The 115991-nt window shown below is 41.6% G+C and overlaps 1 protein-coding gene across 1 annotated transcript; it reads right to left on the reverse strand.

Moving 5' to 3' along the window:
- Nucleotides 1–2857: 2857 nt before the first annotated feature.
- On the reverse strand, nt 2858–65491 carry TENT2 (terminal nucleotidyltransferase 2). Its single transcript, XM_086630090.1, has 15 exons — nt 65346–65491; nt 63787–63978; nt 63045–63161; nt 60385–60634; nt 59147–59261; nt 58937–59028; nt 58046–58112; nt 49121–49190; nt 45266–45342; nt 41290–41418; nt 37247–37290; nt 26144–26280; nt 14425–14516; nt 5855–5934; nt 2858–3998 (listed from the first exon to the last, which is right to left on the reverse strand). Exons 2-15 carry the CDS (start codon nt 63939–63941, stop codon nt 3924–3926), a joined length of 1500 nt encoding a protein of 499 aa, XP_086486216.1. The 5' UTR covers nt 63942–63978; nt 65346–65491; the 3' UTR covers nt 2858–3923.
- Nucleotides 65492–115991: the final 50500 nt, after the last annotated feature.

Below are 115991 nucleotides of genomic sequence, written 5' to 3' on the forward strand. Positions count from 1 at the left end.
AGCACAGAGACAGCGTACACAGCACAATGAAACTTAAGGTAGAGGGCTTCATATTCTTTACACATTAAGGGCAAGAGCATTACAATCTTCTAGAAATGCTTATATACGAAGCACACATATATTACACAAGTTTCAATTCAGTCTTCAGCATAGCAAGAGGAAGGTGAGTACTCTTTTACCAGAACCCCTTCAAATTATTTCCAGACCTAGTGCTCTCTCTTCTGTACTTCTCACAACTTAAATTGACCTGTAAGTTGACCAAAATAGCACATGCTTTTCCTACAAGCATCATACTCTGTAAAATCAATGAGTGAAAGACGTATATCGAAACACACAAGGATTAGAGAAAACAAGACAAACATAACAAAAAAACCCCCACAAAATACATGAGATAACCCAAAACAAGTAGAGTCCATTAAAACAAGAGTGACGTTCTCCGACGGCCTTAAATTTAACATCAAATATACTGTGAATTGAGTCCAGTGACCCAAGTTCAAGTAAAGCATTGGTTTCAAATGAGCATTTGGGACAGTATTCACAAACACTAACTTCAGGTTATCAACAAATTGTTTTACATCCTTTTATCGTGGCTGCCCATTTCTCCCAAGTAACCATATTACCCTTCAACTTGAGTCTTAAAATTGCTTTATATTTAATTCTTTGTAAAGGATTTCTTAAAAGTAACCTCTCATACTGTCAGAGCACCTTAAGGTACAGAGAGTACACTTACACAATCACATTTTAGGAGAAGCGAGAGCAAGAGAGCTAGAAGAGAAACTGCAAGTTTCACAGTACACAGCCTACGCCAGTTCTGGTACTACTGTTACTGAATGGGGAGCTCTTTGTAACTTTTGATCGTTCCGAACACCTCCCAGCCTGTTCATTAAAAGCACTGCTAGAAGACTAAAGGGAGTTCCTAAAATCCTAGATGAGCCACTAGTAGTTTCTGACATTATATAAGGTGAGAAATGACAGGCAAATCCAATGCTGAACTGAGTACTCAAAACTAGTCCTAAAATAACAAATAGAACTGAATTAAAGTGTTTTTATTTCGAGGCAGTAAGAAGCCTCAGAGAAGCTGGTGTCTTGCACACATGCTGAAACTTTGGCCAGCGATGAAAAACACCTTTCAACAAAGATGTCTCAGAAAAATTTCCTGCTAGGGTGTATGCTAAGGCATAGGTGTGTGAAGGTTTTTATTTTGAAGTTCAGGAGAAGGAAAACTTCAGACTAAAACTAAGATTTATGATAGCCATTAACGGATTTCTCGCTCTAGATGCCTGCCCAGAGTAGAAGAAAATCCAGGTCATTAAACCTCTAGCAACTTCAGACTATGCAGAACTGAATACGAAGTTAAAGGTCAGCTCCTACACTCACTCTCCCAAACCATTTATTTTGTGGTATTTAATCTGAAGTTTTCTGACAAAAGTTGCAGCCCACCATTTAATAAATACTATGTTCCCTCATAGTCATTCCGGTTATCCGGCACTTCCATGGAAAGCGGTGCTGCTCGTTTGCTTTGACAGGAGAATAGTAGCACGTCTGGTAAAATCTGTTCTGCAAATCTTTCAGATTATTTTTTAGTACGTGAGAGCACTGCTGACTTCCGTGCTCTTGCCAGATAACCCACTAACTTCTTTTGCTATACGCGAAACCAAGTTACACCACCTTGCACCTTGCTTAGGTAACACAGTAAATTACTGGCGAGTTTTCCGTTGCTAGAAAGGATGCAACAAACAGGCTTGTCTCCAAGCAGCTGGGGAAAACTACCATCTAGACTTTGTATTTCTGATTATAAATGTAGCTTATCAGAAGTACATAAACTTGAGAAAAAAAACCCTCAAAAGGATTTTTTTGAAAGACACAGGCAATTGCAGTTGCAGTTCTTGGCCTTGTATTAAAAAGATCATTGACTTGGTGTGTCAATTCAACCTGAAGTTGCATGGTGGTACCACCATTTTTTTACCTATTTTAAAACAGTTAGAAAGGAGCAGTTTCAAAAATAAAGCAGTAATTCAAGGTGTGATATGTTGATACCTTAGGTGATGCAATGCAAACTCACAAGAGATAGACATACATGAAGTTTTGTGCCTCATGTCCAGCTCACTTGAAATACATTTTTGCCAAGTTTCAACACGTATGTCCCTTCTTAGTCATCCTACTTTGGGAAAGTTTTAGATTTTCTAGACAAAGAGATAGCCAGCACCTTTTGAAAAAAAGATCAGCCATTCCCTCTCCCCAAAATCCATCTAAGGCTTGTAGAGCATCTTTGAATCCCGACATCATCCTGCACTAAAAACTTGTGCTTCCATTTTACATAAACGGAAAGGTCAAAGTGAAAGTTTCACTGAGACCAAGTCTACCATCTTATGAAGAGGAAGGGCAGTGAGGGGGAACATATGCAAGGAGGGAGAACATTTTAGTGGATTGCTAGAGTCGGATTAAAACTGAAAGACTGTTTAAATTGCAGAACAAAGGTGTTTTAAGAAGCAAGCCAAAATCTTACATGGACTAGATCATGATGAAGGGTGTAGTAACTAACCTCACAGTACGCAAATAATTTACAGTTTCTAGAACCACTAAATTGTGAAAACTGAAATAAATTAGAACTTAAAAATTTGCACAAGAAGAGACAATGCTTGTTATTTTACACACCTATAAGGGTTTTCACAACCTTGTTAGAGATGGCCATAGATGAAACTTCTACCTGTACACAGATGCAGCACTGAAGAGCCATATAGAAGTTTATGATTTACAACAGAAGCGTTACCTTTACAGGGCATTTCCTTTTCTACTTAATTATAGGAAACTTTTAAAATATACAGTACGACATAACCCAAACTGGACAAATAAGCTGTATCTTCCATGTACAAACTTTATTTCACCATACAAAACTTTAAAAAATCAAAACATGAATTTGACACAAATGGTAAGAATAATTTTAACAATGCATTGGTCTTCAAAAACAAGTATATGAGAGACACAAATTGTGCTACAGCAGGTCTAAAAGAAGGTTCAAAATATTATTTTGGAAATGCTAAAATTTTAAAGATTACTTATTTAAATTCAATTTACAGCAGCTGACCAATTTACAAATATTACATAAACCAGAAGCCCAGCTTACTGTAGCAGTGGTAGGGTCGTGTGGTGTTTGGTTTTTGTGTTTGTTTTTTTTTTCCCCCCCAACACAGACGTCACTACTACTTCAACTATTTAAAAGGAAGCACTAAAAAGTATCTTGCCTACTCTGTGTGAATATGAAGCATTTATGCATAATGATTTGTCCTTTTTTATTTTAACTTCTTTGTAGTACAACTGTTGCTTGGAAATTCCAGTTTAGATTACAGTTCTTGATATCCAGAACACTACCAACCATAATCTAGCTTAATTTTCATAAACTGTTGTTTGTTGTTCCATATAAAAGGGAAATAAAACTGCAAACTGCCAAGTTGAGCAAAAGCGCTTACTGCAATTAAAAGCAGATGTAATGCACGGGCTGTCTTTTCATCAAGAAGTGAGTACTGTGTGTAATGCCTTAAGGACATTGTCAAACTTTTTTAGCTCTGAATCTTTATTTCATGGTTTAATGTGTCAGAATTAATGATTGCTCAGATTATAGGAAACACAAGTCAGTATATTCCCATACTTTACTTACAATGGATTTTTTCTTGTGGTTTGCTGTTTGAATTTCTTCTAGAAGTCAACACCACAAGCATTTTCAGAAAACATATCTTTGAATGAACAGCTGTATTAACAAATGTCGGTAGCAAAACGTGCAATCTTTCCTATAAACAAGTATTTCGTTAACAAAATCGTTTACAGAGAAAAATAAGTCATAAAAAAACATGGGGTAACTGCCTCTCGATTTTGATACTGTTCTTCATTCCAGTAGGATCCAATAAGAAGAAAGTGAAAAAAGTTGGTTATCTTTTCCAGACAGCTGCTCTTAAAGGAAATATAGAGTTCAGGTCTTTCCTGTCTCGTAATACCTGCCAAGACTGGGAAAAAAGCAGAAGGTTTTAAAAGGCTAAATATCTTTGCCATTAATACTTAAATACTATCATAAGCTGTAAGTCTCACAGATCTACAAAGGTTGATATTTTTCCCCTTCTTGAAAGGAGAGGGGATTTAAAGGTTTTGGTTTTTAGAGAGAAAAAAATCCAAAAGGTACACAAAATGCAATCAACTATTGAGGAAGGTATAGCTTTTCAAGAATAAAGTGGATTTGTGGAAATTGAGATGTTAACATTATTTAACATTGATATTCTGACTGCAAAATAATGGTCTCAAATTCACAGGTCAAAGTTCCTGATACAAGATGTTATACACTGACATTTCCAAAACTTAATTATGTCTTTAAAATAGGTTATTTCAATTTTCTTCTGTATTCTAGTATGAATTCCAGGTCACATCTGTCAGGCCACAAACCTGCAAATAACTGCAGTGATCCTCCTATCCTTATGCAGAATTCATTAAAACTGCAATGTGTAATGAAAACCACAGGAAGAATAATCTCTCAAGGGCAATGAGACACACAGGTTCCTTAGGCTTCTTAAAAAAAGTGCGAGGTATTAATAAGTCCTTGCAGTTTTAAGCAACTGTCATTCCTCATAGTTCCTAGTAAAGAGGAAATTTTTTCACGCTGTGACATTCTAGTGTATAGGCTTCCAGTCAGCTAGAATCAAACAGCTGCTTTTACATTTTTCAGAAAACCATGCAGGTTTGAAATCAATTTTTTAACTGAAAACTCTGAATTTCAGAGAAGTTCACTCTGATTTCACAGAACGGTGAGAAAGCCAAACTACTCTATAAACCACTGCTTCAGCAGATTCACAGAATCAAATATTTTATGTAAAAGTATGTGAATAGTTCAGTATTTTGTACACTAACATGGTTAACTAGAAGGAAATCGTCATTTCTGAACAGAATTACAAAGCGAAAAAATTATCCTTTTCTGACTACAGCAACACCTTATAGCATTTGTTTTATTACAAGCATCTGGCATTGATTTCCTTTTTGCTGGAGAAGCCCTCAAGATATTTAAGGACTTGATTGATTAACTCAAGTAAACACGAGCCTCCAATGACAACATAACAGGGGAGTCTAACTGGTTAAAGCTGGAAGCCTGTTCTGCGCATTAATCCCTACTCATAACTACATTGTGAAGAGTCAGAGATCTCAGAAAACTAGAATTTAAGCTGCAATTCCAAATGCAATGCCTATGATAGGAGACAAGCATAAAAGAGAGTTTGTAGCAAGGATTTTTAGAAAAAGAATATTTAACCAAGGCCTAAATCTTCGCTTGCTTCATGGTGCCGTTGCCTCCTTCACTGACTGGAACAGTGAAAGCTCCAGTATGAATCACTCATGTTCTAAAATTTTAAGTGTGGCCTCCTTAAAGGAAAGTACCAATTTAATACAGTTGTGAAAATCGACAAGAAAACCATTGGTAGTGATATTTATAAAAAACGAGTAGTAAGAAGTATAAGATGCTGTTTATTACCAGCCAAATTCATGTAGGAAGAAATAATGAATGAAGACAAAGTTGTAATTCTGAAGCTATTAACTATCACTAGAATTTCACACACGCAAGTAAATCTAAGACAAAGGGTTTACTATTTCAAGTATCCATTTCAATTTAAGCCTGATGCTTAATGGCAGACATGAACAAATACTCTTACTAAATAGTTTTCCACAATTTTTTTAAAAATAAATTTCTATTATTTATTTAGTACAAAGTATAGTAGTATTCATAATACAACCATCAGAAACAGGCAAGTTCAATGACTAGCATTTGTAGAACTACCTTGAAAACCAAAGTGACTGGAAAAATTAAATGAGATGTACTTTTTACCTTCAGAAATTCACTTTTGATAATATCAAACTTCTGTTTTTCACGTACAGCTCTAGCAGTGTTTGTCCCATCAAAGGGTTCTGCAAGATCAAACACAAACATTTAAAGTGTTAAAAAAACCTAGAGCTAGGCTGTCTTCACTAAGTAAGTAATCAGAGAAAATCCGGAAGAGTCAACATACCATTGCTTCCCAAGAGCGTTTTCAGTGGCTGATTCTATTTTGCTTCTCAGTCTTTATTTCTACCTAACATTCATCTAAAACAAAGCCCCAAACCATGAATGGTCTAATGGTATGTCATCTATAATACAGTCAGGTTATTATATCTATTGAAGCACACTATGATTGTGCTGAATTTATGCATCAGTAATTATTTGATTCTGCTTAATAGTCTGTGATGACATATCAGAATATGATTTTGAATATGAAAATGTTTTGAAACTTAACTACACATGTGCCTCTTGAACTGTTCACTTTAGATCAATCTTGCTCAACAGCTTCTCAGTGAAATACAAGGAGTACAGTAAAATATTTACTATAATTTTTCATACAAGATGTATCAACTGATGTAAAAATATATTTTATCAGTTCATACCTATTCTGTAATATCTATTCATAAGTTAACAATTTAGGGCTTCCACCTTCTAACAGACTACAAATCTATGTGATGTTTTCCCTTTTTATCTGGCTAACATAATTAATACTTTGGAATTTCTTTTTTTTTTTTAATGGAAGGGTTAAAAAGTACTCCTTGCTACTGATAGGGTTGCCAACATTAAAGCAATAGATACTAAAAAAATTATGATGCTGAGACTATGCATTAAAATGCGCAACAAAACAGATTTTATAGTCTTTTTAGACTTACTAGAGAACTGCTTAAGTAACATGGTATATTTCACACTGGCAGAATGTATGAAAGTCCTTAAGGACCACAGAACCACAGAAGTATTTGCTAGATCAGGTAGCTTTTTTGTTTAATTGGTTATGAATTGCTTTTATTCAGATAGGGACATACAGTAAAATAAAGCATGTAACACACATCAGAAGGGCTTATATCATTATGGAGACTGGGACTTCGAATTTGGAACATGCTCCATTGCATTTGTTTTTTATTTCTGCAAGCTATTTAAATTCACGCATGCAACAGATGTTGCATTTGGTAGATTTCTAGAAGGCTTCTCTTCAAACTACCTATAAAGTTTTCAGTGGAAATTAAAAAAGGCAGATTTATTTACTTTAGAAAGCATCATCGTCGTGGTTTAACCCCAGTGAGCAACTAAGCACCACGCAGCCACTTGGTCACTCCTCTCCCCCACCTTAGTCGGAAGGAGAGGAAAATTGAAAAAAAGTAAAACACGTGGGTTGAGAGTTTAATAGGACAGCAAAGGAAAAAAAATATAAAAAGAATAACAATAATAGCAATAATAAAACAATATACAAAATCAGTGAGGCACAGTGCAATTGTTCACCACTCGCTGACCTATGCCCAGCCCATCCCCCAGCAGTGATCCTGCCCCGCTGGCCAACTCCCCCCATTTTATATACTGAGCATGCTGTCATATGGTATGGAATATCCCTTTGGTCAGTTGAGGTCAGCTGTCCGGGCTGTGTTCCCTCTCAGCTTCTTGTCCACCTCCTTGCTGGCAGAGCATGGGAAGCTGAAAAGTCCTTTACTTAGTATAAGCTCTACACAACAACTAAAACATCAGTCTGTTATCAACATTATTCTCACACTAAATCCAAAACACAGCGCCATACCAGCTACTAGGAAGAAAATTAACTCTATCCCAGCCAAAACCATGACAATCGTGCATTTAGATCGGACCAAAAAATTAGCAATCAAATAAAAAAGGTACAGTCAGTCACATAATTTGACACAGTGACCTACTGCCACTAAGAAATCCATGTCAGTTACCGTGTGAAGCAATACAGCATTTCTTTTGTGTTTCTTAAGCCTAATGTTAACTGTTTCTTTAATGCTAGGACTTTTATGTACTTCAGGTTGTATTGGGGGATAAATAATTTTTAAAGTAACAAGAGCAAAGCTGTAAAATCTTCTGAAACTGTCAGGGGAAAAAATGCACCCTAGTCACAAAAGCTGACTCACATCTTCCTTTTATTCTTCCCGTGTAGTTAGTGACTGTCAAAAAAACCCTCATTCTCTGGAGCACAGCAAGAATAATTTTGCAATCAGCTACTATTTACATCACTACATTTTCTAACCATCAAGACAGCAAAAGTCTCTCAGAAGTTATTTTGTTCACACACGGGGATGTGAATATTAAAAGAAAAAAAGTAATACATCTTCATAGAATCATAGAATGGTTAGGGCTGGAAGGGACCTTCAACGGTCATCTAGTCCAACCCCCCTGCAAGGAACAGGGATATCTCCAACTAGATCAGGTTGCTCAGGGCCTCGTCCAACCTGGCCTTGAACGTCTCCAGGGATGGAGCACCCACCACCTCTCTGGGCAACCTGTTCCAGTGTTCTACAACTCTCATGGTAAAAAATTTTTTCCTAATATCCAATCTGAATCTACCTCCCTCTATTTTAAAACCATTACCCCTTGTCCTATCACAACAGGCCCTCCTGAACAGCCTCTCCCCATCTTTCTTGTAGCACCCCTTGAGGTACTGGAAGACCGCTATAAGGTCGCCCCGGAGACTCCTCCAGGCTGAACAGCCCCGACTCTTTCAGCCTGTCCTCACAGGAAAGGTGCTCCAGCCCTCTTATCTTCGTGGCCCTCCTCTGGACTCTCTCCAACCAGTCCATGTCCTTCTTGTGTTGGGGGTTCCAGAACTGGACGCAGTACTCAAGGTGAGGTCTCACGAGGGCAGAGTAGAGGGGGAGAATCACCTCCCTCGACCTGCTGGCCACGGTCCTCTCGATGCAGCCCAGGATGCGGTTGGCCTTCTGGACCGCAAGAGCACATTGCCGGCTCATATTGAGCTTCTCGTCCACCAGTACTCCCAAGTCCTTCTCCTCAGGGCTGCTCTCGATCCATTCACCACCCAGTATGTATTTGTGCCTGGGATTGCCATGACCCAGATGTAGGACCTTGCACTTGGCCTGGTTGAACTTCATGAGGTTGACACGGGCCCACCTCTCCAGCCTGTCGAGGTCCCTCTGGATGGCATCCCTCCCTTCCAGCGTGTCGACGGCACCACACAGCTTGGTGTCATCGGCGAACTTCCTGAGGGTGCACTCCATGCCACTGTCCACGTCACCGACAAAGATGTTGAAGAGGGCCAGGCCCAACACGGACCCCCGAGGGACACCACTCGTGACCGGTCTCCACTTGGACATCGAGCTGTTGACCACTACTCTCTGAGTGCGGCCATTGAGCCAATTTCTTATCCACCGAGTGGTCCATCCATCAAACCCATGCCTCTCTAGTTTCGAGAGAAGAATGTCATGTGGGACAGTGTCAAAAGCTTTGCACAAGTCCAGGTAGATGATATCCATTGGTCGACCCTTGTCCACCGATGCTGTCACCGCATCATAAAAGGCCACCAAGTTGGTCAGGCACGATCTGCCTTTGGTGAAGCCATGTTGGCTGTCACCCACCACCTCCTTGCTCTCCATGTGCCTTAGCATGGTTCCCAGGAGAATCTGCTCCATGACCTTGCCAGGCACAGAGGTGAGGCTGACCGGCCTGTAGTTGCCCGGGTCCTCCTTGTTCCCCTTTTAAAAATGGGGGTTATGTTCCCTCTCTTCCAGTCGTCGGGGACCTCGCCAGACCGCCACGACTTCTCAAATACAATGGCCAGTGGCTTGGCAACTTCATCCGCCAGTTCCTTCAGGACCCGCGGATGGATCTCATCAGGTCCCATGGACTTGTGCACCTTCAAGTTCCTCAGATGTTCCCGAACCTGCTCTTCAAGTACAGTGGGCGGTGGTTCATCCTCATAGTCCCTGCTAGTTCTTTCCACAGCTTGGGTGGTAAGACAAGAGGCTTTATCAGTGAAGACTGAGGCAAAAAAGTCATTGAGTAACTCAGCCTTCTCTATGTCCCGGGTAACCAGAACACCAGTATCCTTCCGGACGGGGCCTACATTCTCCTTGGACTTCCTTTCGTCCCCTACATACCTATAGAAACTTTTCTTATTGCTTTTTATATCCCTTGCCAAATTCAATTCCTTCAGGGCTTTAGCCTTCCTCACCTGATCCCTGGTCACTCGTACAGCTTCTCTGTATTCCTCCCAGGCTATCTGTCTCCGCTGTTGTCGCAGCTGGAAGGCTTCAGGCGGCTCCAAGCAGACCAATGTTCTAATGCGAAGGCTTTAGGCTCTACTCTAAGGAAGGCCCACACTCCTCCAAGGCTCAGGAGGAAATGCCTCGCCCTTAGGAGTAAACGCCCTGCCTTAAATAGTCAGCAGTCACATGATTTGCTAGATGGGTCAAAGCTATTGGTCACTTGACCATCCATCTCCCAGAGTGATTGGCTGAATGCTACAGCACCTGTTTCAAGGTAACTTTCCCAGTGTAACGAGCTACAGGTGTTTCTTAGTTAGCCTGCATAGGGAAAGAACCTTCACAGGATGCTGCAGCAGCCAAAAGGTTTCTCCACACGCTTCCACCCTCTATAGGCTATCCTCTTCATTTTCAGTTGGTCCAGGAGCTCCTTGCTCATCCACTTGGGCTTCCTGGTCTTTTTGCCCGACTTGTTCTTCATCGGGATGCACCTCTGCTGAGCTTGGAGGAGGCGCTCCTTGAATGTGGACCAACTTTCCAGGGCCCCTTGTCCCTCCAGGGCCGCGTCCCACAGCACTTTGCCTATCAGGTCCTTGAAGAGGCCGAAGTCTGCCTTCTTGAAGTCTAGGGCACAGAGCTTGCTGTATAGTTTCCTTGCTGCCCTGTGGATCTTGAACTCCACCGTGTCGTGGTCACTGCAGCCAAGGCTGTCCTTAAGTTTCACATCGCCCACCAGTCCCTCCCTGTCGGTAAGCACAAGGTCAAGGATGGCACCCCTCCTTGTCGGCTCCTCTATCACCTGCAGAAGGAAGTTGTCGTCCACGCATTCCAGGAACCTCCTGGACTGCCTGTGCCCTGCCGTATTGTCTCTCCAACAGATGTCAGGGTGGTTGAAGTCCCCCATGAGGACCAGGGCTTGTGACCGCGAGGCTGCTCCTATCTGGCTATAAAGCGCCTCATCTGCTCTGTCCTCCTGGCCAGGTGGCCTGTAACAGACCCCTACCGTAACATCCCCTATCCGTCCCCGTCCTCTAATCTTGACCCATAAGCTCTCTGTCAGCTCCTCCTCCGACCCCAGGCGAAGCTCCACGCACTCCAGCCAGTTGCTGACGTAGAGAGCGACACCCCCTCCTCGTCTCCCCTTCCTGTCCTTTTTAAAAAGCTTATACCCCTCCATGTTGACACTCCAGTCATAGGAGTCGTCCCACCACGTCTCCGTCATGCCAATAAGGTCGTAGCCCTGCTCATGTGCACGCATCTCCAGCTCATCCTGTTTATTTCCCATGCTGCGTGCGTTGGTGTACATACACTTCAGCTGGGCCTCCGACAAAGCCGACTCGCTGGCTGGAGCGACAGGGGTTCTCTTGGACGGCAGTGTAAGTTCGTTCGAACATACCTGCGATCCTTCCTCAGCCTCTGGACCCTTGGTGCTGGCACTGGTGCCAGCAACACTGATGCTTGAGGGAAAGGCTAAAGGGGATCATCTTTCCACGTGAAAATACAAGAAATCACAAAACCTCAGAACTGCTACAAACCAAGCCTGCCTGAGAAATTATTTTTAGAATTATTAACATGTGGATCTGAAAGATGTGAAAGTACAAGCATGAATCAGGTACAGCTGATGGCCTCTGATCCAGTTTCCCTAAATGACTCTCATTTTAATTGTCTCACAAAATTGCCATGTTTCTAGCTTTTCCAAACTGTATTTTTCAATAGGAGAGCGTATGATATTATTTGATATAGATAAGATTTAAACTGAAACCACAACAGTCGTTAGTGATTTAGAGCTTCTAACAAGGAATGTTCACAAACATTAGCTAAAAGCAGCGTTCTCTGAATCCCCATAATGTTAACAGCCTGCCAGATTTTAAACTGCCTGAAAAGAGCATCTCTACTACATTTGTTTCGCTAACAGCAGAAATACAAGTGATAATTAGGTGCAATAAAAATCAAAACAGAACACAATTTTTTCTTAGGGTTAACTTAAATACAGTGCTACGTGCAGAATTATGGCAACTTGCAGGCATAGACTTTTGTAATTTATCAACAAATATATCTAAAATATTAACAATATATATGCAATAATACCAATTACTGAAATTTCAGTCTGCTAATTGGAAAATTTGACAAAGACTTGGAAAACAGAGTATGTTGACATGTTTAGCTAGCTTTTAAAAGCTTCTCAAAGCACGCAGAAGTTTATCTACATGCTTTGTTAAACTCGCTCAGCTTAAGAGCTGTTAAAAACATGAAGCCTACTTTGAGTTTAAATGGGAAATTTAAATTTTCATTTCCAATTTAGATGTAAAAGCTTGGATGTGAGGCTAAAACCCACCCTTAACAAAGTCTTGAAGCACATTGTAACAGGAAGCAATCAGATGTGCCACTTATAGATAATTTTGCTTTTTTAGTAGTGTAAACGCAAGATGCACTCTTAAAGAAAAGTTGTATGTAATCAAGATCTTTTAATACAAATTCCAAAATGCCTGTTTCGTATGCTGATGTTCTACCTTCCAACTTGCCAGAAAGAAAACCTAATTATTCAACCACTTTGTAATGTCATAAAAAAAATTGAGAGCTTGAAACACGCAGCCCCCCTGCAACACAGCGGATCAGCATCATGCGGCAACAGCAGACACAGCTGCCCAGCATTCCCACCTCCCACATTCACACCAGAGCCTTGGCAATGCCTGCACTGCACCATCCCAAATCATTTCAGCTGTGCAGATACTCTAATTCTCACATTTCTCAACTCTGAGACTGCAGTTACGCGTGTTGTCTTTCAGTGTATTTTTTTCCCCTATGACTGGTAGCTGACTTTTTCCCCCATAAATCAAATAAAGAACAGGAATCCCATCATGTGGCTTCACACTGCGGTCCATATGATTATGGCCAAGTTGGTGAGCTGCGGGCCACAGAATAACTAATTTAATCACTAGGCAATTATTCTTTGCACAGAGCAGCACAAACACAGTAAATTACGTGCATACACACATGGGTGCACTCCCACTCCCAGCAATCATAGAATCATGGAATGGTTTGGGTTGGAAGGGACCTCAAAGATCATCTAGTCCCAACACCCCTGCCATGGGCAGGGAAACCCTCCACTACACCAGGTTGCCCAAAGCCTCATCCAACCTGGCTTTGAACACTTCCAGGAATGGGGCATCTACAACTTCTCTGGGCAACCTGTTCCAGTGGGCCATCTTGAGGAATGTCTGTCCAGCCACAGAACTTCTGCCTTATCCCTCTCCTCCTCCAGTAAAATTTTCTCAGTCTGTAACAACTCTTTCCATACCATTTGGCTCCTGCCCAAGCTCTTCTCTAAAACTAAAACTTTGACCCTTGGTATCCTGATCCTAATAGCCTCCATTATTTACAGCTAGGGCCCAGGCCACCTCTCCCATTTCAAAACTTCCCTCTTCACTGAAGCATCCTAAACCACCTACGTCTAATTCTGCTCCTCTTCCACCTTGGTTCCTTATCCATGGTCTCTTGGATTCTAATTCCCCTTCACCTGCTGCATTCTGATTCTCACTCTCCTTGCTTATCTCCTTGTGTCAACTGTTTCCAGTTACATAGCGCCACTCAGTCCTTTCCTGTGTCTCTTTTCATTCTCCTAACATCTCAGTCCTTCTCTTGGTCTATTATTTTCTCTTTCCCTGGTGCAAGCTTCATCTCCTACGCATGCTAACTGTTCATCTTCTCCATGTGGATTCCCCACAGCAGCTGAAAGGCATCAGGAGTACATGAAGCAGGCTCCCTGTACAGTGCTGCTGCCCAATTCTGCCTGTACTAAGAAGGCTGAGACCTGCAACTCCAAAAGGTAGCCTGAGGTTGCCCTCCAGTTCTGGAGGGCATCACACGGTCTCTGCAGAACCTGTACATTCACAAGCCAGCCAAAAATAGTAGCCCCAAGGGGACTGACATATGCCTAATCTAGTCACTGCTGGGAGTTAGGAGCATTTCTAGAACAACAAATATTCTTAAAGAGGAATGTGAATATGTGCCCACTGTGTTTTTTCAGAAGCTCAGTCTTGACAAAACTGACGACTATTTTTGCAGACACAGATTACTGTCATAAAGACTGTTCCTTGTTAAAGTCCTGATGCCTGTTCTAAAAGTAACAGTGCAATGAGTGCTCTTGAAGAAAAGGTCAGGAGAACTATTTTTAAACACTATAGAACTTCAAGCTTCCTTCTCAAATGTTTTTGGAGGGACGGTTTCCAACACTATTTACTTTGGTTAAACTTAATTTTCTACATAAATATATTAAACATATGCATTATTAAAACACAAGCAAAGTAAAGTCTAACTGACAGATTTACATATTTAGTATCTTAACAGTTAAAATAGTAATAGAGCTTTACATTTTACCTTCTATACAAATAAATTTGTTTCTCCATTCAGTACCATCAGGTCTTGGAACAGCTTTGGCCTCACGAACTGAAATCATCTGATGGCTCCAACTAGGGAAAAGGAAAATAATTTGCAGAACTTTTAACTCTTGATTCTAAAATAATATCAGTTTACATTAAAAAATTGTCAAATTGATATGTCATAACCCTGGATAACACAGTACTTTATATAAATAATTTAGTGTAATAGTCCAATCTTCGTAATTCATTATATAAGAGTAATGAATAAAGAAAAGGAAACAAGAAAAATTTTCCACAAACAGAAGTGTATTTTATGAAAACGTGCAAAACAGATCATCACAGGTATGCATGAGTAACATATATTCATGACAGAACAATTTTTTCAAAAAACAATGTCAACTTGAATATGGACACCTACATTTATTTCTAAGTTCAAAAGAAATTATAGCCTCAAATCTAGCTTTTGGAATTTTCTGTGAGGTGAAAAGGAATGTTAGGGGTTTAAGTGCAGATGAAGTCACATACTGCATTCCACCAAAAGAATATTCAACAGTATAAAGATATATAAAGATAGCTTGCTTACAGACCAGCATTCCTGGTGGAAGGAACCTATTATTAGAACACACTAACACTCTATATGCTGAATTTCAGATTTCCTACAAGTGTAGGTACCCTTGGTACCAACAGAGCAACAATTCAAATGAACATTTGAAGATATTCTACCACCTTCTGCACACGCTTTTACAACAACAAAACCACAGGAAATGATCACACTGAAACAAGAACAGCAGGCAGTTTACAGGGCTATCTTTACAATGTGCCAAACATCTTTTTGATCTTTATGATGCTTGGCACAACAATGTGCCAAACGTTAACGGAAGCCAAAGCAACCACTTGCAGTTTTATGTTCTTACCTACCCAGCCAGTTTTCAGCTGCTCTTAACTAAACCAGTGAACTACCATATCAGTGAAATGCCTGGATCATCAACAATGCATCACCATATGCCCTGACTACATAAGGCTTGGAAACAGCTGGGTAGGGTGCTGCCAGCTGTACTGGTGTGTTATGTGCACCTGACGTGATCTCCTAACTGAATCAATCTTTTGACATGATGCAAAGAGAGAGAAGCTTGGCTGGGTGCATCAACCACCTGCGGTAAATCTGTAAATATCAACTGTAAATCAAAATACAGGCTCTGTGCTCCCTAGGCCACAGATCAGCTGTCATAACTCCATTCAGTCAGTGGTGATAAGACAGTTTACATCAGCTATAAATCCATGCCTGTAATTCTACAAATTATCTTGGATACAATTCATGATTAAAACCACTTATGAAAGTGAGCTGTTCGAATAACTGTACTTCCATAGAACACATACCATATTCTTCTATTTAAGAATATGAACAGGACACAGCACATGAAGCATAGTTTAGGACACCTCAGATTACTTATTCACCCACTGCTGTGTGTATTTAGATTTCTCTCAATATGTTCTTCAGAAAATTAGTACAGGTGATTATGGTTGCTAGAATTCCATGCAAACTACAGCTTGCATTCTAACCCATCATTCTCCCTCTCCTTCATTCCCACAGTAGACTACTTTCGCAAAAATTAGAGATATTGGGAAGCACCAAATACTGTCCTATCATGTCTTTTAAATGAACTACCATCAACACAAGCTTAACAAGAAATTTAGACGAATTGCTCAAAAAAACAAACACAAAAAAAGACAAAAGAGAAAAAGCATGTGACTACAGCATCAGCATTCACTCCCATGAACGGATTTATGTCCTGACAGGAACAATTGGGCAAAATACCCAAATAGCATTTAGGAAAATCACTGGGTCAACATATGAAAAAGCTTCCCAAATTATGGTTTATGGTAACTATTGAAAACGGAATGGAAAAAATTTAACTCAAACATCACAATTGAATCTTGTGTCACCAAAGACTGGAAATGTGATAAACACGAATCCACCACAATTTGTTGTCGCAAATGGCATGACAACAGCAGCACATTAGACCTACAGTAAACGTTGAAGTCACCAAATCTTGTATTAGTGAACAAGGGAACTATTGGCATAATTTTACCTTGATTAAACCTGTTTATGTGATATGTCAATGGCAGCAACGTGGTCACTGGGTTTAACATTTAAATTCAAAATGGAGGCTGTGGTTAGACCCTTAACGTTCATTGCCGTGATCACCTATCATGGTACGGACACCCCAATCACCTTAAATAATAAAAATGGAGTCATACCCTTTTTCACTGTGGCACATGGTGATGACATTACTGTATGATGCAGGTTGACTAATGGGTCCTTTATTAAACCTACAATTAGTTATGGAATAGGACTCCAAGGTCCTATCATATTATGCAAGGACCAAAAATGAAACTGTTGGTTAAATATGACCTCTGTAAAAAATCCTTATAGGGTCATATGTAACACAACCCACTCAAAACATTGGGGAAAATTGAGAATAAATGTTACAACACCTGGTACCAAACCACCCATAGAAACCAATCGAAAAATTTTGGACATTGGACCATATGTAATTAGAAACATAGACCAGAAACAAATGCTGTTTAACCCGTCATGGTCTCTCAAACGAGTTGAACTGTTAATGCAAAATAACGTTTCAGGAGTCCAGCCAGCCTGCTCATCATTTCTGTAAACCTCTTACAAACGATGGACAACCTGGCTGCTGAAACGAACTCTAGGGTGAACAAAAAGGGACCTAACTGGCATCCTGGGAACAGGATTGGGAATTCTAAATAGCATGGATTCTGAAGTATTGATGAACAAACTAATCGCCACAACCAGTGAGTTGAAACAACTGGAGCATCCTTTACAATCTTCCCTATTGGCTTTGGGAACTAATCAATGGCTTTTAACAGGTATATTACCAAAATGGGAAAAGATGAATGAAAAAGATCAGGAACTGATCGTAGATGCAATTGGTGCAGTCCAAAATAATGTTTCCCTAGCTCTTAGCTGTATCCAAGCACAACTATGGATGCAATCAATAACCACTTCAATTATAAGGAAAGGTGAAGAAGGCACCTTACCCACTGAAATTAGAGAAGTGATTTAGGGTAATGCAACTGACTTCGAAAAGAAATTCCAAACCTGGTGGTACTTAGTAAATTTTACTAATGATTCCACCACCAGCACAGCCACAGCTTTTGTGCTAACCATATACAATGCTTCAGTATTCACAATATACCCCATCATTGCATTAGGATTGAATCACAAGGGAACTATACTCTATCCTCTGGAGCACAGAGTATGGGCCCAAAAAAATGAAAATAAATGGCAAACCATTGATGTTGATTAACGCATTGTGCGAGAACAACAAGGATTCATTTGTGAAGGTAACACCATCCAGGCTGAAGACACCTGTCGCGACACTGACCAAAATGTTTGTCATTTTGAAATTCGTCCTAACAACGCTGAAACACTACTTGTATATATTGGCAAAGGTTGTGTATGTCTAAGAAGTCTTTGTGATTCCTTATCTGTTGACAATGTCGTTCTAGATGCAAAAGCTATTCAAATTTCTGTGTGTGTAATTTTGGTAAAACTGTAGGATGTGATTTTACTTATTTAGCACCTATCACATCTTCTCAACTGCTGCAATCAAATTACACTCTGACTCAAGAACTATCACCAGCACCTATCAGAATGAACCTTATTTAAATGAAGAAACTACTACAACATCAGGATTTGAGGAAACTGCTGAGATGAGTTCAGGACAATGGGAAAAAGACTCTGATTACCATACATCATGATACTGACAAAATATACCGTGTCCTAGAACAAGTGAAAAAAGATGCAGAACACCAAAGGAGGGACACTGATCAGTTCTAGTTTACGTTGTTCTAAATTAAATCTATTTTTGCAGTCAGTCCCTACCACCGGCTATCTTTGAATCTGTATCCTGTCACAAGCATCTGTAATAAAATATGTCATTTTAATATAAGTTTCCGGAAACTTTATAATTGATGTAATATAAAGGAGGATGACCCATTGTGCTGTCAGCAGGGTCCCTGAATAGGTTAGGCAAACACCCTCCAACTTAGCGGGCTGCCCAGAGGGGCAGGTGGGTTGGATACAAGGGTCTTGTCTTTCTTGGGAAACCAGTAAGACTGATTGAATTGTCCCTAACGTTTATTGATCTGACCTCTAGTGGTCTGACTTGGTGTTATTTCGTGACACATACGATAACTTTGTTATTGCCAACACAAAGCAAATATTCTCTACATACACACTTTCAATCCCTAAGTTAACAATAACCAATTAAACAGTTGTTTGAATTATCAGTTATTTCTGGTGTAACTGCCCACATTAGGTATGTGCTTCTCATAGAGAAGGCAAGAATTTTAAAGAGAAGGACCAAGCACTTCCAGTTGTGTGTATGAATACACTACAAATAGATTAAAAAGCTTATCTTTTCCAGAGCATTCTTATAAGCCAAAGCCACTTGCAAAAACACACTAAAATGGGTACAAATTACAAGCATATTTAATTCAATATACTATTAAAAAATTATCCCTTTATTATCTGACCAATTCATAGAATCATAGAATGGTTAGGGCTGGAAGGGACCTTCAATGGTCATCTAGTCCAACCCCCCTGCAAGGAACAGGGATATCTCCAACTAGATCAGGTTGCTCAGGGCCTCGTCCAACGTGGCCTTGAATGTCTCCAGGGATGGAGCGTCCACCACCTCTCTGGGCAACCTGTTCCAGTGTTCTACAACTCTCATGGTAAAAAAATTTTTCCTAATATCCAATCTGAATCTACCTCCCTCTATTTCCACCCTGGTCTAATTCCACCCTGAATTGAGCCATAAGCAACTGTATTTGTAACCAATCTTTTATCACATCCATCAAATACAACTTAACCAGTGAATGATCTTAAACAACTGCTACATGACTTCAAACAATACATTTAAGAGAAGTACAGTCCCAAAGGACAATCTCTAGGCTCTCTAGCAGTAACTTTAGGGGAGCAAGGCCTTGCTTCAAGGTCTCACTTGTAAAGAGACAGCCAAGTGAAAACCTGCTGCTTTCACTCACAGCTGCAGAAATGAAATCAGACACTCTCTCCAGAAGGCCTGGTAAACACGGACCAGTTTCCAAATACTTTCTTTTGAGAACACCTCCATGCATTTTTCACTTGGTCACATTCACTGCGTGATCAGCGGACCTTTGGTAGTTGGAAATACTATAAAAACTTTGACAATTTGAAGTGGAGTTATGGGCATACTTTTACCCAGATGTATCATGCAAAACATCACGCAGACTTGTACTCTTATGGTAATCTAATTATACAACCACGTCAGCAAACTGAGCTTTGCCATATGTAGTGTGTAAGTCCAATATATGCAGCAATTTCCAAATCACATTTTTGGTAACTTATGAAATGGGATAAAGATTAACTTCTTATGGACACACCAAAAAATCACAGAGTAGGACTGTGGAATGTGTACTGTATAAATACATGGTAATCAGCAATTTTCTGAAAGAGTTTATAGTGTAAATAAACAAAGCAGATTAAAAGCATAAAGGAAAGCAGATTAAAAACGTAAGGGAAAAAAACCCAGCACAAGGAGAAAAACTTATTCCTGGCTGCACAGCATGCTAGATTCCTGTTTCTCCCTTTCATAGAATCATAGAATGGCATAGGCTGGAAGGGACCTTAGAGATCATCTAATCCAACCTCCCTGTCATGGGCAGGGACACCTCTCAACTAGATCAGGCTACTCAAGGCTCCGTCCAACCTGGCCTTGAACACCTCCAGGGAGGGGGCATCCACAACTTCTCTGGGCAATTTATTCCAAAGTCTCATGACCCTCATACTGAAGAATTTCTTCCTAAGATCTAATTTAAATCTGCTCTCCTTCAACTTAAACCCATTTCCCCTTGTCCTATCAGTGGACGCTCTTTTAAAAAGTCCCTCCCCAGCCTTCCTGTAGGTTCCCTTCAGGTATTGGAAGGCAGCTATTAGGTCCCCCCAAAGTCTTTGCTTTTCAAGGCTAAACAATCTCAGCTCCTGCAACCTGTCCACGTAGCAGAGGTGTCACTTCTGTTTCTTCCTTTGTGCCCTACTCTTCGGATCCATCCTTCCTTTAAATATTATTCATTACATCAAGTAAAATAAAACATAGATTTTAACTGGAATACCTACTGGCCTTTGCTAGACTGAGGGGGAAGTTTAAAACAATCCATCTTCCCTTCATCTACCTGATCAATACATGTAAAACAGTTGATCAGTTATGCATTCCAGGCAGGTGGCATCAATGACTTATTCTGTCCAAAATTATGATCTCCACACATGATCTGATCATTTTTGACTGCATGCTGTTCATTTGAAAGATCTCTGGCACAGTACAGGACATTTAAATGTGACCAAACTTAACAGTCACAGTATCTGAAATAATAGGAGTAAAACACTAGTTCTTCCGTGAAAGGCAGAACTAACAGAGCCCTGTTGTGTGTATTTAACTCTTATCCTCATTACCACCTATAGTGTTGTTTCCATCAGCATCTCAAAATTAAAGATAACAGACAGTGTGGATAGCGTGACACTGTGCTTGTTCTCATCGGCTGGCTATCACACACACAGACAGATGTTTAAACACTGTGTTATACCACCTTTTCCCCAGCCTGGGCACTAATTTGGGTTTCTCCTCTCTAGGGATTTTTTTACAACCCAGACAATTACTAGGTTTTATGAAACTATATGGAATTTTAGTATATTCAAGACGCACACCTTGCTTCTTTCAAACAGGATTTATAGTTGTCAGGGATACACAGATGGTCAAGTAAACAGTACACTTGACTAAGTTTTACTTCTGTACCAGAAAGAGTTAAAAATAATATAGATTGTTGCATTAGGTGTGTCACTTCTTGACATGACTTCTCAGCTATGTAACATTTCCAACACAGGAGTTCTAACAGCTGTTTTTACAGGGGTTTTTTTTGGTGTCTATTTATTTATTTATGATTTTTTTTAAACAGAGTATCACTAGTCAAATGTTTAAATACTTAACAGGTACTTAACATGGGAAAAACAGTCCGGATATTCTTTTTTGTTTGGACAGTTGTTTTTTAAAAAATGTTTTCTTCCCTTGACATCAGCAACTATCCTATCTTCATTGGCCACTTTTCCAAGCTTTGCTTTAACCAGAAGCTCCTCTGTGCCTCTCTGATTAAATTTAGGCAACATTTTTTCCTCACTTATGAACATAATGGAAAATAATATTCAGGGATTACCATCAGTTCAAATACTGATACTGCAGCACTGTTAGTCTTCATACTTCTTGTGTATCCTGCATGTCTACCAGAAGGAAAAAAACAGTCTTCCTGGACCAGCTACTAACTTAATGCAGAAATCTGCTCTTGACTATATTCATAAGCACTCAAACCAGAAAACTGAAATGACTTTTGTCAAGGTATTTTTCCTGCATTTGGACAAGATCTTCTCTGCTAGCTTGCACGGACAAACCGGCAACAACTTATTTAGTGGAAAAGATATTATATGAGAAGATTAACAGCTTGTTATATAGACAAGTAGTAAATGATACATCTAGTGTCACAAATAAATTAGGAATTTGAGGATATCCTCGAGCAATGTCTTTCAATTTAATTGTTTGCTGCCACCCAAGAGAACCCCTGTCGCTCCAGCCAGCGAGTCGGCTTTGTCGGGAGCCCAGCTGAAGTGTATGTACACCAACGCACGCAGCATGGGAAATAAACAGGATGAGCTGGAGATGCGTGCACATGAGCAGGGCTACGACCTTATTGGCATGACGGAGACATGGTGGGACGACTCCTATGACTGGAGTGTCAACATGGAGGGGTATAAGCTTTTTAGAAAGGACAGGAAGGGGAGACGAGGAGGGGGTGTCGCTCTCTACGTCAGCAACCGGCTGGAGTGCGTGGAGCTTCGCCTGGGGTCGGAGGAGGAGCTGACAGAGAGCTTATGGGTCAAGATTAGAGGACGGGGACGGATAGGGGATGTTACGGTAGGAGTCTGTTACAGGCCACCTGGCCAGGAGGACAGAGCAGATGAGGCGCTTTATAGCCAGATAGGAGCAGCCTCGCGGTCACAAGCCCTGGTCCTCATGGGGGACTTCAACCACCCTGACATCTGTTGGAGAGACAATACGGCAGGGCACAGGCAGTCCAGGAGGTTCCTGGAATGCGTGGACGACAACTTCCTCCTGCAGATGATAGAGGAGCCGACAAGGAGGGGTGCCATGCTTGACCTTGTGCTCACCAACAGGGAGGGACTGGTGGGCGATGTGAAACTTAAGGACAGCCTTGGCTGCAGTGACCACGACACGGTGGAGTTCAAGATCCATGGGGCAGCAAGGAAACCATTCAGCAAGCTCTGTACCCTAGACTTCAAGAAGGCGGACTTCGACCTCTTCAAGGACCTGATGGGCAAAGTGCCGTGGGAGGCGGCCCTGGAGGGACGAGGGGCCCAGGAAAGTTGGTCCACATTCAAGGAGCACCTCCTCCAAGCTCAGCAGAGGTGCATCCCGATGAAGAACAACTCGGGCAAAAAGACCAGGAGGCCTGCGTGGATGAGCAAGGAGCTCCTGGACCAACTGAAAATGAAGAGGTTAGCCTATAGAGGGTGGAAGCGGAGACAGATAGCCTGGGAGGAATACAGAGAAGCTGTACGAGTGACCAGGGATCAAGTAAGGAAGGCTAAAGCCCTGAAGGAATTGAATTTGGCAAGGGATATAAAAAGCAACAAGAAATGCTTCTATAGATATGTAGGGGATAAAAGGAAGCCCAAAGAGAATGTAGGCCCGTCCGGAAGGATACTGGTGCTCTGGTTACCCGGGACATAGAGAAGGCTGAGTTACTCAATGACTTTTTTGCCTCAGTCTTCACTGGTAAAGCCTCTTGTCTTACCACCCAAGCTGTGGAAAGAACTAGCAGGAACTATGAGGATGAACCACCCCCCACTGTACTTGAAGAGCAGGTTCGAGAACATCTGAGGAACTTGAAGGTGCACAAGTCCATGGGACCTGATGAGATCCATCCGCGGGTCCTGAAGGAACTGGCGGATGAAGTTGCCAAGCCACTGGCCATTGTATTTGAGAAGTCGTGGCGGTCTGGCGAGGTCCCCGATGACTGGAAGAGAGGGAACATAACCCCCATTTTTAAAAAGGGGAACAAGGAGGACCCGGGCAACTACAGGCCGGTCAGCCTCACCTCTGTGCCTGGCAAGGTCATGGAGCAGATTCTCCTGGGAACCATGCTAAGGCACATGGAGAGCAAGGAGGTGGTGGGTGACAGCCAACATGGCTTCACCAAAGGCAGATCGTGCCTGACCAACTTGGTGGCCTTTTATGATGCGGTGACAGCATTGGTGGACAAGGGTCGACCAATGGATATCATCTACCTGGACTTGTGCAAAGCTTTTGACACTGTCCCGCACGACATTCTTCTCTCTAAACTAGAGAGGCATGGGTTTGATGGATGGACCACTCGGTGGATAAGGAGTTGGCTCAATGGCCGCACTCAGAGAGTAGTGGTCAACGGCTCGATGTCCAAGTGGAGACCGGTCACGAGTGGCGTCCCTCAGGGGTCCGTGTTGGGCCCGGCCCTCTTCAACATCTTTGTCGGTGACGTGGACAGTGGCATGGAGCGCACCCTCAGGAAGTTCGCCGACGACACCAAGCTGTGTGGTGCCGTCGACACGCTGGAAGGGAGGGATGCCATCCAGAGGGACCTCGACAGGCTGGAGAGGTGGGCCCGTACCAACCTCATGAAGTTTAACCAGGCCAAATGCAAGGTCCTACATCTGGGTCGTGGCAATCCCAGGCACAAATACAGACTGGGCGGAGAATGGATCGAGAGCAGCCCTGAGGAGAAGGACTTGGGAGTACTGGTGGACGAGAAGCTCAATATGAGCCGGCAATGTGCTCTTGCGGCCCAGAAGGCCAACCGCGTCCTGGGCTGCATCAAGAGGAGCGTGGCCAGCAGGTCGAAGGAGGTGATTCTCCCCCTCTACTCTGCCCTCGTGAGACCTCACCTGGAGTATTGTGTCCAGTTCTGGAGTCCCCAACATAAGAAGGACATGGACCAGTTGGAGAGGGTCCAGAGGAGGGCCACGAAGATGATAAGAGGGCTGGAGCACCTTTCCTATGAGGACAGGCTGAAAGAGTTGGGGCTGTTCAGCCTGGAGAAGAGGAGGCTCCGGGGTGACCTTATAGCGGTCTTCCAGTACCTCAAGGGGGCCTACAAGAAAGATGGGGAGAGGCTGTTCAGGAGGGCCAGTTGTGATAGGACAAGGGGTAACGGTTTTAAAATAGAGGGAGGTAGGTTCAGGTTGGATATTAGGAAAAAATTTTTTACCATGAGAGTGGTAGAACACTGGAACAGGTTGCCCAGAGAGGTGGTGGATGCTCCATCCCTGGAGACGTTCAAGGCCAGGTTGGACGAGGCCCTGAGCAACCTGATCTAGTTGGAGATATCCCTGTTCCTTGCAGGGGGGTTGGACTAGATGACCTTTGAAGGTCCCTTCCAGCCCTAACCATTCTATGATTCTATGATTCTATGTTTAGCGAACAGCACCTTGCCAGCTGAAAAGACAGGTACCCAGAAGAAAATTTTAGGACAGAAGACCATTCTCTTGTATGCAGAGACCATTGAAGGAAAATCCTTCATGTGAAAATCTCTCGGATTCATGCTTAAGCACAAAGTACAACCCATGTAAGTTCATGAATTGCCACAGGCCATAAGGATTTAGCTTACATATTCCACATGTAAGGCACACCTCAAGAGATGTTTTCTTACAAGGATTTAATGACTGTTCACTTCTTACACTGAAGGAAAAGATGAACACTTCAAAAATTATAATGAGTATCCAGTAGTTATACATTTTGTTCTCATTCCAGGAAATGCATATGATGCGCATACCCATGACACATGTATGAAACAACCGCTTCAGAAACAAGTTCTTTAGAAGATCTTTAAGCTTATTGAAATACAATTATTTGATGTTTTATACAGACAAGCACTAAGAAATTCTCATGTGACAATTTGGCAAAATGTTTATAATCTACAGGTTTCTCAGACACCTGCACAACTTTAGCCTCTCCTCTTCTACAGGAAAGTCTAGATGCCAAAATTAAACTCAGAGTCTAGCAAACCAACAAGGATAGTGAACCAACTACATATGGGAGAATTCTTCACGAGGTGCGGCCTATATTGGTATATATTATAGTCAAAGTAAGAAGCCACCTGGTCAGTTACCTCCATTGACTCGGGGTGACGGAAGACAAGAGCAGCTATTAAGGTCCAAATAATCCGTATCGCAATCAATACCCCAAACTACAACTAAGAAGAGATTTTTTTCTCACACACGGATATGCGGTTTTAGAATAGTGTAGTGTAACAAAACCCAGTTATTTTCAAAGGACAAAGCTTTAACTTCTGGCAGCTATTTTACAGGATAGGATGCTTGGCAAAGCAAAAGATGTCAGCCACTCTTTATCAGCATTCCTGTTGTCCTTTAGTCTTTTCACCCATTTTCTCTCTGCCAGTTTCCACTCCTGCATTACTGCTATTCTTCCTCTTCAAAGATTATAAAGTATTATATACTGGTTATAGGATTATAAAGTATATATTGAATAGAAGGCATTAAAGTTTTGCATATTCTAAAACACTAAGATGAGCTTATTACTTACTCAAATTCTGTAGCATAATACTTGAAGAAGCCTATTAGCAAATCTCCAAGGCTTGATTCATTTTTTGAGTTGTAAGGAGGAATGGTACGTGGAGCTCGACAAACCTGATCCAAATGCATAGTAGTATCAAAAGATTCCTGTCAAAATAAAATCAGAGTATGTATATACACACACACACAGAGCCTTAAACTAGGTGCATCTATTTTTCACAATTAAAAACTCACTATCATTTGCTTATTAGAAGTTCAAGGACGACTCTTAAGCAAAGGACTCTATTTCTTTTGTGCTCCTCTGTTGGATACTAGTTATTGCCCCTGGACTCAGATAGAATTACCTTGCACAGGAGCATCCAAGAATGTCCCTTGCCTTCTGTTTGCTAGAGAATTTTAACACACAACAATCTCTGAACTGGACTTGTGTTTTACATGCTAGTAAAACCACATGAGCAGAAGCTGAGTAAGGTATCCTGCACTGAGCTCGCTGCAGTTGGACTGAGACAGGGTAGGTGAAGCTAACGCACTTATCGCCAAGTTTCCATAACTGTGGTACAGAAACAATCCAAAAGGAAGGCCTGAATTCTTTTTCCCACAGCATAGCGTTAAAATTGCATATAAAACCCACTGGCTCTAATATGAACCTGCATCCTCCCACATAATGAGTTCAAAGACTGCAGCGGCACCTACTCTAGCCAACCTATCTGAAAGAATAATTAAAAAAAAAAAGTTATACAAAAAACCTGAATACACAGAATGCAGCCTTTAAGCTGAAGTATGGTTTTCTTCGGCAGCGGGGTAAGTCAGGTTTGCTATAAACAAAAGTCACTATTGCCAGCTTAAAAAGGAATCTACACAAGACTAAATTAACATGGTTTTAGATCTGCTATACTGTTTGGGTGCCCGTTGCATCCTTTAGGTTCTTCTGAGACATTGGTGCACACAGAGGAGAACACACCTTCTCTTGCTAGAGAAATAGTTTTTAAAATCTGGTAATATCAGGATACTACATTTTACAGCAATGTTGCTATTTTAAGGAAAATGAACCCCAGATACACAACAGCAAGCTTTACATTCACATAAAGAAATACATTTACGTAAATTTAGGAACCTATTCAGTCATTACTGTATCTCCTCTCCCACTCCTTTGTTATTTTAAAGAGCAGTATCAGGCATGACTCAAACTTTATAGTACTAGAATATCACTGGAAGCACTATACACTGTAATAGTATTTCCATGTTCACAGCTGGTAGTGCTTCCTCTGAAAAAAGTATGGTTAGTGATCACACCATTAGGGCTGGAAAGTTTGGACTCCTGTCCTCTTTTGCCAAGTCTAGCAAAACTTCCTGGAACTTTGTGCAACACCTTCTGGGAAAAAAGGCCATTCTTCCAGCTACAAAAAAATTAAAGTCTTGCTCTCACATGATGTCACTTTGCATGTAAAACATTATTACAGTTATCAGAGGTCAAAATTCAACAGCTTACAATCCAGCAGAACACATCAAAACCATGGAGACAGACAGACAGACACAAAAAGCAGACATGCCGCATGTAAAGATCTAAAAGGGGAACAGCTGTTCCTATGTTATACAGTACATACAGTTTTAATCCCAAAGGTAATCAGACAGGTACTACATGAAAGTCACTCCTTGCCCATTCCCACAGAAAGTTGTAGAGGAGTCTCAACAAACAAATTTAGAATTAGCAATGTAACAACTCATGAGGAAATGGATACAGAGAGGGAAAAAAGGGACAAGAACAAGGGCTGCTGACCTCCAAACAATACAAAACAGAAATGCAGTAAAATTAGTACAACGGTGTCTACTAAGACCAACGAGTAAATGTTTGGAGGCAGCACACATTTTTGAAAAGGAGAACAAGATTATTAATTTTTTTTAATGCTTTGAATGTTCAAATGCCTGAGAACTTCTCAACTGAAAGAAAAATCTGCCACCACAGTGAGGGTGGCATACAGAGTAGCTAAAAAGTTAGACTTTGGGATATTATTTTTCAGAATAATACATCAGCTATTTTCTTTAGCATTATTACAGGCTTAGAGAGCATGTTGTTTTTTCTTATCAATCCTGACTATTGTATTTGCATTTTATATATTTATCACAATTAATTAATTTTATTAGTGTTTGTACAGCATTTGAATAAGAAAAAATAAATCAACAATTATATTAATAGCAAAAGACAATATATAAAAATAGTTGTATCAAAACTTACAGCAAAAAAGAGTACATGTATGCCTCTGTGTGTATGCTTACATCCAGAAAAATACCAAATACAACTGATCCAAAGATATATTTTCAGTAAGATTTGTTAGCAATTAATTAAAGTTACAAAATCTTGCAGTTTTAAAATCACAAATCTGTATTTTGAAAAGGGTGATGACAGAAGCATAGTCCAGAAGAAGGCATTTTTCAGGACATTTAGTTTGTCTGTTTCTTCACTGAGTTTGTATTTGATCAAAAGTCATGTAAGCAGCAGTGATAAAACTGAAAGTCTCCTCATTTGAGGAGCAGGTAATGTACCACATTAGAAAGATCCCACCCATGGTAGAAGAGATAAAATTCCTAACTTGCATTCGAAGGCAGTTTTCTAAATCTTCATCTAGTACATAAAACTCTTCAATTTTGCAATCTAAAATGATTACGTTTATTAATTTTGTTTCAAAAGCAAGTTTGATTTCATGACACCTGCAGATCCAAATTTTACTATGTATATTAAATACAACCACCTCATGAAGGTCAGGCAAATCGAAGTTCTCCTTACTCATAAAGGCATTTGCCTTCAAAAACTGAACAAATATTATTCTATACAAGTGCTCTAGTAAAGATGTAAGTTACAGTCTATAGTAATGTCATGGTTTAGCCCAGCCAGCAGCTAAGCTACCTTGTGGCCACCTGCTCACTCCTTGCCCATTGGTGGAATGGGGAAGAGGATCTCAAGAAAAAAGGTAAAACTTGTGGGCTGGGGATAAGGACAGTTTAATAAGACAGCACAGAGAGAGAAGAATAATCATAGAATCATAGAACGGTTTGGGTTGGAAGAGACCTCAAAGATCATCTAGTTCCAACCCCCTGCCATGGGCAGGGAAACTCTCCACTACACCAGGTTGCCCTGGCCTTGAATACTTCCAGGGATGAGGCATCCACAACTCCTCTGGGCAACCTGTTCCAGTGCCTCATCATCCTCAATGTAAAAAATTTCTTCCTTAGATCTAATCTAAATCTCCCCTCTTTCAGTTTAAAGCCATTGCCCCTTGTCCTATCACTACACGCCCTTGGAAAAGTCTCTCTCCAGCTTTCCTGTAGGTCTCCTTCAGGTACTGAAGATCACCTCGGAGCCTTCTCTTCTCCAGGCTGAACAGCCACAACTCCCTCAGTCTGTCTTCATAGCAGAGGTGTTCCAGCCCTCGGATCATCTTCGTGGCCCTCCTCTGGACCCGCTCCAGCAGCTCCATGCCCTTCTTGCATTGGGGACTCCAGAGCTGAATGCAGTATTTCAGGTGAGGTCTCACGAGAGCAGAGTAGAGGGGGAGAATCACCTCCCTCGACCTGCTGGCCACACTTCTCTGAATGCAGCCCAGGATACGGTTGGCTTTCTGGGCTGCCAGTGCACATTGCTGGCTCATGTTGAGCTTCTCATGCATCAACACCCTCAAGTCCTTCTCCTCGGGGCTGTTCTTGATCCATTCTCTGCTCAGCCTGTAATTGTGCTTGGGATTGCACCAACGCATCTGCAGGATCTTGCACTTGGTCTTGTTGAACTTCATGAGATTTGCACAGGCCCACCACTCCAGCCTGTCAAGGTCCAGCGGGATGGTATCATCCCTCTGGATGGTAGTCAGGTCTCCCACTTCCTTCAGGAGAGGATCCATGTTTTCTCTAGTTCTCCTTTTATCACTGACACACCTATAGAAGTTTTTCTTGTTGCCCTTGATGTCTCTGGCCAGATTTAAATCTATCAGGGCTTTAGCTTTCCTAACCTGATCCCTGGTTTCTCGGACAATTTCTCCATATTGTTCCCAGGCTATCTGTCCTTGTTTCCACCCTCTGTAGGCTTCCTTTTTGTGTTTGAGTTGGTCCAGGAGCTCCTTGTTCATTCATGCACGCCCACTGGTGTTCCTACCTGACTTCCTTTTTGTTGGGATGCATCACTCCTGAGCTTGGAGGAGGTGATCCTTGAATATTAACCAGCTTTCTTGGGCCCCTCTTCCCTCCAGGGCTTCATCCCATTGTACCCTACCAAGCAGATCCCTGAAGAGGCTTAAGTCTGCTCTCCTGAAATTTAGGGTAGTGAGCTTGCTGAGCACCCTCTTTGCCTCTCTAAGAATCTTGAACTCCACCATTTCATGGTCAATGCAGCCTAGGCTGCCCTTGAACGTCACGCTCCCCACCAGTCGATCCTCGTTGGTGAGAACAGGGTCCAGCATAGCCCCTCTCCTCATTGGTTTCTCTATCACTTGGAGAAGGAAGGTATCATCAATACATTCCAGGAACCTCCTGGATTGCCTATGCCCTGCTGTGTTGTCCCTCCACAGCACACAGCTGTATACATAACAGCAATGCTACTAATAAAAGAACAATACAAAACAAGCTATGCAATTGCTCACCACCAGGAACCCAATGCCCCTCCCCCAGCAAGCTTCCCCAACATATATACTGAGTAGAGCTTCATATGGTATCAAATGTCCACTTGAATAGTTTGGGTCAGCTGTCCTGGCTGTGTCCCCTCCCAGCTTCCAGTGAAAATTAACTCTATCCCAGCTGAAGCCAGCACAAGCAGCTAGGACAAGGGGCAATGGCTTTATACTGAAAAAGGGGAGATTTCAATGAGATGTAAGGAAGAAATTCTTCCCTCTGAGGGTGGTGAGGCACTGGAACAGGTTGCCCAGAGAAGTTGTGGATGCCCCATCCCTGGAAGTGTTCAAGGCCAGGCTGGATGGGGCTTTGAGCAACCTGATCTAGTGGATGGTATCCCTGCCCGTGAAACGGGGGTTGGGACTGGATGATCTTTAAGGTCCCTTCCAACCCAAACCATTCTATGATTTAAAAACCCAGTTTAAGAGACACATGTATAAATAATTCCCATCTCCACTTGTTTTAGTGGTTATACCACTATGAAAATGTCTCTTAAAAAGACACTAAGTATTATAAAAAGGAAAGCATGACTGAAACTACTTTTCTGGAAGAAAAGAAGATTTTTCTTTTTTATTCTAACTTAAGCAAACTGTTAATCATGTTTTTGTTATTGTTAGTCAACTTTTTTTATACACTGCGAATTGCTCATCACGTTTTGTCTTTCTGAAATACACAAAATTTGCTATGGAAGACATTACTATTACCAGATTAGAAAGTAGAGTGCAAAAATGAATTATTACTTAAATTTGGGTATGAGAAAGATCTAATGAAAACTGCTGTCTAGATAAACTAATATTCAGTATACCAATAACTAACAATGTAGTTTGTTTAAGATCATGTCTTAACAAAGAAATCACTCAGTGTCCAGTGAACACGAGGTAAGACCAGCCACAGGATACATAGGCTCATTTTTCTGCTTTGCCACTGACAACCATGAAAATCCATTAGCCTCAACCTGCCCCCATTCACCTATTGTAAATCACGGATAACAGTACTTTTCTTCCTCCTAGAGGAACTCAGGGAATAACTAGATAAACAGAACAAGGTACAGCTTATTGATTCTGCACATAAGGGAGGTTAAAACAGAATTACAATGAATTCTTCAAACTAGCTTAGTTCCAAGTAGGCCTTCCCTGTAAGCTTCCCCTTCTTAACTTCCTCTAGAAGGCAAAAAATTTAGCTCCTTTTAAAACTAATCCCTAATTTGTTTGCTCTGCCTTTGCCTCATGTCATCTTAAGAAATGGAAAAGAAATTCAGGATCCGATTGAGCAATAAATATAAATGAGCCATCCGTTATTTCAAAATACCCCAGAAAAAGGGACCCCAAAGTCTTTTCTCCTTTTTTGCTAGATCTCTAATCTTTACCTTGGTCGGCTGATTTCTCAAAGATACATTAGCATTCAGCAACATGCTTCATGTTCCAGCCAAATAATGCTTACACATTCCACCTTATACATTGGAAAGGAACGCAAGTGTACATGAAAAAAATCTTTGCATTTGAGTATCTTGCTGTATAAGGAGTTTAACTCTGACTGTACAAGATTCTTCCTTCAAAAAAGTTTACGGTGGTACCATCAGCATAGTATCTTGCCATTTCTGATAGATATCTATATTTGCACACATAAAATAGCCTTCCCCAGTCTTAGAAATGAATGTTTAACTCATGTTTATACTTTAAAAAAGTGCACCTCTAAGAGTGAAGCAAATCGAGTCTGTCCAAAGACTGACTTCCCATACATGAAGAAGCTACAGTAAGCACCACACCGTCTTCTGCCCCACCCTTTGCAAGATATGACTGCTTGTGCAGCTGAGGCAGCAGAAACAAAAATGTGCTCATGCTAGAGTCCACGAAGGTCACAATCCAGAGCACTAGGGGAGAACCACCTCCATCTGGATTGAAGATATCACACTAGGCTGCTCTGGAACATTAGAGACTCAGGTACACATTCCCTTCTGACTCTCAGCTGCAGCAATGTTCACCTCTGGCAAACACGCAGGCAAAACAAACAGGAGCCATAATGGCCTCAGCCACCACAGATTCTCTGGCGCTCATCTGTGAAAGTCCTGACTTAGAGGCAAGCTCTTTATAGACTTCAGAATGAATCAACACATTTTGTGGGCTACTCTTATCTACCTCATCTGGCTGGGGGGACAGCAAGCCCCAGATTCTGACCCCACATCTGATGTGGTTCAATACTCCTCTAAACTAGTGGTTGCAAAACACGTCAGCTGGGCGCCAGCTGGAGACTCCCCCATGGCAACTGAACGCATAGGTGGGTGGATCTGGTGGCATTCCAGGACTTCTCACACTTCACATCTGCAGTAGGGATACACTGAGTCACAGAATCTGTCTTTTGGTTTCTCACTCAAGGTAAGCAGGTCTCTTTTACAGGGCACCTGTAATTTAAAACAAGCAGTTTCCTTCGAAGTGCAGAATATTTTCAGGCTGCAGAAAGAGCTGCAGATTTGATTTTGTAAAAAACCGATTGCAGGTACAGCAGTTTGTTTCAGAAGGAGAGAAGCAGTATTTATGTGTAGTATTAGGACAGTTTTGACCAGCTACAATCACAAGAAAAACACATGGTTTCTTTGGATAATGACATTTGCCCACGCTTTCTAATCATTACTGCAAGCTACAAGACCAGTATTGTTTTGGTGTATTTCTCATTTCATTTTAAATTTCTTTGCAGCATCAGTATTCAGAAGTTGTAACTTTCACAGATTTTAAACACTCAATTGCATTTCTAATGCAGACCAAAAGTATATTTGCAAATTTCTAGCATAATTTTTAAAAAATCTAATTCTATAGTTTTGATTTGGTTTTATAGTAAGCATGTATAAAATACCCTTTTTATTTTATTAATAATCCTACAACATTTAGTCCATCCTCCAAAGGCAAGATAACTAACAACAACAAAGAAAAGGAAGTCAGGTAGGAACACCAGGAGGCCTACTTGGATGAACAAGGAGCTCCTGGACCAACTCGGACACAAAAAGAAGGCCTACAGAGGATGGAAGCAAGGACAGGTAGCCTGGGAAGAATACAGAGAAATTGTCCGAGCAATCAGAGATCAGGTTAGGAAAGCCAAAGCCCTGATAAGAGTTAAATTTAGCCAGCGACATCAAGGGCAACAAGAAAAACTTCTACAGATATGTCAGTGATAAAAAGAGATCTAGGGAAAATGTTGGCCCTCTCCGGAAGGAAATGGAGGATCTGGCTACCCAGGATATGGAGAAGGCTGAGGTTCACAATGACTTCTTTGCCTCAGTCTTCACTGGCAAGAGCTGCAGCTGCACAGCCCAAGTCACAGAAGACAAAGGCAGAGACTGTCAGAATGAAGAACTGCCCACTGTAGGAGAAGATCAGGTTCAAGACCATCTAAAGAACCTGAGGGTGGACAAGTCCATGGGACCTGAGGAGGTGCATCCGCAGGTCCTGAGGGAACTGGCGGATGAGTTGCTAAGCCACTATCCATCATATCTGAAAAGTTGTGTCAGTTTGGTGAACTTCCCAATGACTGGAAAAGGGGAAACATAGCCCCCATTTTTAAAAAGGGGAAAAAAGACGACCCAGGGAACAACAGGCCAGTCAGTCTCACCTCCGTACCCGGCAAGATCATGGAGCAGATCCTCCTGGCGACTATGCTAAGGCACATAGAAAATAAGGAGGTGATTGGTGACAGCCAACATGGCTTCACTAAGGGCAAATCCTGCCTGTCTAATTTGATGGCCTTCTATGATGAGGTTACAGCATTGATGGATAAGGGAAGAGCAACTGACATCGTCTACCTGGACTTGTCCAAAGCATTTGATGCTGTCCCACACGACACCCTTGTCTCTAAACTGGAGAGGCATGGAATTAACGGATGGACCACTCAGTGGATAAGGAATTGGCTGGATGGTCGCACTCAAAGTGTTGTGGTCAATGGTTCAACATCCAAGTGGAGGCCAATGATGAGTGGTGTTCCTCAGGGGTCAGTACTGGGACCAGTGCTGTTTAACATCTTTCTTGGCGACATGGACAGTGGGATCAAGTGCACCCTCAGCAAGTTTTCTGATGACACCAAGTTGTGTGGTGTTGTGGACATGCTGGAGGGAAGGGATGCCATCCAGAGGGACCTTGACAGGCTGGAGAGATGGGCCTGTGAGAACCTCATGAAGTTCAACAAGGCCAAGTGCAAGGTCCTGCATGTGGGTCAGGGCAATCCCAAGCACAAGTACAGGTTGGGTGGAGAATGGATTGAGAGCAGCCCTGAGGAGAAGGACTTGGGAGTGCTGGTGGATGAGAAGCTCAACATGAGCCGGCAATGTGCGCTTGCAGCCCAGAAAGCCAACGGTATCCTGGGCTGCATCAAAAGAAGCGTGGCCAGCAGGTCGAGGGAGGTGATTCTGCCCCTCTGCTCTGCTCTTGAGAGACCCCACCTGGAACACTGCATTCAGCTCTGGAGTCCCCAACATGAGAAGGACATGGAGCTGCTGGAGCAGGTCCAGAGGAGGGCCACGCAGATGATCAGAGGGCTGCAGCACCTCTGCTATGAAGACAGGCTGAGACAGTTGGGGCCGTTCAGCCTGGAGAAGAGAACGCTCCGGGGTGATCTTATTCCAGCCTTCCAGTACTTAAAGGGGGCCTACAGGAAAGCTGGAGAGGGACTTTTCCAAGGGTATGTAGTGATAGGACAAGGGGCAATGGCTTTAATCTGAAAGAGGGTAGTTTTTGATTAGATATAAGGAAGAAATTTTTCACTGAGGACGATGAGGCAGTGGAACAGGTTGCCCAGAGCAGCTGTGGATGCCTCATCCCTGGCGATCAAGGCCAGGTTGGATGAGGCTTTGGGCAACCTGGTGTAGTGGAGGGTGTCCCTGCCCACAGCAGGGTGTTGGAACTAGATGATCTTTGAGGTCCCTTCCAACCCTAACCATTCTATGATTCTATGATAAATCTACACTGAAACAGAGTAAAAAAATGTTATTCTTACAGCAGGGTTCTAGAAACAGAGGAACTTGCAAGTGATTTACCATTTTCACGTGACACAAGATAAAACCTTGCATTTAGTACAAATTCATTAGATTTTTCAGGTTATGGTATTGTATACTATTGCTTTAATTATTTAAGCTATTAATATTTGTATAGTGGTCTAAAAGCCTCTACATAGTTCAGCACCACAAATATAAATGTTTGCATTATTATTATAAAGCAGTCAAAAGTTACCAATTCTTAGTTTTCTTTAAATTACATGCTACACAAAATACTACAGCATATGACCTTTAAGCAAACATGATTAGCAAATTTAGCAATTCAAAGAACACATCAGATAAAGCTAAGTGTACAAGAAATTAAAAACAGCTTCAAATGTTTTTGAGCACTAATAATGAAGAGATTAGAAGGTATATAGTACAGTAAAAAATCAGAGGAAAAAATAAAGCCCATAAAAATTTAGCACAGGTATACCTAAGCAGGTTTACAAAATAGAAATAAAACTGCAGTGTACTATCCTCAAAGCTTTCTTCTGCATCTCAAATATCCTAATTAACCAAAATGGCTGACAGCACAGTATCTTCTGTTCAGTGTCATCAGATATTCCCATTCGTGCACTACAGGAAGTATACGCAAAAGAAATAATGGCTTTCTGATACTACGTCAACACAATTATCAGCAACAGCAAGAAAACAGACACAGTCAGGGACAACAAACTATGGCAACTATGAAAAGAAAAAATTTAAAAAGTGACACGTGAGAGGAAAGGTAAGGAGGAAGGAATCGAGGAATTTCTGTAAATAAGCTATAGCATTGAACTATTCAGTAATAGCTCTTTTGTCTTCAGACAAGTATTTAGGAGGGTAGCTATTATTTCTAGATAATCTTCCTTAAATTAACTCTCGCTATTTACAGTCCTAATTCTGCAGAGGATCAAAGCATTCGGATTCACAAAGTTCTCTGGAAATCAACAGAGTATGATCTGGACATAACAACAAAGGCTCAAAAATGTGTTTTCTTTTTGGACTGAAGCCCAATTTTGTAAGGTTGCAAAAGCCTCCTTAGTAAACACACAACATGTACTCTTTGCACCTAGAAATATAGGCAACTCAACAGCTGTGGGAAGGTATGGAATTCTGAAACACCCCAGTCGGATGGAAAAACCACTACTTAACATATGGAGAAATAAGAATCATAAAGCTACAGATGACACAGGGATATTTTCAGGCCAGCATAAAGAGAATTAGGCCAGCAGCTCTCATTAGCACTCATTTCCAACTGTGTGTGAAATCTTCCCATATAACAGACTGTTTTCACTAAAGAAACGATCAAAAGCAGCGAATAACCTTTCTCACATGTTTCGTGTGACAAGGCTTACGGACTGTGTTTAACTTAATCCATTAGAGACATTTAAGAATTCATGTATTTTCGATAAGCAGCCGCATACACATATATGATGTAGTAAATTCAGAAGAAACACTTACTGGGTATTCTTTTTGGAGGGATGGAAGGACAGGTTCAGGTAGGGCTACAAAAAAAAAAAATTAAAGTTGCTATGATTCATGTAATTCACAGGAAATAATACCATATCAACTATGTCAAAGGTTGGACAGAAATTCCATCTTAAAAACATCTATCAAGAACTTGATTTTCATGCATTTTGTAAAATAAAAGTTATTCAGCAAACCTTTCCATTATTATATTTTGTACATAGTAGTATAGGGAGTTAATTCAGCTAAGAGAAGCTATTACTAAGATATTACTATTTGTAGAAGATATGAAAAATTCTACAGCAGCTGGATATGACTTGAGTTTTAAAATTCGTGTCAATTCATGGCTATAAGAAACTCATCTAGATTGCCTAAAGGAAAAATCAGAGCTTCACTCATTTTTTTCTCCTACATCTAATACAATATGATCCTCTCACAGCACAGGAAGTCTCCAGATACTGCAGAAGTACACATTCTTCAGTTGCACAGTATTACACATACTGAATCTCCAAAAGTAACTTAAAGATAAAATGCCTACCACACTTAGTAGGCATTGCTAGCAAAATCCTCCTAAAATACTCTAATGCTGTTAAGCGGTCTACTACATGGCAAACAGGTTATAAAGATTATGTAGACATTAACAATACTAGCAAACACAAAATGAACTAAACAATTCTAACTTTTACGAAAGTCATGGATTGGGAGAGCATCTATTGTACAATACAAATAACAGGAAAAAAACTATCTCCCAGGCTAGGTAGTCCTACAGATAGAAAGAAAATCCCAAAGCATTCACATCCCACTCAAACTTAGAGCAGCTACAGAACTGTTAAAGCACTCCTCCTACTAAACCTTTAATGTCATGTCTTCAGCATGGTTTTTTTTTTTTAAACAACCAGTCTACATCATTCCCTAGAGAGAATTATATTTAAGTTCAGCACACAGGACTTTGACTTGGGACTTAGTTGACCCTTCAGACAAGGTCTCTCAGGGTATAAGATGTTACAGAATCCTTTTTCCATAGGGATTAAGACTCAGAACACCAGAATTCTCAGAACATGCTTGGGATATCTTCAAAGAGTATACTATATTAATTAGCAGGACTGCTAAGAATATGATCACAGCTGTTTTAATAATATTTGTATTTTGTTTGTAGGTGTTTAGAAATATGCAAGAGCATCATATTTCTGCAACATCTTGGATAATTTCCAGTTCTCTGCCTCACTAAAATAAAAGGCAACAAAATGTGAACAATGCAAGCAATCAAGATATCTAATCTGGGTCTGTATGCTATACTAAGAGGATGGAGTTAAAGGGAAAAGTTACCACTTACTATTAGCATTTGCCACGAGTTTTGTTTTTCTTACTGTACAAGATAGCTGCACGTGTTACCTGGAGGAAAGTTCATGTACAAGACACTGATGTACCTACAAAATAAACTCCAGCCACCCTAACCTTACATCCACACGAGTATAAGAATATGGAAATGGATTAAGAGGTAAAGGAAAGAAATTTGCCTAGTGAAGACAGGGACACTATTTACTGAAAAAAAAGCTTTTTTTTTTGTTTTTTTTTCCCCCATTCCCAATAACATCAACAAAATCTCTATTAAAAATTCTATGACAAGTACACAAGCTACTTTCAGTAGCATCACATGTAAGTAATAGAAATAAAAAAATTAAAAAAAGGTTAAAATCTGCACACATAAAACATCAGAATCTAAACAGCTGGAGCCAGATACATGTCCAGAGCCACACGTCAGCCTTTTTTATCAGAAAAGGCTGATGAAGCACAGGTAAAAGGCTCTTCTTTGGCTTGCAGACTGCTGATCCTCCCCAGGCAGCTGACTGATCACAATTTTGCATGAAACTGATTACCTGAACTCTTTTTTCCCTTTCCTAGACAGCTGTGGAGCTGCCACAGATGACTACAGCAAATGCCCATGATCATGCTTGCAGGGTTGTTAACATTCTGGCAAGCTTACACATTTATACTTCCTTGCAACTCCTACTCTCTTCCCTTTTGTGCATTACTTTTACTCACAGCTCAGTAATTGGCTATTCATGACTGCACAGAGCACCCAACACAAGTCTCCAGAGTAAATGCAATACAAAGAAAATAGATTTGGAGAACAAATTTCCAAGTGAAAAGGTCTGTTTCCATTAAAAGTGTAATACTATCAAATGCTTATCAAGTCACTGTTAAGATGGTCACTAACTGCTAGACTATGTAAAGATACTTTTTCTCCTCTCCTGCTTGTGCTTCACCTTTGCATAGCAATCTCGTAGTACTACATGCAGTAGTTCTCAACATTTTCAATCCTGTATCTAATAATCACTTTGTCATTTTTAAGTTTATTGTCATTTCATCTCCTCCAAATCAATATTTTTGGTTTGATTGATTTTTTTTTTTCCCCTGGTGTGTATTAAGGATCTACATTGAAGTACTCAGTCACATACAGTGTGGTTTCAGAGCTGTGACAACAGACTTGGCCACACTTTCTTTTCTTTCCACAGAAACAAAGAAATCTATGGAATTCTATGATAGCAGACGTAGAGAAAAACAACATAGTCACTGGACAGACATGCTTACATACTACTGTCCTCATGACTGATACATTAACAAGCACACAGTATGGGCATCAAAGAATTCCGAGGTAACCCAGCCAACTGGATCCCAAATACACAGAACGCCCTCCTAGGTCCTCTGCTACAGACATTGTTCAGCTGAAAGAAAGTCACCGGCTTGAGTCAACTACCATAAAAAGCTTTCCATCCTAGAACGGAGTAGGTGTAGCACGATCCTGAAATTAGTAAATAGTCAGCTACCCACTCCACAGCAAGTATCTATGTTCCAGGGCAAATAAGATCTTAGAGGAGCTAAACATTGTTTCTACCTGATTTAAAAATAAATTAAAACTTACACAAACTGACAAAGGGGAAAAGTCTAAAAGAATTAAAGGTGAATTGAGGAGAATGAATACAAGCAGCAAAATACAAAGCCTATACATGAACTGATAGGAATTAAGAAAATACTCCTGTAGGCATGTTACTCCACAAGACGTACACTTCAGGGGTTCCTTGCCTTCCTTTGAGAAGCCACTTAACGCCCAATAAAGAACTAACAAACTCATACTGAGCTAATTGATTTCTTAAATGATGATAATCCTTAACTCTTAAGCAAGAATTGCAAACTGCAAAACCCACAAACATGGAATTCCTCTACTGAAAGAAAGAAAAAGGAGGGATAAGCTTATTTCAATCTATTCCTCAAAAACATCTCTGGGCTGCATGGGTTTCTTGAATTCTCAACAGCAATCCTTAGTTTCTCAGTTAAAGCTCTCAGGCTCCATAGAGATGTTCAATGTGTAAACATATTGAAGTGAACAAGAAAAGATACTGCCACTGGCAGCCAAATATCTCAACTCCCAACTTCTAATGGTCTTCGACATCTGTCACATCACAGGAGACAGTCATCAGTGAAAAAATATAACTACATGGTAGTACATTCTTGCATATACACATCCCCCACGTTCAGTCCTTCGCTCACCAGGAGACACAAAAATGACCTCACAGCATTCCTTGTCCCTTTGAATTTTCTTGGAAGTTCCCAAATAGAAAAAAACAACCAAAACCCTACAACCCCAAACCCACTGAAAATTGTTATATTTTGGTTTCTCCCCTTGTTAAAAGGCAAATTCTGTTAACTAGAGCTTATTTCCCCTTTGTAAAAAGGCAGATTTTTGTTAACTAGTGCTTGAGTTTATTTTATAGTTACACGGTGTCCTGCAGGTACATTGATTTCTTTTTTTTTTTTTTTTAACGTTTTTAAAGCTGGTAAGTCTGCCTCCAGAGAAGAGGTCCACTTGACTTCTTAAAGAAAAATTCAGCACTAAGGAAATGGAGGAAACACGCTTTATTTTCTCATTTTTCTGTATGGAAGATGACTCCTGCTGGTATATAATTTTATTAAAGAGGAAAATACACAAATATGAACTTAAAAGGGACAGTTTCAGCACATAAAAAAAAAATACTTACTCTGTAAATAGTGCAAAACCATTAATACCAGACTGTAGCTGTTCAAAGTACCACGACTGGCATCATTTATGTCATGAAATCTCGCCCACTTCTTAATGACAAGTACTAATGGACAAACTCGATTCTCAACTGCAAATAAAACAAACGCATCTCAAATAAAGCATATTTAACTAGACAGCAATCAATAAACGTTTGTTCCTGCTTGATCAACATGATAATCTTGTATTCTAAGGTTACCTTTTGCAACTATTTAATGGAATTTACTTAGTTATTCTACAACTACTACTCATCTTATAAAAATCAGAAAAAAATATTTGCATTTGAAATGTCTTTTTCAGTATTAAGATCCACAGACACACTACAAGGGGTATGCCAGGTAACTTGCAGATAAGACAAAACTGGATGCATCAGTCAACGTAGCAGTGCCACACTCTTCAGTTCTCTCCAGTTCGTTGCACTGATTTTCTTTAAATTAACTTGCTGCCAGGATGGACTACATTTATTTTTTTTCCAGGTTATATAAACTTTGAGGGCAGGGAAAAAGTTCTCCTGGTTGGAGGACACAGAGCTGATTCTTCAGTTTTCCTCAGGATCCATGAAAGCAGTAACCTCTGCATACAAACATTAATTTTAAATTTGCCTTGTCCTCAATAGCTTTTTATGTAGATGAGACACCGTAACTCATTATATCAAGACATATGATTTTCATGGGGAAAAACATAAATACAGTCATATTCCAGGTACGATCTTCTGAATTTCTGGGCAATATGGATAGCCTTCTAATTAAGGTAGTAATCTATCCTAGGGAGATGTCACTCACCACCACTTCCTAGCAACCCTTAATTTATTAGTTGCAGATATGTGGAAGTGGATCATCAGTTCAGCCAAGGGCCTTATGATGGCCTTACTTTGCCTTGTATGTTCTGGAGCATCTTTTCTAACCTGACAACATTGTGCAAAGTTTTGTGTTGTCCACATCAGAATAGGAATATATCAATAGGGAATCACTTCATTGAGGACAACAAAGATCCTCCAACAGCACCAGTTGGGGTACTCTCTGTTATTCTGAAAATCCTATCAAGCACATGATTTTCTCACAACCTGCTCACAGTGGTTCAGCACACATGTCCCCTAAGTGGTACTCTTTTTCTCAGCATGAATGTCCTAGATCTGGAAGACCTCTTAGAAACAAGAAAACTCCTAACCGTCACTGCATTCCTGACATTATTCACCAGTGGCTGAACTAAAAAAATATGACTATTAGTACACTAGCTGCAAGAGCAGAAGAACTACTGTACAGACATCATATGAACATGCATTAACTAAAATAGGATTTTTCCATGAAACAGGACTCTCTGTGTGTGCGTGTACGTGTCACAGTAGAAAAGATCTCTTTTTAGTTGACTTTATTCTGAGATGAGGTTTTCTGTCTGCTACTGTCTGTAATTAGTATATAACAAAGTTAACGTGCAACATGGTGTCATGGTTTGGGCTGGGATAGAGTTAATTTTCTTCCTAGTAACTGGTATGGCGCTGTGTTTTGGATTTAGTATAACAATAATGTTGATAACAGACTGATGTTTTAGTTGTTGTGTAGAGCTTATACTAAGTAAAGGACTTTTCAGCTTCCCATGCTCTGCCAACACAGAGGTGCATAAGAAGCGGAGAGGGAACACAGCCGGGACAGCTGACCTCAACTGACCAAAGGGATATTCCATACCATATGACAGCATGCTTAGCATATAAATATGGGGGGAGAAGAAGGAAGAAGAGGATGTTCAGAATGATGGCGTTTGTCTTCCCAAGTAACTGTTACATGTGATGGAGCCCTGCTTTCCTGAAGGTGGCTGAACACCTGCCTGTTGATGGGAAGTAGTGAACGTATTGCTTGGTTTGCTTTGCCTGCACACAGGGCTTTTGCTTTACCAATTAAGCTGTCTTCATCTGACTTTTACTTTTCTCACTTTTACTTTTCTGATTCTTTCCCTGTTCCCACCAAGGGAAAGTGAGTGAATAGCTGTGTGGGGCTTAGTTACAGCTGGGGTTAATCTATGACACACAGCCAGTAAACTTTTCCTCTGCCATCAGTCAATAAGGTAGCCCCTCAAGAAAATGCTCAGTAATTTCATTTGCTCAAAGGTCCAGCCTCCACTAATTGAAAAATACACACCATTGATTGCTGATTGAATTGCAGACTTGCTTCCTTAAGCAAAGAACTGATAATACAAAAGCACAGACTTCAGTTTCTAGCTCTGCTTAACCTACCTGCATTTTCTGTGGTCGTTCTGCTTCACTTTGCCATATCATTTCTGATGTTTTCTATGGCACTTACGCACCAATATAGAAGGGCTGATATCAAAAAAAGACTCAAAAGCATCCACAGAAATATTTACTAATTTCTTTTTTTTTAAAATCATGCTCAGTAAGATAACCAGTCCCTTGTTTGCTTGAGCACCTAATTCGTTCTGATGGAACAAAGAGACCCATACATCTTCCACATAAAAGGTAATTTGATCTTTTTTTCTCCCATGCAGAGTGAAGTCCTTCAGCCACAAATTTAAGTGAGCAAGCTAATACTTTTAATGCTATCCACCCTGGTTGATACAACCTCTAAAAGTACGTAAAGGGATCATCAGATAAAAGTTTCCATTTACTTTTGTTTGCCTTATGTCACCTGAGATTTTTCTGGTCCAAAGAAGACAAGACAGACTATGCTTCATACAGCAGTTTGCATATTTAAGAAGGTCTAGCACATTGAGTAGATAATATTTTCAATCACAAGTCTCCCTTAGCTACTAAGTCACTCCTTGACTTAGAGAAAATAATGGTATTTATCCTTCATTGGGAGACAAAGTTTATTTTGCTGGCCTTAAAGAAGTGGGCACCAAGGCAGAATGGAAGAAAAGGTGGGACACTAGGACCTCTTCCACTGATCTTTTCACATCTGGACTGTTGTCTGCCCTACAGTGATTTGGTCAGAAGAATAAGGGAAATCTGCGGCAGAAGTTAGGAACAACTATATCAACATCAGACTTAGCGAAGTGATCCCTCACTTCTAGCTGTGAATGACAAATTATTTTCTCTAACCTTTTTAAGCTTGGAAGGAAATTCTTCTCCAGGCATACGCCTTCCTGGATGTATGAAGAAATTAGAGTTAACCAACTCATCCAGGACAAGTTGTAGACTATCCTAGTAGTGTGAATATGGAACACTAAAACTAGTCTGACTGAAATCGTGGTAAAAATTAACTAGTGAAAGTAACTTCTACCGATGACTTCCTACCCTAAACAGAAAAGAATTCGTGTATGCAAGAACTGAAGAAGGTGGTAAAGGAAGAACCACAAATGGCCTAGAAGAATCAGCATGAGGTCCACTCCCTATGTATTTATCTGCCAAATAATATTGTGATGCTAAGTTAGAAAACCTTAGTTTCGCACTAGAAGTGCTGTTCTTACTTCCCCTTCAGAAGTCTGTTTCACAATCTCTCCCTAAAACGCAAACTCCTGAGAAGACACAAACCAGTTTTGTTTTGGGGTTAGTATTTTGGATTTTCCAAGGAAAGATTCTGTAACAGCACACATTCACAGATAGCTATCAGCCACATACACCTGTAAGGAAACAAAAGAAACTGGAGATTATACCATTAGATAATCATTAGTACAACAATCTTGTTATCTGCAGAATAATGAAGCAGCCCTTGTAGCAGATATGTGGACCTTAATATGAAGAATCTTTGGTATCTTCTGAATGTTACAATATTCAGTTAAAAACATACCTAGCTGATATATCGTTTTTCTCCATATATTTGGAGTGAGCAACAAGAAGTTATCTTAAAGCTATCTAATGCAGCTTATTAGGTAACTATATATATACACTAACCTAATACCTTCAACTTAATTTTAATAGTCTATCAATAATAAAACACAAATTTAAAACCCAAAGTTTATATAAATAAGAAAATACGTTAAAAACTTACTGCATGAATAGGTTCTCAGAAGAAATGTATTTCTTATTCCTATAATATTGTTTACATTCAAGTCAAACTCCACACAGCTATTGAGGAGGAGAAAATAAAAAGAATCAAGCATCACAGTATTCAATTTCAGAATACTCATTACCTATTTAGTGATAGAAGTGGAGAAATGTAACTTTAAGATAATACTCTAGAAACTCTTTGAACAGTTTTGATGCTGTGATTTCTACACTGGTTTTGTTTACAGTACTTGAATTGCTTATAGACTTGAATTCCTTTGTTATAAAAATGTAATTGTTTTACATAGAAAATACATGTAGATCCAAATTTAGACCTTAGGACAACTTATATATCAAATAATCAACTTAATATATCAAATATGTTTTGAATTTTTAATGAATCTCTCTCCTAACTAGACTTGCACTGCATGATTTACTATAGACAACTTTTGATGACAGGAAGGATTCTCTGAGGTAGCAGTTTTAGAAATCACGCAAATGAACTGAGAAGAATTGGAAGAGGCTAAAAGGTAAGAATCACTTTTCTGCAATGATGGCCAGAGACAGTCAGCAAGCACTTTGAAGTGAAAACTGTTTACTAGTAAACATTGGATGTTTTGCAATAAAACAGTTATAATAACTGTCTCATGCTGTTAGCAGCAAATAAGAACAGGGCAAACAAGCACTACGTGCTTTATTTATATCACATCCCACCTCAAAGTTTGAATTTCATATTGCATATGGAGCTTAACTACTCATAGTAGTCAAGATATTATATTGTATAAAAATCACTGTTAATAAGCTATAGGAACACTGTAACTTGCAACAAAAAGAGCCTATTATTAAGAAATAAGTAGCTTTCTGCAATGCACAGCTATTTCTATTGTATATGTCCAAGTCTCATTCACGTTGCATTTTTTTGCCTGAATATTGCTTTGGATTTTCCTGAATTATTGTAAAGGGAACATGGACCTGGAATTTATTAAACTGGATAAAACACACTAATTTGATGACTACAAAAGGTTTTTGACATCATTAACGAGGTTAAAACATTATTTGCATCAAAAACATTACATAATTTTAACCCTGAATTAACATCAAGCATGACTTTTCAGATGTTTTAATAGCATACTACATAATAGTACAGGAAATAAACAAGCTTGAGCTACTGCTTGACAGTTGTCAAAATAAACTTAAACATCAGTAGTAATACTAGTGGTAAGTTCAAATACAACAAAGAATCATGTCAGGGGGTATGCGTAATTCCAATTAACCCAATTTGACAGGAATCAAATTTTCAGATGCTGATTAAGCAAGTTCTACTGCAATTATTTTGTACTTTAATATGCACATTAAATAAATGCTGCAATTACGGCAAGTGAAAAAGGTTTTGTACTGTTGGGACTCAAGATCTACCAAAAGCACTAAAGGAGAGGAAAAAAGTCAACTGCACATCAAATGTTGCAGAAGAGGAAGCTTTTGCATCCTCCATGGTACAGAAATCTTGGTAATTAATGCACGGCTTGTTTGGTAGCAGAGCCAGCATTGGAATTATTTCCTGTGAAAGACTGAAAAAACACAAATTGTAATAAATCTTTAAGTGCAATGCATCTTCTGTTACTGTTAAAGCACTAAAAAACCCTTTAAGATGAAAAAGGAGAACAAACAAGTTGAATGCTTTCTCGTTCACCAAATCAAAGTAAGCAGGAAATGGCAATTTTCAGGTATATGTAGACCATTGGCAACACATTAGAATCCAGATGCAGGGACACCTCCCATTGAATTCTACCATCTTCTTCCAGTAGTCAAGCATCAAGAAACTTGGCTTTCACAGGAAGCTTGTCATGTTTAGTTTCTGGTTTTAGCTAGAACAAGCTTAGTGCCCTGGGTACAGAATCCAATCCACTTTTCAAGACCTCTGTGAAAAACGAATGAGCGTGCGTGTATGTATATATACGATCATATGAAAGACAGAGGCCAATAAGAGACTGGAAAGAGACAGATGCTTAAATAAAAAGACAAAACATGAGTGGAGGTGACAGGTTATGTAAGAGAAAAATAACTGAAAAGAGAGAAAGAAAAATAAAATAAAATTAAAAAAAAATCAACTCAAAGTCATGTCATTCACCTCTGCTCCTCTCTTCCAAAAAAACAACATGGGAAACCAGACGGTGAACAGTACTTTTTTTTTCTCTGAAAAATGTAATGGGCAGCTTCTAGTCTAAGAAGATTATACTTCGATTTAGTAGGAAGTAAAGAATTCTTTAAATCCTGTCTGTATTGTATATGAATATCATTACTGTTACTTTTTTTTGCAGGTGACCAATAGTATGGATTATAAATGCCTACACAAAGATGCCAATCTTCTGACATAATCACTTCCATACTTAAGGTTTCTTTTAAAGTTTATTTTCTGATTTTAGATTTGAAAAAAATATTCTTGCTGTGACTCCATGATTTATTCAATATTCGTACCGGGAATGTATCATTTAGTTTATCTAGGAAAAGACTAGCATTGTTATATGTAGTTAAGCCATTTAACCCAAATTTTAGCTTGACAAGTTTAATACTTTCAGAAAGCATGGGAGAAACAATGTTCTGTACTGTTAGAGGAGAAGGTTGCCAGACAAAAACTATTCAAATTTTTAAAAGGCAGAGAAGCATACGAAAGTAAATACAGGATTAGGTGTAAATGATAAAAAATAAAGCAAAAACTGTAACAAGTGTTATATAATCTCAGATGCAAGAAAAGCTAACACGGATGATATTTATTAGTTCAAATTGTAAACAGAAGAGATTCAGTTTTATCACAGTAGGGTTTTTGTCTTGATAAAAAGTATATTGTGATAAAAACACACTGTGATATGCTTTCACAAAGAAAGGCCAGAGAAGTAGGCTTTTTTAAGTTTTTAAAAGACAACAACAGGCTTTCAAAATTTTAGAAGCATATAGGCAGGATAAGATAGATATAAGAGAGTTGTTCAAAGTCCTATTTACAAAGAATAGTCAAGCTATGTTATCTTGTGAAGGCGACACACGTACATCTTAGGAAATCTAAGCCCATCAATATAGGGAGATGTGAAATTACTCAGACTCCCAATCAATTTGAGTGCTTTGCGCAGTGTTTTCCTTTGTTGGATACTTTTATCACACACAGTAAGTACATTGTTCTCTGTCCTAGTACATCCCTCTTGGCTATTCATTTTCATGTCTTCATAATGAAGATACAATGAGAACAATATATACAACACAACCACTTCTCTCCAATTACTTCCCCCTTCTAAAAAAAAGTAATAAAATCAATACCTAACACTGTGCATAGAACATGTAATAGCACTTTGTTAAACACAGAATACCTCCCCAAAACACAGAATATACTCTTCTAAAATGAACAAAATTTTTTAAGTCAAAACAATGTCATCACAAGAAACTAAAGTTTGTTTTAGTGTTGTCTGTATAGTGTAAATGCTGTAAATTAGTCTTTCAGTAGCTCAATGGTTATTTTTGCACAGCAAGCAAAATTATCTTTCACAACAGTTTTCTTCCCACCGTTGTTGTTCTATGATGAACCATTTGCTAACTGGAGTATACTATGTACAAATAACCCATAGAAATACACGATGTACTGCTGCTAATTCACATCACAGAAACTAAACAGCATTTCAACCACAAGAGGTGTTTCAGGTCATCAAGGAAGAAAGATGACTGCCACTGCATGCTAGCTGCACAAACGTGCAATACAACTCCAGTACAACACAAACAAAGCATGACTTCAGTGGGACCCCTCACACGCACAGTAAATACATAGAGTACTTTCCTGCATGAGAGTCTGAAAAATGATGTTAAACAGAAGACTTGCCTGACTTTATCCCTGAACTTCACTATTGGCACTTTCGCTTGAATCAGCTGAGGTCGCTCAATGAAGCTTGCTGAAAGGGAGAAAAACACGCAATTAAGTTTCATGTAAGATGCTGATCTTAAAACAAGATCCTAAAGTGGAGCTATATTGACCGATTTGTCATAGTAGCTTATTAAATTTAGAAAAAAATGTTCTCAGAAGGGTTGTGCTGAACAGCAACTGAAGCAAAAATATGATGTAGAAAAGCGTGTGGGAAAAAACCCACTAAAATTAGCCAAAAAAATTAGTGGAAGATTTTTCTGTGGGAATTATATTCAAGAAATTCGAACATAAGGAACGCAGTTCTACAATGCTTTCACTGAGCAGTACTTGTAATGGAAATCCCAAACAGTTATAATTAAGGTTCAAAAAGAATGCAGCAAGAACATATCCATCCAGGATGGCCAGACATTTAAGCTCAGTACTACACTGTAGCAGCAGGCACATGATCAGCTGCACACATTTTAATCCTGTCTAGTTTGCTTGCAATTGAAATTATGCATTTTACTGATCAAAAAATACTAACATAACTGTATCTTCATTATGTGCTGATTATGATTAAAACTTCATTTAAAAACTGTTTATTTGACTGATAAAATACATACCAAGAAATACATTTCCTATCAAATTGTTACCAAAAACAGGAGACCACCGTCCATCAAAGACGGGATAAGCTTTATTTGCCTTTTACTTTAATGGTGATAGGACTTGCAATAAACATACAGTCACAGGACTGTACCTCAGATGACCATCCACACAGTACAGTCACACGGGCTCAATGCCAGCTCATCCAAACTCAAACATACTAAGCTCTGTCAGACTCACATAGCGCCATCAAATGCACTTTGGCACTCAGCTCCCCAAAACCGTTGCATCGGTCATATAATCTGCCATTCCCCTACTCTTGACTGTATCTCGGGCTCTATTTAGTAGTTACCCATAATCCTACATGAGAAATGTGCCCGAGAAAGTAATGGAAAGACAAAGAAAAGCAGAGCCGGTAGGTTACATGATATGAATCTGGGGGAAAAAAAAAGTACGATTTTACTCATTTTTTCTGTTGCAAAATCTATGTTACGTATGTTGCCCACATGTAACACATACATTTTCCCCTTGTTTCTATAAATTAACCTCAAATCAGCATAAATAAGTATGACAAAGCTAAAAGTAATATAGATTAAAAATAACCTTAAATAAAAGCTGATCTTCACTTTTGGGGAAGAAAAGAAAAAAAGAGGTATGTCTATCAGTTTGGATAGCAACCTTGACTAAACAGTGTCGTTTCCATTCCATTTGGATCACAGAATCACAGAATGTTAGGGACTGGAAGGGACCTCAAAGGATCATCTAGTCCAATGCCCCTGCTGGAGCAGGACTACCTAGATAAGATCACACAAGAACATGTCCAGGCGGGTTTTGAACATCTCCAGAGAAGGAGACTCCACAACCTCTCTGGGCAGCCTGTTCCAGTGTTCTGTTACCCTTACTGGGAAGAAGTTTTTCCTCATGTTTAAGCAGAACCTCCTATGTTCCAGCTTATATCCACTTCCCCTTGTCCTATCATTGGATGCCACTGAGAAGAGCCTGGCTCCATCCTCATGACAGTCACCCTTTACATATTTACAAACATTAATGAGGTCCCCCCTTAGTCTCCTCTTCTCCAAGCTAAAGAGACCCAGCTCCCTCAGCCTTTCCTCATAAGGGAGATGCTCCATTCCCTTAATCATCTTTGTGGCCCTGTGCTGGACTCTCTCAAGCAGTTCCCTGTCCTTCTTGAACTGAGGGGCCCAGAACTGGACACAATATTCCAGATGCGGCCTCACCAGGGCAGAGTAGAGAGGGAGGAGAACCTCTCTTGACCTACTACACCCCTTCTAATACACCCCAGGATTCCATTGGCCTTCTTGGCCACAAGAGCACATTGCTAGCTCATGGTCATCTGCTGTCCACCAGGACCCCCAGGTCCCTTTACCCTGTGCTGTTCCCAAACAGTTCCCAACTTGTACTGGTACATGGGGTTGTTCTTACCCAGGTGCAAGACTCTACACTTGCCCTTGTTGTATTTCATTAAACTTCTCCCCGCCCAACTCTCCCACCTGTCCAGGTCTCCCTGAATGGAGCACAGCCTTCAGGTGTGTCAGCCACTCCTCCCAGTTTAGTGTCATCAGCAAACTTGCTGACCATGCACTCTATTCCCTCATCCAAGTCATTGATGAATATGTTGAACAATACAGGTCCCAGTACTGACCCTTGAGGGGCTCCACTGGATACAGGCCTCCAACTGGACTCTGTCCCATTGACCACTACTCTCTGGCTTCTATCCTTCAGCCAGTTCACAATCCACCTCACTATCCGATCATCCAGACCACACTTCCTCAGTTTAGCTGTGAGGATGCCGTGGGAGACTGTGTCAAATGCTTTACTGAAGTCAAGATAGACCACATCCACTGCTCTACCATCATCCACCCACTGGGTGATGTCCTCATAAAAGGCTATCAGGTTTGTCAAGCACGACTTCCCGTTAGTGAAGCCATGTTGACTGCCCCTAATGGCCCTCTTATCCTTGATATGCCTAGAGACAGCCTTCAAGTTTGGTAAAATCCTACTATGCAGTATTTAACTGAAACAAATTTTATTCTTTTGAGACTTTCTTGAAGTGTTTTAAGGATATGCACGTTCACACAGACTTGATCTGAGGTAATCTTTTATTTGGGTTTGAATGCATCGTATGATCCTAAGCAACACACAGACTGGACTCAAAAAAAGAGAGAATCTTATTAACTTACTAATTTTAAAGGAAGAATCGTACAGAACTCCAGACCACGTTCACTGAATGCACAATGTGGTAGAACTTACAAAAGCATGCCCTCTTTCTAGCTGCACCTGCAGACACATCCAAGCATTCCTCCTCCTAAATCCCAAAATATTATCAAAGCGAAGCTATTAAGTGTAGAGAGCTCTCTGCCTCCTTTCCTTTCACCACAAATTTAAGACAAATATGCTCAATGCATCAGCACATGGTAGACAGCGGCCAGTATCTATCTGCATGCCATAGCAATTCAACTTTCCTCACTATGACCTTCCTCAAGTGCCCTTCAGATGTTAACTGAACAAATTCTAGTGGCAATCCACTTTCAAACACATTCTTGTCTGCAAACGCCTCCCAACACTTGATGGATGCTCTGTCAAATTAGTTGGCTAAGAAAAAAAAAAATAAATCTCAAAACATAATCCCAATCTGTTTCCCAGGGTGAAACAAAGCAAAGAGGAAGTAACTTGCTGCTGGTACGCTCTTTCTTTACTGACACCAAAACATTGTTATCAGAATCTCTATTGTACATTAGACTGTCCTATATACACATGGGAAGAAACAATCACAAATGCAGGATGAGAAATTCTGAAATACATACAGGTTTCATTAAGTGCCTTAGTAAACTGACAGTCTGACCTTGAAGCTATGGCCAGAGGGATTACACCAAAATACACGTAAGGAATTCCACATAGCTGCTCCACAGTTTCGGGCATGTCTACGAAAAAGTCACAAATGCCACTTCGGCTGTAGTGAAAAAGAATACAACCACTTCAAAGACGACTAAGCACTGTTTCACACGTAACTTACTCATGCAGAGTTTCAGATTAAACAGCTTAAGTCTCTCTTTTCTTTTACAGAACAAAAGATTAAGCAATTGTACAAAATATGAATCCCAAACATGGTATATGGCAAAAAGATCTTTGGCATCTTGCATTCGTAGCCTGCTCTCGTTGACAAAGTTAAACTACAGAAAGAGAAACGGAGCGATACAGAAGTCTGAATCTAGAGTCACGAAGAATCTAAAAGAGTACAACCCAACACAGGATGAATTGTTGATGTTTGGAATTCACTCACCCATTTGCCTAATCCTTCAAGGTCATTCCAGTTCAAGTTCCCTTGCTTGTCCTAGCTGTTGCACGTTCCCTACTAGACAACCTTTAGATGGATTCCACTCTGATATCCCAGTCTCAACACTACTGCACCTCTTTGTATAAGAGAAAACGAGCTCTTTGTTATTGATTCAGGTAGCAAACACCAGTAAAGCCAGTACTGCTCAGCTGTTTTTCAAATGAATCATGCCTAGACAAATCTGAAGAGAGTAATCAGTTTGATGTTTACTCTCAGTGGTTTATACTCTCTTCAATATGTTGCAACAGTTACAACCCCAAAATCATGTTTCACATTTCTGAAAGACATTGGCTTGAGCGTACAGCGCTCGGAGTGTTAGCCAATATTGTAAAAAATAGGTATGGGCAGGTATCTGAACAAGTAAGTTGAAAAGTTACACATACTCTGCTAGTCTTTGAAAGAGAAGATGCATTACTGCTATCCTTACATCTGTCCACTCCAGGAGGAACACAAGATATACCTTTAAGACTAATGTGTCCCACAAAAACAGTGAATAAATATCAGAAGCTTTTTATTACTTTACTTTGTAACTAGACTATTCAAAAAAAAGGATATATCTTCATTTCGGTCAGTACTCTAGATGCAGAATGACAACACAGAAAAGCCTCTGCTCTAAGACTTGAAATCTGATGGGCTCAAACTCCTTGCTCACACTTGTTACCTTTTGCAAGCCTGAAAGTGAAATAAGCTGGAGCTTAGATAAATTTTGATTCTACTTCCCAGATCTCCTAGAATGAAACACTAAGCTAACAATCACACTTAACTATATATAAAGGATAAGAGTGATGGCACTTCAAAGTTCTGAAGATGATTTACCCAATACAAATTGTGAAACTGATCTGATCTGCACTTAGAATGCTTCTTAATTTACCAATCAATCATGGAATTAAGGTTAAATAAGCAGAGAATCAGACTCTTCTTATATGTAATGAGATACAATTCCTGTATGGAATGTACAGGAACACCACAAAGTGCAAGAACAAAGAGAAAGATGTTAGGAGAGGCACAGCTACAAAAAACTTGTCCCAAGTTTCTGATCCAAAATGATCCGTAAAAAGGTTTAAAAAGCTTTAGAACATTACCTATACACAAATCTCCTTATCTTTTTGTCCTTTAACTCTTTCACAAAAACAGCCCAAGAACTTTGTTTTAAATAACATCTCATCTTTCCTCCTCCTTCTTGTTTCTCTTACACCTTGGCACATACTTAGCTTTCCTGTTTGATCCAAACGATATTGTGCTGGCAGAAATGATCCCTGTAAGTAGCTGTGAAAAAGGTTAATATGCTGGCTTTCTGGGACGGGGTTTGGTAGCACAGGAGGGGTTGTGGAAATGGCCCCTGTAAGTAGCTGTGAAAAGCCTCCCAGCTCCAAAATTGGTTGGACAGCCTCTGGCCAGGTCAGATCCTTCTCATTTCCTCAGGCCAAGGCCAAACCAATCAGCACTTCTAGGAATGCCTTACTTAAGACAGGGACAAACGGGCCCAAAGGGAGGCTGGACCTGCACTGAAGAGAGAGTAAGATGGTGGAGGGCTGGCCCTCCAGCCTCCAGAATGGGCGGCTGCCCACACTGGGCCGTGGCTACCCGACTGCAGATGGCTGCAGCAGCGCAGCTGGGAGAGCTCCAACGCACCTCGCTCCCAGGACACCCTCTAGGAGGAGTTCGTCTTGCCGGTACTGCTGAGGTTCATTGGGAGGACTGAGATCTCAAAGAAATAGCCACGCAGACACCAAGGACAGCAAAGACCTCCCTTGCAGAGGGAGGTGTGCCGGAGCTGAGATTCCCCTGCAACTGGTGGTGAGATGGCAGTGGCCCCCCTGCCACTCATGGAGACTAACAGTGGAGCAGAGATCCATCCGCAGCCTGTGGAGAACCCCACGCTGGAGCAGAGATGCCTGTGCCTGAAGGAAGTCTAGAGAATGGTCTCTCCATGAGCTGCTGGAGGCCGACAACGAGGCAGAGAGGCATCTAAAGCCCATGGAGAACCCCATGCCAGAGCAGGTGACAGCTTCCTTAAGAAGCCGTGACTCCATGGGGAAGAAGTCTGTGCCAGAGCAATCCAACGGGTAAGGATTGCAACCTGCAGGAAGGACTCATGTTGGAGAAGTCTGCGGATTGTCCTGTGAGGAGGGGATGCATTGGCGCAGCAGGAAAAGAGTGTAAGGAGTCCTCCTCCTTTAAGAAAGGAGAAAATAATGTGTGATGAACTGACCTGCAACCTCCTTTTCCCTGTTTACCTGCCTCGCTGGGGGAGCAGGTAGAGCCGGGAAGAAGGGAGGGGTGGGGGGAAGGTGTTTTTGAGATCTGGTTTTGCTTCTTGTTACCCTCTCTGAACAAGCCGTTAACAAATTAAATTGATTTGTCCCAAAACTGAGTCTGTTTTGCCCAGGGCCATGGTCGGTGGGTGATCTCATCTGTTCTCATCTTGACTCTCAGGTCTTTTGTTACATTTTTCTCCTCTCTACATCACTGAGGGAGAGGAGCGAGCAAGTAACCTCGTGGTAGTTTAGCTGCTGGCTGGACTTTCAATGTCTTGTGTAAAGCAAATAAGTTTACTAACAGCTCACACACTTATGGAGAATATGCTGGAGTCTTTCTTTTACAGAAGAAAGAAAGAAGGAAATACTTAACTAGTATTGTCAAAGAAGGATTACCTTTAGATTACAGGATAGCATCATACATATTAACTAGGCAGCACAAAAGTTAAAAAATAATAATCAGAAGGTTCATAACTTTTAGGTTGTTAAAAAGCACATGCAATAAAATACAGAATACTGTTGGAGTGAAATTGCTATTCTTGAAGCAGCTTAGTACAGACAAATCTTACACTTGCTTGTACACAGCAGCAGCATACATGCACTGCTAACCCTTTAAAAACCGCAAATCTACAATTCTGTTCAAGTTGAAGTAACATCTCAAAAGAATTAAAATTTCTGTAGGATTTCTCTTTAAACATTTGTACTTGTAGATCCCATCCTTGATGATTACATGGCAGCAGACTTCTGAAGACAGTAGAAGGCAGGAAGTAACTAAAAAAACTGCAGTTCTACTAAAAAACTACAGTTCTATTAAAAAAGAACTCGGCAGCCAATCTGGAGCTGACAATGAACAGCCACTTCTAAGCACATAAACCTGACTCTACAAACCCGCAGGAGTGCCAACAGGACACCACCGAAGTGCATACTGCTAAGATTCTTTCTCCAGAGGCAAAGAAAAAGTGTATGAATCTTCTGAAGTCTGGCCTGGGAGAACTTCCTCCCTGCCCCCACCCAAAACCAACCCACAAGCTTTTCTGAAGTGATAGATGACAGTAATTGTATTTGCCTAAATAACCCTTACTCAAAATCACTGGGCAATTCCCTTATTTCAGAAGTATTGAATCTTAGCATAATTGAGCTACAGTGTGTAAAAGAACTAAATCCAAATGGAAAGACCCATATGGCAAACCCTTTTCATTCTGAATCAGGTGAGCACTTCCAAACAACTTTTGTCTATCAGTTCTATCCACAGAACATCCATACACAGGCACAAGGACAGGTGGCTAGGTGTAGAAATTCACGCCTATAGTGATGTTAAGACTATGAAGGGATGATCTAAGAGGTCTGCTAACCGGAAATAAGAGAGTCTGACAGAAGTGGTAATACCACCAGTGTTTTGCCCTGCCTCACCTTCCAAAGAACATTTCAATTAAATGAAGCTGACCAAAGGCATCTGCAAGATAACAGAGAATTTCGAAAGCATCAAAAATGAGCAATGGCACAAACAAAAACCTTCAGCAATCGCTCCCACATGACCATCACGTCTTTCTGATACTCGTATTCCCTGGCAAACAAACCTGGTTTTGTCTAAAGCTCTGTCATAGAACACAACCTCTTGAGAAACGGAGAAGGTGATAGTTTATTTAGATGCCCTTTCTGATCCCTGAAAACACAACTGTTTTATCACTGTGCTTCTCAGAAACCACTGGAACAATGTGCATCCTAGGCAAATCCAGACTAAGCTCTGAACTCCTTATGCAAACACCAATATACAATAGTAGTAAGCCACTAAATATCAGATGCCTATTCCGTGATGGATCTGTCAAGTCTCTCTTCAAGTGAGCTGTTGAAAACGGGGTACGCACACTCGCCAGTGAAGAAATTTTGAAGTCTGCATTTAAATAAATGGTTTGTTCCTCTTACCATTGCAGGATTCTTCAGAACAGCAATATAAGAAGTGGCGTCAAAGAATATATTGCAAGTCTGAGAAGAGGGGGACACAGTCACTGATATCAATAAATGACAGGGCCTTTTATAATTCAAAGGATGGTAAAAAAGCCTCTTTGAAGTAGGAGGCTTTCATGATTAAATCAAGAACTTCCCATGTGAATTCTTCAGCTGAAGGAAGCCTGAACAACAACTTGAAAGAACTATGAATTTACTCATTTCTCCTGCATGTGGTTGGTACTGTCAATGTTTACTGTTTTCTTCACTAGGCACCTAAGTGAATTATTTCACTGCTATCAAGGCCTGCCATCCCCCTCTCAAAAAAAAATAAATTCTATTCTACAGTCTACTGTGAGTGACATCTTATTTCAGAAATTCTTAAGAGTATTGTTCCCAGGAATACACTGCAATCCAAAACACTAGTAAGAGTTCACTAAGAGAGGTTTCCCAAACAGAAATCTGTTTCTCTCCCCCCTCCAACTGTGGTCCACAATTCAAAAGCCATTTTAGATGCTCCCTGTTCTTGAAGTCCACTAGTTTGCAAGGCAACTGTTATGTTTTTCTAATTACTGTCCATCAGCGCTAAGATAAGTAACACTACTCTATATTTATAGCTTTTCTCCAAAAAATACTGTGATTAGAAGCTAGACAAGATGCCATTACATAAATTAGTTAAAACTGTGCATCAATACTCCCAGAACTGCCAACAATCTTACCACCTCACTGTAGCTGGAAACTTACAAAGTTTAGTACTGAAGAGTTTTTGGACTAAGCTGAGTATATGCCTTGCTTCAGTCTTCTGATTTACCTGAAATATGATATTAAAGAAAAAAGTTGGTATTTCTCATTTAGATGTTCCAAGCAAGCATGCTTTACTTTTTGAATAAAACTACTTCTCAGAATAAGACATGAACATGTATGTATACCACCACATTTCACAGCCTACATATACATTTAGTGCAATAAAAGCAATATTAATTATTATAATTATTATTATTAATATTCAATATGCAAAGTAACTATCATTCACAAATCACAGAACTTGATGCAAACCTAGCCCCACTTATACAAAAATGTCCTATCCTTTCTTTTCAATGATGTTTCAACTTTCAAAATGATGATCTATTTAGATTTTCTTTTTGTTAACATCTTTTCTCTCCACCTAAGTTATACTCATAAACATTTTCTCTCACCAAAAATACTTCAAGATATTTTTCATATCAAATTCCTCCTTATACCTCCTCACTAAAATCAGTGACTATGAATCTAAATAACGAAATTTTTAAAATGTGCTTATTAAAAGTTGTTCCTGCATCTAAAATAAATTGTTCTCTAACCAATTTTATTCACGATTCTAGGCAATTTACTTCTCTGTTTTACTATGCTTTTTTCAACTATGGAACGAAGGCAATCCTCATTTTTCAATGTTTTGTTGAGTTAAAGGGTTTACGGGGTTATATTCATATTTGCTACATTACTGGGCCCGTAGTTCATAGCTATTAGAAGCGCAAAAATACATTATTAAATCAAAAGGATTTGACCATTGGTTTCTCATTTTAGAATCCGTCCCTACAGAAGCACGTATATTTTAAAAACAGAGTTTGTTTCAACTATATGTTTTAAATGACTTACTGGTTTGTCTTTAACCACCAGGCACAAGTCACCATCACTGCTACGAGTGCCAAACCCATTCAGTGAGGATCCAACCAAAAAGAGTCTGCTTTCTGTAACAGAAGAATCACAGAATAAAAATTGGTGTGACATACCATAGTTTAACAGGAAGACAGAAACAAGAACCTGAAGAACATTCAAACATATTAAGTAATCAAATTCAAAACATACGTGGAAAAATTAGCTGGATTTCTTTCTGGAGTTCTACTCTGCAGAGCTCTTTTCTGTCCAAATCACAGGGCTGCTGCCAACATGCTTTAAATAACTCCAAAACCTGCAGACTTAACTTGACACACACATTCAAAAAGCAAAGATACAGAGAAATTAATATTCTTTTCTGCTAGAGATGCAATTACATGAAACACAGAAGACTGCACTAAAAAAAAATAAATTCAGCAGCATTTCACACAACCTATTCTATTATCTAGTTTTACTGCACTTGAATTCATATTGAACAACTCCCCTGAAGGAATTTCTGCAAAGTTTTTAAATTTAAATTTGTTCAATCTATTATAAAACGTCTATCCACAGAAAATAATATTTGCCTCATTGGTATTTGCAGCCTTTCAGGGAAAAAGCAGTGAAAGACCAGAGATAATTTCTGCTGACTTTAATGTCAACAGTTTGCCTACCAAAAAAAGGGAAAAAAATAAATATTAAAACTGATTTAAGTTAGCTTTCTTTTTTTATCCCATGCAAACTAGTAAAGAAGTAGTCAGATCTTTGGTGGAAGCAGGTATTAAGTGTTTCTCTGTAACACTGTTATATGCTATAATCAACAGCTGTATTTATGCTAAAAGAATCTTCTCTCATGTTGGTGCAGATAAAGTGTGAAGACTGATCACCATGCTTCTTTTTTTAATTAAAAAAGAACACAAACCACAGTTCCAACTCCACTGTCCACCTAAAGACGACATCCTCTTCTATATTCTGGAACAGCTAGGACAGTAACTTTTATCTTCTTCTGAAGACAGACAAAGGACATTTTCATAGACCCATTATTGTACTTATTCAGAATGGGCTTGTCTCACATTACTAGGGTGTTTTGGTTTTTTCTTCCTATCAGGATTCTCCCCGCCCCCTCGTCATGCGACAAATGGACCATCTCTCCATTTTCTATTTCCTGGAGCAGACATATAGGTTTCCTGACATTAGTACAGAAACCAAACAACCCAAGCAAACACCACTCTACCCCCAAAAAATGCTCCAAACACCACCCCCCCATAAGGAAGCTATATAGGACCGTAGTGGCAGCTATATATATTGACATTCCTTCTAGTCACAGCTCAGTGATAGAGACCCCGTGACACTGTCAAAGAATGTTGCAGAAATTTTTGTGGTCTCCCACAGCACCACTGCACCCTGCCTACTCAGAAGGCAGATGTAAAGCACAAGCATAGAAATATTACCTGATCTTTGGTCGAAGGGAACACAGTTTTCATAGGGTCTGGAAACAAAGCATCTTGCAATGCAAGGACACATCCAGCTAAATCTGATACGTAATATGCCTGGGACTGTGGAGATTGACCTGGCCTTGGGAATGAATATCTACGTTCTTCTGGTAAAGGCGCTGCTTGGTTAACTGCAGTTGTTTCAGAATGACATGAATGAAATCGCTGCCGTTTGACATCATGTGGAACTCTTTGTTCACTTTGTCTCCTAAAAATAATAATTAAAAAAATAAAAAAGAGTCAGTAATTCCTCTAGTTTGCAAGCTCCCACCTATGATTAAAAGACAGTTGCTAAACATACCAAAGCTTAAGTGACTATTTCACTAAAAGCAAGTATTCTACAGAACAAAAGGCATTCCCATTCTAGATATTAGGTGAAATAAACGCAGAATGGGAAAAGAGAACACAGAACTGCAAAAGTGCAGCTGCCCTTGAAGTGAACTGATGTAACTGCTTTATAAGAGTGTCTGTATTAACAAACTGAAACCTAAATGACAAGTTCAGTTAAGCAGGACAGCTTGAAAAGCTGGTCATACTATTCTGCTGACAACAGGTTTTTGGTTTGTTTTTTTATCAGAAGATACATACGGACTCTGTAAGGGTAGTTTTCTTTGAAATCAACGTGACTGCAGTGAGAAGTTTTGTGGATTCTGAGTACCCAGTGATTAATAAAATAAATTCAGTAGCGGGGAGGGGAGAAGAAACTTATCACAATAGTCATACAAAATGTAGTGTTTGTCAGTGTCTTAGATTGTACAGACAGTAAACTGTAATCTAGGCAAAAAAGAAACACTATTCATTTGACAAATTGAACTAATGATTGTATTAAGCTACACAGGTCATAAACCTACAATGCCTCACTTTCAGAAACTTGCCTGTGTCTCCCCATTAAGTCATTTGTCACAGGAATTCAAATATATCTGAAGAGATACAGTGATCTTACGGACAGCCCCTTGGCATCTGAACTCTTCATTAAGAAAACGTTGTACTGAAAGCCGATCAGTCACTGAATACTGCGGTCTATCCACAGCAAAGAATAAGAGAGGACATTCATGTTTTGTTTATATGTCAAGTATTGCATAAAGTTAACCAGTATGAGGGTACTCACACATTTTTTTTAATTAAAAAGCATGAAATCAAGTTCTCGTATTTATCAACGAATTAACTATTAATTATAGTCATTTCTTGTAGTCAGAAAAGCTGGCATCAAAGTAGTTTGGGGAGCTGGACAGATAGTATTATTAACAGCAAAAATTTAACTGAAGAGACAAGTCATCATTTCAGTTTTCAGTCTCAGAGAAGTTCTGATTACATTCCCGACAATCTTAAAGGAACTCCTAACATTAAATCGAAACATGTTTCAGCCTATTTTGGCTGAGAAGAACTTGCATGAACCCGTGTTCAGTAAAAACACCTTAAGAAGGTCAACTCAAGATCTAAGGATTAACTAGTTGACTGCAAATCACAGAATCATAGCATGGTTAGGGTTGGAAGGGACCTCAAAGATCATCTAGTTCCAACCCCCCTGCCATGGGCAGGGACACCCTTCACTACACCAGGTTGCCCAAAGCCTCATCCAACCTGGCCTTGAACACTTCCAGGGATGGGGCATCTACAGCTTCTCTGGGCAACCTGTCCACTGCCTCACCACTGTCTGAGTGAAAAATTTCTTCCTTACCTCCTAACACAGCATAGCTTTCTATAAACCAGACTGGTCAAGAGGAAATCATGCATTCAGGATGAAACTGGGAACTTCTTTAGTTCATGTGATAGTTATATACTCAACTATAACTTAATACCTTATATTTAATTGTACTTATTTTCTCATCTGTTAAATCTGAAGAGAAATAGCATACAGGAACTAGTTTTGAAGACAGATTACATTAAGCCTCCTCTCTATCAACTGATTTACAGAATTATTACAAACATGTATCAACTACAATTTCTGAACTGAAAAAGAGAAGTGTTCTTTTTCTAGAATGTTAAAAGAAAATAAAACCATACATTCATCTGCAATTCCTCTTTTTGATACAACTACAGTAACAAAGGAAATTATGCAAATTCAGGTTAGTTTAGTTTTCTGAAAAGTACAAAAACCGTGTTTCCTTAAAATTCCTCTTAAAAAAAGAACTTACATATGCTTGAATTTAGCACTTTCTATTTGAAAAATAAAGCATCACATAATTAAGAAAATCAGGAGGAAAATCTAGTGTGTCATCAGAAAAACATCACAGTTGAAGATGCAGTCTTAACTTGACAAATTAACAGGAAAAGAACACTCAATTTATTGACACAAACCCTCTTAGAGTCAAGGACACACAGACTACAATATATTACAGTATTAAAACAAAACACATTAAGTCACAGTTCTGTAAGGCTACAGCTGTTGGAAGAGAAAAACTACACACACTAAGTCACTTACGAGTACGAAAATTCCCCAAAGCAGGTACATGAACGCTTTAAAGAGCCATGACATGGCCTGTTTCATCAAAAACCATTTTATTTCGTATTCTTGCAATTTCTAACAAAATTCAAGTTGCACAAGAAGTTGGTATTAGACAAGCTCCACTACGGGTACATTAAAACCAGAATTAATCACTAACACACAAATGACTTACTTTCTTCCTCGGAATAACATGGGGTCATCAGACGTACGTATCGGACTGCCATTTCCATAAGTCGTTGGCTGTGGTGTAAGAGCTGGAACACTTGCAAAATTCCTGCTCAAGAAAGCCCTGGAAAGACAACAGTCTATAACTGTTATTCACATGATAACTAAGATACTTTTGACGAGTGGGCAGTTTTTTCTTAAGTGAATATGAAACTCAGCAAGTCCTGTCATTTTTTTCTATAGAAGTAATACATCTTGTCTTCTCTTTCCAAAAAGAAGTGATATTTCAGTACATAATGTATTTTCTCAAAAAAAATAGAAAATGGTCATTCTTCACAGCACATGTATAGAAGAAGTTGGCAAACAAATTAACTTAAGGTATTGTTAAATTTAAGAGCCTAAAGAACACAATGGCATCTTCGAATCTAGCTCCCAAAATAAATGTCTCTTCCTCTTCTCATCTCCTCCCCATTTACCCACTAAACAAACACAACTGAAGATATTTAAAACACAACTGTGGACTATCAACTCTAATCAGTGCAATGGTATCTCATGTATCATGCAAAACACAGGAGAGCATTAAAACTCGCAGCTCTGCTTTACTTGACATCTTCCTACTTTTTAAAGTGTAAAGCGGTTTAATGTTAAAAACAGTGAAGACATCCTTCATAAGCAGAAATACTTCTTTCCAAAGACCAGCAACTCTCTTTTTCAACCCAATCCCCACTATCAAATCTTATTGTACTTACAGCATATTCTGAAAATAAAAATGACCATCAATAATTCGCCGGTGAGAGGCAACAGTAGGTGACGCATTTAGAGGAGGTTTACTAAAGAAATTCCTCTGTTGTTGATGTTTTGGACGGAAGGATGGATGACCCAAGTTAGAGGAATTTGGGAACATGGTCCTTTCTACTTGAAGTGAACATGTATCTCTTTACCTACATTAAGAAAAAAAAAAATAATCAAAATTACACAACAAGAAATACTAGTTACCATTTAAACTCTTGGTTTAAAAATCCACATAATCTAGAATATACTTCCAGAAATTGCTTAAAAGAATTGTGATTCTGGACTAATTTGACCTCCTTTCAGGACAAGACACTAAATAAAAATACTATATACTCTTAAGTTTCATAATTACTACTTTCTTCATTTATGTTTAAAAGTGAATTTTTATTTGCTCTGCCCTATTTTAATTTTTGAAAACTTACATGACAAAAGACAGAAGAGTTTTCATCTCAAGGAAAAGTAATGTATTACAGTGGAACATGTTTCTTATTTCAAACATTCCACAATGAGGTTCACAATACATGGGAAGAAACACTTGATTACATCGTAAGAACGCAAAGATGCAGCTGATGACGAACCATAAGTAAAACTAATTTTATGTTCCCTCAATTACCAAACTGAAAAATAAAAGAATAAATATATGTACAAAGTTGTATTAACAGTTACATGAATAGGCATTCTCTCATACACTCAAATAAAATTAATTATTCCTAACTTTACTGTAGCAAGGTCTCACTGTTACCATAGCCTTGAGGTGTTCTCTCACCTACCACTATGCACTGCTGTCATGTTTTAACCTCCTCAGACAGCTCCAACTGTGACTGCAGGCAGCAGTAGCATGGAACATAGACATCTAAATACCAAGGAGTTTATTTGCTCAGGTTTGACTTCGTTCCTTACTTCCTGTGATGACAACCCACGCTAGTGAAAATCCAGCACTACCTACATGGACATTGCTGCACTAGCTCCAAGAAAAAGCTGCCAAGATAATGCTCTCACAGTTATTTCTCTTTCTTTTTTTTTTTGGGGGGGGGGGAGGGAGGAGAAGCATTATGTATCAATGAAAGTTATTTTTTGCGATGTTTACTTTCGATTCTGCAGAAGAAACAAAACCGAATTGCAAGACGAGAGTCGCATGACGTTTACATTTAACCCAAACTACATCTCTGTGCAGATGTGTTACTGTATCTAAACTTTACCGTTCCCAGTACAGACAGGCGAGGTAACAACTGCTGACACACCTCCTTCCCCTCTAAGCAGCCCAGGCACTCTTGGCCTCCGTTTGATGACGGTATGACATGGCAGAGTACACATGAGCAGTTTGCGAATATAACCGACCAGTCGCAGACCGCGTGTCAGAACTCAAGACCGAGTCGCAAAAGCAACACGCCCCTTTTAGTCTCTGAAGTTGCAAATACCCCAAAGAGATGCTGTAAATACCCGAAGGAAAAGCAGCGAAGGAGCCAACCGCCCCCGAACCGAACCAACGCGGTGCAGCAGCGCTGCTGCCTCTTACCGCACCTCTCGGCAGAGATTACCTCGGCGGAACTGCCAGGCTCTCCAGAAGGAGTTTCGTAATCGGTACCGTCCAGGCACACTCGTCGCAGTGGGAATTTTTCCGACCAGGCGCGTGCTTCTGGGGGAAGCCCACGAGCAAACGCCGACGCGCCTCCCGAGCGGACGCGCCCGAGCGCGCAGGCCGCGCCCGCGGCGCCCGCCGCCCCAGCAGGCCCCGACCGCAGCGCCCGGCAACCCCGCGGGCGGCGGCCAGAGCCGCCTTCGCCCCTCGGGCCCGGCACCCCTCCCCGCAAGGAGACTCACGCCGCGCCCGGAGGGAGGAAGGAGGCGGGGCGGGGCGAGCCCGCCGGCAGCACCGAGCAGCCCCCTCGCCGGCGGCACGCCCGGGGCGCCGCAGGGCGGAAGCGAACGACGCTCCGTCAGCTGAGCGCCGCCCTCTCACCCGGACGCAGACACGTCGGCAGGAAGTGGCGGTTCCGCGCGGCCGGAGGTCGGCCGCCTTACCGGCAGAGTGGCGGCGTGCGCGGGCCCCCGGCGGCGGGCAGGGCGGCGGGCAGGCCCGCGGCCGGAGCAGCCGCCCGCAGCAGCCGCCCGCCGAGGCGCTGGGGGCGCGGAGAGGCGCGGCGGGGCGGCGGTAGGGGCCTGCGGGGCCGCCCCCTGCCCGCGCAGCTGTGTCAGGCGGCGGAGGTGCCGGCTGGGCCCTCCAGGCATCGCGTCCCGGGAAGGGCGGAACCCGACAGCCCGGCCTCCCGGCCTGCCTTTCCGCTGTTCCCGCCGTCATAGCTCGCAAGCGGCTTCTCTGACAAACGTCTGACGGCCTTTCTGTGCTGGCAGAGGAGCGGACGGCGGTGGCTGCGGCTCACGGCGTTCCGCTGTTAACCGGTTCTGCCCGCGGCCGAAAGATAAAGGCCACAGTGCGAGTGTTTTGCTTTGTAAAGTTACTGAGTGATTCTAATTGAACTACTGCTCAGAAGCGTGTCAGAAATACAATATTTGAATAAATAACGTAGGATTTGGCCACCAGAGATTGTAGGTGTGCTAGGATAAATCCGAAGTCAAGAACGGGCGGAAATGCCTGCACCCTAAAGGATCAAGGGTTCAGCGATACGAGCCAAAGCGAGTTTTGGGGCCTTCCTCAGGAGAAGGACAATATCCGTAAGCGTGCTCTTGGCATAAGCGAGTACTGAAGCAATGGCTTTGTGCACACACACAGACACTCTTGAGTCTTCCACCTTTAAGAGCAAAGGGGCAAGTTGAGGGCTTGTTCAGCTGAGAGCTTCTTGCTTGAGGGCTTGCTTGGCTGAGAGTAGGTCACAGCTGGAGTTGTCATGGCTTAAGGCTCTGGCCACTCATAGGTAGACTCAATGGATAAGAAAGAGACAAACCCCAGGGGCCCAGGTGAAGTGGGGCTGCAAACAAGGGGCAGGGGAAGGTTTAGGCTGCAGAAAGAATCCTTCCCTCAGGACTTCCTCAGCTTGGCCATAGCTTGGTGTCCTTGTATAAGGGTCATCCGATGGCTATTGGTAGCATTACATTTATGAGACAAACCCTAGTGGTATATATGGAGTGAAGCTGCAGTGCCAAAGGAAACTTCAGCTACAAAGAAATCTCCTGTAACAATTTCTTATTTGGGCCATTTTTATTACTATTATTTATTTTTATTTACTTGAGGTCTTAGTGTAAGGCTCAGCATATGTCTTGGGTTAAGGCTAGGATTTGAGTTCAGAGGGAGACAAAGCCTAGGAGTCTAGGTGGAGTGAGAGTGCAGAGGGGCTGCTAAGGGAAGTTTTGGGCTGCAGAAAGTGGGTTCTGGGCAATTTTGGGCTTAGTTCTAGTTCCTAGAGACAGTTCCTAGGGGTCTAGTTGTGGTGGATCTGTGAAGGGGGTGCCTAGGGACAGTTTGGTCTGCAGAAGAATTACCCTCAAAGTCTTTCATCAGGGCCATATTTGGATTTACCTGGGGTTAAGGCCCTGGGCACATTTAGGGTGAGAAGAGAGACAGTTCCTAGGGTCTAGCTGGAGTGAGGCTGCTGAGGGAGGGTCTGGGCTGCAGAAGTAATTCTCAGGGGCCTTCTTTTATCTGTGCCACATTTGGAGCTGTCTGGTGTTAAAGCTCTGTGCTCTTCTAGCATTAAGAGAAAAGAGAAACGGAGCCTAGGGATCTAGAAGAAGCAGGGCTGCAGACAGGTTGCCAAGGGAAGGTGTGTTTGCTACCAAAGCAATTGTCTCCTGAGAACTTTTTCATCTGTGCCACGGTTCGAGGTTTTCTGGGTTTAAGGGCTACTTGGCCACTTTTAAGGTTAGGATTAGAAGAGAGACAAAGCTGAAGGGTCTTGTTCGGTAGGAGTGCAAAAGGGCTACCAAGACCAGGTTTGTGCCTCACAAAGAATTCTTCCCTGAGAACTCTTCCATCTTGGCTGTGGTTTGGGGTCTTTGGCTAGGTCAGCCCACAGTTGAAATTAGGGCTAGGGTAAGGGATATGATTTAGAAATGTTGTAAAACCCCAGTGTGAGTTGTCTGGGGAGTGTGTGTTGATAAGGTTTTGAAATGGGAAGTACTGAGATAGAATCATAGAATCATAGAATGGTTAGGGCTGGAAGGGACCTTCAAAGGTCATCTAGTCCAACCCCCCTGCAAGGAACAGGGATATCTCCAACTAGATCAGGTTGCTCAGGGCCTTGTCCAACCTGGCCTTGAACGTCTCCAGGGATGGAGCATCCACCACCTCTCTGGGCAACCTGTTCCAGTGTTCTACCACTCTCATAGTAAAAAATTTTTTCCTAATATCCAACCTGAACCTACCTCCCTCTATTTTAAAACCATTACCCCTTGTCCTATCATAACTGGCCCTCCTGAACAGCCTCTCCCCATCTTTCCTGTAGGAATCATAGAATCATAGAATGGCATAGGCTGGAAGGGACCTTAGAGATCATCTAATCCAACCTCCCTGTCATGGGCAGGGACACCTCTCAACTAGATCAGGCTACTCAAGGCTCCGTCCAACCTGACCTTGAACACCTCCAGGGAGGGGGCATCCACAACCTCTCCGGGCAATCTATTCCAAAGTCTCACCACCCTCGTACTGAAGAATTTCTTCCTAAGATCTAATCTAAATCTGTTCTCCTTCAACTTAAACCCATTTCCACTTATCCTATCAGTGGACACTCTCGTAAAAAGTCCCTCCCCAGCCTTCCTGTAAGTTCCCTTCAGGTATTCGAACGCAGCTATTAGGTTCCCCTGAAGTCTTCTCTTTTCAAGGCTGAACAATCCCAGCTCCCGCAACCTGTCCTCATAGGAGAGGTGCTCCAGCCCCTGGATCATCTTTGTGGCCCACCTCTGAACACGCTCCAACAGATCTATGTCTCTCTTATGATGGGGACAGCAGAACTGGACGCAGTATTCGAGGTGGAGTCTCGCAAGAGCAGAGTAAAAGGGGAGAATCACCTCTCTTGACCTGCTGACCACGCTTCTCTTGATACATCCCAGGATGCGGTTGGCCTTCTGGGCTGCATGAGCGCACTGCCGGCTCATGTTGAGCTTCTCATCTATAAACACCCCCAAATCCTTCTCTTCAGGGCTATTCTCAACCCACTCTGTGCCCAGTTTGTATTTGTGCCTAGGATTGGCCTGACCCAGGTGAAGGACCTTGCATTTTGACCTGTTGAAGCTCATGCAGTTGGCACTGGCCCAATTCTCAAGCCTATCAAGGTCCCTCTGGATGGCATCTCTTCCCTCAAGTGAGTCCACGGCACCACGCAACTTGGTGTTATTGGCAGACTTACTGAGGGTGCACTCAATGCCGTCATCCATGTCGCTGACAAAGATGTTGAACAGCACTGGACCCAGAACAGACCCCTGAGGGATACCGCTTGACACTGGACTCCATGTAGACATCGCACCATTGACCACAACTCTTTGAGTGCGACCATCCAGCCAGTTCTTTATCCACCGAGTGGTCCATCTGTCAAATCCATGTCTCACCATTTTAGAGACGAGGATGTCATGTGGGACAGTGTCAAACGCCTTGCACAAGTCCAGGAAAATGACATCCGTTGCTTTACCCACGTCAACAAGTGCTGTAGCTTTGTCGTAGAAGGCCACTAAATTGGTCAGGCACGACTTGCCCCTAGTGAAGCCATGTTGCTGTCACCAACCACTTGGTTGTTTTTTATGTGCCTTAGTACAGCTACCAGGAGAATCTGTTCCATGATTTTACCTGGCACAGAGGTAAGGCTGACTGGTCTGTAGTTTCCCAGCTTGTCCTTGGTCCCTTTTTTAAAGATGGGGGTTATGTTTGCCCTTTTCCAATCTGTAGGAACCTCACCAAACTGCCAGGACCTCTCAAATATGATGGCAAGTGGCCTAGCAACTTCAGTTGCCAGTTACTTCAGGACCCGTGGATGTATCTCATCAGGTCCCATGGACTTGTGCACCTTCAGGATCTCTAGGTGTTCCCGGACCTGATCTACTCCTACCCTGGGTGGTTCTTCACTCTCCCAGACCCAGCCAACATCCTCTGTGATTTGCGTGGTGTGGTTTGAGTGGTTGCCAGTGAAGACTGAGGCAAAAAAGTTGTTGAATATTTCAGCCTTCTCCATGTCCTCAGTAACCAGGTCACCCATATTCTTCTGGAGAGACTTCACATTCGCTCTTGTTTTCCTTTTTTCTCTCACATACCTATAAAATCCTTTTCTGTTATTTCTAATATCGCTGGCCAGATTTGACTCTGTTCCGGCCTTAGCTTTTCTAATCTGGTCTCTGAGTACACAAGCAACTTCCTTGTAGTCATCCCAGGTTACCAGTTCCTGCTTCCATGCTTTGTGCATTTCCCTTTTGTATTTGATTTTAGCCAAGAGTTCTTTGCTTATCCATATAGGTCTCCTGGTGGTTTTGCCTGATTTCTTCCTTTTAGGGATGCAATGCCTTTGAACTTGGAGAAGATGATCCTTGAAAGTCAACCAGCAATCTTGGGCTCCCAGTCCCTCCAGAGCTTTACCCCATGGCACACTACCAAGGAGGTTCCTGAAGCGGTGAAAGTCAGCTCTTCTGAAATCGAGGGTTTCAAGCTTGCTGAGCTTCCCCCTCTTAGCTGCCCTTAGGATCTCAAACTCCACCATCTCATGGTCACTGCAGCCAAGGCTATGCACGAGTTCAACATTACCTATCAGCCCTTCCCTATTGACGAGAATGAGGTCTAACATGGCACCTCTGCTCGTTGTTTCCTCTATCACTTGGATAAGGAAGTTATCGTTAATGCATTCCAGGAATCCCCTGGATTGCGTGTTCTCCGCCGTGTTGTTTTTCCAACTGATGTCAGGGTGGTTAAAATCCCCCATGAGGACCAGGGCTTGTGAACGAGCAGCAACTCCTATCTGCCTATGTAGGGCCTCATCCACTTGGTCCTCCTGATTGGGTGATCTGTAGCACACTCCAACTGTAAAGTCTCCTACCCTTCCTTTCACCCTGGCCCACAGGCACTCGGTTCTATCATCATCACTTGCCAGGTGGAGCTCCATGCATTCTAGCAGTTTGTTGACATAGAGGGCAACACCCCCTCCTCGTCTCCCCTGCCTGTCCTTCCTGAACAGTTTATACCCCTCTAGTCCAACACACCAATCACAGGAGTCATTCCACCATGTCTCTGTGATGCCGATCAGGTCATAGCGCTGCAGGCTCACAAGCATCTCCTGTTCCTCTTGTTTATTGCCCAAGCTGCGGGCATTCATATAGAGGCATTTGAGTTGGGTCCCTGATGAGGTACCTGGAGCCCCCTGATGATGCTCAGATTTTTCCACAGTAACCAACCTCTCAACAACCCCTGTGCTCTGTCTGCAACCGGCATGACACCTTGATCCCTTGCTAATTCACAAAACTGCAAGATCTTGCTAGTGCATTCCTCCCCCACAAGCACTGGCATACTGCACTCCGGCTCCCTTCCAGTGATCCTGATTTCACCCCCACCCCCTTTCATACCTAGTGTAAAGCTCTGTCTATGAGCCCTGCCAATTCCCTTCCCAAAATCCTTCTCCCTCTGTGGGACAGGCTATTACCGTGCCTTTCTAACAGACCTGGCCTCTTGCAGATCCAGCCGCTGTCAAAAAACCCAAACCCCTGCCAGACACACCAGGCTCAGAGGCAGGTATTAATCTGCTGGTACTTCCTGCCTAATCCCTCATCTTTGCTCACAGCCAGAGGGATAGAGGAGAACATGACCTGTGCTCCTGATCCCTTGACCAGGCGCCCCAAGGCTCTGAAGTCCTTCTTCATTGTCCTTGGAGTGGTTCTTCCTAATTCCTCACTGCCTACCTGAAACAACAAAAGGGGGTAATAGTCTGAGGGCTGTACTAGGGAAGGAAGCTTCTTCCTGACATCTTTAACTCTGACCCCTGGGAGGCAACAGACCTCCCTGTGCAGCGGGTCCGGTCTGCATATCGGGCCTTCTGTTCCCTTAAGCAGTGAGTCACCAATGACAATGACCCATCTTTTATCCCTTACTGATGAGGTTTTAATGCCGACGGCAGGCTGACTAGGCTTTGGTGACACCTTCAAGCAGGGAGAACCAACATCCTCACTGTTTTCCAGTTCCCCTTGCAGAGCACTGTACCTATTATGCAAGGACACCTGGGGGGTGGAGGAATTGCCAGGCAGATACGCTTGCCATGCCAAGCAGGGACCTTGTGCCATTGCCCCGTCCCCTAATTCCTCACATTCCCTGATCTCCTTTAACCTCTCCACTTCTTCTTTCAGCTCTGCCACAGCCAGATTATGGAAGCTGTCAATTTCCCTCTCGCTTTCCCTAATTATCCTTAACCTACTCACCTCCTCCCTGAGCTCCAACACTTCATCCTGGAGCTGTGCCACCCAGCTTAGCAGGTCATCAACCTGCTCGCACCTCACACAGCTATCCTCAGAATTGCTCCCAGCTACCAGTGAAAAGCTCTGACATTCCTCACAGCCTGTGACCTGAACACAAATATTCCTTCGAGTGGGTGCTGAAAGCACAGTTCTCCTCCTCCGAGAAGCCACCATGACTCCTTGATAAGGTGAAGCACCTCAAATCCCATCCAACGAGTTGTAAGCAGCCCCCTCGTTAGGCAGGAACAATAGGTTTTCTTGCCTTGTGGGTTTGTTTGGGATCAAAACGTAACTTTCTAGTTCCTGCTCAAGGGAGAAACTTTGTGTCTTAACTGTTAATGATACGACTCCTGATAGCTGGAGTTCCCCATTTGTTCCTTTCAGACAGTGTTCTCCAGACCATTTGACCACTCTTCTCACCATAATCTGTCCATTATTATTGGTTAAACAACATACCATTCTTCAAGGTTCCTCACATTTGCCATGGGGCCTACAATAAATATAACCTGATACAATCAGGTATAACACTGGTAACAGGCAGTGTTCATAGCAGCATATTAAGCATTGACATCTTTTGTACAGCGAAAAGGAGAAAAAAAAAGATTTAGAAATGCATTTACCCAATTAAAGTAACTTGTGTTGCTGTGTTTTTCCTTGTCTCCTTTTCCTCCGCTCCTTGGCACAAGGCACCCTGTGCCTTTTGTGTTTGCCTTAATCCAGATACTAAATCTAACCTTTTTTTTGGCACAGACTGTTCACTCTTAAGGATTTTTCCCCGTGTCCTACCTACATCCACCTGTCAAATAGCTACACATTTCAGTGAGACACTTGAAATAACCTGACGTTTTACAAATTGCCAGCAGCCTTCTGAGACGGATCTCTGTGCTTTGACGTGCTGAGAGCTGTTCTGTTTTTTTCAGTATGTGCCTTCTTACTTCCCGACCCTGACTGTGATCTCAGGAAGTTAACAGGTTATATTTTCTTCTGCCAGAAAAAGCCCTACAAAGCCTTACTTCTGGTTTTAGTCGTTCAAGCAAAGAATCAGGCTACTGGTCAAGAGGTACTCAGCTGAACAACTGTACAACAAGGAATCTGAGAACTACCACTAGAGATTGCACCAGACTCCCCAAAACAGAATAGGTTTAGGACCAGTCTTGTGTTTCTGTCTCCAAAGAGAAATACTGCTTCAGAGTAAAAATTGTGTATTTATTGTAGCAGAACCGTTTGTAAAACTAAGTTATTGGAACAACAACAAAGAAACTGAATTACCAATGAAAGAAATTTATGATCCGTAATAGAGGCAGAGGCTAAATTCAGCCTCTGAAAACTATAAACAATATTTAGCTCTGATGGATAGAAAGAGTGGTTTCCGGAAGTCATTAGCAAAGAAGTCACTGATAAACCAGCTGCAGTCTCTCTCATAGAATGGAAGCAATTATTCCATTCTATGGAACTAAAGTTCCTTTTTGGTGCTATTTGCAATTTTCTGAAACTTGTAAAGCCAAAGTGCTCCAGGTATAGTTGCTGCCTGAAGGTAAGTAGTGCTGGAAAGTTTGGTCAAAGCAGGTCAGCATTCAATAGTTCAAGGAGGAAAAAGGAAGAAAAAACCCTTATTCCTCTGTGGAAACCTTTCTCTATTCTCAAAAAGTTTATAGGCTCTTTTCCTTATCTCTTGCCACTAGGGAAGGCCTGTGGGAACTGAGAAGGGGGTGTGTTTAGAACGTGCTTTACTGTAGCAAACAGCCTTATGAAGGAGCATTTGATACTACTGCTTTTAGAAGTGTTACCTGATTAAGGGTGATTAAAAACACGTACTCATGTACTCCTCCTTTTCCTATTGGGAAATTGCTCAACTTACTGGAAACGTTTTGTCAGTTTCAAAACCAGCGGTAATAAATGATCATTTACCATGTCACTAGTCTCCAGGACCGGCTCTGAAATAATGAAACTTGTATCACTACAGTGCTTCATTTTCAGTATGCCATTTTCATATTTTGTACTGAGACCAAACGTGGCAAGTATATTAAAACAAGAAATGTAACTCCAATGAAATTAATGGAGCTCTAACAGGGATTAATATGTTGCAGGATCCACAGTGAAGACTGCAGCTTTTTAATCACGATACCCATCTGATATGCTTGGCAGTTTGTTTAGAAATCAGGATATTCTGGGATAGAAGCCAAACCAGAGACTTAGGTCTAAAATAAATTTTATGTACCAGGCAAAAAGGAGCTTTTCTCAGCAAAACAATGCAAGATTTTAACAATAATACAAAGAACTTAAATTAGATGTAAATTAAGAAAAAATATTACAAAGGCACAAATCCGTTGCTGAAGGTTGGCAGGTGTCCATGTAAATATCCACCGCATTAAAAGCAAGATTAAAAAGTTTAGCAAGTAAATACTAAAGTAAAAAGTAATAATTTTCTTAATTAAACAAATACAGTATTTTTTTTCTCACTGTGCAGCATCCTAGCTCTGATGTTCAGCATTCAGCCAGGTTCACTGATGTTCATGTATGCCTTTATATGCTTTCTTTAGTGCTTTTTAAGAGAGAGGTCAGTTGATAACCTTTATTAAGTACAGTATGTATGGAATGTAATTAGTGTATCAAGATAAGTGAAAATGTTAAGGAACTATGCAAACACATATGTTGTATCTATGAATTCCAACTTATAAAATACAGATTTTATAAATCCATGGTGCTGATTTATAGCAGATACATAGCAAAATATATATTTACAGTTATCGTTATTTGGGATGATCTAAAAATATGTCTGCATATGAATGATCCCTGTATCTTTTTCAGCTGAGTTGTTTGTACTACGCCACTTTAGATTGCTGTGGAAAATACACTATTTGTCTTTGATGAGAATTAAGGCTGTTGTGATAATTGATTAATGCTGTGCACTGGTTAGATTACTGAGTATATTTGCTAGTAATTTCATTACTTCAGTGCTTTGATTTTGTAAATTTTGTAATTAAACTCCTTTAAATACAACTTATTTAAAGGAATGTCTAAGTTCTAGGTTTTCCTAAATTTTAATATTTGCTTTTTTGTGTGAGTGACATGGACAATAGGATCGAGTGCACCCTCAGCAAGTTTTCTGATGACACCAAGCTGTGTGGTGCTGTGGACACTCTGGAGGGAAGGGATGCCATCCAGAAGGACCTTGACAGGCTGGAGAGGTGGGCCTGTGAGAACCTCATGAAGTTCAACAAGGCCAAGTGCAAGGTCCTGCACGTGGGTCGGAGCAATCCCATGCACAAGTACAGGCTGGGAGGAGAATGGATTGAGAGCAGCCCTGAGGAGAAGGACTTGGGAGTGCTGGTGGATGAGAAGCTCAACATGAGCCGGCAATGTGCGCTGGCAGCCCAGAAAGCCAACGGTATCCTGGGCTGCATCAAAACAAGCGTGGCCAGCAGGTCAAGGGAGGTGATTCTGCCCCTCTACTCTGCTCTCGTGAGACCCCACCTGGAATATTGCATTCAGCTCTGGAGTCCCCAACACAAGAAGGACATGGAGCTACTGGAACGAGTCCAGAGGAGGGCCACGCAGATGATCCGAGGGCTGGAGCACCTCTGCTATGAGGACAGGCTGAGAGAGTTGGGGCTGTTCAGCCTGGAGAAAAGAAGGCTCCGGGGTGATCTTATAGCAGCTTTCCAGTACTTAAAGGGGGCCTACAGGAAAGCTGGAGAGGGACTTTTTACAAGGGCGTGTAGTGACAGGACAAGGGGCAATGGCTTTAAACTGAAAGATGGCAGATTTAGATTAGATCTAAGGAAGAAATTTTTCACTCAGAGGGTGGTGAGGCACTGGAACAGGTTGCCCAGAGAAGTTGTAGATGCCCCACCCCTGGAAGTGTTCAAGGCCAGGTTGGATGAGACTTTGGGCAACCTGGTGTAGTGAAGGGTTTCCCTGCTCAATGCAGGGAGGGTGGAACTAGATGATCTTTGAGGTCTCTTCCAACCCTAACCATTCTATGATTCTATGATTCTAAGTTCAAAATAAATAATCAGGGTCATTAATTTTGATTGAAAACAGTGGGTGATGCCAATTAATTCTGCACAACTCTACAAAACTACTGGTTTTCTCTTAGTTTTGTTTTAATCCATTGTACTCTTAGGAGGATATTAATGTTCCCCCGGTCCTGAACTAGTCAAGAAAGTTTTTGAAGGGTTTGCCTGATAAGTCCGTTCCTGAGGGTTAGGTATTAAAGAAGGAATTTGATTATTGTTACAGAAGTCCAGTAGATATTTCACTGTGGCCCAGTTTTTATCACTGGCTGAGAAAAATAGATTTAGGGTTAATAGATCTTCAGGCAATACCTACTCATTAACTTAACTTTGTGCATATATTAACATCCCCAATCTGGACGCAACCTTTTTTTCTCTCTTGAACTAAGCATTTGGTAAGAGACAGTAAACATGACCTCTGTTTTATACTTGACTTTATTAAATTAAGCATGCATTTAGAAATTATGAGTTGACCTCAAGTTGAAAGGGTCCTACTGTAGGCTAATAAATAAAATATAACTTGCCACCTGCTGTCTTTTTTCCTAGCATTTCCTATGTGTATTTCAGAGGTTGAGTAGGGTGCAAGAGCTAGCTGTTGGTGGTCAACTTAAACTCTGTTGTATTACAGTTTTTCACTGTCTTCTTCAGGTTTTTATGTCTGGTTTTGATTGCGTATTTGTTTGTGGAAAATGCATCTGAACATCTTGTTTCTTTGAATAGAAGTTTTCCCATATTTAAGAACTAAATTTTGTCAGTCGGATGTAAATGATGACAGTATTTTATGGAAAAAAAAACAACTTTATGTAGTGGTTTTTCTGGCAAAGATGTGTGCCATTCAACTAAGAAATTCCCTAATCTTATCTCCCTGGAGCAGATTATTAAAGATACTACTATTCTGGGTAGTACAAGTCTCCTTACACAAAAGCTATTGTAAAGTTTTCCAAATTTCAAATACATTAGGCAGAATGAGAAACATTTTCATGTACCATAAAAAGTCTGAAATAAAATGTACTAATGTTTAAGAGTTTTTACGCAAGAAATCACAACACTTCTGGTAACACGTTTAAAGATTACCTTAAACTTTACGATATGTGTAAATGTGTTTTCTTCAAGGCTTTTCTATGAAGCCTTACAACAGGAATAACTAAAAACATAGTTTTTACTTGGCATTTAAGTAAAGCAGCCTATAAAGAGTTGGACCTATGTACTTTGACTTTGAAAACCCAGGTCCTCTTAAGTTGCTAGCATTTATGTTGCTAGTAAGCTATAAAAGTGACTTTCATTTTAAGATGCAGGCAGCCAAGAAATGGAAACATATCTAGGTGCTGATACACACTCTTGCTGAAGTCTAATCAAAAGTTACAGGTTCTAAATTGGAACAATTCTGTCTAATGCAGCAGTAATCCACAGCATTGCTCTTATTACCAACCAGCATTTCTCCAGGTGCACTTGGTATATGTTCTTTAATAAGCTGTAATTCAAATAAAGTAATTTTTCCTATTTTACATTTGCAGATGTGTTCCTTCTTGCCTTCAGTTTTAATCTAGTGTTTTTCAGGCCAGTGTCACAGAGGAAATGAAACAGGGTTCCAAAGGGAAGCTACCAGCACCTTATCTATGAAGAGGCTACCACATATCCATAATACATTACACCAGCTTGAGGCAAGTTCAGTCTTTGTTGAGAGCTATGTATTAGTACATCTTTTTCTGAATAATTTATAATGTTGCTGTGCAAACTGGGCTAGTATTAGGAGTCCTAGAAATGTCAGTTTTCAAAATAATCCTTCTATTGGTAAAAGTATTCAGTGTGAAATACTATATTAAAGCAACACCGAGCTGAGCTTTTGAAATTACAAAAGGCAGGAAATACAGAGTTAAGGTTGCCATGGAAACGGTAACTCTACACCTCTAGGTAGGCAATTTGCTATGGTTTTAATTACTTCCTCTTTATACAACTCTATATAGGTGTTCTCCTTTTATTGTGTGATTTCTAATTATATTGAATGTTATTTATAATACATATTAATTGCCCTGGCTACTCAGCAAACATTAGAAATCAGGCATTGGCTGTGGCTCACTGTGTCTTGCACTCTGATATTAAGGTGACTATGATGTGTTTTTAGAAAAAAAATATTATGCCTAACTTACTGGCCAAGGTATTAAAAAGTGCTTTTTCTGGGTTAGAATTGCACAATATGGCCATCACATTACCGAGTACCATCACAAGAAGAGCAAAATCTTAGAAAACAGGCAATTTACAGGAGGTAAACTGAAAATGGTGCTTTAGCCAGGATGATGGTACGCTTCCTCAACAAGGTGTGAAAATACGGCATGATGAAATTCACAATTTCGATATGCTGAACCATACAACAAAAAATGTTCGGGTATATATATTAAGGCCCATAGATTGTAGCTGGGAAGGGAACAGCTTTCCAGTTTTGTCAGTCTCAAACTGTTTGGGTAGTGCGTAAGGCATGGGTCATAAGCACTATAATTAGTGCTTTACAGCTGTGCATTGTCCCCTCGAGAACTTCATCTTGTACTTCACAGGACATAGCTCTTACTCCTTCTCCTCCAGTTTCCTTCTCAACAGCTTGATGAGCAGTGTGAAGCCTCTGCAAAGTTTGCATTAGGCTACAGACCTGAAAATACTCCGGCCCAATACAAAATTCCTGTTTGAAGTTTTGTCTTCTTTGAATTCACCATTGGCTCGATTGATATTTCAAGGAATGCCCAGACATTGAACATTGGGAATCTCAAGTCGAGAGACCCGGCAGCAAGCTAACATCTTTAGTATGGTCCATTGCTCAGAAAAGGTCGTCTATCCATGGCAGTGTTTCGTATGATGTCTGGGAGAATCTGTTCCAGGAGCTGGCTGAGGTGGCTGCCCCTCCAAGTCCTCTGCCAGCGGGCTCACAGGAGGACCTGGCAGCCACATTGAGGCATGCCACGAGTTTGTCATGGCATTGTCACACTAGTCATCTGCTGACAGCAGTGACTTGGTGCTTAGCCTTGCTCCCACCCCTTGCTGAAAATGCTAAATTTTGTGGCTTGGTTCTTCCCTGTGACCCCTGTCAGGACACTGCAGCCCATCTGAACTTTCAGACTACACCTACTGGTCAGTCGATGTGTAATGCAGCGTCTGCATTTATACAGTTAACATTAATATCAAGAACCACCAAATGAGATCTTGGGCTGAAAGTTGAGTACTTAGTAAGGGTGGTTCAACCTGCTCCGTCCTGGTGGTTTGCACTGGTTTTCAGCATGTCTGTCTGAGATGGTAGTGCACAAACGGGCCCGAATGTCTGGCTGCACGCAGACCCAGGAAAAGGCATGCCTCTGCCTATGGGGATACATTTGGCTTGTGACCGGGAACCCACGGTGTTCCTTAGGGCTCCATTCTAGGGCCAGGTCTGTTCAACATGTTGATCTGGATGCAGGAGCTGAATGCACCATTAGCAAGTGTGCTGATGATACCAGCCTGGCAGGTGCTGTTGACTCTCCTGAGGGACAAGGGGCTTTGCTGAGGGATATAGGTAGATTGGAGCATTGGGCTATGATTAAGGAGATGAAATAGAACAAGTCCAAATGCTGGATCGTGCACTTACGACAGAGTAATGCTGGGTACAAGTATAAATTGGGAGAGGAGTGGCTGGAGAGCAGCCCTGCAGAAAGGGATCTGGGGATGCTGGTTGACAGCAGGCTCAGTGTGAGTCAGCAGGGTGCCCTGGCAGCCAAGAGGGCAAAGCACATCCTGGGCTGCATCAAGCACTGCATAACCAGCCAGTCAAGAGAGGTGACTGTCCTGCTGTATTCAGTGTTGGTGTGGCCTCACCCTGAGCACTGTGTGCAGTTCTGGGCCCCACAATCTAAGAGGGATGTTGAGGTGCTTGAATGCATCCAGAGGAGCACAATAAATCTGGTGGAAGGGCTGGAAGGCATGTCCTATGAGGAGTGGCTGAGGACTCTGGGTTTCTCTGGTTTGGAGAGAAGGAGGCTGAGGAGTGAAAAAAGCTATGCCAAACTATGCCAATAGAATTCAAATGTAAAGGCAAGTATCCAGGGTTAGGAAATGACAGGACTGAAGTTGCTTGTGGAATTTTAATGCAGTTGCTTTGTGTGTATGCATTATGCTCACTTCATATATCCTTCAGGCTGCTGAAACAGAAATCCTCTTAACAATTCTAACAGCTAGTATTGCCAAATCTCAAGTCTCTCTGAAGATGGAAAGCACTCATGTCAATTTTAAAGTCATTCCTCAGCTAGAATTATACAGGTATTGTAGCAAGGAGTTAGGTTCCCCTGAACAGAATTCAGCTACTTTAAGTGCAAAATCATCCTCTCATTTACTTTAATTTTTCTTCCTCTTCCACTTAAAACCTAGTTCTGTGGCTCTTCTTAGAGGCTTAGTAGTCCAAGCCCTTTGGTCTGGGCAGGTAGAGTTTCCACTAGGAAATGCATGCATTCCAAGTGTTGCAATACGCAAGGCTTCTTAGAGAGAGGTTTTCCTTCACTGCAGGTCATCTTCCAAGCTGATCCATCGCATTCATGCAACAAGGTAGGAATTCTGTGCAAAAAAACATCTACAGTCATGTAGTTACTTTACTATAATGAATACATACACAGGGAAATTGCAACATTTGCCTGTGCATCCTCAGTTGTGGAATTTCTAACCCTTGAGAGCCAAATGGTACAACCAAACGGTACAACCTTTCAGTGCAATCTCTGAATGTCCTTAAAAAATCTGAACCATAGGAGACAAATCCCACCCTGTGGCATCATGTGGTCCCAGATGGGCCACCAGCAGGATGGAGTCACTCGACTACTCAGAATAAGTAGCATGATTTACAGTTTTACCACCATTAACACAGACAGCACTGGACAGGGGTGAAATGGAGCCTGTGAGTTTCACTGCTGTGTTCTGACAGCAGAGGAATGACATGCTGGGTCTTTCATCTGCACCCGGACGAAAACCGCCCACTGAAGAGAAGAAGAACCGCCCACTGTAGGAGAAGACCAGGTTCAAGACCATCTAAAGAACCTGAGGGTGGACAAGTCCATGGGACCTGATGAGGTGCATCCGCGGGTCCTGAGGGAACTGGCAGATGAAGTTGCTAAGCCACTATCCATCATATTTCAGAAGTCGTGGCAATCTGGTGAAGTTCCCAATGACTGGAAAAAGGAAAATATAGCCCCCATCTTTAAAAAGGGGAAAAAAGAAGACCCGGGGAACTACAGGCCAGTCAGTCTCACCTCTGTGCCTGGCAAGATCATGAAGCAGATCCTCCTGGCGACTATGCTAAGGCACATAGAAAACAAGGAGGTGATTGGTGACAGCCAACATGGCTTCACTAAGGGCAAATCCTGCCTGACTAATTTGGTGGCCTTCTATGATGAGGTTACAGCATTGATGAATAGGGGAAGAACAACTGACATCATCTACCTGGACTTATCCAAAGCATTTGATACTATCCCACACGACATCCTTATCTCTAAACTGGAAAGACGTGGTTTTGATGGATGGACCACTCGGTGGATAAGGAATTGGCTGGATGGTCGCACTCAAAGAGTTGTGGTCAACGGTTCAATGTCCACGTGGAGGCCAGTGACAAGTGGTGTTCCTCAGGGGTCGGTACTGGGACCAGTGCTATTTAACATCTTTGTTGGCGACATGGACAGTGGAATTGAGTGCACCCTCATCAAGTTTGCAGATGACACCAAGTTGTGTGGTGTTGTGGACACGCTGGAGGGAAGGGATGCCATCCAGAGGGACCTTGACAGGCTGGAGAGGTGGGCCTGTGAGAACCTCATGAAGTCCAACAAGGCCAAGTGCAAGGTCCTGCATGTGGGTCGGAGCAATCCCATGCACAAGTACAGGCTGGGAGGAGAATGGATTGAGAGCAGCCCTGAGGAAAAGGACTTGGGAGTGCTGGTGGATGAGAAGCTCAACATGAGCCGGCAATGTGCGCTGGCAGCCCAGAAAGCCAACCGTGTCCTGGGCTGTATCAAAAGGAGCGTGGCCAGCAGGTCGAGGGAAGTGATTCTGCCCCTCTACTCTGCTCTCGTGAGACCCCTCCTGGAATATTGCATTCAGCTCTGGAGTCCCCAACTCAAGAAGGACATGGAGCTGCTGGAGCGAGTCCAGAGGAGGGCCACGCAGATGATCAGAGGGCTGGAGCACCTCTCCTATGGAGACAGGCTGAAAGAGTTGGGGCTGTTCAGCCTGGAGAAGAGAAGGCTCTGGGGTGATCTTATAGCAGCTTTCCAGTACCTAAAGGGGGCCTACAGGAAAGCTGGAGAGGGACTTTTCACAAGGGTGTATAGTGATAGGACAAGGGGCAATGGATTTAAACTGAAAGAGGGCAGATTTACGTGAGATATAAGAAAGAAATTTTTCACTCTGAGAGTGGTGAGGCAATGGAACAGGTTGCCCAGAGAAGTTGTGGATGCCCCACCCCTGGAAGTGTTCAAAGCCAGGTTGGATGAGGCTTTGGGCAACCTGGTTGTAGTGGAGGGTTTCCCTGCCCATGGCAGGGGGGTTGGAACTAGATAATCTTTAAGGTCTCTTCCAACCCTAACCATTCTATGATTCTATGATTCTGTGAAAAGCCTGCCCTGATGAGCATATTTCACCCATCTGATTTGAAGTCCTGTCCCCTGTATCACACCCCATTTCACCTTCTTGTCTTTTGACTCCTCAGGTCTGTATTATCTTTGACTTGCCAGTTCCAGCTTCTAAACATCAAACTTCTTTATTCGCTGCCCTAACTGTCCGAAGCCTCCTTTCTCCCCTCCAGCTTAGATTTTCCCAATCCTAGTTTTTGATTCAATCAGTTTCTCTGCCTGTTGATCCTTCTCCAAGCTTCTCTCAATAGATTTTAGCCCTGGGTCTTTATCTGATCTCTGTTTCATTCCTGATTCACTGATTCCCACTCCTTTGCCTGCCATTTCTCTCTCTGGTCCTTAGTTTCCACTTGAACTTCTGACTGTTTTCCAGTAATGTAAAAAGCTGGCCTGGCTTTTTATCGAGCTACTCCCAGTCTCAAAGTTGTCTTCTATCTAAAGCCTGAGCTGCAGAATGGCAGTAAAACAGTCTTTAGAGATTTGTAGGTAAATTCCCAAGTGTGTGTGAGAAGTAATTTTTTCTTCAAAGTTTAGCCTGTTGTAAATTGGACCGACCTGCCAGAGGAATGGAAGAAGATAAAAGTGAGGAAAAAAAGATATTCAGAATGTTTATGGTCAAATTTCATTTTCTGCTTTGCAGCATGATGTTAGTGCTTCTCGAAGCTCAGTAAAAATTTTCTCACATGGAGAAAAAATGTTGTATGTGGTAGGACTTCATTCTCAGGAGCAGCTGAAATCCAGGTGCATGGAAACTCAGTGGAAATAGTTGGAAATTCTGGATGTTCTTCATGGAAAGATTTACAGAAATACAACATAATTTTGTCCCAATATGACTTTTTCAAAGTCTCAGAAAAACTCACCTCTAAGAAGGAAAACTCAGGCAGAAAGTTAAGCAGTTTCTTCAAATATTCACAGATGCTATTGTTAGAACATCTAAAAGAGCTTTTAAAAAACAAGTAGGAAAGAACAACTGCTAAAAACAGAAGCTCATTATTCTAAGGCAATCTTATATTCACTAGCGAATGGGTACTTCATACATTACAAGCTTTCAGATGTTGATAAATAAAAATACGAACCTATTACTTCAAAGATAGGAAGAATGGATACAGAAATCATGGGTGATGTTTGAAATTTGTTAGTTCTACTAGAAATTAAGTTGGTCTGGTTTGGCAGGAACGATCAAAAAGAAAAATGTCGTATAATTGCTATGACTTACTCTTTCTGAAAACATAGACCATATTGTCTATAATGTAAACATGACTGAATAAACTTTTTTTAGCAGTAAGCGGTTTCTCAGATGTGATCCACAGGGGACACACTAGAAAAGAAGACTCACTGTGCAAGAAAGGAGTGCTGTTGGAGAGGTTTCAGATCCACCATGCCATTATTGCTGCATTTCAAAACTCATGAGGAAAAAAATACACTTTTTTTTTTACACTTTTTTTTTTTTTACAAGATTTTCATCATTCTCAGCTGAAACTGCAAAAATATCTGCAAGGATTTTGGGAAGGAAAGCTTAGTGATGTATCTAGGTAAACTTGGAGTAATTAGACAGAAATTACAAGCTGACATAATCAGTCTACTGGCATAAACTGTGCTTTCTGTACGGTCAGAAAGAAACACTGGAGGCAATAACAGCCACTGATAAACTTGACTAAGAAATGAAAGCATTAGTCAGGGCTCAGTATCTTAAAAAAATTCCTGTAGGGGTGTAGTGCCACAGAGCTGTGTAGGAGATGTGCCATCTATTTCTGGTGGTAAGACAATGAGATGTTGGAAGTAGGTGCCAGAAAACTAGCATTCACTGGCAACAGGACAGAGTTAGAAATATTGGACCATAAGGCATCTCAGGGAATTATGTCATACAGTTGCTTTCAAAAACAAATCTAGTCTTAGCTTGAGAGTACCGCATTTACTTGAATATAAGGCAACACTTAAGTTTCTTCATCTATTCCAGGATAAAAAACGATGAATGCAAATTCCTCCAGAATTCCTCCAGGCCCACCTGACATGACAGTGAAGATTTTTCTAGACTGATGAAAATGCAGACAGAAACCTTGCGCTCAGGGAAGAGGATGCCATTTACTCTCTTCCTCTCTTTTCTCTACTTCATTTATAAATTAAATACAGATCCTGCAAGGGAAAATGATGGAGAAGTGATCCCACTCACTGAAAGACGCATGTGTGTGGGGAGGGAGATTTGTGATTAGACAGGAGAAAGGAGGGCAAGGAAAAGGCATGAAGGAGTAGGAGGAAGGAAGAGACACAAAATAGCAGCAATGCATGAAGTGACAGAAGTGTGAGGTGCTGGCTCCCTCATCTTCAAAGGGAATAAACATCCTCAGTTTCCTTAGGGATTTTGGAATTTACACTCCTCTGGTATTAAACCAAATGGCAGCTGATGTAAGGGAGCAGCAGTAGTACCCCAGCCCAAAGCTCTGGAGGAAGTAGTGTCTGCAGGCTGTGAGCTACCAGAGGATGGATGTCTCTATCCTTCCAGCTACCTTCACCTCCTCCCACATGGCTGCCATCTGTGATTACTTTTCAGTCATTAATTCTTTTGCACCAAGTCCTTGTTTTGGAAGGCTGTTCCTCAAGCTAACAGCTCCTTGAAGATCAACAGGTGTTGAAGTGCCAGGAAAAAAATATTTATAGCAAGTTTATAATTATTTATTCTTCTTCACTTTAATAGTTCTTTTTGCTCCCTTGCTTGTCTTAACCACACCCAAAATATTTGGAAAGCATAATAGTGTGTCATATTGGATTTTAGTCTGATAAACCAAACAAGCCAATTTTTATTTTTCTGTTCTTAGATAACGGCTCTGAGGTTCCCTAAATATCCTTAGAGTTTCTCTCTGGTTTTGGTGCAGCTAGAATTCCATTTTTTTTTAATGTGCTGACTAGAGCTGAACAAGGAATTGCAGTTCAAATATTTCCAGTGCCTTATCCAGTGAAATGTGAATTCCCTGCCCTCTGACAAGCATGTTTGTCTGTTGTGTGGGAATGGTAGCTCCTAACCAATGTCTGATTTAGAAATCTGGTTTTGCATGGAGAAAACAGAGGTGCCATGGAAGGTTAGGCAAAATGCAGACCCTTGCAGTGCTTCTTGCTTTTCCAGCTCTGTTCTGCTGCTCTTCCTGGACTTTGGCCAGGCCAGTGGCCATGTTGATAGTCAGCAGGCTTGAGATTTAAACAGCACAGCCATCTGGGTTTTTTTTCCATCTACAGGTGTCCCACCAGGAGGTTCAATCCAACGCTCCTTTCAGAGATATTGATACTGCTGCCAAGTTTACAGGTGTTGTCCCAGCTGGTTGGCCATTCAGGGCAAGGGTTTCAGAACAGGATTTGGCACTTCAATTGTTGGCTATGAATATACATGCCAGGAACATGCTACTTCAGAGCAGCAAACAACAGTCCTTCTCCTACACCACCCTGCGCTTTGTGTTGCCTGAAGCCATCCATCTCGTTTGATTGTGGCATTGCTCGGTGTCTTTGCAGAGTAACAGCCACTGACCTGCTGATATTTTCTGTCAGGCAACTCGCTCTACAGCTCAAGACTGCCTCTGTCAGAGTGCTCTAGACAAAGAGCAGGGGAAAAAACCCAAAACAACCAACTTAGGGCTAAGCTTCTTGTCATTACTATTAAATTTCTCCATGTTGTATTACTTCAGTCTTCAAGATGGAGTGATTTGGTATTGTTTCTCCTGTTAACGCCTCTGATTTAATCGCCTAGCTTGCTTTCTTTCTATCTGCATGTACAGTTCAGCCTTAGCTGATGCAAGTGACCCTGGTTTTGTATCATATATTAACTTGGAGAATGGCAAAACAGAGAAGTGATTTCAGTAAGCTTGGCAACCCTAAACAAAGGCTTTTTCCACAAGACAAATAGCGTTAACTCAACCAAATCAACATGGAAACTGATTAAAATTGTAAAAGGATGTGTTTGAGCCAAAGCTTAAGGCTTAGAGAAAGCTCAGTCAGACCTGGAGGAAGAGTAACAATAAATGTGGAAGGGAAGTAATCAATTATGTGGAGCTTCTACACTTGACTGTAATAATCAATTAACACTGTTTAAATGAAGAATTAAGAGGAAATAAAGATGAACCATGACATCTGCTTGGAGTGATGCTTTCTTTGTCCCTACAGCTCTGTTCCCTTACCTGGGATCTTATCTGTCCCAGTACTCATATTTTATGATAGAGGAGCATGAAATATATAGGGCATTTCACAAGTCAGTACTTGGTCTCCCACACGGGGTTGTTCTAGGGATAACAGTGTTTCTTTGCCCCTGAATCTGTTCACACCTCTTATTCTGAAGTGAATACACACTTCTTCCCCCCAGGGCTCAGTGTGCATTTAGTTCCTTTGACGTTTTTTCTGTTATCTTCAGTCTCAGGGATTTATGGTTTTGCACCCATACGGTGGGAAAACATACTTCATGCAAGCCAAATATGTGAACAAGTTGAAAGGCAGGGACAGATGGAGCCATCTCTGTGATATCTAAACAAAATACTTTGGACATGATGAAATACTAAAGCATTTGCATTCGTGTGTGAGCCTGAGCTGAAAGAACAAAAATGATGCAACAGTTACTCATATGTGGATTTAGAACCTTAGTTTCTTTGCTCTTGACCTGTTGTTACTGCGTGCAAAATGTCATGAGGGACTTTTAGAAGCTAATGAATCTAGGATCCTAGCTACCTGACATCAAGAAATATATTTCTAAGCTGTGTGTTGTTTACACTCGCCTAGTCTGAATTATTTTTGATCGCATTTTTTTTCACTCTTATCACTCTTATCATATGGAAGAAAGAACTGTTGTTGATCTTCATCTTTTCCCCCACCAACACTGAGGACTGCCTCGAACAGTGTTACTGACAGAAGCCTGTACATCTGATTTGATTTTTAGTGGAAAATACATACAGCTTCATATGTTTCAGTGTTAGCATGTGAAACCTAACCAAGAAATGACAATTGCTGTCCAGAAGTGTAACGCAGCCTCATCGTAATGCCGATGTTCTGAGCATTACCCACAATGAGCCTTAGACTGTTGCCACTCAGTCTAAAGTTTTTGTAGCTCAGTGCCTTTATTTTAGGCTATGTGTGAGAAACGGGAAACTGAGGAAGCTCTTGTTTTCTCCCTTGTGAGGCAGCCCGCCTCACCGTTACTGCTAGGAATGATTCATGCTAGGTTTCTTACGCTTATTTTTGTTTGGAGGTTTCCTTTGATATTTAGTTTGTCATCTTCACTCTTCCCACAGCTGATTACTTTTATAGGTAAAACCGTTGAAGCAAGGGTCTGTAAAACACACGCGTGTGTGAATTAAAATAACTTCTAAAAATTTCTGTCCTTACTCCAGGAAGATCAGATTGTTAGGTAAATCCTTTTGCTATCCTTCATTCCAGCCTCTTCCTGGGATACATTTGGTCCCAGGTAGTCGAGACCTTATGAGAGGACAACCAACCTTTTGTTAAAGTAACAGCTGTGAAGATACTGTTGTTGGTTTTGTCATGTTTTACAATGTCAAAACATCCATTGGTAAAACTTGGATCTTCTTCCATTTTTATGTGTGGATTGACATCTAGTATCTCATTGATATCTCCCTCTCAAGCTAATTATAGTTTAATATGCCTCTGGCTACAACATAGCTTGAGCAGGAAAATACCATAAAAATACTGAAAGTGGTCCTAGAAGTAGCAAGCAGGTGGGATGCACGTTCCAGCTGGCTTATCTCGATGCCATTGGCGTTGTCTAGGAGCAGCTACACCTAACCTTTATAAATTCAGGAAAACTTGGGAGAGTTAATGGAAGTATTTGCTGAACCTAAGATGAGGTAGGTGCCCAGCAAGGTAGTAGGTGGTGCTGGAGCTTGGGCTGCTCTGTTGAATTAGAAGCAGCAACATGTGCTATCTGTTTGCACGGTACTATTGAAGGACTGAGCCAAAAATAGTAGGATCTGGCAAGCTCACAGTGCTGGCTGTTTCTTTGCAGTACTACTGGCACGGACGTGCTGCAATCTACATTGTCGAGGGGCAATTTTAGAATGGCTGCTGTGCTTCCTTCCCGCTTACTCCGTTACGCTGTCGGGTTTGAAATGTGTGCACAGCAGGGGGGCGCAGGCACCTGTTCCGGACAAGGGATCCGCCGCCTTTGGAGCGGGGCGCCCAGCCGTTCCCACCCCTAGGGCAGGCCGCTGGGAAGCTGCCGCAGCCGCATTCCGGGGCGGGCTGCGCGCCGCCTTCCCCCGCGGCTTTGGGGCGCGGGAGAGCTCTCGCACGCGGACCTTCCCGCCGAGCCGCGGGGCGCGCCGCCGGGGCGGGCGCGGGGCGCGGCGGCGGGCGCGCGCGGCGTTGCCGTGGAGACGGCGCCGCAGGGGGCGGGGGCGGGAGCGGGAGCGGGAGCGGGAGGAGGCGATCTGGCCGCCGCCAGCGCCCCGAGGAGGCGCACGGAGGCGGCCGCGCCGCGCCGGGCCCCAAGCCCTATCCCCCCCGCCCCTGCTCTCCGCGCCCCCCCGCCGCCATTCCCTAATATAGGAGAACTTCCGGCGGCGTGGACCACTCTGACATCATCCCCCGCACACCGGTGACGTCAGCGCCGGGAGCCGTGCGTGACGTCGGTGCGTAGGGGAGCGCGGTGACGTGTGCTATTTAAAGCTCCCCGGGCGGAGGATGGAGGCAGAGGGAGCAGGTGGCACCGCCAGCAGGAGCGGGCCAGTGGCTTGTGGCAGCGTGCGCGGGCGACTGTAGGGCAGGGCAGGGCAGGGCGCGGCGCGGCGCGGCGGGCGGCCGGCGGCGGCTCGGCTCTTCCTTCCTTTCCTTTCCCTTCTCTTCTCGTCTCCCGGGAGGAGCGGGACGGGGGCGCGCGCTGCGCGCGGCGGCTGCGCCTGCCCACCGCGAGGGGACGGGCGGGCGGTGGCGGAGGTGTGAGGCGGAGGCGGGGGATGCGAGCGGGCAGAGGCAGCGGCTCGGAGGCGCCGGAGCAGCCGGGCACCGCCTGACGCGGCGCTCGCTCCCTCCCTCCTCCCTCCGTCCCACCGGCGGGGCTGAGCCCGCGGCCCTGCCGCAGAGGAGCGCGGGCTCGGCGGCGGCAGCCCCTCCCGCCGCCCGCTGGCAGTGACCGACCCGCCGCGCCCCAGCACGATGCCCACCCGCTCGCCGCAGAAGAAGGCGTGACGGCGAGGAGTGGACTCACCGCCGCGGGAAGGAGGAGCGGCGCCCCGTATCTCCGCAGCCGGGGGTGGGCGGGCGGGCGGGAGGATCGGGGGAGCGCGGCGCCCCGGTGCCCGCGGGGACGCGCGGCTGCAGCCCGCCGCCAGCCGCCTCACGCCGGGAGCCCGATGCCAGCGCCGGTGCCGCGGCTCGCTCTGCCTCCTCGGGAAGATGCGTCGGTGCCCGCCACGCTGCCGGCGGGGGTGCTAAGGGGAGCGGCGGCGTGGAGCCCTGTGCGCACCGCCTGCCCCATCCCGCTCCGCCTCTGAGGCGCACGGAGCCCTCGGCGGCCGCTCACGTCCCGGCGAGAAGCGCCGCAGCCGCCGCCAGCCCCTCGAGGAGAAGGCGAGCGCCTCCCCGTCCGCCCGCAGCAGGGGACCCGTCCGCTCCCGGAGCCGCCGCCGCCGCCCGCCCGAGGGCCGGAGCCGCTGCCTGCGGGCGCCTGGCGAGGCCGGCGGCCATGGGAGCCCGGCCCGCGAGAGGCGCTCCCTAGGGCGCGGGCGGCCCCGCTCGGCCCGGCAGCTGCGAGCCGGCGGCGCGGCCCCCCGGGCCTGCGCGGCGCGGCGCGGCGAGCTCAGCGCAGCGGCCCGCCGCCACGGGGCTGCGGAGCCGCTGTCGCGGCGAGGAGCGCCCCGGGGACGCGGCCCGCGCGGCACCGCCGGTGCCCGGCGCCGCCGGCCGCCATGGGGTAAGGATCTCGCGGGGGCCGCCGGGCTAGTGCCGGGGCGGGGGGGCGGCGGGTGGAAGCGGCTGCCCGGCGCGCTGTTGCTGTCGAAGCGGGCGCTGCCGAATGCGCACGGAGGCGAGTGGTTTTACTGGCGGGGTGCACGGGGAGCGGGAATGCTGCTGCGATCCATGCTGTGCATCCACCCGATGAAAGGAAAGCAGCGCGCTCCGCGAGGGGCGCGCCACGATCTGCAGAGGTTTGCCTCCGCCGTAGCAACGTCGGATCGCTGGAAGAGCCGTCTTGGCTTCCAGATGCCCAGCGCGAGGACCTTCCCCGGGTCGTTAAGGGGTGGTCAGTCCTGAAAACGTCTGCTTTAAGCTCAGTGTGGCAAGGTGAAACTTCAGAGCGGTGAAGGCTCGTTTTAACTCTTCTGGAGTCTTCAGAGGATATAAAACAACGTGCGAATTTCCCTATAAGTGAAGAAGGCTCTAAGGAGATCTGCCTTGCAGCAGGTCCCCTAGTAAATTGGAACGTCCACTGGAGGCTTTAAAGAAATGAAAAGGAATAAAATCTTTAAAATGAATCTGATCGCATCTAAATTAATAGATCAAAAACTGACATAGATACCTGTGAAAACTTTCCACAGTTGTATCCTTAGTAATTTGTATAGTGAGATGAAAAAATAAACCCTGCTGCTGGGCTTGTCTGATAGCCTCTGAATGGAATGGAAGCTCATCCGTGTTCAAAAACAACAGAAACCTGGTATGATTTGGCTAACTGCAAGGTGGAGGCAGACTTCTAATGCGTAAGCAAGATGCTGGTTTCCAAGATGCTGGTTTTGTAAGTCTTTGTGGCACGGTTCAGAGTATAAAAGTTACAAATCATGTCCTTTATCATTTTTTGGTCATTGAGAAATTCCTATGTGAAATTGATACATTAATATGGGAGTTAAAAGTGTCTCTTTCCTCAAGCCATTAGAGACACTTCTAATTCTCCAATTTAATAACTTACTTGCATGTGGGGTGATAACAGCTGCATCCTTGGCTCTGTCCTAGTCACTGGGGCTCGCTGTACAAGATGTAGGAAGGAATGGCTTTTAGGCTAGCTTTTATTTTCTTGTTGTCTTCCTTTCAGTTAAAAAAAAAAAAAGGGGAAAAAAATCCTAAACAATATAAACCCAAGCTTACAGCTGTCTACATAATCAAGAATGTTATCATGTGTTTCAGAAACCTGCCAAAAGGGTAAATGATATTACAATGTTTTGAGGATATGTTAAGCAGAGACAGAATTATGTAGCTTTTAAAATTCAAATAATGGAAAACTTCTCATTTATTTTAAATTCGTGTGCGTAGATACATCAGTTAAGTGTATCTTATTACAGAGAACTGTTGAAGAGGTGTAAACATTCTTTCTTCAGAATTAAATTGAGCATTTCTGAAAACACAATCCTGACTGAAATAAAATACTCCCCCATTTCATCAGCTCCAGTACTGCTGCTGTTTTAGTCTCATAGCTTCTTAATGAACAGTACAAATCTGTATCTGTAGAGGGAGTTGAAATAATCCTAAATACCAAAGTTGTTGGTGTGATGACTTAAGTAGTATCTTGGCACATTGAGGTCAAGAAGACAAAACTTGCTGGCAAAGATTTTGAAGACTCTTTAGACTGTACACATTGAGGTATTGCAGTATAGAATTCCTTTGCAGACCGTCTTCTAACAAGGTGGACAAAACCAGAAATGTAGGTATGTATTACTGATAAGCTCCCTGCTCTCGAAATTTGAGCGAGCACATCCAAGCCAGGGCCAGCACCAACGCTGGATCTGCAGTTAAGTATCAGATATTTGCTAGTGTTCAGAGCAGAGTTCAGTAGCTATTTGGTATTGACATGTAAATGCAGTTGCCCATGTATTTCGAAATATTTCTAGACCAAGGGGTACTGGACTTTTCACACTGCAGTTGTAAAAATAGTCTTTTAATACTCTGCTAAGGTCTTAAAATTGAGTGCTTTAGAAGCAAGTTGCAAAATAATGGATGATCCATATACGTGGCCACTCAAGGTTTTGTGAACTATATTCGGTATTTAATGGGTACTGCTATCCTGCCTAAACTTGTACGGTGAGCATGTAGTAACTGTAGTATGTATATGTAGTGGACAGTTTGCCTGTTCCAATGATCAGAACACAGAAAACTTGAGATGAGGGAGAGGAGTTGGCTTGCCAGACCAGCAGTGGCTTTCTTAGTCTTACTTGTTATAGTGAAGAATTCACTGTTCTGCCAGTGTATTTCAGCCTGCTGGACACATCAAATACACATCAAATACCTGGCAAGCCAGGTAATTATGTGCCGTGTATGTGGTGGGTACCAAGCTGTGTGTGACTGGTCTCTGGACCAGTGCTGCTGTGAAATAATTTGTTTTAAGAAACTTGAAACTAGAGGGTGGCCTATAGGGTGCAGTAGTTTAGGAGACACCCTTCTTAGTGCTGTATCCCATATGTCTGTAGGTGTCTCTCATCTCACAGGAGCTGGTAAACAAATCAAGCTGTGGGGATTGTATAGGCCAGGCACATAGGATGTCCGCTCTTGGTTCTCTACCTGCCAGTCTGTCACTCCTCTCCTAGTTCCTCATCCCTGTTGCGACAAGTTCTTTTCAATAGTCATTGTTGAGTGATACAACCATTTATTTGTGCAGGCCCTTCTATTGGGTTGGCCACGCAGAATATAGAGTTCTTTAATAGGAAAACACAGATTTTTGTGTAAATAAGATGACCTCAGTATGTTCTATCCTAGTTCATAATGTCTCTCTTGTATTCCCAGTATTGAGAAATACTGAGTTTGTCAGTATTGCACAATCAGTCTTCTTTAAGCAGGGGTTTGATTGCATTAAGAATCCTCAAGAAATAGATCTTAAGTAAACATACTCAGGATGTATATCGGTAGCCTAGATTATTGTATACATTGCCCACGTAAATTCCATGTTAAAGCTGTAAAGCATCACCATATTTTACTGGTTATTGGTACGGCTTTTACTTTTAGCTGAGGGCAGGGAAGTTAGAGATTTGTATTTGCAGACTGTGATGCAGTCATTTCTTAGGCTGAAATGAATATACTCCATGGTAGACACAGTATGGAAGATGCACAGCCAAGAATTCTGGTAAGGGTGAGAAGTTGGTGTCCTGTCCAACTTAGTCTTTTAGATTAATTCCTGGTTTATTAATGGGTGGCCTCTCCATAAGTACTTTCCTTGGCCTTCTGTGCAGTGGACAAGTATCCAAATTTATCTTACTAACTTTTCCTTTCACTCTTGATGAATGATAAAGAATTACAAGGTAAAAGCTTCTGTAAGATGTGCTTGTCTCTGCCATGTCACGTTAATCAAGGTGTCTTTATAAAGACTTCAGCTTCTCTTCACTTTTGTTGAACTATATTTAGCATGTTATCTTCATAAAGGTGATTATGGTATGTGCCAGTTTGAGATAGCAGAATTGGAATACTAGGGTTCTTAAGTTGGCTGGAGAATATTGTGAAAGGTGAGTATTTTAGGATGTACTTATTAGCATTGTAGTTGCCTAGAAATAAGTATTTAATTTTAATTTTTGGCAGTTGGGAAAATGTCTGTTGCTGATTGATCCACTTCTAGCTCTTACGCTTTTTGAAGGATGGGGAGCGAATTAAACGCATTTCTGTAAAGCACTCGGGATGCAGGGTCCCATTTTGAAGAGAGGATACTACACTTATAGGGGAATTGACAAATCATGCTAATTCTGAACTGTAGGATATAAAAATTTTTACAAAGCCCATTTGAAGTTTTAAGATCTTAAAATATGTGAAATTCAGTCTATACTGTTTGATCATATGGGATAGGAAAGTCTTGCTGTGGAAATTGGTTTTGGTTTGCTGCCTGTTGACTTGATTTTTCAGGTGTTTCCAAACCACAGTTTTGTCCTTAAACTTTTCAGTTTCCTTTCTGTAGCTGAGTAACAAGACATGAAGGCTATAAAGCTGTTAGGATCCAGAAGCATTGTTGACGATTGAATTTGACCTTACTCAGGTTCTTTAACCTGTCTTTTTCCCTCCCGCAAGGCTTAATGATAGCTCTCCCAAAACTTCGGCTTAACAGCATTTCCATCAGCTGTGCTACTCTTGACACAGAAATATTGCAGATAATAGAGGAGAAGGCACAGCTTCTTGGCAGTAGTACAGTGGTACTGCAATTCCTGGCCGTCTTGCTATCTCAGGGGTAAAATGAGATGCTTATTGTGTGAAAGCAATGGCAGCAAAGTAGTTTATGCTGTAGCAGCAGCATGGAGAGTGTAACAAAAACAGATCAGCATCACCAGCTATAGGTAAAATCCACAAAACTTGATTATCTGAAAAAAAATTAGTAAGCTGTAACTTCCTAGACAGAGGGACTGTTACATACAGTAACATAATCAGCTTGAAATGGTTAATGAACTACTTTGTCAGGCAGCAATGTGTGTAGACCTCTTCCATGCTTAAATTATCTTTTGTTACAATAGTTTTACGACTGTGAAATAAGCACGAGGAGTCTAAACCAGCTCTGCTGATCTGGCAACACATAAACAAGCTTCCTGAACACCATAGGGTATGATTTCTGTGATGATCTAGTGAAGGTATTTGGAATGCTTTAAGGTTGCGATTGATCTGTTTCAGTATTTCCATGCATTATAAAGATTATGTAGACCAGCTCTTTGGGTGAAATCCTAGTTCTGCTGAAAATAAACCTTCACATTCATCATGTTGAGATTATTTTGATTCTCAATGTCTCAAGGCAAACATCAGGTGAATGCTTTGTGTATGTGTTCTTGGGATTTCTCTCTCCCAGCAGTGCTTGCACTACCACAATTCCCGTTATCTTTGCAGGACTCATAACCAGATGTTGAGGCAATACTTGAGGGAATATGCGGTCTCGAAGCTATAGAGATTACAATAGCTTGAAGTAGTTACAGGCCAGTACTCCTAGTAGGAAGAGGCAATAACACCTGACTGGCATTAGAGTGTTTCTGCCTGCTAGTTAGTAGAATTCAGATACCACTTTTATGTGAATTTTGTTGGAAAACATTTACTCTTTGTGATTGTCTGTTAAGACTGTAATTTGATTTTTGCTGATGGTCTTTTTGCTGATCACTCTTTAAATGACAGCTTTCCAAATCTCTGTCTATGCGTTAGTGTACTACAAAGAGAAGAGCATTATCTCATGATGTAACACTAATTTACTAGTAGTTTCTCATTAGTATAGGTGCCTGGGACATCATTTTAGCTGAGCCTATGGTTTTCCAGTGTATTCCAGATCAATGACCATTTAAACAGTGCAAACACCTCATACAGATTAGGCACTTTGTTCTTCTGCTCTTTTAGATATCTTCAATTTTGAAGCTGTTGAGGCCTAAAGTAATTACCAAGAGCTGATGATGTCTCTTCTAGTCCAGAAGTTATAGTTTAGGAGGCACTTAGCCAGGGAGTGAGTATGGTGTAGAAGTACCCAATCAGGCTGAGACCAGATATGGAATGGAACACACATGAGTATATGTGAATATATATGCACGTAGAAATTAAGTGTGCTTGTGTTTTAAATGTGCCCTTTGTATCTGAGACAATCCTACACTGGAGAAAAATCTCGGGCTTCCCCTTGTGTGTGGTTACAGTCTTAGTAACACGAAACTGTAACCATTAACAGAGAGACTAAGTATTTTCTAGTATTTAAAGTAAAACCAAAAATCAAAGTACTCAGTACATCTCTGCCTATTTTTTTTTTTTTTAAAGATATCATGTTAGGTTGGGCTGTGTATTTAAAAGCCCTAGTTAGGTGGAAGCCTTCTGTAAAAAAAATTATGTGCAAAAGCATGCTTTCTTTTCTTTTTTCGACAGGCTGAGAGAGTTGGGGCTGTTCAGCCTGGAGAAGAGAAGGCTCCGGGCTGATCTTATTGCAGCCTTCCAGTACATAAAGGGGGCCTACAGGAAAGCTGGAGAGGGACTTTTCACAAGGGTATACAGTGATAGGACAAGGGGCAATGGCTTTAAACTGAAAGAGGGGACATTTCAATTAGATATAAAGAAGAAATTTTTTATGTTGAGGGTGGTGAGGCACTGGAACAGGTTGCCCGGAGAAGCTGTGGATGCCCCATCCCTGGTGCTGTTCAAGGCCAGGTTGGATGAGGCTTTGGGCAACCTGGTGTAGTGGAGGGTTTCCCTGCCCATGGCAGGGGGGTTGGAACTAGATGATCTTTGAGGTCCCTTCCAACCCTAACCATTCTGTGATTCTGTGATTCTAGTTCAGGGTTTCATGCTGTTCTCTCCGTAAGGCTTTTTCAAATGTTTTCAGTCTTAAAGGTAAGGTGCAATGGGTGTGGAAGCATTGCACTTTGAAAAATCCACTTTTAGATCTAATTTTGATAATAGGTTTCTTTTCTCCATTCTGGTGCAAGTTTGGTTTTTTTTTTTTTTTTTCAAGACTAGTTCATGTGAGATCAACCAAAATTAGTATTGTGTTCAGGATGGGGAGGTTAGAGGGGAGAGGAGGCTAGAGGGAGCTGTGGTTTTGTTCCACCTGGGCCTTGCACCATGCAGTGTTGGGCTCTGTTGTATCTGCTTAGAGCCCCGGTGGTGGTATTAATGTCGTCTGCTCCATTCTGCAAAGTAATGGAACTGTGTTTGAATATTGTATTGATTTTCTGGAAGTGCATCACAAAGCATGCTTCTGGCAACACACTGCATTCTGACACGCTTCTCTGATGGCAAGTAGTGATGAACGCCAGTCATCATTAAAAACCTTAGTCTAGGGAGACACTGTTTAAACATGCAATAGATGACGCTGGATTGCCAGATACAAGCATATATTGCCGTTTCCCGTATCTAGTAATGATTTTTTTTTTTTTTTTCAGCTCCAGATACCAAGTTAGCTAATTTAAGCAGTCCGCATCACTCATTTTCACTAATGGCTTTTACCTAAATGCGTAGTTCCTTTCCAGTTTTTCTTCTTCCTCTATTAACATGCACATAATTCATGGGCACCGTTTTGTCCATCTTTGTGACTGTAGTCATTGACAACATCTTGATCGTTAAGTTTTTGCTGAACTTGCTGCCAAAAAGTGGGAACAGCAGAAGACGACGGCTGCTTTTTCCAGTTGTCTCCTGCAGCACAAACATTTGTGCTGTGAGCAGAATCAGTACTGTAACCCAGCTGACTGCACGACTGTACAAATACAGGGGTTGGCACAAGGGAAGCGTCATTACAGGTGGGATAGTCCTACCTTTTGCTACAGCAGTGTTCGTTTATTCTGGCGCAAAGTGTTCAAAAAGATCCAGATTCAGAGCTACCCCTGTCTGAGTTTTCTCCTCAGTTTTGAAGCTCAGGTCTGGAAGGGTTTTTTTGAGTCTGTCCACTAGTTTCAGCTTGTTGAGAAATGGCATTGTTTCCTCTTTCGATAGTGTATTTCATAGTAAAAAACATAATAGATAATATTGTCAGGGTTTAGAATTTGGTATTTTTTTTCAAATGCTTTAAAATGACTTACTCCGTAAATAGTATGCTATAGTTTTGAATCTATGGCTAATCTTGAAGTTATTCTTGTAACAGGACGTATAGTGAGATCTTCCTTGAGTTTTGAAGACTGAAGAATGAGCTTTAAATGGTCAACACTTTACAGTGAAGTGTTGGTGAAATACATCATCTTTGACATGTGTTCTTGCAATTTGTACTTCTCATGCCTGTTGATTTCCAATAGTCTGCTAGCCCTGGCTTGTCTGTACAAAAATCTAAAATAATGTACTGTGTGGTACTGGAGAAACCAGTGTTTTCTCCAACACATGCCTTACTGTGGAGTGTGCAGCCGTATCAGGGCTTCTTAGGGTATGAAGTGTTTTCCATGCCAACAAAAATAAGCGTATAGAATAAGATATGCTGTGTAGGTCTGTTGACAAATCATTGCATGCAATAACAGGTCCTTAGCAGCTATTTGGCCAATTGACTCTGAAAGCGGAACCCCTGTGCTTTTGCACTAGCCGTATATTTCACTGACTTGTGTGTAACTAAAAGAGTTAACCTGCAGTTAGACAGGAGCATTTTCTTTTGGATTAACTGACTTTTAGCTTCCAAATGCTTTTTCAACATTCGAGTATATGTCCCTCCCATGTCAATATTTGTTCTTGTTCTTTTACAAAACATAGAAGGATTTCCTGTGTCTGCTTTAACAAGCCTGCTACCCAGGCATCCAGAGCTCTCTGCTTCTAGACATACGTAGGAACTGGGTTCCTACCAGGAAATGATATGCAGTGCTTGGAAATAGGTGATGTCCTACTGATTTGAGTCCCAGGCAGGCTTGGTTCTTCAGAAGCACTGCGCAGCTCAGATGGCAGTATGTCTGGCCAGTGCAATAGTAAAACTCTCAGGATCTTTGGGAAGTTTTCTGGAAAAAGACACAGGCACTGAAGCACATGGTTAAGTAATGATCCGTTTTGATGGGTTTCTGTGAAATGTGGGCACTAAATGCTAGATTCCCTGAGTTACCTCACATCTGAATTCAAATGCTGCCCATGTCTCTTATGACAGATCTTAATGGGCCACTCAAGGTCTGAGATAATTTTTACTGATAGTTATGTGTTTGATGACCTTAAATGTGAGATATCTCTTTTAAAAAAATCCTTTCTGTCCACATTAATTATGAATTCTTAAACTCAGGTTGGAACAAAAGTTAGAATAATTATATTACTAGAATGGACTGAAGGGCATTATAGAGACTTTCTATAACATCTGCAACTTAATTTTGTCATTAGCAGGATTTGAGAATTAATGTTATTCTGGAGCAAAGTTCTTAGACAAAGGAAAACAATCTGCTACTTCCCCAATTGTTCTTACAAAGAACAATTTTACTTAGAATGAAAATACATTTAAAGAGTGCTTTTCTTCTGCTCCTTAGTAACAACCTTAAATCCTAGATTTGAAGAATGCTGCTCTTGAGTGCTCAGTGATGGACATGGTAATCCTCAAATAACTTGCACTAACTCAGCCTTTATGGATAGGACTCAAGTCTGGATCTTGTAAAGGTTACCTTCTTGCTACTTCTGCCACTGGCGATTGTATAGAACTCAAAACTTTGCTGATTCAGAGGACTTCGTTGTCACTTAGAGCAACGTGTGTAGGGTGTTGCACATATTTCTGAAATAATTTGGGAAGGAATAGTTGAACATTCTGGCAGGAAGATTGTGTCAAGGAAGACACTGACACAACTGTCAACACGATGTTCAAGTTCAAAGTGGTTTTACAAAATCCAACCATCCAAACAGTTCTGCAACCTTGGAAAAAGGCTATTTATATAGTGGGAACCTAGAACAGAGGTTTGATTTGATGTCCTGTATGGCTCTCGACAAACCCTAATGAGTCTGTTTAGATCCTAAAAATTGCTGGCTTGATGATCCTGCAACTTGCATATGACAATACTTTTCTGAAGTCCCTCAGGAAGAGTATGGGCGGGATTTAGCCAGTCACTAAGATACAAATTTTTTGCTTCACCCTGTACAAGTCCTGCTAGGAGACTTGTGGAGGAGAAATATTGGGAGGGATAGAATGATAATTTCAGATTGTGGGTAAGTTAGCTGATTTTTGGAAAACCAGATCAGTGAATGCTGCCTCATGTGAATACCAGTTTTGCAGCAAAGTACCTGACTGCGTGCTGCTATTAAGAACTTGATGATAACTCACAATTTATGGTTAGTATTGCTGGTTATGATCACAAAGTGAAATTTCATCTTTCACATTTGAAAAATGCAGCCCATATTCTTCTGTGAGAAGCTTGTATTGAACAAGAAATATTCCTAACCAGAGTGGCAAAACAGCAGTTAACCCTCTTCATTGAAGCTTCAGTCATGGTAACCTGCTTATGTCACCTGACACTGTAATGAAGGCTATTAGAAAAAAGAAAAAAGACAAGGATTCTGGTTTCAGATACCATTAAACTTATAAACTAATACGCTTGCTCCCCGGAGGTTTGGGAAATCAGTGGTCATGATCAAGTAATGATTCAAACTGGCAGATAGAAAATGTTGCTCTAAATCATCTTGTCTTACATGTATGCTGTTCGTCTTCCTGAAGAACCATTCCTCTTCATTTGCTTGTAAACACTCAGATTTTTTGCAATGAAGTATGGTATTAGTACTTCTTACTAATGGCATTCTATTTACTAGGTTATGTAAGCAGTTGTATATTGTAGTATGTGTTCTGTTTCTAAACATCAAACCTGTTACAGAGTGGGAAATGGCAGTTTCTGCTATGTGGACTGGTATTTGATGCTTCAGTTAAGGCTCTTTTGCAAATAAGCATGTGAGTACCTAAGTGCTCCAGTTTGGGAAGACTATACCACATTTAGCTTGCATAAGTAAAATGTTTTTAAATACGGCTTTCTTTAAAACTGACTTTGCAAAGCAAGTAGCTAATAAACTTGCTTGTTTCTGGCCACAAAAACACTAGGGCGTGGCTTCTTACATTTAATATCTGTTCTGATATTTATGCAATATTGAGGGAGGCTTTTCTAGTTCTTGGTACGTACACAGGTTTTGAATGCATTGAACTCTACCAGTTCATTCTGGTATCATCTAAGGAAAATCATTCCTGTTCATAAAAAAAGATAATTCTGAAATAACTTACTAGCTCTTAACAAGCACTGGTTCCTGGTCCTTGATCGGACGCTTCCTAACTGTAGTAGCATGTATTTATTGATGAAATATTTTTTTATTAAGCTATGAAGTATAGGCCTCTGATGTAGGCAATATCAGTTCCGTGTGAAATAGGTAAGAAAATTCCAGTTTTATCTGTCACCCAGGCATTTGAGCCAACACTTCTGCACGAACTGTATGGTGTGCATTTTATTGCTCAGTTTGTGAAAATGCCGAGCAGTTTCCCGAGATCTGATTTTTTTCCTGTAATTACACTTCCAACAAGTAAAGCAACTTCCACCTGGGTAAAGCCCTGATACCTACCTGCTATCTTGGTGTTAGAACTACAGTCATTGTAGGTGCCTTTCGGAAGTGTAAGCTGTATTTTGAATTTGCAAAGTGGTGGATAATCTAGTTCCAGTACAACTGACATAGTACTTTGTCTTTACCAGCCTCCAGCAGCACAATCGAAGCAAATGCTTGAACCGTCAGTGAAGAGATGTGTCTTTACATTATTTGAGTAGCAATGCCCAAGGGTAGTACTGACGCAGCCATTGGGTGTCCAGCACAGTCATCTTCCCTATGAGCTGCTCATCAGTGAGACAGCCTAGTCCAGGTGTGGCTGTTCCTCTCCAGCTGTTGGGACCCGTCCCTGTGGCACCGCACTTGGCACAATCCCTGGCTGACATTTACTGTGCAGACCTCTGTACCTGTTCCCATGTAGGTCTCTGCAGTGGGCTCTGCAGGGTACTGTTTGCTCCATGCACAGTGTGTGGGTCATACTGGTATATTTCAAAACAGATTGTGCCCTGTATGCACAGGGGAAGTTGCCTGACAGTGCAAGGCACATCACTGGGGGAAACAGGATTTGGAGCTGTCCTAGGAATGCCTTCAGTGATCTGATGAGCAAACTGCTCCAGCAGGCCCATCAGGAACGGTATTTGGGTGTCCTGCCTTAGGAGGAGTCTCAGAACATGTTTGGCATATGTGTGGTGTGAACAATCAGGGAAACTGAGATCTGTCACTTCCAGTTACAGCTCAATATAGATGCAACCACTGCTTCCAAAATTCAATAGTGTTTACTATGCTGTAAGTAATCAGAATGGAAGGACTTGCTGGCATGGTAATGGCATGCTCAAAGTGAATTAAAGAGGCTTTATAGTTCCTGCAGTGCTCAGTGGGATGATTCAGATTGATTTGTTACTTATGAATATAAAATTAATTTGTTTACCTTTCCAGGAGTCTAATTCAGTTCCTGATACAAATGAAATAATCCAATTCTCATCTTGTGATGTGGACTAGTGATTCTTTTTGAAACTTGGCGTGCAGCTGTAGCAATCTGGATGGGACGGCAAATTGTTTGAAGATCAGTTGATGGAGATAGTGATGAAATGCATGTTTATTCAGCCTGGTTCATATGGTATCTCTGATACTTCCACTGGTGCTGGTGGAAGCATGTCTTCAGCTTTGAGGTGTCCGCGGTCAATGTGCAGATTGTGCTAATAATTTATTTCAGGGTGTTTATTTCTGAGCGTCAAGTGTAAAAGCTCTCAAAACTGACTATTAATTGACAACTTCTTAATGTTAAGTAAGGGATTTGTGGGTTTTAAGCTGGAAATGAAAGGAATGGTAAGTGCCAGGCCCACTAAAATAAAAAGCATTTTCACATCTAGAAGGCATGTCAAAATTACCAGCTTGGAGATGCAGAAAAAGGCAAGATGGACTTGGCCGATGGGGTAAGAAGTGGTAAGAAGGTGTGATCATTTCCGTATGAAGACCTACAAGGACGCAAAATGGAAGTTTAAACCCAGTAAGGAAGGTAATGAAAGAAAACTAGTAAGAAGTGTTACAAGGAGGGGTAGCTAAAGATTGTGATATCAAGTGAGGAAACCTTATTTTGCTACAGAAATATGTTCGAGACAAAGTCCAAGTGTCTCATAATAAACAAGGAAGATACATATTCTGTGGTTTCTTTGTTGTGAAGAAGTTGCTGAGAGATCTAGTCTTTAGAATAGCAAAATTTTGACTAGTATTAGTGGATCGTTGTGTCTCTCAAAGTCAAAGATTGTTGGAAAAACAGCAGTTAAACTTAACGTCGACTAAAAGTACTGATTTTTAAACACTATCACTTTTTACTGTATAATTGCTGATTATCTCATTGGAAACACACGATGAATTGATTCTTAGATTTTTGTCTTCCTTCTGTTCCTTTTTAAGTTCCAAAATTTTCCTCTGTCTCTATTGTCAAGTACCCCAGCTTTGTCTCTGTTGCCTCACACCTGTGAAATACAGCCATCAGAACAGAAATTCTTGTCATAGGCAATGATGAGACTTGATGGAGCATGCAAAATCACACTGAACGTCAAATTAGAAAATACTGTGTTTACATTGTTTATTGAACTCTGTCGTGCTTTATGGAACTTAAGCTAATGTAGGATTGCCACTTTGTTGTTTCAGTGCTCTGCATGACTGCGTGTCCTAGTGCAACCCGCTTTTCTTGGTTCCTTCTTGCTGCACTAGCAGTGCACAGGGACACTTGTCAATGCTGCTGAGGGATTTCATTACAGCAACTAAATCGATCTAACCAGGGTGTTGATTTTTGGACAGTCTCATGCTTTCATATCAAGACAAAGCAAGGAGTTTCAGCCTGTCAGTTGTCTGAATGTGCTACTCTAGGTGGCACTTCTACTACTGCTGCCTTGTGACCCGTATATCCCACCAAGCAGTTTGATTAACATCAAAGAGTCTTCATGTGCTTGTAGGAGGCTGTTTTTCCCCATCTCTGTCTCAGCTACAGCACTTAAGTGGCTCCATCCAATTTGGCTTAATTCTTACCTTGTTTAGGCAACATCAATTGGTCTAATTAGTTATTTGTGAGTGGCATTAACAGCCCTTCTCACAAAGTGAAAATTGTTTTGCAGAGGAAACTACTGAACTTCAGATCTCAAAGAGTTCATGAACTAATTTGAAGGTGTCTGTGAAACGTGACAAGGAAAAAATGCTGGACAGGAATAGGCTTGCGCTGTGGAGATTGCAGTAGATTGAAAATCATGTCCCGTCTGGAGCCTTCCTCCTTATTGTCCTCCTCTATGCCCCTGGCAAGGAGAGCACTCCTGAGCCTGCTTGTAAAGCAGAGCATGGAGTCCTGGCTCACCAGCAGTGTCTCTGGATCCCAGAGCAACTTTGCGCTCTTGCCTTCTCTGCTTCTATGTTTGGAGAGCCATTCTTGTTCTGCTGGTATAGGGGTTTTCTTTCTTTGTTTTCTTCTCTCTCTCTCTCTCTCTTCTTTTTTCTTTTTTTTTTTTTTTTCCCCTTAAAACTGTACATCTCGTAATGGTTCTGAAAACTACAGATACTGTCCTTGAGGACCATGTCTAGAAAATGTCTGTTTACTTAAACTTGAAAAAACTGGTGGTGCAGAGGACAGGAAACTGTAACTTACTCCTTGTATGACTGTGTGTTAAAGCACTGTGCTAAGTAACAGTAGAAGTTCAAGCTAAACAGTTAAGCTGCTTTATGTTCTCCCTTAAAATATTTGCGTGAGTTCTGTCAGAGTGATCTGACATACAGCCCCATTGCGTGGGAGATTTTAGATGTAGATTGCAAAGGAAAGGTTGCCTCTATGCAGAGAATATCAAGGAACTAGGGGGATTAAAGAGAAAACCTGGTTATCAGTTGCTTTTGGATCTTTCTAAACTTCATTTCCTAACAAGTATGAATGACATTGTTTCTTCCTTTGCTACGTTGTGCTGCTTAGGCTTCATTTCTCTCATTTCTGTTTGTGTTGCAAGTGTGGCAAAGTTGCTTTTTCATGGTGGAGAATGGAGGGAAATGAGTATTTTTAGACCATTGCCTGCCTGTTTCTTATTCCATATGCAGCTTAGCTTAGTTTACTGTATGTGAGGGCTGTTGCAGAAATGTTAACATCTAGACTACTTTCAGAAATGTCTCCTGTCGTTAGCCTGTCATTCCAGGGTTCTTTGTTCGTAGAATAGAACCTGACATTAGGTTGTTTTTCTGTTGTTTCGGGTTAACACCTTCAGTGACTAGATGTGGAAAATAGCTATACATCTTAAAATTAATTGTTTAAAGACAGAAGAACTCCTCTCTTGACTTTCTTGACAAGGATTTTTGGACAGAGTAAAAGCTGGGAATAAAATACAATTTTAGATCAATTTTTACTGTCATGATTACTTAGTATATTCACTAGAGGTAAATATCTATCCTAAAATTCAACCTATTTTAGCTGCTCCAAAGTCATTAAAAACTGACGACTAGTTCTCTCTAATTTTGTAATTGAAAACAAATTTAAGGTAGAAGTAAATTCAGTGATACCTTTGTCTACTTATTTGTATGATTTAGAAGAATAATCTCTGAGGTACCTAGAAAAATTCTGAAGATGCCCATATCCCTGTAATAACTTAATAAACTGAAGCGAAAACTTGAAGATAAACCTGAGTACTTGTCCTTGGTAATACACTTACTCACTGACATTATACCAAAAATTTAAGAGTTTTTCTATTTTTTTTCCCCTCTCTAGAATATAAGGCTTAATTTTAAGTAGTGTCTGTTTTACTGTGAATTACATTTGCCAGTAAATATACAAATTCCTATATTCAGTGTGTTCTGTTTTGATCAGGACTTGGAGGGCATGTTGACTCTGCTTGTTAGAGCTCAGAATGCCTTTACCATCTTGGAAGCCCCAGAAAACAGCAGCACTAGACTGCAAGCTGTTCTGTGCAGTTAGGAGGCAGACTTCTGGCTGAGGTTCAGCATGGTGAGGACGAGCAACTGGGGAGGTACTACCTAGATAGCAGGATGAAATGCCTGAGCTGCAGGTATAATTGTGACTGGCATCTAGCTAAATAAGCTGAGTTTTACTACAGAATCCTGTGCACCAAGCCCTGTTCTTTCTCTGAAGGGTGTCCATACACTTTTATGTTTCAGTGTTTGCTTTCTTGAATTCGTGAGAAAGGAAAACATGAGTTTTTACTGTTGATCTGGACATTGAGCATATTTAGTAAGACCCATCTGATTTTATGATGAATAGGATCCATTTCTTGTTTGACGGAAAATGAGTGGACACTGTCAATCAGATTTTCACTGTATTCTGAGAAATAGTAATGCAACTAGAGAATTCACTTACGTCTTTTCTCCTGATATCTCAAATTTGCTCTGGAAATAAAGAAAAGAAAAAAATTAAAACATCTGTCATGCAGTGAAGTTAACACTGACCTACCAAAATAATTTATTCCATCAATCTCACAGATTTTAAATTAATGTGTTAAAGCCTTCCCCACCTGATATTAGGAATCTGAAGATGGGATTAGATGAAAGACAATTCTTAGCTTCTGAGTGCTTTTACATTTTCTGTGCCTAGTGATATGGTGAGGGCTGAGGAGGGCTGCAAGGGGGTTATTCCTAATGCAAGATGTTGGGGGCAGAATCTCTTCACTTCACAGGTCTGAGCACTTGGTGTGCTCAAAGTGTGCTAACCGAATTAGTGACCAGCATTATTATTAACACGCTTTGTAATATCTTCGAAGTGGATGTGTGTGCGTGTGTGTAAAAGCACTGATCAGAGCATGTCAAGATGAACGTGACGTTAAGGCCATGAAGGCAAGCTGGATGAGAGTATTGGAGACAAATGTTTAGGGGACAGCTGTTTAAGGGACCCTTGTTCCTGATGTTTTGTAGAGTTTCACAGTCAGTGAGATGCCTGAACAGAAATGCTGGTGAAATGGATTGAAAAAGTGTATTTTCTAAGAGATAAGGTGCAAGGAAGAGTTAGTCAGGTCAAATGAATGACTTGCCATGCGGCAAGAAGGTACGTCTGAGAGACAAATCAAAGTCGTGTCACTTGGGTCCTGGTCTAAGACTTGCTCCCTTCTCCTGTGCCTGGGTCCACCAGCACAAGCAGTGTGCTGTTGTGCTACCACCACTGTCCTGACAATAAACTCATTGTGCCTGGCTTTTTTTGTCCTCTGCAGAGAGTGGGAACCTAGGCACTGATTTGTCCTGTGCTTTGCAATTCTGCTAGCTTCCATGCTATTGATGTTACTAAATTTGTGAGACTCTAATCTCTGTGCTGTGCTACAGTTCATTTTGAATTTGTACTGTAGAAGTAGTTCTTTACTGTTCTAAACCTTACCAATAACTACTATTCTTCACTGGTCTCTTATGAATGGGAAGCTCAGGCAGAAGAGGAATGAGTTTAAATGAACTTTCTTGTTGCTCTTCATAATTATGTTTTTTCAGTTTTGGGTTTGTGGGTTTTTTCGTGTTGTTTCGTTTAATATAAAGCAAGAGCCTTATTTCCCAAGGTATGGTAATCCTAGCTCTTGTGATTTTATATGACGACTATAAATTGTAAGTGCTATCTGCAATTGACTTACAGAGCCTGCTTGTAGGATAGTCCCTTGCCTTGCCTTTCTTCTCTCCCTTCCTTTTCTGGAAGGTCTCATGTATGGGCTTCTTGAGAATGTAGTTGAGATTGACACATATAGAGTCATTCATTTTTTTCTGGAATGGACTACATGCTGGATCCTGAATGGATTACATGCCCATAAAGGTGCCATCCACATCAGTGTATGTGCCAAAACGTTATCAGAAGGAATCAATTTCATGAATGTTTTCTGCCCTACGTTTTGGAGTTACTTGCTTTCCTGACTTGCCACCTGTTTCATACAGAAACTTTTATTCAGTGATAAAAATAAGTAGACAGTTTTTCTACTAATGAAAGTCCATAATCGCTGACTTCTTTAGAGTTCTGTCTGCTCATAGGTGTCAAATTTAGCCTAGCCTGTATAAAACTATATTCTTTGCATCTAGCTGTATGTGTTTTGCATATACTTCTTAGGCTATAGTAAAATGTGAAGTTGTTGGGTTTTTTTTAAAGTTAGAGTTTAAGGTATGCAAATATAGTGCAACTGTTCCTCCTCCTGTCTGAGTAGCCCTCAAATTTCAACTAGTCTTTATAGGAACACTGACATTTCAAAGATAATAGGTTTCTGAGAATTTTATGAAAATAAAAAGCCAGGTCAAAAAGAGTGCTTGCTGAGAGAGCAAGAGCTCAACTCCTTTTAGTCACAGGGAATCTCTTGGGTCAGATGTTCTGCCCCAAAATGCAGGAATGTTTCAGATGAAAGTTTCCTTTTGTTAGGTACTGAAGGACCAACTGTGAGTTGGCATTTTGTTTTAGACCAATTTTTATTAATTCTGCTGTTTATTCAAATAGTTTAAAAAAACCCACCGAAGCTCACTAAAGAAGAGGAAGGGAGTTATCATCATCACCAACAGCTCCTTATTGAATCACAGAATCACAGAATGTTAGCCAGTGCTCTGGAGTCTTTTCGTGTAGGCTGCCTTCCAGGGACTTTTATATGAACCCATCACAGAATCATTTCCAGTAGTAAACAGCTTTTACAACTTGGACAGTATCTTAGAGTGTGTTGCAGTTTCTCATTCACTGGACTAAAGCTACTAAATCAATTTGAATTCTAAAACCAGCTATGAATCAGTCCATTTAATATACTAATAGCATCACCATTGTGCCATGCGGTTTAAAAGGGGAGTCCAGCAATGCTGTTGCTTGTTTAGATACCCTTTGGTATTAGAAACTTTTTCATTGATTTTGTGGGGAGTTTGCCATTGTCTTCTAAAGTTATTTGACATCTAAAGGAATTTTAAAAAGCTAATGTTTGAGTAATTATTCAGTATTTTCAAAATCTGATCTGTAATTTCATAGGATTGGAATTACTTCAAACCATGTTTTGTGTTTCTACTATCTTTGAAACTTCTTTGTTCACGTTTAAGACTAGAGCTAATGAGCAAAGAACATAGATGAAGAAGCATAGGTGCTGTAGAGTTGGCAAACGTGGAGGGGAGAGGGCAGAGTTTATGGGTTGGGGTTTGAACCTTTCCTTCTGAAAAATAGGCAATACTAGGTATCAAAATGTGTATTTGAGATTTATAAAAATAAATGTTAAAAAACACAGACTACAACTTAGCTTTGGAAAAGCAAAGTGTTGGAGCTGGCCAAGCTGATTAAGCCAGCAAGTCTTGACAGCTATCTTGTGGCATATTAGCAAGGCCTTGTCTCCTGATCACCCATGACAAAACAGTAATTTCATAGAAATGTAAATACGAGCAGATCACTAAATGATTTTCTTCTGAATTCCTGTATCTTATGTCCATTAGACTGTGCGATACCTGTTTTCATGCTCAAACACTTTAGTTGGTCAAAACTTCAAGTCCTTGAAAATCTAACATACAGTATGTAATGATGTTTCTGGCAAAGATAAATGTATTATTTACTTAACTGTATAGGTTTAATGAAATGTTCTAGATAATTTTCCCCCTTGAAATCCTGAAGAATTGCTAGAGTTATTTGTGATGGTATGCCGACTCAAGTGGTTAGAGATATAATAATGAAAGCTTATTGTTAGATGGCAACAAAACAGTTTAGAGAAAAGCTTAAAGGCACTGCTTTGTGCAGTATTAGGTAGCTGTGTAACATACTCTATAAAGTAAGCCATTGAACTTTATAGATAAATAAGTACATATGTGTATTAACTTCTAACTGAATACAGAAAACTTACCAAGCCTTTTAGGAACAACTTAAGCTTTTGCTGACCTTGAGTAAACCTGACTCAAATCCAAAACACAACAGCAAAAGCATGTCTAGGAAGTTTAAAACTAGATAAACTGCTGGTGGTATGGGAGAGATTTCAATCTGGTTGCTCGATTAAACTTCCACTTGTTTTACTATCTCAAAGCTTGCTTTGAGACAATAGAGTTGATTTTGTGTGTATGTAGGATAGAAAACAAAATCTTAAAGATGTACTCATTTCACAAGTATGCTGAGTATGAGAGCAGCCCTGAGGAGGAGGACTTGGGAGTGCTGGTGGATGAGAAGCTCAACATGAGCCGGCAATGTGCGCTGGCAGCCCAGAAAGCAAATCGTATCCTGGGCTGCATCGAAAGAAGCGTGGCCAGCAGGTCGAGGGAAGTGATTCTGCCCCTCTACTCTGCTCTCGTGAGACCCCACCTGGAATATTGCATTCAGCTCTGGAGTTCCCAACACAAGAATGACATGGAGCTGCTGGAGCGAGTCCAGAGGAGGGCCATGAAGATGATCCAAGGGCTGGAGCACCTGTCCTGTGAAGACAAGCTGAGAGAGTTGGGGCTGTTCAACCTGGAGAAGAGAAGGGTCCAGGGTGATCTTATTGCAGCCTTCCAGTTCCTGAAGGGGACCTGCAAGAAAGCTGGAAAGGGACTTTTTACAAGAGCCTGTAGTGATAGGACAAGGAGCAATGGCTTTAAACTGAAAGAGGGGAGATTTCGATCAGATATAAGAAAGAAATTTTTTACCGTGAAGGTCGTGAAGCACTGGAGCAGATTGCCCAGAGAAGTTGTGGATGCCCCACCCCTGGAAGTGTTCAAGGCCAGGTTGTATGAGGCTTTGAGCAACCTAGTCTAGTGAAAGATGTCTCTGCCCATGGCAGGGGGTTTGGAACTAGATGATCTTTGAGGTCCCTTCCAACTCAAACCATTGTGTGATTCTGTGTTTTGGTCAAGTACTTTATAACTTTAATTTCAAGATGGCAGTTGTCAGTAACTTTCTGTCCAGAAAGAGATTTTATTTCAGAACAGTTTCCATACAGTAAGAAGCCAATGCTATGCAATACTGTCTCAGAATTTACCCTACATAGTATTTATCAGAGTTTAGAGCGTTTTTAGGAATAAGGAAGATTCTGTGGTTTTCTGTTCCTTTGAATTGTGTTTGCAGAGCTTGTTGACTTGGGCTCCTGAGAAACCATTGGCTGCGTTTGGATGCCGTAGCTGACAAATTAGTTTAGACCATAGCTGCACTTTTAATCATGCTTCTCATTTCTTTTCAGGGATCTCTCCTCAGTCTGCTTAGAGTAACAAAATCTTCCTTCCTGTTTCAAAACAAGCTAGGGAGAGTATTTTTTAAGGCTGTAGCAGGGCATTGGGAGAAAGCTGTAGTCCTAGCATGAAGTCATTTTGAAAAAGCAAACAGGTCTTTGTCCTATCCTAAATCTGAGAATAATTGGCAAATGCCTGAGAGATGATGCAGGGGATTCATGTTGTCTGATACGGGGAGAAATTACCTTGGATGACAGACATTATAGAGGCTCAGAACTCACCATGTGCAAAATTACCACCTGCAAAAACATGCGTGTGATGCCTTCTGAGAGCATTTGTGATCCTTAGGACTGCCAGATGTTGTGTGCTGAGCATGCAGGCGGCCGCGTGGCAGGGTTTGCGGTGCCGTGGCTGTAACGGGCTGAGGGCAGCACACTTTGTCCAGTCTCTGCTGTGGATAGGGAACTTGGAGTGCAGTTGTACTGCAGTTCTGAGCGCAGGGATGTTGTCCTGTTCTTGGATGCACAGGGCGTCATCTTCCTCTGAAACTCTGAGACTGAAATCTGAAGGGTGGGATCTTGCTCTGTTTGCAACTTGGCGGATGTGACGAAAAGGGCTTCTAAGGTGCATGTTGTTGGATGTGTCTTGAAAACCATCTTGTATGTGGACTCCATGTGCATGAAAAACAGTAAGTTTGGATAATGCACCTTGTAGTTTTTAATATCGGTATCAGGGAAACAGGAATTACTGAAATGATTGACATAAATATTCAATGTCATGGACTTTCCTCTACTCGATAGATACTTTAGAGCTGTCAAAGCTGAGCTGAGTAGGACAGTCCCATTGCGCTGAACCTGTTTATTCATCCCCGTTTGTCCTGCTGGTTGGGGAAAATAGCTCTGCTTAGAGATTTAAAATTTTTAGTGTATTTCAATACTTAGGGAATCCAGGAGGCTGTTACGTAAAGTTTTAGGTCTGTTTTTTGTGTTTGTGGCAGGGTAGGAATGTTATGCACAACAAAACCATTTTGATTCAGGAAATTTAATTCAATTTAGTTTATTGCCAATGGAAATGAAGACAAACAATTAAATAAACACAGAAAACACACCTCATCTTCCCTGTGGACACCTCTGCAAATCCTCCTGGTCTCCCGTCCCCTCCCTCAGAAGATAGCAGTCAGTGCCTTTGATGGCTCTTTTTTTTTTTTTTTTGACTCAATTTCTCCATGGGCCACAGTCCCCACAGTGCTATACCTGCTCCTGTGTCTGCTGTCTGCTCCTGCTTGGGTAGCTCTTTGCTCCAGCCCCTGCTCAGGTGTCATCTCCTGTGTCTCTTTTTTGTCTCCAGCCCCAATCCTGCACTGTTCTTGTGACTACACAGGGCAGTCCCTGACCTCATCCCACACAGTGCTGCACCTTCCCCACCAAAACCTTATCACTTTAGCCCAGTGTGCAGAGGGAAGGAAACGGGAATGCAATTTAAAAAAATATTTTTAGCATCATTAGCACACCATAAGAGGAGGCAAGTAGGACCTCAACTAATGTTGTAGAAGTTCATACCTTGTTTTCAGTGGCCTTATTGTTTTTACGAGTAGCTAAGACAACAGAATCCCAGCCTTGAGAAGTTGTAGATATTATTGCAATGAAAATAACTTTGGAGTCATGGTAAGCAACAGTGTGGGGAAAGAAAGAAAGAAGAGGAAGGATGTCTTCAGCACTAGTGTTGGCACAATCTGGAAGGTCCAGACATGTCAAAGAATAGATAATTTTTTTTAAAAAAACAAATATTAATTATGGACGAGCGGAGAAAGTTCTTTCTAACCTTCTCTACTAACTTAAGCTTTTTTTGTGAAAGCTTAAATTAGTCTAACGTATGGAAAAATGAAACCTTAGGTTCTTGTATTCAGTAGCCTGCATTTTTTTGAAAAGGATGTGTTAGGATGTCAAATGGCAAAAGTGGTCAAAACCAGTGTTCACTCAACTGTTAGGACACAGACTTTTCTCCTAAGCCTAGCCTAGGACTGATCATATATCAATGAATGGATTTCAGTATCAATGATGAAAAAAAAATGGTGTGACTCTACCTGCTTAAGTGATACTTCTCGTGCTTCTTTAGTCATCACATTGCCACTCAAATCCAGGAGGACTTCAGCACTTACTTCTTTTCAGTCCATTTGACTATCGTAAGGTTGCAGTCTAAGCCAATTAAGAACAGCAGCATATTAGCCTTATTGTTTCTGCCATGCCTGAGCGGACATTTCTAATAGTCAAACTGTGTTACTATGGCATTCTTGTTACTTTTGTTTCTTTTTGTTCAGCATCAGGATATTTCTGGAAAAATGAATTACTTCTCTTTGTAATTACTGATGAGTTCTTGTCTTAGTTTCTATCAGTGTCTTTAATGAATACTAAGTGCTTTCTGGTAATGAAAGAATGACGAGACAGCTGAAAGAGGAAGAGAAGAGAGGGAGGAGTAAGGAACTGATAGGTTTTTTTACAGGATTGTTTTTTCTTATTTAAAGCTGTTCTCTTCTTCCTATCTCAACTCTATGTGGGCAAAAGGCACTTAGCAAGGGAGAAAGGAAACTATTCTACTATTTAACTGATATTACTACTCCTATAGCTAATATTGCTTCAACTGAATTAATTGAAGCTTCCCAATTGGGAGGGCATCATGTCCTGTGTGGATAATGGAAGAACAAAAAGTTAGAATAAAGATCGGTTAGCTGAAGTTACAAATCTTGTGTATGTTTTGTATATTACCTTTTGTTTGTTTCTGAATGTTTTAGCAAGTCTAAAATTTAAGTAGCTCTGTATAGTATGTTGCTACAGAAAAGTGCAGAAGACCTAATTGTACAGCAGCTTCAAAGGACTTCAGTGGCACGAGTGATTCTATAACACGTAGTTGTGTAGATATAAGGCACATAACTTCTATTTATTTGAAGAAATAATAATTATAAATGTGTATCATCGTGTCAGAACATTGGTCCAATTCTAGAGGCATCTGAAGTTTAGTGTCTTTGTTAGAAAAAAATTTCTAATTACCCCAGTAATCTGGCAAAATCATGGTTTATCCAACTAGTTTAATGAAGGGAGCTGTGCTTTTTCCACAGAGTATAGACAGCTCGTCACTCAGCAAAGCTGTAGTTTCAGTTAAAACATGGAAAGACCATAACTCTAGTTTTATCAAAAGCACTTAAAGAAGTGTAAGTAAGCCTAATTTATGGTGTTCCATACCTAACCGTAATGTCTGTGCCAGACCTGCACACGTGCCCTGCAAAGTGCTCTGATTTGTCTTTGAGCAACACTGCTGAGCAATCCACAGGAATATGCAGGCCACCTCGTCAAACAAATTGAGGATATTTAGCTGCAGCTATGAAAGATTTTTGTGCTGACTGCGCAGGAGGGCAGCAACTCAGGGCTGAACGATCAGACTTTTACTGACACTCCCACTTGCTTTAGTCATACAGTTTTCGCCTACCTTTTAACATATTAAAATCCTAACGTGTGGTATGTTGAAAGTCTCAGTCGTGTGATATACTGTACTGTGTCAGACTTGAATACTGGCACTGGTCAAATGTGTATTCGTTAACACACATCTACAACTTGGATTCAGCTCTCCCTTCGTCTTTTTAGTTAAGGTGGTCAGAGCCTTTATTTTCTGCTGTCAATGTCAATCTTCATCCAAATAATTGTCAGGCTTCTAAGATTTTTGGTTTGGTGGGCTCTTTAACTTTCTGGAATTAAAGAACGGGTTGCATCACTATAATATGTATCACGTTACATTTGGATATGCTTAATTGGGAGGTAAATGCAAAATGTATCTAATATTGAAGATAAGAACTGAAGTTTAAGTAAGATTGAAGAAGTAATTGTAGATATCTGAAAAGTAATTGTAGATATCTGAAAGAGTGATAAGAATTAGTGTAAAGCTTCTGTTAAACAAAAGGGCTATGAAAGTCACCTTTGCATAACCTTTGTGTGCAAGACATTGGGATTGGGAAAACAGCTACCCAACCTCCTAAGCTTGGTGATTTAGAAGGAGAAGATAAGTTGGTGATGAGGGTACAGTGGCGTTTGTATGGAGGACTAGCATGTTCATTGATCCACCTGGCCTGCCTTACTTCTCCTTTAGCTTTCACTGAAACTCTGTTTCACTGTCTTTGGTCTGTTCTATATCCTTTCTTTCACTTCTTCCAACACTCAATGTAGGAGAACATCCCATCTTCTGGCAGATGAGCTTCAAGGAGGCTTAGCTGCCCGCTGAGTAATATGATTCTGCTGCTGAAAGCAGCTGGTCTCAGTTGCTCTTGCTGCCAGGCAGTAGAGATACTTCTGAGAGTTGACATGTACCCCTTTGTAATGAGGCCAGATTAAAGCCCTGTGATTATGAGTACCTAAAATCCTAATTTTTTCTTTTGCTTTTATTTTGAGCACAAATACGTATTAAAAACTTACTTAAAAGAAAATGAGGGCAGGGACAAAGGATGTGTTTCTTCACATCCTGGAAATGGGAGAAAAAGAGAGTCTAAAAACCTAAAAAGTTGAATCCAACTTAAAGTTCTGGTACTTAATATCTTTGAGATTTGATGGCAACATTCCCTGAAGAATAGAGCAATCTATTTTTCTCTAAAATGTAGCTAAATTTAAACTGACAACCATCTTAGTGATACTAAAATGTTTTTAGATTTCTGTGCAATACTGTATGTCCTGGTGA

This window comes from Tauraco erythrolophus, chromosome Z (assembly GCF_009769465.1).
Source record: "Tauraco erythrolophus isolate bTauEry1 chromosome Z, bTauEry1.pri, whole genome shotgun sequence".
Classification (NCBI taxonomy): Eukaryota; Metazoa; Chordata; class Aves; order Musophagiformes; family Musophagidae; genus Tauraco; species Tauraco erythrolophus.

Excerpts from the sequence above, each read along its gene's own strand:
- TENT2 (XM_086630090.1), bottom strand. The coding sequence starts at position 63,941 with ATGTTCCCAAATTCCTCTAACTTGGGTCATCCATCCTTCCGTCCAAAA. Across the intron at positions 60,635-63,044 it reads ATGTTATTCCGAGGAAGAAA|GAGACAAAGTGAACAAAGAG; the intron begins GTAAGTCATTTG and ends TATTATTTTTAG. Across the intron at positions 3,999-5,854 it reads TCAAAAGTGAATTTCTGAAG|TCTTGGCAGGTATTACGAGA; the intron begins GTAAAAAGTACA and ends CTTTTTTCCCAG.